Here is a 120417-nt window from a genome sequence, read left to right as displayed (position 1 = left end):
AGCTTCATCACTCCAAATAACTTTTGCCCACTGTTCTACAGACCAGTCCAGCCTTTCTTTGGACCACACTCGTCGTTAACTTTTGGATTTTGACTCGTTGAAGATTTGTGCTAGCTTTTTGTGGCTGAGTCTGGGGTTTTCTCTGCTCATTCTGAATATACCATTTTTGTCACGGTTGCTGAGTTTGGATGGTCTCCCAGTACGCGGCATGTCGGAGACGTCCTTGGTAAGTTCCCAGGTTTTGATGGTTTTTCGAACGCAAGATTCAGAAACGTAAAGTATTTTGCCTTTTTGAACGTTTGTGTGATTTTTTGTCCTCGCCATACCAATAACTTGCCACTTGATCTCACTAGAAACTGTTTTTTAACCCATTTGCACAAAATTGAAATTAATTTGAAATTTATAATATTTCAAGTTGATTTTTAATGAGTTAAAAGCTGCCTGATGATGTTGCGATAAATTTTTTGATTGTAAACGATTCAATTTGACTTTATTTAAAAGTAAAAAAATTTTCGCACAGGATTTATCAATTAATTAGCAATTAATTGATCCTAAATAAAATCGTTTAAACTTTTGTGACACCTCTTAATTTGTATCACCTACCTTTTAATGAAATTTTTGAGTAAACAGTGATGAGTCGAAACCTACTTTTTTTATTTTATCAACAAATAACCTATATACAAAATTTAAAAAAAATTATTTTGAAACCTTTTTCCGTTAGATTCTTATTCAAGAAAAACCGAAGATTAGATCTTAAAATTCTGTAATTGTTTAAACTTTCGAGAATAGCTGTAAAAGCTTCAAGTTCAAAATAGAGAAGTTTAAAATTACTCAGTGGGTAACAAATTTGACATTATTGTACAATTAACATTTAGGAGGTCAAGTTAATGAGAAACCTTATGACAGCTACTCTCTAACGGTACGTTTAATTGTGCTTGATTTTTTTTCACCATTTAAAGAATGCCATGTAACTTTCTGGAATTACGCAAAAGTTTGTTACGTTTTTTCAATCGAAAACATTTTGTGTATATTTTATTTTTGTGACTTATTTCACAAAATATTTCAAGGTTTTTTTTGCTTTACTTAAAATAATAATCCAGGATTAGTAATCCTCAAGTTATTGATAAACTTTTTACCAAATTTTTACCAAATGTAAAATTTTCATAAAACATACAAAATCCTTTAAACCTTCACTTGTTTAAGAGTAAAAAAGACCTTGGGCAAGTAAATGTAAAGATATAAATGTAATATGGCTGTTATTATCAGATTTACAAAACCTAATTTTATATTTACTATTGTCTGATAATTTTTAACATTTTGCACGTAGAGGTTATCATTCTTTATCCTTACCATTCTTTGGTGTTGTACCAGCTTTTTGTAGATGAGGAAAGGTAGGAATACATAAAAAACTCCTGAATAACTGTTTTTTTTATTGCTTTCCAGTGTTTTTCCCATGTTGAGTGCGCATCCTTACTAAACTTAAACAAACCTAACCTAGTATAATGCAAATGCTTACCTCGAGCAAGAGATATACTTTCATCTTTCTGATCGAGTCTTACACAAAATCTTAAAGAAAATAGTGGGAAAAGAGTCATTGTTAGTTGAAACATTTTAAAATAATTGTTTTAAATAAGCTGACCATAATTAGTTGTTAAAAATTACTTAAAACCAATAAGCTAACTAAATTTTTTTTAAAGATAAAAATTGTTCACAAGTTATTACGTCATTATCATTTTAGTTTTTTAACAAATTTCTCACTAGTTATTCACTCCTGCCTGGTGAGCCTCAAAACATAAAAGTCATGCTTAAAAAATAAAACCAATTGGGTTTGGTAGCCCATTCATCCATGTTTCAAAAAATAAAAAAATTGAAATCATCTGCCTACTTCTAAGGAAAAAAAATGACTGATTTTTTTGATTTTTTTGCCTCCTTGCGTTATCGCCAGGAGGGCTTCAAACCACAAAAAACACACTCATAAAGAAGAAATAAATAATAAAACTTATATAACTATTATTGATATGCATATTTTATACATAGAGGCTTTAAAAACAAAAACAAAATCCATCTGTCAATGTGTAGGAAATCTTTGTAAACTTTTCAGTCATTTTGACCTTACTTTTCATGGAAAACATATCTTTACCCACCATTTTTTCTTTGAACTTGAATCATTTCTAAACTTAAAACACTGTCGCAAAATAAAAAAAACTATTAAAATAGTGTCTATAATAAAATTTTGGCAAAGGCTGTTTCAAAATTCTAAATATTATAAGTTTTATTTACTGTGGGTTTTTTTTACAAATTACAATTACACACAGGTTAAACAAATAAATACTTAAATATATTTAATCTCATAAATAAATTTTTGAATCAGTTTAAATAAATCCATAGGTATTTTCTCAGTTGATTTTTTTGTCACAAACACTTATTCTAAAGTAGTAAGGTTTCAATCTTCATTAAAGATGCAGCTGTATATTCTCAGGAGAACTTTCAAGACAATTAGAACTAAGAGAACAATTACAAACTACTGTTCCACACTCCACGTTTTCAGTTACAACTAAACCTTCACTCAGGTTAAATTTTCTAAAAACTCTGTGAGCAAACGGACTTATTTTGAACGAAAGCATTTTTGCAGGAGTTGAGTTATTTCATTAATGAAAATGGTCAACGTCAGTTCGTTTTCTGGTTTATAATAATTTCTGCACGAACAGTGTGAAAGTAAGTTCTGAAGATTTTGTTGAATGTCTTGTAGTTTTTAGAAAAAATTTTAAGCAGAGTTATTATGAGTTTGACTTTTTGGAAGAAAGTAATAAAAAATTCAACTGATGCTATTACTTAATGTTTCTTTGCCTCAAGTTATAAATTTGAAATGTTTTGATTTTGTTTGGTGACAGAAATGATTTTTTGATGTTTTTTCTCCTCCAAACTAAATTAAATGCTTAAAGCAAGTTGACCATAAAAGAAATGGATCGATGGTACTTTTATGGTACTTTTATGGTACTTTTCGTGTGAAAACTTTAAAAAACAATTTCTTATCATTTTGACAATCTTAATCGACTATCACCACTTTAAATTTAGATGCTTTCTTTTAGCTTTTTACATTTTTCATTGTTACAACAAAAAAATAGAAACTGAAATGTTTATATCTTAGTTTATCAAAAAAAATTTTTTCATCAAAAACCTCTCTCCTGACTTTAAAAATAAACAGCGCACTATATTGAAACTTTTGACTAAGCTTTCTGAATCGGTGCTTTGTTATTTGCATTTCTATTGGTTAAAGCCCAACCGAAGTTTTAAAACAGCGTACGACAAGTTCCAAATAATATTTTCATTTTGTTTTCAGTAAAATATTTGTTAAATAAATATTTAAAAAGAAAAAATAATTTTCGAATTAATTTGAGATCTTTTCGATTGATTTAATCTCTTTGATATACAAAATAAATACATTTCATATTTATTAAATACGATATTGTGTTTTGAAAGTTTTGAAAGTAAATACTCAAGTTATTGTTTTTGCAAATAAATAAGTAATAACAATATTATAAATACTTTCGTATTCTTTTTCCTCAGATGAAAAGCCTAGAAAAGTTATGGAGATGTTTGCGAAAAGAAAGATGTTCATGGAATGCTTCTTTGAGGCGCAGGCGTCGTTAACCGAGGATTTAAAAAGATCAATCAATAAACGTAAATGGGAGATTGAGATACGCGATGGAAAAACTGCTCATGAAGTTTCACACGAGAAGTATTTCATGGAGAAATTTATTGAGGCAGGATGCAAGTTGGATAGATTATCTGTTGAGAAGATTTTTTTATCTGAGGATGAGAAAAAACTTCACATCTTATGTTCAAATAACGTTCGTTGGTATAACAAAAAGTATTTAAGCGCATGGGTAATTTTTGGGTTATTTCTAGCGCTAGTGAGTGTAATTTCTTCTTCCGCTTGGGCAATTTTGATTATGTTTTTATTTTTTTTTTTCATTTTTTTACTTATCATTTTTTATTATGCATACGCTTTACTTACATCGTCACTGGTATATGTTAAAATGTATTCTAGCTTCATTTCTTTTCTTGTCTTTTCTGTATGTTATTTATTATATTTTTATGAATATTAACTTATATGAAATTTATATTAGCTTATATGAATTTTATATTAGCTTATATGAATTTTATATTAACTTAGATGTAATTGCTAAATCACTTTGGGCAATGTTTGAATTAGCAGTACTTTTTATTTGTATGGAATTTGATGACTTTAGTTTTAATGAACTTAATGAATTTAATGAAACTCTTTCTAAAAGTTAATATTTGTAAGATTTATCTTACTAAAAAAATGTAAAGTATAAAAACTGGAAACGTTTTTTTTTTAGTACTCGTGATATCTTGTTTAAAATAAAGATATTGCAAAGATATTGCATAAATATATTATAAACCTATTGCACATATATTGATAAAGATATTGCACAAATATTGATAAAGATATTGCACAGATATTGCACACTATTTAAGGGTTTTAAAAGTTACATCTATTAACTTAGATGTAATTGCTAAACCACTTTTAGCAATATTTAAATTATCAGCATACTTTCTTTGTAACGAATTTAATGATTTAAGTTTTAATGAACTTAATGAATTTAATGAAAACTCTTTCTAAAAGTTAAAATTTGTATGTTTTTTTGTTTACCTCACAAAAAAAAGTACCCATGATATCTTGTTTAAAAAAAGATTTAAACTTCTTATTATAAAGATATTGCAAAGATATTGCATAAATGAAATATATTATAAAGCTATTGCACATATATTGATAAAGATATTGCACAAATATTGCATACTATATAAGGGTTTCAAAAAAACATTTCCGTTTCAACTGATTATACAAATAAAGAAAAGTCCATCTGTCTAAAAAGTAATTTTATAATGGAATAGTTGCATTATTTCATAACTTTTTCGTAATTTTTTAATGGACTAGTTATATTATTTCTCAAAAAAACAAGATTTAGCTAAAACACACTAGTCTAATAGTAATTATTAGTTATTAGGAAGATGAAGAATGGAATGCAAAAGCGAATGAAATCAAGTTCTACTTGAATTTTCAAGTCAGACTTTATCAAGTCAGACTTCAAAAATTAGGTTGAGCGAATGACTTGTAAAATGCATTCTAAAAGACGAGTTTACAGTCACCAAGAAAAATCACTTCTGATCAATGTAATTAAAGACTGAAGACATTGAAGAAAAGAAGACGAATAGAGTCTCCCTTAAAAACAAGAAATCTTCGTAGGAAGAATAACCAAAATTATTCAACAGCCGCACGTACAACACAGTTATCATGAAATCCAATATTGCCAACCTAGCTGACCCAGGAATGCCACTTATATGGGGTGATAGTGTACACATCCCAGGGTCACCTGGTGCAAATTTTGAAATCTTTTAGGTACGTCTGCGGGAAAAAAGTGGCTTTGAAGTTACAAAAATGGAAAAAATTTACCTTTGACATAGTAAAACCGCTATAAAATCCATACTATTAATCATAGACCAATAAAATTTGGTGGCAATGTAGCCTATGCCAATACCAAGATTTGGGTAAAAGTTTATCCCAATCCCTGCAGTATAACAAAAGTTATGGTAGTTTTAGTGTTGATTTTTTGTTGATTTTTTCACTTCCAGTGCAAAACTTTACTAATTACTGCCTATTACAAGCCCCCAGGCCATAATGTGGGTAACACATGTGCTCTAGTTGAATATACCAACAATATTGTAAAATAAGGATTTTGATGTTCTTACCAAAATTTTTGGTTTCGGGGGTCAAAACTGTTGTTCTTGAATGAGTCCTATTTACACCATATGGACCTTTTTCTATATAAAACCTTATATGACAGTACTATTAGTGCCCCATAAGCTTTCTTTTAACTAAACTACTACCTTAGAAGTTAGTTGAGACATTTTAACAGATTTTTTGATGAAAATTATAAAAAATCTTGACATTTTTTACTCTAGTAAAATGGCGCTTATTCTACACATGGATTTAGCCCTGAGGATTTGTGAGCAAACCAAAGAAATGTGTTGAAAACCTTTTGCATGTGATTTTTAACTGGTCAACATGTATTGTGTGTTGAAAAACCCATTTCATACATAAAATCAGCTAAAAATGCCTAGAATTTTCTTTGTGTTTTGTTTTCAAAATCATTATCAAATGTACAAATTGTAAAGTTCAATAAATTTACACTAACAGTGAATTAATTTCTAAAATTTATTCAACTGTATTCTTTTCTTGTGATATCTTCACACTCTTTAACTTATTTGACATGACATTTAAAGCACTGGTCAGCTTACTATTCTCAAATGGCACTAAACTTTGTCATAAGATTGGGACAAGATTTTAATATTTTATTTGGAATTGACCATAATTCATTATAATGAGTTACTTATGAGCTTAAATTCTCTTCTAACAAGTAAAATTAATCCATTAAAATGAAGCTGAACGGATGAAAACTTTTCATTATTTTCTAAAGGTGTTTACTATTCAAATCCACAAGACAACTAAATAGCCTTCCTTTGTATTCAGGGTGGGTTTTATCTCTTTTGTATCTTGACCAATGCTGGTGAAAATCTTGATGTGCAGTCTCAACAGCCTGTTCACTGAATTGTCCTAAGGGCAATTGTTTTATGTTTACAAAGTCCTTGATGTGATGGAATACTGTGTGGATTTTGGGCGTAATGCTTCCAAGTTGGATTGCCAAATATATAGCTTTAAATTGATCAATCTTGATAGAAAAATCCTTTTCTAGTACATTTCCAAAGCATGAATCCACAACCAAATTAAACTTTTTGAAAGCTTCAATGACAGCAAGAACTTGGGTGTTGGAAGTTTCTTCAACAAGACATTGTAAAACATCAACAATTTTCAACAATTTTCTGCATTCATTGCCTTCAAAGTGCCCGCCATGATACGGGCTTTGGTGAATGTGAAGCATGGCTGGCCACTTTTCAGCATCAGACCAAACAGTTTTGAGAATTTTGAAGAGCTGATTGACTGTAACTCCATTGGTGGAATGATGTCTAGAATCAGTGTATCCTTAGGTCAATTGATAATTGACTTGTGAACAACATTGCCATATATTTTAGCCTTGGCCAACACTCCACCCGATTTTTCAAAAGACTTGAGATTTCTTTTGACTGAGCCAAGTGTTCTTAAACAGCCTCTGCAAGCAAGGTTCTTTGAGTCACTATCACACCAACAACAAGGGTGCATGCTTGAATGTGTTTGAAGTCCTCAAATAATGTTGGCAACTTTCATGTCACATGCAATAATCAACTTCAGAGCATCTGCATTGATGAGTGACCAGACCTTTTGAATATTAGAATGAGTTTCTGGCAAATCCTCAGAGACTGCTACAAGAATTTGTCTTTTCACACTTGTTGCTTTTGCCGCTCCTGAACTCAAAAGTCGCTTTTGAGGTGGTGAGTTCGATTTATCTTGTTCTGTAGAACTCTCAATAACACTGACACAAAACTTGAGGAAACCTTTGCCTCCATCAATGCCTAATTTGACAAAGTAGCCACCTGAAGTTTTTCTAGATTGAATGACTTGACTAACCAGAACAGACAAATCTTTGCAATGAACAACAGCATGGGTTGTGTCACAACCTTTGGAATCTGTGGTTTTTAAGTCTGTAAAAGTAAAAAACTCCTTCAGTTGTTGACCAGCCATTTGAAAATTGGCATAAAAGTTGGGCTCAACCATCTTCTTGTCTGATGACTGATGAACAGTTTTCACTAAGTTTTAGATCCCGTTGTTGGAGAGGCCAGTGTTAATTTGTACATTGATGAGGTCTTGGGTTGTCAATGTTGATGTGGCAGAATGTGATCTTGCTGCACTTGACCCTATAAAAAACTTGCATTTATTACCTCCAGCAAACAAAAATTATAAAAACAATCATTTTATAATTAATCACTTACAAAGTTATAATATTATAACTAATTTTTGCAGACATTGTACCTGGAGTAACAGGGAGTGGATGACCTCCAGATGCTTTTGCTAAACAAATTGTGGCTTTTGGAGATGTTACCTTATTTTCAATCACATTGGATGCTATCTGTTCTGCAGCTTTGGGATCTAATGAAGCCAATTTTTGTATATTTTCCCTGAACTTTAACTGAGAACAATGATGTGGTAATCCTTTCCCTAATGGGCTGAGGCAGGTACTGCATCTCACAGCTGGTATTTGATTTATTTTCATTTTTTCATTAGGTTCAGCTTTTTCTGGGAACCTAGACTGTCCAATTTTGCAAATCAAGCAGTCACACACATGACTACGAGTTTTAGCTCTGACTCGGATAGATTTGAAATCAAACAACTTTGGCAAAGCAACATCCTTTCCTTCCTCTTTTCGTCTTAAGGCAGTTCTGCATGATTCACAAAGACCTTGAGGCACACAAGAGTCACACCCATCAAGATTTGTCTGGTAAATACGACAAACTCGTTTAGCCTGAAAAGCAGTCATCTGTCGGCCACATTTTTGAAGGCAGAGCATGCAGACACACTTTCTGTTCTGCTCATGGTTTCTTGCCTGATTTGGCATCTTAAGGAGTCAGTGGATTGTTGCTGTGTACCTAAACAAATTGAGCTATAATATGAAATTGAAGAATATGATAGACAAACATTAAGAATTCTGGCAATTTTATTTCATTGTTAACATTACTATAGGATTCTCTGTATGGTCATCATAAGAGATGCCCAGATTTATTTTGATTGGAGTTCAAGATAATGATAATCTTTAGAATCCTGCCATCTTTGATAATGTGAATTTAATACAAAAACATATACGTCACATTGAGGTAGGTGTATTTCAAATAAATAACATATTGCTATATGTAGAGCTACATATTTACCTAAATCAATCCAATTACTTCAGCCTAACAATTTGTATATTATAAAAAATGAAAAACAAAACTTTTTACTACAAACAACGATTTTCAAGTGAAAGGTTTAATAATTTTGGATATTTCTGCAAACGTTTCAGTTCAGTGCCACAAAAACAAAGTCATGTTATGATTTTAACTTTTTACGATATGTACGTCACAGCGTACAAAATCAAAGCAAAAATCAAATTAATCATGTACGCTCTTATTCAAGTGATGATGGGTTGATAGTGTTAATTCTTCTTATGCAAAACCCTTTTATTTTTCTAATCATTGTAAAAATAAAAATGGAGCAAGACTAAAATTAAAACACTTAAAACTTTGAAACTGAATTTAAGCATATCTTATGATAGAGTAGAAAAAATGTTCATTTTGAGAATAGTGAGCTGACCAGTGCTTTAAATGTCATGTCAAATAAGTTAAAGAGTGTGAAGATATCACAAGAAAAGAATACAGTTGAATAAATTTTAGAAATTAATTCACTGTTAGTGTAAATTTATTGAACTTTACAATTTGTACATTTGATAATGATTTTGAAAACAAAACACAAAGAAAATTCTAGGCATTTTTAGCTGATTTTATGTATGAAATGGGTTTTTCAACACACAATACATGTTGACCAGTTAAAAATCACATGCAAAAGGTTTTCAACACATTTCTTTGGTTTGCTCACAAATCCTCAGGGCTAAATCCATGTGTAGAATAAGCGCCATTTTACTAGAGTAAAAAATGTCAAGATTTTTTATAATTTTCATCAAAAAATCTGTTAAAATGTCTCAACTAACTTCTAAGGTAGTAGTTTAGTTAAAAGAAAGCTTATGGGGCACTAATAGTACTGTCATATAAGGTTTTATATAGAAAAAGGTCCATATGGTGTAAATAGGACTCATTCAAGAACAACAGTTTTGACCCCCGAAACCAAAAATTTTGGTAAGAACATCAAAATCCTTATTTTACAATATTGTTGGTATATTCAACTAGAGCACATGTGTTACCCACATTATGGCCTGGGGGCTTGTAATAGGCAGTAATTAGTAAAGTTTTGCACTGGAAGTGAAAAAATCAACAAAAAATCAACACTAAAACTACCATAACTTTTGTTATACTGCAGGGATTGGGATAAACTTTTACCCAAATCTTGGTATTGGCATAGGCTACATTGCCACCAAATTTTATTGGTCTATGATTAATAGTATGGATTTTATAGCGGTTTTACTATGTCAAAGGTAAATTTTTTCCATTTTTGTAACTTCAAAGCCACTTTTTTCCCGCAGACGTACCTAAAAGATTTCAAAATTTGCACCAGGTGACCCTGGGATGTGTACACCATCACCCCATATAAATGGCATTCCTGGGTCAGCTAGGTTGGCAATATTGGATTTCATGATAACTGTGACAATTATGCTTAGTAATCAATTTTAAATATTCTTGAGGACACATTATTAGTTTTATGCGAAGATTGCTTCTACCAAATTTTATAAGATGAACATCGTTGTACGAACAAGGGGCAATTGACAATTGATCAAAGTTTTATTCAAAGATTATTCTGTATGCACATAATTATTTTTATTATGTTTCAATTATGTTTTAAATTTTGATATATGTTTATGTGATTTGTTTTCTTTATATCTTTTCTTTATATATATATATATAAAAAAGGAAACTGTCAATCTTCCTTCGAGAAAAAAAAAAGTCCACCATTAACTTTTCTATTTTCGTTTTTTAGAATAAGTAAGATAAAATAAAACACAAATTTTCAGTAAAACGTATTAATTCAGTATAAATTTTAATTTGTTAAAATTTGTTAAGCAACACATGCATATTTTTTTTTTAAAGTGTTTTTGCATACATTTATATCTAGACTAGGAGTGATTATTCCTAAACTTTAAGAGATAATTATTAACATTTAAAAAAATAAACTTACATGTGTCATACATTTTTTGATAACCTTAATAATATACTTAATGTACGATATACGATCAACTTAATATACGATCAACTTAATATACGATAAACTTAATATACGAAAAGCTTAATATATGATAAACTTAATATGGAATATTACAAAAATAAAATATAAATAGAATTATGATATTAAAAAAAAATTATATTTTGTATTTAATATCCTTATCAAATAATATACCCATAAATTACATAATCCTAGAAGAAACCCCCCCCCCTCCCTCGAGTTGTGTGTACTCACAACACTCAGCTAATAGTTCATGTAACATGTACATATCTGGTATCTTGTTATAAAAATGTAAAATTTATCAAAATTGTAGTTAGACACCATTGGCACTCACCATGCAGTTATGTTATCAACATTCAACGCACACTGCATCGGGTAACTAAGAACTAAAAGGCACATAAATTAGACATAATACTTTTAATTGCACTTAAAAAGTATATTGAATACTTTGAACTATATCTTATTTATCTATTTTTTTTTTTTAAATCATTTCATTTCTTTTAATTTTTTGAAAGTTTATTTCATAATTTAATTTTTCTTTCATAAATAACTGTTTAATTACCTGCTTTCGTTATCTCTGCAAAACGTTACAAAATTTTCATCAGTCACCGTTAAGAGCAGATACCATATTGAGAGGTCAATTTAGGTTTCAACATTTTTTGAAAAAAAAAACAAAAAAACAAACAAAAAGAACAACAAGACACGCTATCCAGTTATATTTTGAGATCAGTGCTCAAAGCTTTTAAGAAATTCGCTTGTAATATTGTATTTCGATTTTTTTTTTTTTTGACATCAAAAAACACTTTACGTTCTGATCGAATCTCATCCCTTAACACACGAATATTTTTTTTATAAGTTACCATCAACAACAGCAACAGCAATAAAAAAAACAACCTAGCTTTTTTATATTTTCATTATTATATTGTTTGATATAACAATAAAAAAATGATACATTGTCACACTTTAAACTGTTTTAAATCGAGGAAAGATTTTTTTTCAACTTAAACATGGAAGCAAATAAGTTAGCCATCAGTCGGATTGTTTGAGCCGGATTTTAAATTAACTTATTATACAACTGTCTTTTTTTTAACAAAACTTAAAAAGTTTGAAGATGTTGAATCTGAAAACCTGGGTCACTTTTTTAATTCTGATATTTTAAGAATAATTTTTTTATATAATCGAAATATTGAAGTTATTTATGCTGTTTTATACTGAACGAGATAACGTTTCAAAATTACTAACGAAAACAAACTTACTAACGAAACAAAACAAAACCTAACTAAAAAGAAAAAAGCTGAAAAAAGGTCACAAGTGCAAATTTAGAAGTTTTAGAACAACTTGGAAAAATTAAGACTTGGAAAAATTAAGGTTTAAAATGTTCAGCAAAACCAAGAACAAAAAGTAGTAGTTATATCATTGTTATACGACTTTTTATCATTTATCAACGACTTTATCGATTTTATCAACGACTTTATCGATTTTATCAACGATTTTATCAACGACTATCGATTTTATCAACGATTTTATCAACGACTTTATCGATTTTATCAACGATTTTATCAACGACTTTATCGATTTTATCAACGATTTTATCAACGACTTTTTATAATTTTTTGAACAATTTCATTAAGTTTTAATAGATAACAAATATTCGCAACAAAAACTTCAAATAAAAATGATAATCTGTACATTCTTTCCCATGTTCCAAGTTTTAAAAGAAAAATTTTTCTTCTTAAAATTACTTAATATTTCATTTTATAAATAATTCTTGCATTATTAATATATATTTACATTTTTATTAAACATTAAAAATATTTAAACAATCAAAAATATTTCGTATCACTTCAACTTTTCAACTCTTCGATGTTATAAAAACTTTCTTGTATTACATATACTTTTTAAATATTTACATTTGTATTTATTTTTTATTTAACATTTTAAACATTTTTTATGTTTCTTACTTTAAACTCTTCGATGGTAGAAAAATATTTCCCACGGTACTTGATCACCAACTTCTTGAAGTTCGATCCACGAAGCCATTCACAAATGTCGTCGATGAAGTTCGTGTCGTCGTGAAGATCAAGAATTGATTCTTCAGTGAGTCGAATCCACGGGAGTACGAAAACTTCGAACTCGTTCTTTGATACTAAAGTATGACAAATGTATATTTGCAACCATTCAATTTTATGCTTCGGAGTCCATCCATCGATTTTCACTGGATGAAATAACCAGACTTCACGAACGTTGGTCGAGCATAAAATGAGAAGTTTTTTCTCATCTTCAGATAAAATCTTTTTATAAACACGTAATTCATCCAACTTGCATCCAGCATCAAAAAATTTTTCCACAAAATATTTCTCATGTGAAACTTCATGAGCTGTTTTTCCATCGTGTATAACAATCCACCACACAAGTTCATCGATTGATCTTTTCAAGTCCTCGGTAATCGACGCCTGAGTTTCAAAGAAGCATTCCATGAACATCATGCCTTTATCTGAAGAATAATTATTAACAAATAGATCATTTGCGAAATAATTTAAATATTCATTGAAACTTGTCGTACGCCGCTTTCAAACTTTAGCTGGGCTTCAACCAATAGAAATACGAATAACAAGTTAGATAATCAAAAGCTTAGTCAAAAGCATGAAAAGAATGCGCTTTTTGTTTTTCAAGTCGCGTGAGGTTTTAGATGCAAAATAATTCACGTATAAACTAAGATAAAACTATTTCGGTTTCTTTTGCTGTAGCAACGAAAAACGTTAAAAAAGTAAAAGAAAGCAGTTCAAGTTAAAGCGATAACAGTTGATTAAAATTGTCAAAACGGTTAGAAATTATTTCTAAAAATTTTCACAAAAAAAAACCAGTCATCACGAAGACCCAATATGGTCATCGTTTTGTAAACTTTTTATTTAGTTTTGAGAAGAAAAAATACCAAGAAACCATCAGTGTTACCAAAAAATTCCCAACTTTTCAAATTTATAGCTTTAGGCAAACAAACATAAAGTCATTGTACCAACTGAATTTTTATTCGCTTTTCCCATAAAATTAATAATAGAAATATGCACGGCGTCTTCTTGTTTCTTACCTAATTCTTAATGGGTGGGAAAAATCTGGCCCACAACCTCATGTCTTAGGGAAGGACAAAATATTTCAGTTTAATGAAGGACAGGATTAAAAGGGTGCAACTTTTGACTAAGTGTTTTCCTCACACTAATAATAATAATAATAATAATAATAATAATAATAATAATAATAATAATAATAATAATAATAATAATAATAATAATAATAATAATAATAATAATAATAATAATAATAATAATAATAATAATAATAATAATAATAATAATAATAATAATAATAATAATAATAATAATAATAATAATAATAATAATAATAATAATAATAATAATAATAATAATAATAATAATAATAATAATAATAATAATAATAATAATAATAATAATAATAATAATAATAATAATAATAATAATAATAATAATAATAATAATAATAATAATAATAACAATAATAATAATAACAACAACAATATTAATAAAAACATTAAAAATAGTAATAATAATAACAATAATAATTATTATTATTATTACTATTATTTTACAACTTAACAAAAGTGAATCTCAAACTAAGTTAATTATATTAAGAACCTGTTCACATAACAAAAATATGTAAAACTATTACTGAACTAAATATTATAGAACTAAACCCTTGAAAATTTTTTAAGCATTTTTTCTTTTACACTTATTTTATAATCCATGAGGAATGCTTTTGAAATACTGAATAATTTATCCTCCTTTGTAATATTATTTCAGATAATTTTAGTGTAAAACATATGTTAAATATTACAAGTTTTAAAATTACAGTTTCTATAACTTTAAAAACAGAGATGTCAATTTAATAAGAAATCTAACAGATAAAAACATTTTTTTAAGTTTTCTTTAAGCGGTTGCAAAAAGTATACATTTTTTAAAAAAACCTATATTTATTTATTTATTATTTATATTTATTCATTTAATATTTATATTTATTTAATATTTATATTTATTTGTTTATTTAAATATAAATAATCAAGTGTTCTTCTGCATACTCTCAAAAAAAAAAAAAAAAAAAATCTATTTCATATTTAAACCTACACAAAAAGTCAAGAAAATCTTAAAATCTTTATAAACATGTTAAACTAATAATGAAGTTTCAAGGCAAACTGTAATAAAAAATTTTAACCATTTTTATTAACTTACTGAGTACAGCATTTAGCAGTGAATTTCTTTCTTTGTTTGAATTCTTCAAGTTAGCAAGAAATCTCACAAAACATCTTTTGTTTTCATTTGCTAGCCCGCAGATCATAGGCAAACAGCTGGGCAACTTTTTGTTCCTCATAATTTCCTCAGGACTCAAATAAATGTGTGCATGAACTGAAGCACAAAACTCCATTAAAGTGAGGTGAGCAAACTGATATTGATAACCGAGTTGAGATTCAACTCTTTCAATGAAACCTGAAAGTTCATTTTCAACTTTATCAAAGTCACTGATAATGCCTTTCATTTCATTATGGGAGAAAATAACTTTACCTTGATTGAACAACTCCCATGCAATTTTGCAAACTCTTAAAACATGTTGCTTATTGCTCTCACTTTGCATCATACTATAAACTGTTTCATTGCTTTTACACATGTGTTTTTGAAAAAAGTATAAAAAAATACAGCAATACAACTCAGTCATAGTGTAGAAAGAATAAGAATCATTTGCAGTAATAACTGCACAAATAGTTGATAAATAAAAGGGAACAGATGCCATGGCTTTAGCAAAATAAGACTCTTTAATAACTTTTGTAATGGTTTCTTTTTTGTTGCCAAATTTTTCAATATATTCATCAATTCCATTCTCATTAAAACCCATTATTTGAATGGTTAACTTATCTGTACATTCTGTCACTATGTATTTATATTGTGATATAGCTCCAACTCTTCCAGCGACAACACATTTGTGTTTTTGAGTATTCAATGCATCATATAATGCATTAGTGATGGGCTTTTTACTAGGGTTAAGGGGATTATAGTTTATTAATTCATCTAAGTGAGCAAACTCATCCAACCCATCTATCACAAACAATATGGAAAAATGGTTACAAACATCAGACTCTTGGAAAATATCTTTGTAGAAAACATTTAACAGCTCATCTATATTGTTAATATTTTGATATTGGTTTAACTTTCTACATTCAAGATAAAAAACAAGATCAATATTTTTCCATAAGATACCATTGGCCCAGTCAAGTAAGCACTTTCTTAGCAAACAAGATTTTCCAATTCCAGCAATACCAGATATTAAGAGTAAGGATAGTTCTTTTGAAAATACTTCATTAAACTTAATAGGCTGATAGGTCAATTGTCTCTTAAGAAATAACTCTCTCTCAACAAAACTTATAGTATCCTTTTCCAATTCCACTGCATCAACTACAGTCAATTCAATGAACTTATTTAAAAGTTCGACTTTAGCTGGAGTCTTTACTAAGTGCACTATTTCATCCATTTTTCCATATGTCTTAAGATAAAACTTTTTTAGTGCTTCACGCATTTCTGAAAGAACAAAAAAAGAATTTTAATTAAAATTTCTAAAAAAAAAATTTATTTATTTTTTTAAAGCAAAAATCAAAAATCTTATAGTACTTTTATTCTTTTTAAATAAAAAGTATACTAGCAAAAGGCCAGACAAGCAAAAGGCAAATGACAGCCAGTGAGAGATTTTGGTTTAACAATAACCATTTTTAATATAAAACAAAATTAAAACTTCTTTTATTTAAAAAACAAGCTTTTCGTAGTGTTATGATTAATAGGTAAAACTATTAATATTATTGATACTTATTATCATTATTATTTTAATAATATTACTATAATTGTTATTTATATTATTATTATTATTTTTATTAATTATTATTATACTATTATTATTATTATTATTTTTATTATTATTATTATTATTATTATTATTATTATTATTATTATTATTATTATTATTATTATTATTATTATTATTATTATTATTATTATTATTATTATTATTATTATTATTATTATTATTATTATTATTATTATTATTTATTTATTTATTTTGCTTGCTAGTCATCATAGCCACAAGACACTTGAGGCAGGTAATGTTGCTTGTAAAAATGGTATAACTACTATCACATTACTTCTATTCTGTAATTGTTAACATCAGGCACTAGACCTTACTTCTTTCTAATCTCTTAATAGCAATTACAATAACGCAAAAAATCTTTTTTGAAGTTGTAACTTTTAATGCTACAAAATTGATAACTAAGCAAAAGTTTTAAGCTTCTTTCTAAATTTAAAAGAATTACAAAAAACTATAAATACATTGTTTGAAAAAATTATAAATACATTGTTTGTACAAGCAGATTTAAAAAAGAACTTGCTAATTAAAAAAGCAAAAACCCAATAAATTTATAAGTTTTTTTTTAAAATCATGCATACTCACAACAACAGCAGAAACAACTAGAAACAGGTAGAGTGGTGTTTTATAAATAGCATTTTGATAATGCTGAATTGATATTTAAAGATGTAGAAATTATGCAAAAAAGAAGTTTTAGTAAAGAAAACACAAGGACTTAAAATACTAAAAAAACTTGCTTATGTAAAAAACTCTTTTATGCTGAAAAAATGTTTAGAGATGTAAAAAGTGTAAGAAGTCTTGTAACTACGTTGTTGGTATTCGAAAAAAAAAAGGTAGATTATTATTTTATTTTTTAAGTTGAAACTAATAATTGTTTCACCTCAAATTTATATAGTATACATCAGAACTTGACAAGAGCCTAAGCGCATTCACTCAACTACACAGCGTTCATGTAACTGCAATTGGTTGTTTTTCTAATAATGTTAAGCAATATTTTTAAGTTATATATAACTTATATGACATTTAAAACTGTAAAAATTTAAAACTGTTTGCAACAGTTTGAACCTTATAAATCAATGTTCATATAATTTTAACAAATATATTTCTTAATTTGAAACTTTTTATAGATAAAAAGTAAAAACTATATATATTTGTGACAAATATAAGATAGTACAAGCTGAAAATCTAAGACAAATTTTACATATACTATACCATCGTAGTCCAAAGAACTTGCTGGTGAATTTTTAAGGCCAGTAACATTGTGTAGATTATTATCAGTTTCGTGGAGACCAACAATGCTTTGATTTTTAGTTCTTTTAACTGAAGTGTTACCCATTAAACCTGTGTGTTAAAAGAATGTTTAGATTAATTCTTATTTTTGGACCAGGAAAGAAATGATACTAATATTGTTGTTATAACTAGTTTACTCTAAATAAAGAGAAAGAGAGAGAGAGAGAGAAGAGAGAGAGAGGAGAGAGAGAGGAGAGAGAGAGAGGAGAGAGAGAGAGAGAGAGAGAGAGAGAGAGAGAGGAGAGAGAGAGGAGAGAGAGAGGAGAGAGAGAGGAGAGAGAGAGGAGAGAGGAGAGAGGAGAGAGGAGAGAGGAGAGAGGAGAGAGGAGAGAGGAGAGAGGAGAGAGGAGAGAGAGAGGAGAGAGAGAGGAGAGAGAGAGGAGAGAGAGAGGAGAGAGGAGAGAGGAGAGAGGAGAGAGGAGAGAGGAGAGAGGAGAGAGGAGAGAGGAGAGAGGAGAGAGGAGAGAGGAGAGAGAGAGAGAGAGAGAGAGAGGAGAGAGAGAGAGAGAGTAATCACCACACAAAGTATGTTTGAAATGTTGCTTTGTCTATTTTAAAAGTCACAAATAAAAAATGATTTGAATAAAATCTATAAAACAACTAACTTATTTTGCAACAAAAACTAACTTAACAATGTAACAAAAGCACCTTTTTAAAAACTGTTGATTTTTTTTTTTATGTTAAAATAGTGTAAAACTAATTATTAGACTTGATGATATTTTGTGAGAAAGTTCGAACATTTTCTTTTAGAAATATTTGAATGTTCTTCAAATAATTTTCAAATAACTGCACTTTTCCACAAAATATTCTTTATAACTACTTTAAAGTAATAAGCAACAATGTATAAAGAAATAGTAAGAAGAAAAGTAGGGATTTTAAAAGAGTATCATTATAAGAAAAAAAAACTTGATCTGATAAAAAAAAAACGTGATTTGCAATTTCAGTCTTAATTATTCAAATAAATGCTGCCTTAATTTTGAACTTGAAACAGTTTACTTTCTTCAACAATATTGTTTATAAGTTACATAGAATACGTCAGTTTAAACAATTTCTAAGTTTCAAATTTTACTGATTTACAAGAACTCGGCTTGTTTTTATGAAATGTTTCTTGTATTCATGCATGAAAAAAATCCAAATCAATTAATGGTTAAAAAACAACGATCCTACCTATTAACAGTATTTTTATAAAGGAAAAATAACCAGCAAAGTTGTTTTTCTGCTTCATTTAATTTGATTCTAAATTTCTAAAGAGATATTCAACTTGTAACTTAAAAGAATTTTGCAGTTGCAAAAGATGTATTGTCAGGTACTAAAATAAATATTTTTAAATATTTGGTGAAATAAAATCTATCATTATTTAGCCTCTTGTACATGAAGGCAATGTAATATAATAATTATATTAGATGGCTACTTAAATGATAGAAACAAGGAGAAAATGTTAATTGCTTAGAAAAAAGATCTCAATGAATGCTAAAACAAACTTTCTTTCTAACACCAAATCAAAAGTAACTTTGGAAGAAATATTCAGAATGAATGGCTTTAATGAAAAATTCTCAAACCAAATGTAATTCTCAATTTAATGATTGTTTTGAGCAAAACACCTGCTTGCATAAATGCACTATATAAAAATATTGGAACTAAAAAATTCAAATATATTATCAGCTTGCAAATTCGACCTTGTTCTATGATATGGATAAATCAACACTTTTTCAAAATGATTGGAAGAAATTCCAAGAGAAAATGAAAAAAAAACCTCAGAAGACTGACACTTCAATGAAACATTTATCAATTAATCTATTAGTTTATTGTCATACCCAATTTTCCTAAAGGAAAGAACACAAAGAGTCTGAAGTGATCTAGCACTGTACTAACCGAATTGTCTGTTCATATTTTGAGAATTAGTATAAAATTCCTGCGGTCATGTGATACAGCTTGAGGATGCGTGACAAACATGATCTATGAATTGCGTGGAAGTGCGTAAAGCGGATTTGATTGACGTAGTTTCATTGAAATATTCTAAATAGAGTTTAGATGGTTTTTTTATGAGCGTATTTGAGGTAATTTGTAAAGCAAAGTTTTTATGAGTAAATAAAATTTGCAAAGTTGTGTTTTCTGCGAAAAAACATGTTCTTGAAGAAAGTGATAAAGAAAATCAAGATGACGATGATTGTAAAGTAGAGGGTGACGTTGAGTCAGACGAAAGCGAAGGTAGTGGTGAAAAAGAGAAAGAAATTACCCCCACTTGTAAATTTTTAAATACAAATACATTTTAGTAAATGTTTTAAAGTATTATCTTTCGAAAGTTCATAAAACGTAACGTCAATTCAACGTTGATTTTTTAACGTTGAATCAACGTTGATATTTCAACGTCGATATTTTGTTTCCAAACTTTTTGTTTTTTTTATTAATATCTTTTTATTAATAAGAGTGATATGTGATTAACAATTTTTTATGTTATTTGTTTCAATTCCGCCCAAATCCGTATTTTGAATTATAAATTTTATATTAAATTTTATTTATTAATAAGAGTGATATGTGATTGAATAGCATTTTCATTTTAGTTTATTTGAATATACAAAAAAACTCATTAATGGTTTGAGATCTTTATAAGAATAATTATGTTACTCCTAATAATTTTGTTGATTCTGTTAAAGTTAATAATTACTGCTAAACGAAAAAATTAGGTTTTAAGAAACACTTCTTGTCTTCTTATTATATTTCCTAAACTGCCCCAACGTTGACCTAAACTACCCCCTCTTGTGGGGTAGTTTTGGACAATAGGTAGATTCGATTTTAAGAAAAAAAAACAACTATAATTTATTTGAACTGGCTCAACTTTGCTTTTTTTTGAAGAACAAATACCTAAATTAACTTTTTTCAGCAAAAAAATTAAATTTTTGTCAAACAGTACGGAATCTGTAATATCTTTTTAAAAAAGTGTCCTAATGTGCCCCCCTCTCCCCTAGTTACTATGATTTATTATGTTTTGCGAAAAACTGAATACAATCAGAATTACTTCAGTGATCTTCTTCACTTTTATACTTTTCGTTACATTTTTGAACTTAGATGCAGTCAAATAATGATAATGACAAAAAACAACTTTGTGCATAACTTGAAGATGTAGTTGGTTATAAGTCAAAATACGGATTTGGGCGGAATTGAAACAAATAACATAAAAAATTGTTTTCTAATTGGTTCATGATTTATTAGTGTTTTTAATTGGTTCATGATTAGTGTATTTTAATTGGTTCATGATTTATTAGCGTGATTTATAGGTGTTTGTAATACAGAAGAATGGAGAGAGCAAAATTAAACAGCACCAACAGGCTGTACATATATTGTATTAACTTATTTGAACATTAATAAGCTGTTCCAGTAGGTTCTAAACTAGATGCGCCACTTTTAACATAATATTTTAATATCATAAATAAGAATTTTACCTTTATATTTCAAAATGAAACTGTGAGTTTAATACAAGACCTTGGAATTTGTTGTGGTATTTTTCGTAAAGCTATAAAATTAAATTTTGATAATGTGTCAATTAATTTCGCATACGTTAAATAATTTAAAAGTTATTCGTTGTCATAGTTATAGATGATATATCTATTATTAAACTTAATAAATGAATTTCTAAATATATTCAATTGTAAATGATAATTGTACATTTACGATGTACTATCAAACTACAAATAATGTTTTAAACTATACATTATGCTCTTATATACATAATATACTTAGTAGTTGGAAGTATTTCGAATATTTTTTTTTTGAGGTTTTGTCTACCACCTGGCCCACTGTGCATTTAGGTGGTTTTACTGTAATTGAGAATGACTTTATATCGTTGCGCTTTTAACATTTTAAATATTAATTTTAGAGAGAAAAATTTTAATAAAAAAATTACAACAAATAACTTGCGTAATATAAAAAATATATATAAATATAGCAACTAATACAATGGTTAAAAATATTTTCAGCACACACGGGTGTGGTACAAATAATTTACAATAAAAAATAAAAAAAAAATGGAGTTAACCTTAGTTATTAAAGTTATCAGAGCATGACTTGGTTCATTGCTCAGCAGCATTTATTAAATAAAAATGTCATTAATTAGTTCTCATCCTCCTCCCATTCTAAAGAAGGCAGTTTGAACCATTTACCATAACCTTTTTATTGTTTTGTTATAAAAGAGCAACGAAGATCGTTTCCCATTATTTAACCAATTCTCTGAGTTCTCTTTCATGGACAGAAAGTTAGTTTTCCAGAATTAACTGGAAGCAATCCACATTCTTCAAATTTAATAGAGTTGTTGATTTATAGCAAGGTTTTTAAGACAAACAGTTAAATACAAAAAATGATCTGTCCCAGACCTCCAAGTTCAGAACCTTTTGTTGCCTCTTTTAAAAAATTCAAGAAACAGGAGCTAAAAGTCAAAATGAAATTATTTTTACTAAATCAGAATCATCTGTGATTCCAAATAGTAAAAGAAGAATGCTAGGCTTTAACATAGTTACAGATTTTTTTTAAGAAAGTTTATAAATTTTTTGCATAATGAAGAGAGAAAAAAAAAAAGCCAATAACTGAATTTGTTTTCGTTCGTTTTGCATAATGAAGAGAGAGAAGAAAAAAAAGCCAATAATTGATTAACTGAGTTATTCAGTTTTTGATGCTAAGAGAGTTAAAAAAAAAAAAAAAAAAAGAAGCTTATTAAGTGTCTACTTTTAAAAAATTTTTTTCAAAAGTCTAGAAATAACGTTTTATATTTCGAACAATGAAAAAAGCATTTGAAAAAAAACTTTTTTCTGACAGAAAAATATTGCTCTTCAACTGCCGCTGGTTACTTTTTTTATTCAGTTTTATAAAGTGTACATAAAAATGTAAAAAACTTTCAGAAATGAAACAAAGAAAAAAAGATTTATTTCTACAACTGCTAAAAAAATGGATCAACCTGAGCATAGTATAAAAAGTCTCACTTAAGGTTGAACTTTTAAACAAGTTTGTAGAATCGAGGCGTTAGATTCAAATAAAGTAGTAAAGAGTTCTGTAATTGTTACTGATTAAAAGCTACTTCTTCAGATTCAAATGACCCATAAGCTAATTGAGTTTAGCACAGTGTTTGTAAAGAATTACCTGTACACTTGATTTCTTGCTAATCTAGGGAAAGCTAGTTCTCTCAAAAGTTATTACTTGAGTGGACCAGTGTTATGAGATATTTTGCTTCATCTTTAAGGTAGAAAGTTAAATCAACATCAAGTACATGAGATAAAATTTTTCTAAAAAGATATTCTTTAACATGCCGCCCTCCGTAAGATATTTTACAGAGAGATTTATGCTGCATTTTTCAATTTGATTAATGCAGAGATCATATTGAGGTTTTCGCCATTCCCTGAAATGATACCGGATACAATTTAATATTCGATTGGAAATCTTTTAAGTATACAGTTTTGCCAGTTGTTTTAAAAATGTTGAACGGACAATACTCATACATTATCCAGTTTGTTACCTGCTTGTATTTATTAAATCGCTTTAGTTTAGGGAACCCTCACGTTAATAGATATTCACTTATTTGCTTCTTCAATGGAGCATCCGTGACTTATATTATCATAATCTATGGCATCAAGCATTTTAATCTTTCAAAGCTTAAATAACTCCGATCACATCACTTATGGTTTTAAATACCGTGGTCTATGGGGGTGACTTCAGTTTTTTCTATTTTTATTGAATATTTAAGTAGTGAGTGATCAAAAGCGCACACATATATCGCTTTTAAACGCTTGAAAGAAAACTTTGCAAAAAAAAATTTTTACCCAGGGTACTGTTTGGAGAACTTTCTTTTATAGTCAGTACATTCAACTCTAATAAGTCATGATACACCTATCTTAGAGTTGTGTCAATTTTAGTTTTGCCCCATATGAATGGGAATTTCAGACTGATTAATTATATAATACAAACTTGAAAAAAAAATAATAATAAACGATATTCCTCGTTTTAATGGTTCTAATTAAAAAACGGGCTGAAAGAAATGGCCCGAGAAAAAACCGGCCGGTTGGCAGATCCCCAATTTTTATTATATTTTAAAATTTTATTACCAAATATTGTTAATATTTAGTATATTCATTATATTAAAAAAATATTTTGTGTTATTATTGTTATTGTATTATTTTTATCATACTTTTATTTTAAAAATAACAAATAATAACAATAGTAAATGGTTAGAACAACAACATGCAGGCGTTCATCGAAGCGTTTAATATACTACAAACGACTACAATAGTATACAATTAACACTTCCAACCTCTCCAGGGCGAGCTCAAAATTGCAAAAAAGCATATAAATCTGCGGAGAAACAATGGTGAAAACAAACAAAATTGAGACAACATCAAGTTGTTAAATATCCAAAGGCATTGGAAACGAATGGCCTAAGAATGTCACCTTAAAGTGGGCGAGGATCAAAAAATGCAAATTTAGAATACCAAGCGTCACACTCAAAAAAATAACAACATTAAAAAAAAGATATACAAAGATGAGTTGTGGAATAAACAATACCCCAAAAAAACAAACTCAAAATGTTATGCTTGAAGGCCTACACGGAAAACGTTACCCTTAGATGCGGCTCTAATGTAGTCAGCACATATCTCCTCGAACCGTAATGTTTTTTTTTCAAGAACTAACTGCAAATTATTTTTGATCAATATGCTTGTTATTTCTCTTTTAAATTTTTTCAAGAACGTAAGAGATAATCGAAAGTGAGAAAAGTTTTACATTTTTTTGGTTATTGGCTGTGGAAATATTTTTTTTGCTCAGAACATAGAGCTAGCCTGCGCACTCTACTCATTAAAATTGAAGCAAAGTTTAGATTTAAATTAAAAAGCGCGCATTTTAAAATATGACATCTCGCTCAGCAATCGGAGAATGATGTCACTGTGAGCCGTCTAATTTGTTATATTTGTTATCTTTGTAGAAGCAGATGTTCAAACTAAAAAAAACAAAAAGCTAAAACAAATGATTGGAAATACATCGTTAGTGAAATACCTGATCAAGATTTCATTCAAACAAATAAAGAAGCGCTTCAGCACTACCTCACATTTCCTTTTTCATATTACGAACACTTTTTTGGCTCCGAAACTCTTTATTCACGTGTAAAAGAAGCGATATTATTTGATATATATTGCTTAAATGCGATATTATTCTTTTTATCAAATCATTGTACAAAGTTTTATTGGTAGTAGTATGGAGATAACAGGCGAAACTTTTCTTAGTAGCATTGTGGAGGTAAGACCAGTATATTTACGAGACGCACTTTAACAATAAAAAACTTTAATCGATCATTAATGAATTATGTCAGAAAGTATGTTAATACAAAGTAGGCCTATGCGAAGCCTAGTTGTTCTAATAGTGTCAAATAAAAAATGTGGTTCGAGATTTACTTTGAGCCACGTTTCTAGATTTGAATCAGAGGATATGCGTTTTTGAAACAGGAACTAAAATTCCTTTCTTTATCTCTGGCTCATACCCTCCGAATGTTATTGATTCCAAGTTTTTCGCCAAGTTTATTTAAAATATCTTTTCAGGAGGATAAGTGCATTTTTTTTTTTTTTTTTTTTTAAGAAATTCCATGCATTTTACCTGCAGATTTTCTTTTTTTTGTTATTTATGTGTAAACCGTGTGAATTTGGGACCAATAACATTTATGTGTAACTTGGGACCAATAACATTTATGTGTAAACCATGAAACCATGTGTAATTGTTTTAAGTTAAATAAAATATGTTTAAAAAAATGGCGAATATTTGTGTTTTTCAACTTTCAATATAGAATTTGAGGATATTGCGTTGGTCAAAAATTAGGATTGATGCCATTTTACACAACGACCTTTTATAATCTGCAATAAAAAAGAGTGGGGGTGGGTGGGTGATTACGAAAGTTCAATAGCGTCGGAGAATCCAGTATGAGATTACCAAAATGTTGGCTTTGAAGCAACATTCTAGTGCTGATCTTGCTGTATCGGATAGATTTTTACATTGGAGTTCAAATGTTCGAATAATTTTTATGCATATTGATTCTTTTTCAAAATAATAGTAAAAATTTTAAAACAGTCTTACTTACACTGTAATACTCCGTTCTTTTTATTTTTTTTTTAAATTTTTCTTGTGATTCTTAAATGTAATCATCTATATTTTTCATGTTTTGAAACAATATGCAAATTAAAATAAAAAGACTTATAAAGATGATGAACAAACCTTCAAATCATCTAGTTTTTCTATGTGTTATTACCTTGAGTAAAGAACTGGTAGTTTTTGATGCTTCGGGTCTTAATATTAATTATTACTAATTTATGATAGAATCCAAAATTATGATAGGTTTCAAAAATATGGTTATAACTTAAAACATGGTGTTTATTATTTTAAGCTATCATAATTTCGCTTTTGAAACAAATAGAAATGGTGACCCTTCCTTTTTATTTGTTTGTACTTGTTACCACTTATGTAGACAACACGAGTCATATGTAGGGGAATGTTTGTGCTCTCCAAGTGCCGTAAATTTTTTGCTGGAAAATAATCTCTGACCATGTTCTCTTGTCCATCCAACTGCAGCATTCAGCTATAAAGTGTGGATTTAATCGAAGCATTGTTTTTAGAATATTTCTGTTTGTAATGTATAATATTTAGATTCGAATGTTGCTGTTAAGTGATCTGCAAAGCATTGTTTACAAAATCAAAAGGAGATGGTTAGTTTAAAATTATTATTCAAATTCTTACATATCTTCGGAAATTTTTTTTTTACATATTGTTTTTTCTATATACTTTTGTCATGTAACAAAGTTTAAGATGCTACCTAGCAGATCAAAAATTAGAACAGTATATTCAAATATAATATACATAAAGTTAGTTTAGTTGTTTTTTTTATGGGTTGACAGAATATAAACTGTTAACCAATGAGTGTTTTCTGAGTTGATAATAATTTTTTTTAATGTTTGTTTTTTTTTACAAAATTATTAGTTTTAATATTCAAAATATTTTAGATATTTGCATAAATTAAATTTTTCATTTATCTGTTACAATAGTGTTATACTTTGATGCACTGTTTGAACTGGTGAGAAAGTTTTCATAAGGGAAAAGTCATTATGAACCAATTCTTAAAAGTCTTTATCTGATAGATCAATCAATTTTAGATGAATTTGTTGCTAGTTTTAACTCAAGCTATCATCATTGCAAGAGTTAAAGGTACGTTTTTCTCTAACAGCTGTTTAACTTGAATATTCAGCTGTTTAACTTGCATATTGCTTGTGTTATTGTTTATCAAATAGTGAAAAAAAAAAACATTATCTGATAAACAATAATACTAATTTTGCAAGTTAAATGACAACTTTTTAACAACTTTTTTAAAAAATTTAAAGTGATAAATTCACTGAGATTTAAAAAAGAAACTCAGCTTCCTACCATGCAGTTATGTTATTAACTTTCAACACAGAATTGAGTAATTAAGAACTAAAAGATAAATAAATTATATAACAAATGCAAATTATTTGAAATTTGAGATTTCTGCACAAATAATTTACAAATTTATGTGTTGGCAGCTGCTGACAGTTACAAGTTGGTTAACAATTATCATTTTAGACCTAATAAATAAGTTTCTTTGGTCTAAAATTTCGCTCAACCTTATTTTTGAAGTCTGACTTGATAAAGTCTGACTTGAAAATTCAAGTAGAACTTGATTTCATTCGCTTTTGCATTCCATTCTTCATCTTCCTAATAACTAATAATTACTATTAGACTAGTGTGTTTTAGCTAAATCTTGTTTTTTTGAGAAATAATATAACTAGTCCATTAAAAAATTACGAAAAAGTTATGAAATAATGCAACTATTCCATTATAAAATTACTTTTTAGACAGATGGACTTTTCTTTATTTGTATAATCAGTTGAAACGGAAATGTTTTTTTGAAACCCTTATATAGTATGCAATATTTGTGCAATATCTTTATCAATATATGTGCAATAGCTTTATAATATATTTCATTTATGCAATATCTTTGCAATATCTTTATAATAAGAAGTTTAAATCTTTTTTTAAACAAGATATCATGGGTACTTTTTTTTGTGAGGTAAACAAAAAAACATACAAATTTTAACTTTTAGAAAGAGTTTTCATTAAATTCATTAAGTTCATTAAAACTTAAATCATTAAATTCGTTACAAAGAAAGTATGCTGATAATTTAAATATTGCTAAAAGTGGTTTAGCAATTACATCTAAGTTAATAGATGTAACTTTTAAAACCCTTAAATAGTGTGCAATATCTGTGCAATATCTTTATCAATATTTGTGCAATATCTTTATCAATATATGTGCAATAGGTTTATAATATATTTATGCAATATCTTTGCAATATCTTTATTTTAAACAAGATATCACGAGTACTAAAAAAAAAACGTTTCCAGTTTTTATACTTTACATTTTTTTAGTAAGATAAATCTTACAAATATTAACTTTTAGAAAGAGTTTCATTAAATTCATTAAGTTCATTAAAACTAAAGTCATCAAATTCCATACAAATAAAAAGTACTGCTAATTCAAACATTGCCCAAAGTGATTTAGCAATTACATCTAAGTTAATATAAAATTCATATAAGCTAATATAAAATTCATATAAGCTAATATAAATTTCATATAAGTTAATATTCATAAAAATATAATAAATAACATACAGAAAAGACAAGAAAAGAAATGAAGCTAGAATACATTTTAACATATACCAGTGACGATGTAAGTAAAGCGTATGCATAATAAAAAATGATAAGTAAAAAAATGAAAAAAAAAAATAAAAACATAATCAAAATTGCCCAAGCGGAAGAAGAAATTACACTCACTAGCGCTAGAAATAACCCAAAAATTACCCATGCGCTTAAATACTTTTTGTTATACCAACGAACGTTATTTGAACATAAGATGTGAAGTTTTTTCTCATCCTCAGATAAAAAAATCTTCTCAACAGATAATCTATCCAACTTGCATCCTGCCTCAATAAATTTCTCCATGAAATACTTCTCGTGTGAAACTTCATGAGCAGTTTTTCCATCGCGTATCTCAATCTCCCATTTACGTTTATTGATTGATCTTTTTAAATCCTCGGTTAACGACGCCTGCGCCTCAAAGAAGCATTCCATGAACATCTTTCTTTTCGCAAACATCTCCATAACTTTTCTAGGCTTTTCATCTGAGGAAAAAGAATACGAACGTATTAATAATATTATTATTACTTATTTATTTTTAAAAACAATAACTTGAGTAGGGGAAAGGTGCCTATGATGGCATAGCGCCTATGATGGCATACTGTCATATTTCCAAAAATATTAGTTTTGGTGCATAAGTGATTCGACCAACATGTGTATATTAGTCATTCATTACTTCTGGTAACAATTCTTCCCTCAGACATAATAATGCTTTTGTAATCAACAAACATAAATTTTCGCATGTGGTGTTGTAGTTTTAATACTTTCATATATTTAGGATTACGATTTTATTATACATCATACAGAAGTGAAATTTTCATGCATTTCATCTGCAGGCTTTGTACATTTATTAGAATACTTATTTTAATGCTATGTGTAGAATAAGGTAGACACAGTTTGTTTTAATAAATATGGTGACTCTTTCCTATGATGGCATACCGAGGAGTTGCCATCATAGGAAAGTCTGCAAAATGAATTGAAAAAAAATGCCTGAAATAAATTTTAATGCGCATAAAAAGGTGATCAGGTTAAGAACAAAGATGAAATACAAGAGTTTGAGAAACCAACACATTTACAAATGAGATCTCCCCCATCAGAAGCTTCCATATGCATAGGATCTTCTATTTCAACGAAAAGATAAGATCTAGTATACAAAAGTTATGTCCAATGCCTTTAGCAACCCCTAAAATTGAATTGAAAAGGGCACAAAAACGTTGGAAAACTGGACCTCTGAATACCACACCGGATATCCAAGAATTAAAAGATAAAGACAAAAGAAAAAGATAACAAAGAAAAGGAAAAATTTGTTAGAAAAACAAAAAGAAAGACGACTGTTGAAGAAAAATACTGCAGTGAGGAGATAAAAGGAAGTAATAATAAAATTAATTTCGAATCTGATACAGCGTTTTTGTATTGTTATGAACTTTATTCGCTGTCTTGCTCTAAAGAACCATGGATTTGTTGTCAAAAATGCAGATCTTGGTTTCATTGTTTATGTGCAGGCATAAAGAGAAGTAGAAAAAAATTTATATGTGAACTGTGCTTATTGAACAAATATTTATTTTTAATTTTTTTTTTTTTTGATAAGTTGTGTTTCCATTAATGAAAAACAAAAAAAATTCTTGTTTGTCTAATTTCTTTAAAGTGTGCCATCATAGGAGCAGTTAGTTGCCTATGATGGCATACTTGTATTTTTTTTTTTAACGGTATAAACTTATAAAAAAGCCAAATAGTAAAAATTCTGAGGTTCATTATTATTCTGCATGCTAGAAGGAATACACCCATGTCAAAATTTTTTTTTTTAAGTTTTCAGGCAATGACTCAGAGCAACGTTAAAGTTAAGTATGCCATCATAGGCACCTTTCCCCTATTTACTTTCAAAACTTTTAAAACACAATATCGTATTTGATAAATAAAAAATGGATTATTTTGTATATCAAAGAGATTAAATCAATCGAAAAGATCACAAATTAATTCAAAAATAATTTTTTACTTTTTAAATATTTATTAAACAAATATTTTACGGAAAACAGAATGAAAATATTATTTGGAACTTGTCGTACGCTGTTTTAAAACTTCGGTTGCGCTTTAACCAATAGAAATGCAAATCACAAAGCAGCGAATCAGAAAGCTTAGTCAAAAATATCAATACAGTGCGCTGCTTATTTATTCAATCTAAAGCGGTGATGGTCGATTAAAATTGTCACAACGATAGGAAATTGTATTTTAAAATTTTTACCCGAAAAGTTCCATCCCAGCAGGCAAAAGACGTCTATAGATCATCTAAAACTACTCTAATTTGCATCTTTCGTAGATGCGTATATTTTAGACGTATATTAATCGAAAAAAGGTCTAATTTCAGTGATTCTATTTTTTTTCCAATTGTAGACGCATATTAGATGTATAAACAAGATTAAAACAGATATCTCTTTTCGGTTAAATATAGATGCATTTAAAATGTCTTCTTTAGATCAGTTAAACATAAAGAAGAAATTTTAACTAAAGACAATCGATTTTACAGAACGATTATTATAAATGACCGCCATTAAAGAAACATGCATGGCAGAAATTTGTTTCTAGAAAGGAAATTAAAATTTATACGTAGCTAAGTTTATACTAACCTATGAACGACATAAATCATAATGATAATAATTTTGAATGAGTTTTAAATAATAAAATTACATGCTATTACAAATTACTTGCTTATATAACGACGAAATATTTTCATGGTTTCATAACATTTTTACTAAAATCACTTCATGATCTGAAAGATAAGAACGTTATTCTAAAGTTGATATTTTTATTTGTAGATTAAAATGTAATTTTAATATAAATGTGTATTTTTATAAAAATATATGGTGTTTCTAATAATGCCAAAAACTGCTTTAGTGGTTGGCTGTGCACATAACGTTTCCATTGAGAAAAGTAGTTAAAAACAACAGTGAGAGGAAGGAGTTTTTAGAAGTTTGACTGGTGTGTTTTATTTGCCTTTTTTTTGTCTTGAAATAAAAACATTTTTATCAAGATACAATTATGCCCTTTACAAAAAGTTCATACCAACAACGACGTTGTAGATATATTTAAAAGGAATACAAGAAGTTACTGGAATCCTCATTTGTATCTTTAGACAGTATACTTAATGTTGGAATCTTAGGAGGAGATAGTAGTTCATCTTATGAGAATGAAAAGACATTTGAGGAATATTCTGACCATATTGAGTATTTGTTTTCTGACAGTGAATACTCAGATAACCATGAGTTTAATGAGTACAAACATAGCTCAACTTTGAAGAAAAGTTTGTCTGGATGTTTTAGCATTTGACCAGGTTTAAGTATAGTATAAATAGTTAAACAAATCTATTTGATAGCCAAACTTTTTACAGGAGGAAAGATCAAGAATTGCTCTTAAGCCAAGCCCTAAGAAAAGTAAGAGGAAGTATCAATAATTGTATATAATAAAGCAGAGTAGTATGTGACTTTTTAGTTGTTTATCTGTCAAAGTAAGGTTCTCTTTAGAACCTGAATTTTTATTTTCATTTTAGCCTTTTTAACTGATAATTTGCATGTATTAAGTTATTTTGTAGATACAATATTGCAAAGTAGTTTATTTACAGTCCAGACTGTTTTTTTATCAGGATTACAGTCTGCATCTTTTGCTGCTGTCTGATTCTATGCAAGAAGTTAACACTGATATAAAAAGTAAGTAATTTTGTTCGGGGTTTAAATTTAATGATTATAACACTTTATAAGTTATAGTTCATTCAAATAGTTTATTTCATGTATTCAAATATCTCATTTCATTTACATATTCAAATATATATGTCAGTTTATTGTAAAAATATCTGTCATGTTATTTTCCAATCAGCTACAATCTAAAGTAAATCGAAAATGTAATGGGGAAAAAATAAGTCTCGAAAAATTTGATATAGCTGCATCATTTTAGATGCATAAAAGATGTGCAATATACGTCTAGTTGATTTATTTTTTTATCGAATAAAATGCATCTAAAAGACGTCTATAAGATAGACGTCTATTTAGCGTTCATTCACGACGTGATTTTAGACATCTTTTAGACCAGTTCTCAGATGCATATTAGATGCATTTTAGACATCTTTTTGCCTGCTGGGATAAAAGCACCATCGAACTATTTCTTTTATGGTCATCTTGCTTTTTAAGCATTTAATTTAGTTTTGAGAAGAAAAAACATCAAAAAATCATTTCTGTCACTAAACAAAATCAAAACATTTCAAATTTATAACTTTAGGCAAATAAACATTAAGTCATTGCATCAGTTGAACTTTTAATTGCTTTCTTCCAAAAATTCAAACTCATGGAAACTCTGCTCAAAACTCATTCTAACAACGAGAAAACACTCAACAAAACCTTCAGAACTTTTTTCTTTCACACCGTTCGTGCAGAAAATATTATAAACAAGAAAAGGAACTGACGTTGACCATTTTCATCAATGAAACAACTCAGCTCCTGCAAAAATGCTCTCGTTCAAAATACGTCCGTGTGACGCATTTTGGACGAGAAGAACTTTTTCTAAAAACAGAGTTTTTAGAAAGGTCAACCTGAGTGAGTGTTTAGTTGTAACTGAAAACTCGAGCGTGGAATGTGGAATTGTAGTTTTTAATTGTTCTCTTCGTTCTAATTGTCTTGAAATTGTCTGAGAATATATAGAGAATTTCATGACAATTAACGACTAGATACTAAAGAGAAGAATCATGATGTTGCCTGTTATTATAGTAGATAATGCATTTCTCTCGAAATGACTCTCAAGATAGAGAGGACAATTACAGTCCTTTTAAAAACGTGCTGCATTTGTTAACAAAACATCATTAAAAAATAAAATTTTGTGTTATTTTTACTATTTAAATTTAGAAAAATATTCTCATTAAATACTTTTTTTGATGATTTTAAGCTTATTTATTCAGTATTTAAATTGTGAAAAAAACGAGGCAATTTCTTTAGTTTAATGCGTTCTAAAAACCACAGCAGTAGTGATAAACCGAAATTCGTTTCGGTTGCAGTTGTGGATATATGTAAGATTTAGGTTCCGACCAGATTTTTGGTTTAAAATGCTACCGGTAACAGATATCATAAAGCTTTATTTAGCATTATAACGTTATAATCATTTTGATAAAAATAATTCTAATAATTTTTTTTAAGTGTATAACTTTTATATAAATATATATATATATATATATATATTTAACATTACAATTAATTATATAATTTATAAAGTGTTAAAATATTCGTTGTTTCTCTTGATTCAACTCTTTTTAAGTTTAATGCTACGGCTTAGAATTTCATTCACACGAGAATATCTCCGTGCAAAACCAATGTTCTAAAGGTATTGTAGTGTTGAAACCGTTAATATTTGTTAGGGATGCGCCGAACTCAATTTTTCGCCGAACACCGAATCCGAACGTTCGGCCATGAAATTTTACCGAACACCGAACGGTTCGGCAACCGAACTCTTGCTATTTTTGAATCAAAACATTAGTTTTGAAAAATTTTGTTATTAAACATTTAACGTGTTTGTTAAAACATTAGTAAGGGTTTATAAAATTTGTTTGAAAAATTATAAAGTAACTTTGAAAAGTTAATTTATTATTGGATGATTGTTTGTGGTGTAAAGAAAAGAAATGTTAACATTGTAGTGTAAACAAAAATGTTAACGATTTTTTTTGAAAAAAATAATTAATACAATTATTAAAGTTAGGTAATATAAATAAATGTATAACATATAACGTAAAGGATAAAATAACATAATATGTAACATGTTGGTTATATTTTAAGATATTTTTACACAGTTTAAATTTAAAATGCTTTATTTTTGGTTAAACCTCTTTTTTATAATTTAGTAATAACATCTTAATCTTGTAAAAGTATAAAACAATGTCTTCTGAAAAAATGTCTTTTAAAAGTACTGTGTGGAAATATTTTGAAGTTTCTAAGAAAGACATTCGTTTTTGTATCTGCCTACTATGCAAAGCAATAATCTCCAGAGGTGGGAATTGTCCAAAAACATTTACCACTAGTGCAATTAGGCGCCATTTAAAAAAAAAGCACCTTGTAGAGTATTTATTGGCTGAAAAAGAGTCTGATAAAAAAAAATTTATTGAAACATCAACCGTTTCTACATCAAGTGATCCAGAAATAAAAAAACAATTAACATTAGTAGAGAGTATTAATAAAAAAAGGTTGTGGGATATTAATGACCATAGAGCAATCAAGATTCACAATCGCATTGGAGAAATGATGGCGTTGGATATTCAACCATACACAATAGTAGAAGATCTTGGTTTTAGAAAACTAATTGAAGAGATATGCCCTAATTACCAAATACCCAGTAGGAGTTACTTTAGTGAAAATATTGTTCCACAAATATATGGTAATCTGTTTAATTCAATCAAGAGTAATATATCTGCTGCCAGTTATATCTCCCTTACAACTGATATTTGGACAGCAAATACTTCAAATGTTGCGTTCATAAGCATGACAGCACACTGGCTCAATAATGAATTTTCCCAACAGAGAGCAGTACTCAGAGTTATGAATTTTCCAGAAAGTCACACAGGAAAAAATATAAGTGAGTATTTACATAAAGGTTTGCTAAGTTTTGAAATTCCACACAAAAAAATTCACATTGTTTTACGAGATAATGCTGCCAATATGGTAGCTGGTGTTAGAGACAGTGATTTTAAGTCAATTCCATGTTTTATACATACAATACAGTTATGTATACATGACTCAATTTTGTCACAACAATCTGTGAAAGAAATTTTAGTTTGTTGCAGACGTCTGGCAACACATTTTCACCATTCACCAACAGCAGCAGCAAAATTAGAAGCAATTCAGGAACAACTTGGTACAAATAAGCATAGGTTAATACAAGATGTTGCTACAAGATGGAATAGTTCCTACAATATGATTGAAAGGATGCTTGATCAAAGAGTTCCTTTGGCAACTTATACAGCTGATCATGCTACCCAATCAACATTAAATTCATACCAATGGGGCTTATTAGATAAAGTTTTTCATATTTTAGAACCATTTAAAACTTTAACCGTTAATCTCAGCAAACGTGAAGCATTTTTATGAGATGTTATTCCTTCGATTATGGCTCTTAAAGTATTTTTTAATCAAGCATTAGTTTGTGAGGCTTTTTTAAGTATATATACTTTAGTTGAACAATTGAAAGAGTCAGTAGACAAAAGACTGAGTACATTTTTACATGATAAGTATTTATGTCTTTCCACTTTTTGTGACCCTAGATATAAATTAATGTATCAAAAGGAAGATGAGAATGTAATAAAAATTTGGCTTAAAGAGCAGATGCAAGAAATGCAGCAACATAATTTAGAACTTGAATCCTCTGATTCTGATTGCGAAGAACCCGCAGTAAGTGACACAAATGAAGTGTTTGTGAAACCAACGTATCCAAAATTTAATGAATGTTTTCGGCTGGTTTCCAAATTGACAACTATAAATGAATGTGATTCCAGTTTTTCAATTACTAAAGAAAGCGAAAGATTTAAAAGATCACACTCTAATGTGGAAATGATCAACATGGAGATTGAAGAGTATTTAAAACTCCCTCTTGTTATGGAAAAAGAAAGTCCTCTTTTATGGTGGAAAAATTGTGGAAACTCTTTAAAAAATTTAAAGAAAGTAGCCCAAAGGTTTCTTTCAGCACCACCTTCTTCTGTTGAAAGTGAAAGACTTTTTAGTACAGGTGGCAACATTTATGAACCAAGTAGAAACAGACTATCACCAGAGAGTGGTGAAAAATTAATGTTTATACATTATAACTTAAGGGCAACAAGTGATAATTAATTTTCATGTTTTTGACATTTTGTTTTTCAAAAATTATTGATTTGTGATTGTTATTACTATTACATAATACAATTATACAATAATAACAAAATACTTAATTGGAGCGTTATTATGGAACTCCATAATAATGTTTTTCCCTAAGTTTGTTTCTTTCAAATATTTTTCATCAGTTAAACCAGTTGAGTAGCAAGCTTGTAAGAAACTTTCTCTGTAGAGAAGTTTATTTAACCACAGCATCAATAGGCATCATGTTTAACAAACTTAAGCTCAATAAAATATTTTTTTCGTTTAAATTCCTATTTGTTATTTTAAGATTAACAAATGGTGATTTTATAATATTAGATTATTGTGATGAACTAAAATAATACTCAATTAATGCAGGGGTATTTATTTAACAATTATTTTAGTCAAGTAATAGTTTTGGTAAATCTGTCATTCCGTTTGGTCCGATTAAATTTATTCTGTATTGAAAATACATAATAAAATTTAAACTAAAACTGTATTGAAATACATTTATAAAATCTTATGTCTTTCTATGTTCAATTGGTACGCTTTTTTTAATAAAAACTTTATCCATTTAAACTGTAGCTATGGTAAAAATGAGTTAAATTTTATTTATATTTAGGTAATTGTATGATGATTTCCAAATTTGCATTATTGGCCGAACATTTGCTTAGGTTCGGCCGAACCGAACGTTCGGCAAAACAGCCGAACGTTCGGTTTTGCCGAACGTTCGGCGCATCCCTACTCATTACATCATTGTTATCTCTCGTTACATCATTATTTATACTTATTTTATACATTACTATAAATTAGTAAATGTTTGGTATTTTGAATAATTTTAATTTTGAAAGATTCCTGTGAATATAATGGTGGATCAGTAAAAGACCTTGAGAAATCTGTTACAGATGTTCTGCGAAATGCTCCTGCTCGTGCTCGTAAAAGAAAAGCTTGTAATACAGGTAAGCAATGCAATATGTGACTTATTTAGACTTATTATATGTAAAACATATGTTTCCGTTTTAAACTGATATGTAATATAAAACACAAATTTTGACAATGTGTTGTCATTAAATCACATTAGTTAATAAAGTTATTGTAAGTTATAATAAATTAGATTTTTTGCTTGTAAATAAGAAATGTTGTCGCATAAAAAAATATGAAAAATAATACTAATCAGGTTACTGTGCAGCAATATGTATATATGTGTGTGTGTGTGTGTGTGTGTGTGTGTGTGTGTGTGTGTGTGTCTATATATATATATATATATATATATATATATATATATATATATATATATATATATATATATATATATATATATATATATATATATATATATATATATAATTTCATAAAAATAGATTGTTCAGAATTCAACATGTCTTTCAAAGTCATTTAAATGACATTAAATTATATATTTTAGATATCGACGCGACGTGGAAGAAGATGTTGACAGCAATTGCATCAATTCAGAAATATAGTTTCTTATGTATATTTTTGTGAAATAAATTTAAGTAATTTCAGTTAAAAAGTTTCTTTACTTGTGTAATTTAATCATTTTTTTATGACTAATTTAACAGCTAAATAACTTTGTATCAAACAAGTCCCAGCTAGCAAAAAGATCTAAAATGCATCTAATATGCATCTAAAAAGATCTAAAAGATCTGGTCTAAAAGACGTCTGAATTCACGTCGTGAACGGGACATAAATAGACGTCTATCTTATAGACGTCTTTTAGATGCATTTTATTCGACACAAATAAATGCCTAAGATGCATAAAAGATGTGAAATATACATCTTAAAGATGTATATTAGATGTATAAAAGGGCTATTATTAGCTAAAAAAAATAATCTATTATCCATCTTTTTTAAACGCGCCTCAGACATCTATTTAAGAGACATATTTTATACATCTAATATACATCTTTAAGATGTATATTTTACATCTTTTATGCATCTAAGGCAATTATTTGTGTCGAATAAAATGCATCTAAAAGACGTCTATAAGATAGACGTCTATTTTGTCCCGTTCACGACGTGAATTTAGACGTCTTTTAGACCAGTTTTTAGATGCATATTAGATGCATTTTAGATATCTTTTTGTTTGCTGGGAATTATTATCCAAAGGGAATTTTTTGTACAGCAATCCTTATATATCTTAACAATAAATATACTTCTCAGCTATACTTTTAATATTTGTTCTTGACTCAAACCAGCAACATTAAAAACCTGTCTGATACTTCATTCTAATAAAATGAGTTCAAGAAGAAAAAAACAGGTTGGAAATACTTCATAACTGATGAAAATAATCCAAGAATGGTTCATTTCAAATTTGCAACGGCAAAAAAACAAGGATTATATGGACCACGTCATGCCTGAAGAATCACTATTCTGACATCAAACTTATGACAGAAAGTTCAGGAAATCCAAAAGCAAATGAAGTACCTGAACTGAATTCTAACAAGAGAAAGACAGTTCCAATCTTCAACCTAGGATAAAAAAAAACAAACAAACAAAGAACTGACATGTTAAAACCTACAATTCCAAACTGGGTTCAAGTTTCTTCGAAAATTGACTTCAATTCTAAAAAAGGCCAAAAATTTCACAAGTCAGTATTTAAAGTGATAGTTTTTTACCTCTGACCGTGGTCTGTTGTCAATAATGCTGCTTTTAAAGCAGCAAGCTTTTGTTGCTCCAAATTACGAAATTGCTAGCGAAAAATACTTCAGAAGCTTACTAAATCCAACATATGAAAAGTTAAAAATTGTTCTCAAGGAAAACTTGGTACAATCAGAAGCTGAAAATGTGTTAATGTGTTTTGATGCATGGTCATCATTTCATCATAGGTATCTGGGAATGACTGTTCACTTTATTTTCTAAGACTGGAACCGTGTCAAATTCTGCATCTCTTGTTCTCAATTTGATGAAAGGCATACCGCAAAAAAGGAAGTCTATCTGTTTCATGCTTGGGCATATCACATGTTGGAACTCTACCTATTCCATGGTTGAGCAAACTTTAGACCTGAAGCCAGCCATTGCTGCCACGTTAATCAAATTTCCATCAGTGGGAATTGAATTTTCTGTCCAAGATTGGGGCCTCTTTGAAAAAGTGGTGAACATTTTAAGTGTTTGTTTTTTTAGGAGGCAATAAAAATGTTATCTATGAGTGATCCTTGCATTAGTTCTTGAAATTGTCATAACAATAATTAAAGCATTGGAAACATCCTCCAGCGACGTCAGTGTTCAGGAGTTTAGAACTGCTTTGAAATATGTAATGGAGAAACCTTTTTCAGCAACTGAAGAAACAGAACATTATTCAGTTATCACTCTACTAGATCCAAGATACAAATGGTCTTTTTCGCACATTATGTTAAAAAATTATTGCACAGTATCTCAAAATCTAGCAAGACTAAGTGCAAATTCATCTTCCAAGATGATAAATTTTCACTTGGTCTTGTTTGAGTTTGAGATTGAGCTGCTGGAGATATCCTCTCAAATGAAAGAAACAGACTCCTTACAGAAATTTTGGAAATGCTTCTCTTTTTTTGTTGAGTAAATCTTCCAGTTCTTGGATTCCGTTATTAATTATTTTTATTATTTTAATGTTTTATTTAAATTAGAACTAACTTTCTTTTAAAAAAATTCCGGATTCGGTTCCTATCCCGGTTTGGGTTTAGTTTCGGTTCCGGTTTCGGATAGGAATGATAATAATCTATTTTCGATTCGGTGCCGGCAAAACTCCAGTTCCGTTCGATCACTACAAAACAGCAAAAATACTAAATAAAAATTAGGAAGTTATGGCGTTCAGTTGTTTCATAACTCTGTTGTGTCATATGTTGATTAGAAATTGGTTTATTGATGAAAGCCATTGGAGACAACATAGCATTTCCCTTCCGACCAACCCGTCGATTGTAATATTCCTGTAAAAGTTTCTCAGTTCCATTTTGAAATTTATGAATGAACCGTTATATAACCTTATACCAGCAATAATTTCTCTCCAAGTGGGTATGCATCGTCCGTACGAACTCCGTAAGATGACGTGCGGACGATACATGCCCAGTGCGCTAAAATCACAATGAAAAAACCAATAAATTTATCTGTAAATGTATTTTGTTCTTTGTTTGATAAAACCTTTCAACAAAAAAATACTTGTTTTCAATATTTTTAAAATCGATAAACATTTGTATTTGAAAAAAAAAATTGAAAATAAAAACTAATCTCTCAAAGATATTAGATCAATCTTTTTGTTCAACAGAAGTAAACATTTTTGTTGAGCAAAAAGTCGAAAACTACAGGGAAATTTTCATTTAAAAGTAAATTTTTAAAGTGAGGCTTTTCATTTTCAAATTTAAATCAATATCATACGTAAAGTAGTCAGTTTGATTAAAGAAGACTATTTGTTGAATACGTAAAGAAATTAAAACATTAAGAAATTAAAAAGTTGTAAAAAAAAAAAAACGTGTTTGAGAGTAATTCGATTCTTTTTATCTGCTGATTATTTTATATTGTGTAATCTCAGTAAATATGTAGACTTTCTTTTTATGTTAAGGATGCAATAGATTAACATAAAGTTTTAATTTTTTTGACTTTTAGATATCAGTGCATAAAACACATTGTGTGCAAGCTGATGTATTAACTGCGAAGTGTAAAATCCAAAATAATTCTTTGAAATTAATGATTAAAAATATTAATTTCAAAGAATTTACTTTACAATAAAGATTCTCACGCTGCTGCTAAAAAAAGTTCTAGAAATATCAAAAGATCTCTTCAGCTCTTTACAGCCACGCCCTAAATATTTTTTCTGAAAAACTAACATTGAGCTACAATCTGCTTAGCAAATCAAATATAAAAAGCTGCCAAATATTCTTTTTGAAATTTCTAAAAAAAAATGATATTCTATTTGCCCTTGCACTCTTCATATTTTAAATAACGGGTGATGACAAAAAAATGAGACTGCGTTCAATTTAAATTTGCATGTACTAATACCATTAGCTGTATATATATTTTGCATGTATTTTATTGCAAATTTATTCTAGTTTTAAATAAAAAAAAAAAGTAATTAAAATTTAACGATTTAAAATGAAAATAAACAAATCTAAGCAAGAGCTTCTCCGTGAACGTGTGTATGGATTTTACATGGACAATAAGCAAAATGGTAAATATTACACTTATTGTCATTTTAAAGCAGAAAAAATACCAAAAGCAACCATATACCGTATAATTCAACGCGCAGAAAATGGAATCGGAACTCAAAGAGTTAAAGGAAGTGGTCGAGTCGCAAAAAAAATGACGAAAAAGAACATTACTAAGCTGAAGACCATGTTTGACCACAAGGATGGCGTCTCACAAAGACAAGCAGCTAGAAAATTTGTGTGCGATCAGTCCTTTATATGCAAAACATTGAAGAAACACACAGATATTAAATGCAAAAAAAAAACAAAGATTCCATTAAGAACAGAGTCACAAAAACGTAAAATAAGAACCAGATGCAGACGATTATACGAAAAATATAAAAATCACGATTGGATAATTGATGATGAATCTTATTTCACTTTGAAGCATAGCACCATTAACGGAAGCCAAAATTTCTACTCAAGTAACACTGCTTTGACACCGCCAAGCGTAAAATATGATCCAGTTAAAAAATATGAGCAAAAAGTGTTGGTCTGGATTTGCGTTTCGGCTAAAGGTATTTCTATACCTTTTTTTGTACCTTCTAAGCAATCAATCAAGCAAGAATTATACCTGAGCGAGTGCATCAAAAAAAGACTTGTTCCTTTCATCAAAGCAAATCATCTAGACAACAATTACATATTCTGGCCTGACCTAGCAACATCACATTACGCAAAAACTGTAGTGCAGTATTTCAGACAAAATAACATCAATTTTGTTGAAAAGGAAGACAACCCTCCCAACGTCCCTGAATGCAGGCCTATTGAGGACTTTTGGTCTCAATTGAAAGGAGAAGTATACAAGAACACCTGGCAAGCAGAAACTATTGATCAACTTTGCAATAGAATAAAGTATTGTTTGAATAAGATTGACTTTACTGCCATACAACGCCTTATGGGATCGGTAAAAGGTCGAATCGATAATATTCGTAGAAATGGAGTAATAGAAGATAATTAAATATATGTTTTGAAAGCTCGAAAAATTCTCTACTTAATGCATTTTTAATTTTAAAAAAATCATTTAAAATAAAGGAGTTATGGGCTTTTAAACGCAGTCTCATTTTTTTGTCATCACCCGTTATAAAAATGTAATTCTTGAAAAAACTTTAAAATCCCATAATTTTTGAATTCTTAAATTTTAAGGGCGAAAAGAGTATGAGAAAAATCAGCTGAATTTAAGTTCAGCTTCGAAGCATTGGTTTTTAAGGAATCAATAAAGTTCAATAAGTCGATAAAAAATACAAAACAAAACTGTTAGAGAAGAAACAAAAATTCACACAAAATAAAAAATGATCTTAACACAGATTAATTTACCCTTTTTTTTTTGCTAAAATTGGAAATATGTGACCACAAAACTAACCAATATCGGGATAGAAGATGATTAAAATATACAATTTAGTATCTTTTGACCTTCTTAGCTCTACTGGGAGTGCATTAAAAGAAGACAGGTTTTTCATCATCTATAAGTAACAGGATTCTTGATAATGAGAATTTATCGATAAACGAGTTTCTTGTTTCACTCTCCTTTTCTCAAGAGGATCGTTTTGTTAGTAATGTTCGAAAACTATAATTTTTAAGACCCAATGAAGTCGATTTTTGAAGGCTAGTTAAATTAAACACTAGAGTAAATGATTCTATTTCTTGAATATCTACTGATGGGCTTTTGTCCCATCGAAAAATAATTTTGACAGAGAAATTCAACGGATAAGTGAAATCGTAAACTCAACTCTTTTCAAGTCAAACCTACACGACGATTAATTCAGTTAATGTTCACAGTTTTAAGTTCCTAAGGAAAAATTATATTTCTCAATATAAACATTTTTCAATCGTCTCATACGTATTGCCTAACCTATTGATGCCTTACAAATTGATAACTAATAACTATTTTCTAACAATTTAACAAAATGATAAAAGCGACACTAAAAGCAAAAACTCACAAAATAGAAATTATGTTAAAATCAAAGTATATTATCTAACTTGATAATGAACAAAACTGATAATAGCATCATTTACACTACAATTAGTAAAATACTGAATCGTTACAATATACTGAAAGTAATGAGAGTCTTTTTCTTCGTAAAACAAACCGAAAAGACTCGTGTAATAAAAATCTTCACTATTTCCTTTCACCTATTGAAACTTTTTTATAATTTTATTTATAATTTTGACAGAGAAATTCAACGGATAAGTGAAATCGTAAACTCAACTCTTTTCAAGTCAAGCCTACACGACGATTAATTCAGTTAATGTTCACAGTTTTAAGTTCCTAAGGAAAAATTATATTCCTCAATATAAACATTTTTCAATCGTCTCATACGTATTGCAAAATACGTATCGTAATTTCAAAACAGATCCCTTATTTTCTTCTTTTTTAGTTCAAGTTCTTCAGTACTTTTGAAAAAAACTTATTAAATGGAAAATCTTGTTTCAGGCAAGTTTAATATAAAACTACTAATAAAAATACATATACAGAGATAAAAAGGTTTTTATTAATTTCTGCACTAAAATAAATTTTCAATAAATATATATATATATAAAGTCATAACCCTAATATATATATATATATATATATATATATATATTAGGGTTATGACTTTTTGACTTTTTTAAAAAAAAATTAATTTCCTGTGCCATAAATCGATGAACTTTTGTTGGAAAACATTGAAAACATGTTCGATTCCTCTTGTTTGTAAAAAAAGGTCACCCCGCAGTTAAAAATATGACTCGTCATTTATTTAAGCTTATTACTGCTACTACTAATACATGTGGGTTTGCTGCAAATCATTTAAAACTTGTATAGATTAGAAGTGTTTAAAACTTTAGAAGAATTTGGAAAATTCTAGAATATTTTAGAAAACTTTAGAACATTTTTGAACAATTTAGAATATTCTAGAACAATTTAGACTATGTATATATAGCTGCTTATCTAATTTTATAGTAATTACAGAAGCAACACATGGCGACGTACAAGCCTAGGGATAGTAGTATTAAGAAGAACAAGGATGTCTGGACCAATAATCTAGTAAAGTTTGAAGGCTCATAAAAGAAGAAGAATGGTCTCTTTGGAAGAATATTCACTGTAAGAAAAGTGTAGAATGCCTCTCCAAAAGCAAATTGTCTGAAGCAACCATTTCCTTAGACCAAAATCAATGGAAGAAAGGAGCGAATAGCGGAAATTTCCAAAGAAGTCACCAAATTGTGGAAGAATATACTGAATTTTCCTTATGTATCTGATCAAGATACACGAGCAAAAAAAAATACTGAAATGTTATGATGAATGTGTCAAGCGAGGAAGCTACGAACCTCTTGATGCAATTTTTGATATTCCTAAAGTGGATGGAACATGATTATCTTCCGAAGACAAGCGATTGTACCATCTTCAAGTGGAAAGCAAAGGAACTGTGAGATACTCTACAGGCCAAGCGGCCAGTAAAGAAACAATCCATCCCTCTAAAAGACAAAAACTTTCTAATGGGTCATCCAACTCATTATCTTACTATCCTGGTTTTAGTGATTCAGACTCTGAGGCTGACGACAGTAAATACGAAAACGATGAAGAAGAAGAAGAAGAAGAAGAAGAAGAAGAAGAAGAAGAAGAAGAAGAAGAAGAAGAAGAAGAAGAAGAAGAAGAAGAAGAAGAAGAAGAGAAAGTACTGATTCGGAAAGGAAACACAGCAATTGTGTTCTATTTATTTTTTAATATAATCCTAGTTGCATTAATTTTTTTACAAAATGTTTTTATTAAAAAACTTAGAAGAAAGAAAAGAACGCCAGAAAAGTATCTTAAGTCTTATAAGTATTATAAGTGGGATAATCTTTAAAGAAAAAATCTAAAAAATTCCAATGATAAGTTGGAAATTACAAAATTTAAGATTAAAAACAGGTTTTACAGTTCAAATTATGGGGGGTTTTTTGAACATGAAGTTCAGCCCCAACTAATTAAGCAGTGTACCAATTTTCAGTCAGGCATAAAATGCATTATGATAAATTCATGTTTCATTAGTGAATCTACCATCTCATTAGAGGGTCTACCATAGCGTACTGCAATGTCAAAAAGCCATTAGAAAAAACAACACATGGTCAGCATGATGTACAGATTCCCGAAGGAACCCTAATGATAATTTTCATGAAGTGACACAAAACATTGATTTACCAACTGGTATCTCTAGTTTCAATGGGTCATGAACCTTCATTGCCTAGGATGCTTAGGATTCTTTCGCAAATGAGTACATCATACAAATCCAATGAGAGTGAAATGAACATATGGTTTGGTTACGGATATCAGTGTTTCAATTATCTCTGATCAAATTAGCAGACAGATAAATGTCTGTTGATAGTTTCTTTTCAATTCTGTGTTGAAAGTTAATAACGTAACTGCATGGTAGGAAGCTGAGTTTCTTTTTACAGTATATTTTGGCAATTTGGTATTGTGATAAAATTATTTAATTTCTGTATAAATGTCGTCATGATATATAGCAGTAAGTATAACAGTCTAGTATATAATAATAACGGTAAAAAAAGAAAAGAAGAAAGAAGGTAAAAAAGTATAGTAAATGATTAAAATATTTCTATATTCAAAACTTTTTTAAACAACATAAGAATATTTTTTTAAAAGTGTTTTTACATACATTTATATCTAAACTAGGAGTGATTATTCCTAAACTTTAAGGTATAATTATTAATATTTAAAGATATAAACTTACATATATTTTTTGATAAGCAACTCACTGCAAGTTATCGAAAAATTTCCTAAATAATTTTTAAAGTCGCTTTGAATAAAAAGAAAAAAATAATCGACTCACTTATTGAGAGCTGGAATATTACAAGAATATAATATAAATAAAATAATATAATATTTAAAAAAATTTATATTTTGTATTTAATATTCTTATTAAATAATATACCCATTAACTACATTCCTGTATTAAATAATCCTAGAAGGAACCCCTGAGTTGTGTGTGCTCACAAAACTCAGCTAATAGTTCATGTACCATGTACATGTCTGGTATCTTGTTACAAAAATAGAAAATAGAAAATTTATCAAAATTGTAGGTAGACACCATTGGCACTCACCATGCAGTTGTTATCAACATTCAAGCGCACACTGCATCGGGTAACTAAGAACTAAAAGACACATAAATTAAACATAATACTTTTAATTGTATTTAAAAAGTATATTGAATACTTTTAACTTTTTAAAAAGAAATAGATAAATAATTCCTTATTTATCTAATTTTTTTAAAAAATCATTTCGTTTCTTTCAATTTTTTGAAAGTTTATATCATTTAATTTTTATTTTATAACTGTTTAATTACCTGCTTTCGTTATCTCTGCAAAACGTTACAAAATGTTCATCGGTCACCGTTAAGAGCAGACACATTTTTGAGAGGTAAATTTTGGTTTCAACTTTTTTTGGAAAAAAACAAACAAACAAAAAAAAAAAACAATAAGACACGCTATCCAGTTATATTTTGAGATCAGTGTTCAAAACTTTTAAGAAATTCGCTAGTCAGTTTGTATTTCGATTTTTTTTTTTTTTTTTTTTTTTGACATAAAAGAGCACTTTCCGTTCTGATCGAATCTCATCCCTAAATACACGAATATTTTTTTTATATAAGTTACCATCAACAACAACAACAAAAAAACAACATAGCTTTTTTATATTTCCATTATTATTTTATTATTGTCATATCACTTTCTATTATTTTTTGAAGTATTTATACAATTTCATTAAGTTTTAATAGATAAATATTCGCAACAAAAACATTAAATAAAAATGATAATCTGTACATTCTTTCCCATGTTCCAAGTTTTTTAAAAAAATTTTTTTCTTCTTAAAATTACTTAATATTTCATTTCATAAATAAATCTTGCATTAATTATAAACTTTACATTTTTATTTAACATATTAAAAATATTTAAACAATCAAAAGTATTTCGTACATCATTTCAACTTTTTCAACTCTTCGATGTTATAAAAACTTTCTTGTATTACATATACTTCTTACATATTTACATTTGTATTTATTTTTTATTTAACATATTAAACATTTTTCATGTTTCTTACTTTAAACTCTTCGATGGTAGAAAAATATTTCCCACGGTACTTGATCACCAACTTCTTGAAGTTCGATCCACGAAGCCATTCACAAATGTCGTCGATGAAGTTCGTGTCGTCGTGAAGATCAAGAATTGATTCTTCAGTGAGTCGAATCCACGGGAGTACGAAAACTTCGAACTCGTTCTTTGATACTAAAGTATGACAAATGTATATTTGCAACCATTCAATTTTATGCTTCGGAGTCCATCCATCGATTTTCACTGGATGAAATAACCAGACTTCACGAACGTTGGTCGAGCATAAAATGAGAAGTTTTTTCTCATCTTCAGATAAAATCTTTTTATAAACACGTAATTCATCCAACTTGCATCCAGCATCAAAAAATTTTTCCACAAAATATTTCTCATGTGAAACTTCATGAGCTGTTTTTCCATCGTGTATAACAATCCACCACACACGTTCATCGATTGATCTTTTCAAGTCCTCGGTAATCGACGCCTGCGCTTCAAAGAAGCATTCCATGAACATCTTGTCGTTATCTGAAGAATAATTATTAACAAATAAATCATTTGCGAAATAATTTAAACATTCTTTGAAACTTGTCATACGCCGCCTTCAAACTTTAGCTGGGCTTCAACCAATAGAAATACGAATAACAAGTTAGATAATCAGAAGCTTAGTCAAAAGCATGAAAAGAGTGTGCTATTTGTTTTTCGAGTCGCGTGAGGTTTTAGATAAAAAATAATTTACGTATGAACTAAGATAAAACTATTTCGGTTTCTATTTCTGTTACTGTAGCAACGAAAAATGTTAAAAAGTAAAAGAAAGCAGTTCAATTTAAAGCGATAACAGTTGATTAAAATTGTCAGAACGGTTAGAAATTATTTTTAAAAACTTTCACAAGAAGAACCGGTCATCACGAAGATAATATGGTCATCGTTTTGTAAACTTTTTATTTAGTTTTAAGATGAAAAAAAATCAAGAAATCTTTGAAAAAGATTTCTTGATATTTTTTAAACATCTTTGTGTTACCAAAAAAATCCAAACTTTTCAAATTTATAGCTTCAGGCAAACTAAGATAAAGTCATTGTATCAACTGAATTTATAGCTTCAGACAAACAAACATAGAGTCATTGTATCAACTGAATTTTTAATCGCTTTTCCCATAAAATTAATAATAGAAATATGCACGGCGTCTTCTTGTTTCTTACCTAATTCTTGCTGGGTAGGAAAAAGCTGGCCCACAACCTTATGTCTTAGGGAAGGACAAAATATTTCAGTTTATTGAAGGACAGGATTAAGAGGGTGCAACTTTTGACTAAGTGGGGCTGCAGTGTTTTCCTCGTTTTTTTAACTTTATGTGGGTTTTCAAATATCCATAAGTAAGTCCCTAAATAAATGGAAGGATTTATTTTGAAAGTAATTGATAATTCAAAGTTGTGTTTCTTATTTTTTCCTCTTCTAATACTTAAATTAACGAATAAAGTAGTTAAGAGAGATAATTCCTTAAAACTTTAAAGGTGAGGGGTGGGTGGGGGAAGAGATATTTTTAGAGAGAGAGAGAAAGAGAAATTGCTTTGACAAAAGAGTTAGATACTTCTTGTATCAAACTTTTATATCAAACCTTATGATAATTTTTTTCAAAAATCTGCTGAAGGACTTTTTTCAAAAATCTGCTGATGGACTTTTGTCAGATTGAAAACTAAGTTTAACAAACAAACTTTATAAATAAATGAAATCATAACTGACAGCAACGCCATTTACACTACAATTAGTAAAATACTGAATTTTTATACTGAAAATCACACACACACAATAATAATAATAATAATAATAATAATAATAATAATAATAATAATAATAATAATAATAATAATAATAATAGTAATAATAATAATAATAATAGTAATAATAATAATAATAGTAATAATAATAATAATAATAATAATAATAAAAATAATAATAATAATAATAATAATAATAATAATAATAATAATAATAATAATAATAATAATAATAATAATAATAATAATAAGAAGAAGAAGAAGAATAATAAGAAGAATAATAAGAATAGTAATAATAAAAATGATAATAATAATAATAATAATAATAATAATAACAATAATAATTATTATAATAATAGTAATAATAATAATAACAGTAATAATAATAATATTAAAAACAATAATAATAACAGTAACAACAATATTGATAATATTAACAACAACAACAACAGCAACAATAATAATAATAATAGTAATAATAATAATAATAATAATAATAATAATAATAATAATAATAATAATAATAATAATAATAATAATAATAATAATAATAATAATAATAATAATAACAATAATAATAATAATAATAACAATAATAATAATAATAATAATAATAATAATAATAATAATAATAATAATAATAATAATAATAATAATAATATTAATAATATTAATAATAACAATAATAATATTAAAAACAATAATAATAACAGTAACAACAATATTGATAATAATAACAACAACAACAACAGCAACAATAATAATAATAATAATAATAATAATAATAATAATAATAATAATAATAATAATAATAATAATAATAATTATAATAATAATAATAATTATAATAGTAATAATAATAATAACAGTAATAATAATAATAATATTAAAAACAATAATAATAACAGTAACAACAATATTGATAATATTAACAACAACAACAACAGCAACAATAATAATAATAGTAATAATAATAATAATAATAATAATAATAATAATAATAATAATAATAATAATAATAATAATAATAATAATAATAATAATAATAATAATAATAATAATAATAATAATAATAATAATAATAATTATAATAATAATAATAATTATAATAGTAATAATAATAATAACAGTAATAATAATAATAATAATATTAAAAACAATAATAATAACAGTAACAACAATATTGATAATAATAACAACAACAACAACAGCAACAATAATAATAATAATAATAATAATAATAATAATAATAATAATAATAATAATAATAATAACAATAATAATAATAATAATAATAATAATAATAATAATAATAATATTAATAATAATATTAATAATAACAATAATAATAATATTAATAATAATAATAATAATATTAATAATAATAATAATAATAATAATAATAATAATAATAATAATAATAATAATAATAATAATAATAATAATAATAATAATAATAATAATAATAATATTAATAATAATAATAATAATATTAATAATAATAATAATAATATTAATAATAATAATAATAATAATAATAATAATAATAATAATAATAATAATAATAATAATAAAAATAATGATAATAATACTAATAATAATAATAATAATAATAATAATAATAATAATAATAATAATAATAATAATAATAATAATAATAATAATAATAATAACAATAATAATAATAATAATAGTAATAATAATAAGAAGAAGAATAATAAGAATAGTAATAATAAAAATGATAATAATAATAATTATAATTATTACTATTGTTTAAGCATTTTTTTTACACCTACTTTATAATCCATGAGGAATGCTTTTAAAATACTGAATAATATATCCTCCTTTAAAATATTATTTCAGATAATTTTAGTGTAAAACATATGTTAAATATTACAAGTTTTAAAATTACAGTTTCTTTAATTTTAAAAACAGAGATGTCATAGATAAAATATAATAAGAAATCTAACAGATAAAAACATTTTTGATTCACATTTTTTTAAACTTTTCTTTAAACAGTTGCAAAAAGTATATTTTTTTAAAAAAAACCTACTATTTATATTTATTTATTTTACATTATATATATTTAAATATAAAGAATTAAGCATTCTTCTGCTTATCCTCAAAAAAAAAGTAATAAAAAATCAATTTCATATTTAAACTTGCACAAAAAGTTAAGAAAACCTTAAAATCTTTATAAACATGTTAAACTAATAATGAAGTTTCAAGACAAACTATAATAAAAACTTTTTAACAATTTTCATAAACTTACTGAGTACATCGTTTAGCAATGAATTTCTTTCTTCGTTTGAATTCTTCAAGTTAGCAAGTAATCTCACAAAACATCTTTTGCTTTCATTTGCTAGCCCGCAGATCATAGGCAAACAGCTGCGCAACTTTTTGTTACTTATAATCTCCTTAGGGCTCAAATAAATGTGTGCATGAACTGAAACACAAAACTCCATTAAAGTGAGGTGAGCAAACTGATATTGATAACCAAGTTGTGATTCAACTCTTTCAATGAAACCTGAAAGTTCGTATTGAACTTCATCAAAGTCACTGACAATGCCTTTCATTTTATCTTGGGAGAAAAGAACTTTACCTTGATTGAACAACTCCCATGCAATTTTGCAAACTCTTAAAATATGTTGCTTATTACTCTCACTTTGCATCATACTATAAACTGTTTCATTTCTTTTACACATGTGTTTTTGAAAAAAGTATAAAAAGATACAGCAATACAACTCAGTCATAGTATTGAAAGAATAAAAATCACTTGCAGTAATAACTGCACAAATAGTTGATAAATAAAATGGAACAGATGCCATGGCTTTAGCATATAAAGACTCTTTAAGAACACTTTTAATGGTTTCTTTTTTGTTGCCAAATTTTTCAATATATTCATCAATTCCAATCTCATTAAAACCCATTATTTGAATGTTTAACTTGTCTGTACATTCTGTCACTCTGTATTTATATTGTGATATAGCTCCAACTCTTCCAGCGACAACACATTTGTGTTTTCGAGTATTCAATGCATCAGATAATGCATTAGTGATGGGATGTTTACTAGGGTTAAGGGGATTATGGTTTATTAATTCATCTAAGTGAGCAAACTCATCCAACCCATCTACCACAAACAATATTGAAGAGTGGTTACAAACATCAGACTCTTGGAAAATATCTTTGTAGAAAACATTTAACAGCTCATCTATATTATTGATATTTTGATATTGATTTAACTTTCTACATTCAAGATAAAAAACAAGATCCACATTTTTCCATAAGGTACCATTAGCCCAGTCAAGTAAGCATTTTCTGAGTAAACAAGTTTTTCCTATACCAGCAATACCAGATATCAAGAGTAAGGATAGTTCTTTTGAAAATACTTCATCAAACTTAATTGGCTTATAGCTCATTTGTTTCTTAAGAAACTCTCGCTCAGCAATATACACAGTATCTTTTTCCACTTCCACTGCATCAACTACAGTCAATTCAATGAACTTATTCAAAAGTTCAACTTTAGCTGGAGTTTTTACTAAATGCACTATTTCATCCATTTTTCCATAAGTTTTAAGATAAAACCTTTTCAGTGCTTCACAAATATCTGAAAGAACAAAAAAAGAATTTTACTTTACATTTCTAAAAAAAAAATTTTCATTTTATTTTAAAATCAAAAATCAAAAATCAAAAATCTTATAGTACTCGTATTCTTTTTAAACAGCAGAAACAAGTAGAAACAGGTAGAGTGGTGTTTGATAAATAGCATTTTGATAATGCTGAATTGATATATAAAGATATAGAAATTATGCAAAAAAAGAAGTTTTAGTAAAGAAACCACAAGAACTTAAAATACTAAAAAAACTTTTAGAGATGTAAAAAGTGTATGAAGTCTTAGAGGAGAAAAATGTAACACCAAAAAACTGGTTCTTTAGATAGTAGAAAAAAAGCAATCTAACTGTGTTATTGGTATTCGAAAAAAAAAAAAAGGTAGATTATGATATTTTTTTGCTTTTTTAAGTTGAAACTAATGTTTGTTTTACCTCAAATTTATAAAGTATACATCAGAACTTGACAAGGGCCTAAATGCATTCACTCAACTACACAAAGCGTTCATGTAACCCCATTAGTTGTTTTTCTAATGATGTTTTAAGCAATATTTTATTGCTTTAGTCAAACTTAAGTAAATTTTTAGGTTAACTTAAAAATTTACTTGAGTTTAACTTATAAACTTAATTTTATTATCAACTTGAGTTTATTATTAACTTGAGATTAACTTAAACTTAAATGTCATTTAAGTTAACTTAAGTTAACTTATATGACATTTAAAACTGTAAAAATTGAAAATTTTTTGCAACAGTTTGAAACTTATAAGTTAATGTTCATATAATTTTAACAAATATATTCCTTAATTTGAAAACTTTTATAGATAAAAAGAAAAACTATAAATACTTGTGACAAATATAAGATGGTAAAAGCTGAAAATCTAAAACAAACTTTTATATATACTATACCATCATAGTCCAAAGAACTTGCTGGTGAATTGTTAGGGCCAATAACATTTAGTAGATAACTATCAGTTTCTTGGATACCAACACTGCTTTGTTTTATCGTTCTTTTAATTGAAGTGTTACCCATTATACCTGTGTGTTAAAAGAATGTTTTAAAATGTTTAACGTAAAATAATATTTCAATAAAAAAATCTGAATATTTAGTAACTTTAAGTCTTATTTTTGGACCAGGAAAGAAATGATACTAATATTGTTGTTATAACTAGTTTACTCTAAATAATGAGGGAGAGAAATCACCATACAAAGTAAGTTTGAAATGTAGCTTTGTCTATTTAAAAAGTCACCAATAAAAAATGATTAGATTAAAATCTGTCAAGATTAAAATATAACTTAATAAAACAACTAACTTATTTTGTAACAAAAGCACCTTTTTAAAAACTGTTCATCTTTTTAACTTTACTTATATGTTAAAGTAGTGTAAAACTAATTATTAGACTTGATGACATTTTGTGAGAAAGTTTGAACATTTCCTTTTGGAAATATTTGAATGTTCTTCAAATAATTTTCAAATAACTGCACTTTTCCACAAAATATTCTTTATAACTACTTTAAAGTAATAAGCAACAATATACAAAGAAATAGTAAGAAGAAAAGTAGGGATTTTATCATTATAAGAAAAGTATCATTATAAGAAAAAAAATTTGATCTGATCAAGAAAAAAAAACATGATTTGCAGTTTCAGCCTAAATTACTCAAACAAATGCTACCTTAATTTTGAACTTGAAACAATTTTCTCTCTTCAAAAATATTACTTAAAAATTACATAAAACATGTCAGCTTAAAGCTATTTCTAAGTTTCATATTTTACTGATTTACAAAAACTAGGCTTTGTTTTCTGAAATGTTTTCTGAAATGCATGAAAAAAATCCAGACCAACTTATGGTTAAAAAACAAAGATCCTACCTATTAAAAGCATTTTTATAAAAATATTCAACATAGTTGTTTTATGCTTGATTGAAAGTAATAATATAAATATAAAAAGTAATATACTCTTTTAAACTTGTTCATATAAGATATGGCAGTTAAAAGATATTTGTAAGTTTCCCATTTTACTAATTCACAAGAACTAGGCTTTGTTTTAAAAAATGTTTTTTGCATTCATACATGAAAAAAATACATACCAATAACTGGTAAAAAAAACATGAACAAGCATCCTGCCTATTTAAACATTTTTTTTATAAATAAAAAATATTCAGCAAAGTTGTTTTCTACATCATTTAATTTGATTTTAAGTTTCTAAACAGATATTCAACTTGTAACTTGAAAGAAGTTTACAGTTGCAAAAGATGTATGGTCAAGTACAAAAATAAATATTTTTAAAGTAATAAAAGCTTAAATAATTAAAGAGGTTTTCTTTTTGTATTATTTTATTGTTTATCAGACTAGTTGAACTTTATCTATTTGATTTAAGTGACCTAAATTTAGCAAATTGTCACATTCAGTGAGTATCTTGATTCAGAGATTGAAGATTGAAACACTGAACATATTAATTGGTCTGTATATCGTACATCAGAACCGAAACCAAAAAATTGACATGGCTTCTTTCTCCTGTAACAAACTAACTGTGAACAAGAAGCAAATATGAGGCAATGAAATAAATGTAACAAACAATTATTAATATTTTATGAAATAAGATCTAATTACTTAGCCTCTTGCACATTAAGGCAATGTAATAGAATAAATATATTAGATGGCTACTTAAATGATAGAAAAAATGAAAAAATGTTAATTGCTTAGAAAAAAGATCTCAATGAATGCAAAAACAAACTCTCTTTCTAACACCAAAAGTAACTTTGGAAGAAATGTTCAGAATGAATGGCTTTAATGAAAAATTCTCAAACCAAATGTAATTCTTAACTTAATGCTTATTTTGAGCAAAATACCTGCATACATAAATGCACTATATAAAAATATTGAAACTAAAAAATTTGGATATATCATTAGCTTGCAAAATCGACCTTGCCCTAAGATATGGTTAAATCAACACTTTTTCAAAATAATGGGAAGAAATTTTAAGAGCATATAAAAAAAAACCTGAGAAGACTGACACTCCAATGAAACATTTATCAATTTATCTATTAGTTTATTATCATACCAAATTTTGTTTAAGGAAAGAGCACAAAGAGGCTGAGGAGATCTTGCACTGTTCTAAACAAATTGTCTGTTCATATTTTGAGTAAAATCCCTGCGGTCATGTGATACTTACGTAGAGAGCTTGAGGGGAACACGATCTTGTGATGCTTTTATGAGGCTATAATTGAATTGCGTATAAGTAACTGCGTAAAGCGGATATGATTGACGTAGTGTCGTTGAAATATTGTAAATACAGTTTAGACGGTTTTTTTTATGAGCACATTTGAGGAAATTTGTAAGGTATAAATTGAAGGCGAAATTTTTGTAGGGCAGAGTTTTTTAATGAGTAAAGATTTAAAATTGCAACGTTGTGTTCTCTACGAGAAATCTACGGAGGCAAAACATTATGCTCAAGCTACAAAAATTGAAATTCAAAGTGAAAAAAATTGTCGTTTTGACAATTTTTTGTCGACTGTTATCGCTTTAAATTGACATACTTTCATTTACTTTCTTACATTTTTCGTTGTTTCAGCCTAGAAATTGAAACAGGGATTTTTTTTAATATCAGTTTAAAAGTAAATTATTTTGGACTATGAATAAATTTCTTGTAATAATTGTTACTCGCGTTGAATGTGTTTTAAATGTCTGTTTCGTTCTTGTTTTCTTTTAAGATTTCTTCTTTTTGATTTTTTAAGAAACTTCGAGATTTGGTTGAACAATTCCTCGTGTATCTTTTTAATTAGGACTTCAATATCTCGATATTATTCATACTTGATCATCTGTGCTAAAATTTTATTAGGCGCTCTGCGATATTCAAAAAAGTTTCCTAAAGATGTATCTGATAAAAAGAGACAAAATCTAGTAGATTGGGAGGTTCATTACACTGAACGAAACCAATTAAGGTGCCGCAAGTTTAGTACAAGGACCAAATACTGAGGACTCTGTAGAGATTTTGACGTGTTCAAAAAAAAAAGTAAAAACGCTGACGAGACAGCAATTCAAAGCCGTAAATAACAAACAAAAATAGACTCGAATATTTTTCATTTTATTTGCAGAATAAGTTTTGACAGTCAAAGAATCAAAATATCAAAGAACGAAGTACATTGTTTTTTTAAAATTAGACTTCCTTTGATTAGAGTTTGGCACCCCCTGGTTTAATGGACATAACATAAAATATGTACTTCAGCCCACCCTAAAACTCCTCCCCCAACCTCTGGTACGAAATTGAGTATAAATAATATAAATTCCAGCTGCTCAAATAAGCTCCATTTTTAATTGATAGCTATTTGTTTTTGAGATTCAACTGGGGAGAGAGAGTTGGGGAATTACTTTTGATATTAGAGATTTATACGTGTGGTGTACCAAAATCAGTTGAAACATTGAGAAAACGGCCAAAACAATTTTTCTGACGTTTGAATTCTGTGGAGTTTTTTGTTACTGTGGACAGTTTTTACATTTTTTAAAATTTTTTATTGCATGTAAATTTCTTGGATAATTTTGTGTAAACTTTAATTCGATATTCAATAACTTTGTTTGTTTAAAAACATTAATATAAAATAAAACACAATTATAATTAATATGATATAAAAGAAAACGTTTTATTACCCATCACTCAACAACTCCATCACGTCAGGATAATAAATAAACGGCACCTATAGATTTAGTCTTTTTTAAGACGACCTATAAAATTATTAGATCTATTCAGATCAGCTAATGATAATGGTTTTCCTTGGCATTTTCTTTCGAGATTTTGCATGCATAAATCAGTTTTGACATTCAAACTTTTTTGTTCTGCGCTTCTTGAGCATTTTTTAAATTCACACCTAAAGGAAGTTTGTAGTAATCTTCAATTCGAATTCCAAATGGCGGCGTTGTGTACCAATTATCTTTGTTTATAATCTTTTTAGAGTTAGATAAACAATATGAGAAAAAATTACGCTAGTAAAAATAAGATAACAACCAAACGTAACAACCAAAGTTTGCAAAGATTTTATAAAATCGATTTAAAAGAGATTCAATTAGTAAAATTCAAAAAGTAAACGTTTGAATAAACACAAAATGTTTCCCTGGTCTCACAGTCTAAATGTAAAAAAGTATCATCGTATTTTTAATAACACATTTATTACTTTTAAGTTACTTTTCAGAATAAATCTATGAACACGTTAACTGCCGCCTGCTATTTTTAAGCGAATGGATTTAGCGAAGTTTGTATAGCCGGCATACAATTACACGTATTGCGTAGGCGCCACTGATCTCTATAATAACTGGATAGCGCAACTCCGAGCAAAACTTCTAATTTTTTGACGCCAAAATCGCCATATTGGAAAGCCCCAAAAATTTAATTCCCGTAAGCCTCAAGTTCTGTTTTTCGGCTTAACGCTTTAAATACACATATCAGATTTCAGCGTTCTGGGGCTTTCCAATATGGCGATTTTGGCGTCAATTTTGATATTAGAGATGCGCTATCCAGTTATTATAGAGATCAGTGGTAGGCGCCGCATAGCATATCGGTGGACATTTGAATTTGAAGGTTTAAAACTAAATTTTACGTTGGCTGCTTGTTGCCGATGTAAAATGTAATCAATATAAACTATTCGGCATATATAAAAACTTGTGTATTTTTGATTCGGCGCCACAGTGAGGAAGATATATGTAACACAAATGAAGTTTTCATCAAACTTTAAAAGTTATTTATTGAAAGATAAATAAAGAATAATAAATCTATAAACATTTCAAATATCTAAAAAAATTTAAAAATGGCTAGGAAAGCATACAATTCAAATAAAAGGCTTATCAGGATATATATTACTATAAGTGATAACACGTTTGGGCAATTTTGCTGCTTCTTTACATCCTAGCTCCTCAGTCAATTTTTTATTGCAATAATATCCATTGGTAAATTCTTTTTGTTTTTTTTAAGGGTTCCCAAGGAATGAGTTTTTCTTTTTAAAAGATTTTGGGCAAGAGGAATACTAAATATATAAAAAGTTGTCGTTAACAGCAATTCTTCCTTGATCTAGATAATTCTTACAGAGACTAAGAATGATATTTGTGGAAAGAGATTTTACATTCTGTTCATTTTTGCCTTCATTAAAGGAAAACGCGTATGTGTATCCTCTTTGATCACACACTTTAAAAAAATATGTTCCTGGTACACATTTAAAAAAATGTTTTGCTGGTACATATTGTCTAATTCGTAATCGGCCACGAAATGGTATCATTCTTTCGTCTACTGCAATTATTTTATCTGGCTGAATTATATCTTTATATTTTAAAATTGAAGTGGGATATTAATGGTACAACATTGAAGGTACAACATTGTTTTTGTATATAGAACTTGTACTCCATGTCATTGTATTAATGTTATTCAAAATTTAAACCACTCTGTTATTAAAACAACTAGTTTTAATTGAAATGTCATCAAATCAAGATAAGAAGCGAGAAAATATTTTGCATTTTCTCGTTAAAAATCCTGATGTATCAAACAAAGCAATCCCTAAAAAGCTGCAGATTGCTTTGAGAACAGTGCAGAGCTTTGTGAAACGATTTAAGGGCACTGGTACGATCAAAAGAAAATCAGGAAGTGGAAGAAAAAAATGTTTTGTAAGACGAGATTTCTGTTCGAACTTTAGCGAATAAATTTAAGACAAATGCTTCCACTATACAAAGAGTAAATAGAAATTGTGGTTATAAATCTTATAAAAAGAAAAAAGTTCCTCGTCGTGAAAAAAAGCAAGAAAATGTCGCCAATCGATGCTCAAAGCTGCTCTATAAAAAATTATGTGCTAAAAACTCTTGTTTGATTATTGACGATGAAATTTATTGTACTGCATATTTCCAATCTCTTCCAAGACACCAATATTATTCAGCAACTAATGGCAAGAAAGTGAATTCCAACTATAAATGGATTGGAATGCAAAAATTCGCTAAAAAACTCTTAGTTTGGCAAGCATTTTGTGAATGTGGTGAAAGAAGCTCTTGTTTTGTGACTACGGAAACAATGACCACCAAATTATACATAAAAGAATGCCTCAAGAAACGTCTTTTGCCGTTTTTAAAAACACACACGGGTAACCCGTTATTTTGGCCCGATTTAGCATCATGTCACTACTCTGGGACAACTTTAAGCTGGCTTAGAGAACATAAAGTAGATTTCGTTGAAAAACACTGCATTCCACTAAATTGTCCCGAACTGCGTCCTACCTAAAGATATTGGGTTCTTGTCAAAAGAAAACTAAGGTTCAATGTAAAAGAAGCCAAAAACATTAAAGACTTCAAAAATAAATGGATTAGAGCTACTGAGAAAGTCCAACCGAAGACTGTGCAAAAGCAGATGTCGAGTGTAAAACGTAAAGTGCGTGTGTTCTCACGTACAAAACTTCACAAGCTTTCTTAAGTGAAATTTAATAATATTAATATTTGTACTTTCAAAATATATATAAAATTCGATATCGAAATACAATAGTTAAATAAATATCCTTTACAATGTCCGCGCAGAATTTTTCTGGTACATGTCTAAATCCCATATAAAGTAATATTCCCAAAAAGTGCTTCATTTCTGTTACATCAATTGGTTTCCAACAGGCAACTCTACTTTTTGCTTTTGTAATATTATTTTTTTCCAGTACATGTGTAAAATTTCGATTTGTCTCAGTGATCATAAATTCTAATAGGTCTTCTATTGCAAAAAGTAAATAAGCTGATGAATTCCGTAATTTTCGATAAATTCCAATTAGGATTCAACCCTATAAGCTCATCCAATTGAAAAACTTGTTGATTTTCTCCAATTACTTCTGTCCATCTAGAATATGGTTGGTTATGATTATCTTCCTCTTTATTTTCTTCGACATCATTAATCAAATTTTCCGAAAAAATTTTGGAAGCATCAGAAAAATCGCTTTCAAAATTTGGATTACACACAGTAGAATAAAAATATAAATCATTATTTTTAATATTTATAATAATTCTACACTGACAATATATAATTTGGATTACACACAGTAGAATAAAAATATAAATCATTATTTTTAATATTTATAATCATTCTACACTGACAATATATAATTTAAAAATTGTTCGTACCTTCTTAACACCTTTAACACGTATGAGTAAAAATATTCAACAAATGTAAAATTTGGCTGTAGTACACTTTAACCATGCACGTGCATTTGTAAACAAACGAACGCATCGGCGTGAGGCATATACCGTAGTCATGGCCGCCGAGAGGGGGGGTGGGGGGTGGACGGGGAAGATTCCCGTGGCCCCGCGCGTGTACAAACAATTTTTTAAAGTAATTTTTAAAATATTAAAATAGTTTTGACTTTTAAAAGATTTAATTACTTTTATTTTTCATTTACAATGACCAGAGCATGCTTCTTTTGGTCCTGAGTATGTAATTGATCATAATGAGGGCCCCTTAAGAAAACTTCCCCGGGGCCCGAAATTTCTCTCGGCGGCCATGACCGTAGTAAAACGTAGAGCGGCGTATCAAAATATGTTGTTGTTGGCCAGCGGCTGAACATGCGGCAGTTAACGTGATAAGTAAAAGAAGTAAAACAAGTAGGAGAGCGATTTTTTTTTCCAGGGGGGGAGGGGGAGCATACATGTTGAATTTAATAATATCAATCGTTTATTCTGATATAAAAAAGTGTAATCGACTTGAAAGCAGTTTTAAAGTGCATTTTGCACGAAACTCCTTGTTCTTATTTTTGACCTCTTTTATTCAAAATGCGTCAGCTTTCTTATTTGTCGAATTTTCGTTCTCTAAAACATTTAATTTCTGAATTAGATAAAAGATAAAAAGAATCAGAATTATTGTCTTTAGTTGTAATATTTTCTAAAAATTGTAAAAAATAGTTTAACTTTAAATTTTTTAAAATAATTTTTGATATCAATAATTAAAAGAAGAAAGAAAAGAACCTTCTCTGGAATCCTAAAATCTTAATGGCATCTAAAATACATAACTCTAAGTAATTAAAAAGACATGCAAGCCGTAATTTGAAATTTAAGACCATATAACTACCCAGCTGTTGCGCTTCAACAAAAAATATTTCAGTGTTTTTTAAGTGTTACGTAAAAACTCGCATTGTATAAAATTGTCATGACGTCAAAGATGACATAACAAAAGGAAAAAGAAATCGATTACAAAATGCAATTAAAAACCCCTAAACTGTTTTACTCAATATTTGTACTCCTATACTAAAGAAACCAAAAAAATAATAAAGTAATAAGAAACTCTAGAAAAACTGGAAAAGTTCTCTATTCCAGGGATAAAATATAATATAGCTCTATAAAAGCATGGATCAAAAGCAGACTCAACAAAAACTGAAAAAAGAAAAAAAAAAATGTCTTATATTTCAAATATATTCACTTGGCACCTGTGATTCGACAAAAAATAATTTAGCACTTTTAAGCGTTACGTAAAAATTTGCATTAATTCTAATTTGTGACAAGTACATCTTGAAAAAAACTTTCATTTCTGGAAAGGGAAAAAGAAAACAGTAACTGGTAAAAATTTTAAAACCAGATAAACTTTTTTACACATCATTTATACACTTACACTAAAGATGCTATGTTATCTCTCGGGGAGGAATTCTCTCGGGGCTTTTTTTATTAGTATTTACTATCTGGTTGATTTTTTTTCAACCCTTAAAGCGTTGAATCTTAAATCATTTTAGCTGTTTTTTAAAAATATTACTAAAAAAAGAAGAACTTTATAGCTACGTGCACTGTTTGATTGAAGTCTTTAGTGCCTAGGAATTGACAAGATTGAACTGGCTTTCAAAAAAAGTCGAAAGTTTTGGAAATTTTCCTCCTGCTTGTGCGATCATAGACGAGCATTGTTTTATTCATGTCAGGTTCTTAGATGGTTTTCAAGTTAGCATGATTTAATCTTTTCATGTTTAAACAATAACAGGGGATAATCTGTGTGCATATGGTCTTCGCAATGCATGCTGCTATGAAATTGTAAGTGTAGTTGAATTTGCATGTAAAATTATTTTACAACATCAATCCAAAACATTCCATAGAATCCAAAATCAACAAAACCCTTTCAGCCATTTTTTTCAGAATTTCAATAAATTTCGCTCCTTTTAATATTAAGTTAAAACAAGGTCTACATCGTGCCTTTTCTTTTCTCTACAGTTATAAAACGGCCCTAAACAATAAAAATGTGAATATCTAAAGCCGTTTTAGTTCAAGATGAGATAAGCAGTTTTTGAACTTTTAATACAAAACTCTTCAACTTTAAAATATTAAACTTGTTTTCAATAATAAAAGTTCTTTTAAAGAATAAAATTTCTTATATAAAATGAACCTACTTTTGATAGAGTTTTTGGATATAAGTATTGATAAGTTGTTTGAAATAACTTCAAAATTATTTGGGTTAACAATATAACCACATCTTCATTCCACCCCAGCAAGCACACAACGTTGAAACAACGTTGAAATAACGTTGATCAACGTTGATCAACATTATTTCAACATTGTTTCAACGTTGTGTGCTTGCGAAGACCATTCAATCGTCGTTTTCAAATCCTCATTTAAATTTTTTTACAAAAAAAAATTTCTATTATCAAGCGATAATCTTTTTGAAAAATCACTTTTGCAGAAGAACCTAAAACTTTAACAGCGTATCAGGGCCTACATTACAGGGAAGGGGAGGGACCATGGACGCTATGACCCCTTTACTTTTTACTATGTCGCAAAAGCGATTCAGTAATACTATCGGTATACTATCGCTGACACAACCTTCTTACAAGGAGCTGACAGAAAAAATTTGGTATATGTTGCTAATGAGTTCGTTGACTCAAAACTTACAAAAAATTGTAGACGATGATTTGTAATTTATTATTGGATATATTTTATACAGGCTAATTGTAAACCTAAGTTTTGGCTCTTGATTCTATCTCTATTTCTAGTGGAAAACGTTACTTGCATAATTTTGATAGATTTGAAATAAAAAATTTTAATTGTATACAAATTTTGTATATTGAAAAAATATCAAGCATTTCTCTTACACGCTTGTCCGAAAATGAGAATAATTACTCTGAAAACCACCGGAAAAACCCTTTGGTGGGAGCAATATACATACCTTCCTGATAAGAAAAATCCAAAAATTGAAATCTTTTATGACCGTCCGAGAAAAAAATTCAATTTGAAGTTTTCGGCATTGTCCAAAAAGTTTGCAAAATGGTACAATATGTATCTTTGGAATAAAAATCATAAAAATAAGTCAGAAATTGTATTGAAAACATTTTTTTATCATTACAAAGCCCTAGTGAGTAATACTTAATTCTAAACAAGTTTTAGTAATTCCAGGAAAAAGCAATTTTTGTCAAGTGTTAAATTTTGCATGACAACTTTTTTTTAACTTCAAAGCAAAAATGTCAAATTCTGTTAAAAAACATGAGGACTGTAGGAAAACAGTTTGTTTCCTATGTTTGAACAAATGTACTCGAGAATTGACAAGTTTTTTGATTGAACAAATCAAGAAATCAGTTTCATTCACACTTGACTTTTCTTATGCAATACCTGCAGGGTTCTTTAAGGAAAAAGGTGCAAAGGTGAAAATGTGACTCTCCCAAAACTTTGTCGAATTTGTCATTTGAAAGCACTTCAAAAGCACCCTTTGAACAAATCAGAATCTTCAGGAGTTTCACAAAATCAAAGAAGATGTTCAGACTGTCTCACACTTGTTGCAAGAGGAGTGTCACATCAGTGCAATCAATACACCTTAAGAGAAAATCTTAAAAAACTTGCTTCAAAGGATCCAAAAGCCAGTGAACAGATTGCATCAACTGTTATCTCAGCGAAATAGTCCTCAAATCATGGAACTGTCAGGATTGCGCAAAGTGGTTGAGGCCGTCCCATGCCAATTCCTCTAGGTAAAGGGAATCTTGCTTAATACTTCAGCAGTAAAAGTACTACATAAAATGTTTTGCATTTTAACAAGGCCACTGCTTTTTAAGTGTCTCATGTTGGTGTTTTTCAAATTTCTTTCCTAAAGGTCCTTCAAACCCCAAGAGACTGTTTGGTGATGTGCCACTTCTACGAGCTCAAGATCTTGTCTGCATACAAAACAACACTGGACTGTCAAACAACATCAAAAAACTTGCGTCTACATGTGTTATGAAAAGTGCTGTGAAGAAAGTTTTGATATCATAAGAAAAAATAACCTTGTATTTTTTGAGAATAAAATGTTTAGAAAAGCAAAAATTGTTTTATTATGATTCTCAAAGCAGTCAACATACAATTTCTGACTTATTTTTGTTTTTTACTACAAAGATAAAAAATGTTACATTTCCAGCATTTTTCAACTTTTTTGTCTAAGCTGAAAACTTCAAAGTGAATTTTTTTTCTCGGACGGTCATAAAAGATTTCAATTTTTGGATTTATCATATCAGGAAGGTGTGTATATTGTTCCCACCAAAGGGTTTTTCTGGTGCTTTTCAGAGTAATTATTATCATTTTCGGACAAGTGTGCTTAACTACTTTTTGCTTCTCCGAAATTCAGATGATTTTGTTCATTTTTTTAGGCGCGGTGGAAATGTAATGGTAGAAATCAGGCATAGGTTTGACATGACATAGGTCTTGATTTCTTTGGAAGAATAAAATTTTGCAATGTTACTTAATCTCATTTAAAGAGAGAGTTGCATTTGCGCATGCGCCAGTTCAAAAATTTAGGAACAAAAATAAGTACCATAAAAATGTAAGGCGAACAACGCGTTTTAAATAAAAAAAAATCTGCGTTACGTTAAAAATAAAAGTCATGGTCTGTGTTACTTTAAAGCTTTTTTTTTTTTCTGTGCTAAATAAAATATACAATACAGATATAAACTATTATGCTCATTGTACCAATAACAACGTACATTTTTTTCACTCAAAATAAATGTTTTCTCAATGAACCAGTTTAAGCAAATGATATCTCTTCAACTATAAACGGTAGTGTGTTGAAGTTTTCTGGTTCTGTTCTTATGACTTACATTTGCAACTTAAGCTTAAAGTTAGAGTTAACCTAAAAGGGTTTTGTATTAAAGTTTCATAAAAACATACTCTTGAGGCATGTTCTTAAATTATCATTATGTCATCATTACGGACATTTGGTATGGCAATTTTATTTTTTGTTAGAAAACTTAAAAATATTTGATACGTGTCAATATTCAAAAGCCATTGAACTAAAAAAAAAAATTTTGTACCAGAAGATGAGCTGTGTGGAAATGAGATTTCTAGATCCTAACCCCTCCCATTACTACAACATATTTCCATGGCGCAATTAAAACTATACTCCATCTCTTTCTTATTCTCATTTTGATTGTCTTTAAAATGCATAACTTTGAAGATATATTGTCGCTTGTAATAAACTTTAATAGTAATTAATTTTCTTAAAACTCATTATCTTTTTTAAAGCAGAAAATATTTTTCACAGTCACTGGAGCTCCGAAAATTGTTGTATACTAAAAAAAGACTCATATTGCTTAGTGTGCGGTGAGTTTAATAAAAAGTGAATATCTTGCTTTGGTTACAAGTTTCAAGCTTTGTGAAGCCCATGCAGCTTATTTTATTAAAAGAAATGGGGAGAAATCCGCATAAACAAACAATTTTAAATGCTCTATCTTTAATTTTATTATTTGCATACTGAGTTAGAGCCCTATTATAAACACACCATGTAGTAAAATGTTTCTCTTGATGACATAATTCTTTCGCGGTACAACTCTCATCAGTTTTACGCTTATACTTCACCAAATTACTCTGCGCGGTAAAATCTCTTCACGAACATCATTCTAAAAATCATCAGATATTCTCATAATAGCATTTAACCAATAAACCATAGAATCATTCGCATTACAACGTACCTCTTTATGAGGATGATAACCAAAATAAGTAAACAATTCCACTATGCTATGTATATAACCACGTCTTTGTACGCGTATATATGTTGGAAACTGCTCTGTATCATAAACACCTCGTTCTTTCTCAAACACATAATTCCATCTATTAACTGAAAAAAACTCCATCAATTGAAGATGATCATAAGCTGTTATAAGGGTTGTTATAAGTGATAAAAAAATTTCCAGCTTGTGAACCGCTAGTACGAGGCATTTTACAAGAGAAAACACTAGTAATAAACCCATAAGTAAAAAAGTTTCCTTATTTCGGTTCTTGTGGGTTTCCCTACATCAGTAAAACGCCTTTACCTATAAAACGCCTTTACCAGTAAAACGCCTTTACCTATAAAACGCCTTTACCAGTAAAACGCCTTTACCAATATCAGTAACGATGGAAGCAACGGATGCCAAAGTGGCTGCCAAAAAGGGACAAAGCGCCTGGTAGAGTTCTTCTTTAATTAACATCTCTTCTTCTTTTCCTCTTTTATTCAACTGCTTGTTCATCAAAGTATTTTTCGATCACAAAAATTCACTCTTTAAAATTCTTCTTAAAAACTTTGTTAAAAACTCTCTTTTACTTCTCTTTAAAGCTCCGTCTTCCCCTTTTTAACCATTAGACTCGAATCGTTTTCTTTTGCCTTTTTCTTTTGAGCTTTTATAGTTTTTGCTTGTTTTCCGGTTGCGATACCTTTTTATTTATTTGTATGACAGGTTTAACTTTTCTTCTTTCCGTTTTATCATTTACTTACGTGATAGATTGATAAATCATTGTGTGTTCTCCAGTTCGTTGTTTTTAACTTTTCTTCTTGCCGCCTTATCGTTTACGAGCCTTCTCGTTTACGTCTTTTCCCAGTTGTTTTTTTAACTTTTCTTCTTTCCACTTTATCGTTTATTGATATGAGTCTCCGTGAGTACGTCTATCCTCAGTTGGTGTTTTTAACTTAATTCTTTTTGCTTTATCACATATTTATATGAAGAGTTGACGAGTAATTTTGTTTGCGTCATTTCCGATCGTTGTTTTTAATTTAATTCTCCCTCCTCGCAAAATGTATCGCTCCTCTAATGCAAAACATGCATAATGCATGCTTTGCATTAGAGGGGCGATACATTTTGCACGGATGGATTTTTTTGCATGCATAATGCATGCAAAAAAATTCATCCGTGCATAAGCTAAGGCTGGTAAGTTATTGTAAGCAGCCCACGTGTCATTCTACACTGTTGAACCGGAGCAAATCCATAGTTATAGGACGCAATGTAGCGGCATCAAGATTCGCAACAGGAACTAAAAATGGGATAAATGCGGTTTTTTGTTTAAAGAAATTCCATGCGTCTTGAAAGTTACTTGCAACTTCTCTCTCTCTCTCTCTTTTTTTTTTTATGTGTAAACCATGTGAGTACTAAGTATTGCTTTAAGTTGAATAAAATCTTCCATTAAAAAAATGGCGAATATTTGTGTTTTAATTAGAATTTGTTCAACTTTCAATATAGAATTAATGGACTTAATGCGTTAGTCAAAAATTAAGATTGATACCATTTTATTTCATTTTACACAAAGACCTTTCATAATCTGCAATAAAATATGGCGTGGAGTGGGTACAAAAGTGCATTAGCGTTAGAGAACCCAGTATGAGATTACCGAAATGCTAGGTTCGAAGCAACATTCCAGTGCTGATCTTGCTGTATCGGGTAGACTAGATTTTCACTTTGGAGACGTTTTAGCTTACAGCAAAAATGTAGCGACATGAGCAGTGTTCATCAATTAGACCGCTACGTTTAAACATCGAATCAGCAAGGTGGGTAGTTAGGCACAGTATATATCGTGAGTCCTTGGAGGATCTGTTTTCATTTCTCAATAAACATTGCTATAGGCATTTACAAAAAGATGTTGGAACCTTGTTAAAGACTCATAGATGAATCTTTACTCAAGGAGTTTGTGGTGGTTATATACTTATTTTGGAATTTAAAATGTTTCTTTTAATTTTTGAATTTCAAAAATACAAGCTGAAAATTAGAACAGATGAGTTGTATAACTTTTAAGTTATACAACTCATCTATATCATTCTTAACATCAAGAGCAACCATATAAATAAAGATGACCACTGTTTTAATGATTCTTTGTTGAGTATTCTAATTCTTTACCGAATATACCTTGTGTATACAATAAAGTTAAACCTTAACATTATTTAATTCAATATCCAGATTGTCTTTATATTTGGTATTGCCAAATTTGTTGGGAGAACTTTCATCAAAACTTTCTCTTTTTCATAAAACTTGTATAAAGATTTCAAAGGTTTACACTGCAATAATCCGTTATTGTTATTTATGTCATTTTTCTTGTGATTCAAGGAATGTAATAATCTATTTTACACTGGTCAACAGAGATATTGTAACAAAAGTAAAAATAGCTGAAATATACTAATTAAAAGGTGCTGAACACAGATTTGATATTTAAAAATTTTGTTTAGCTCTAGTTTCAAAGTTATTGCTAGAGGTCTTGTCGATTGATTTCATGGTTTTTATCGAATGTGTTGACTTCTTCTTTGATTATGTTCTTTGCTTCACATGTTTTTCATGAAATTTAACTGTTTTATCTGTTTGCTTTTGATTTTATTATAAAATATAGTGATATTATTTCAATAGTTTTAATCAAACATACCAAGAAAGTGTGTCAACAAATCCGGATTTGTCCTGTTATATCTGTGGCAAAGTGACAGTGGTTTCACAGAAACATTCTATCACACCAATAATCAAGAAAGTTTACCATTTGTACGTTGGTTATAAGTTAATAAGATTTAGTGTACTTCTTGTAGTGCAGGGATATCTAACTGGTTACATGGCAAAAGACGAACCATTTCATTTGCAGTACCCATGATTTAAAGGGAACCAACTGATCTTGTAACCAATTACTATTTTTGCATAGTACCCTCCGTAGATCATGGCATCACAAAGAAGTGGACACAATCAATACAATATCCAAATATTCCAAGTGCCTTGAAACCAGTGCTCCACGGTGAAGGTCTTCCAGTGCCAGACCAACAACGACTGAGTTCAGTGATGGTTATGATGCCAATTATAACTTAGAAGCTTCAGAGCCATTATCTTCTGGAGATCTGACATTATACCCACTGCAGTTGTCGATGATCCTCATCAAATCTCTCTAACTGAACTTTATGATCTGGTTCGGGATTTAGGACTATCTAAGAGCAAGGCTGAGCTATTAGGATCCAGATTGCAACAGTGGAATTTACTTCAAGATGATGTTAGAATAAGTGTATTTCGCAGCAGACACTGTCAGTTTAAACCGTACTTTTCAATGTCAGAACAAATTGTCTACTGTCATTATGTGGCTGGTTTTATAGATGAACTAAAGTTTCAGTATGCGAATGAAGAATGGAGACTGTTTATAGACTCGTCGAAGACAAATCTCAAGGCTGTGCAAATACGCGAGCTAATGGTGGACACTCATTTTGAAAACACCCTTGAAGAAGATGAGAAGACTGCCTGGGAGATTTTTAAATCGGTACGAGGAATTTCTTGGGGATTCACAGAGCTCCTAATTACCAGGAAATTGTTGAGAGCCTGTTGGACACTGCACTGAAATATGTCATTGAAGCTACACTTTCTACACAGTCATCTAGACTTCTTCCCTTCCAAATGTGCGGACGTGAGCAACAAACATGGTGAGCGTTTTCATCAGGAGATGGCTGAAATGGAAAAGCGGTACTAGGGTCGATGGGGTACCTCAGTGATGGAAGAGTACTGTTGGAGAGTAGTAAGAGAATGTCTAGACGCTGTGTACAAGCGAGCATATAAACACCCTAGAGTGTCTGAGGTGAAATGACTAAACGTTTTCTATTGTAATCTATGTATAGTACATGCATAAACATAATAAATTCTATCATTACACTGCATAAAAACTAGAGCTTACACCGTAATTTCAATATGATATTTGAAGTCAGGGTGAAAAGCTGTACCTGAAAAATATATTTTCTGTTCTGTTACACAAAAATATTTAAAGTTTTTTTGTCCAGTGTTACATATTAAAAATATTGCAATTTACAATAAAAAGACTTATAAAGGTGAGCAACAAATCATAAAATCATCTAGTTGTCAATATGTAATTACTTTGAGTAAAGAACTGGCACTGTTTGATGCTTTGGGTGTTAATATTAATTAATGCTAATTTGTGATAGATTCCAAAATTTTGATATCTTTCAAAAATATGGTTATAACTTAAAATATGGTGTGAGTTATTTTGAGCTATTATGATTGTAATTTCAAAACAAATAGAAATGGTGATCCTTTCTTTTTGTTTGTTAGTACTTGTTATAAATTATGTAGACAACATGAGTCATGTAGGTGAATGCTTGTGCTCTCCAAGTGCCGTAGGTCTTTTGCTGGAAAATAGTCTCTGGCAATGTTCTTTTGCCCATCCAACTCTAGCATTCTGCTGTAAAGAATGGATTTGATGGAAGCATTGTTTTTAGAATGTTTCTGTTTAGAATGTTTAATGTTTAGATGGGAATGTTGTTGTTAAGTGATTCTGCAAAGCATTGTTTACAAAATCAAAAGATGATTATATTAAGGTTATTGTTTAAATTCTTACAAATCTTCGGAACTTTTTTTTTTTTTACATATTTCTTTTAATCTACATGTGTTAATCAAGTAACAAAAAATAAGATGTTACCAAGCAGATAAAAAGTTACCGACATCTAAAAAAGCAAACAGAAAACTTGACGAAACAGAAGTTTTTAGTTGTGCTTGCAGACATGAAATATCTGGAAACCTTTTTAATTTAAAGTCTGGAGAAAGGTTACCTTCAAAATGGTTTTTCTGTATTTTTAAGAATAGTATTAAAAAGAGCTTTTAAATATATATTTAAATACTAATGAAATTTCAAATATCATTTCTCCATTAATATACTTTTACAATAAAACACTTATTGAACTAAATAAATATTGAATACTATATTTAAAGCTCAAACCTAGAACATGAAAAAATTTTTAACATTTCATAAAAGACATTTTTTTCAGTTGGGTTGATGCAATATACCAGATAAATCAACTTCTTCAGGAAGTTAATGAAGAAGTAAAAGTTGCAGTCATGTATCATTTGAATGTTTCCTTGTCTAACACCTAAAGGTAAATAATTCTCATTATTTTGTTTAAATACGTTTGTTTAAAAAAATGTTGGAGCTAAAGATAATAAAAGAAATAATTAAACTCATAAATATATCAATATATAATAAATTTACTGTCTCTTGTGATGGATATAATTAGTTATTAGTTTTGGAATCTGTGGAATTTCAAGGGTAGAAGTCTTCGTGCTCGATATGAAAAAGCTGTAAAAGTTAAAGATACCACTGATATTGAACTAGAACAAACTTTAAAATCTGTTGACGGTTTGTCTAATTCTATAATTTTAAATTAGTTTTATTTTATGGAAGTAATTTAATATTCCGTAAAATTTGAAATGACTTTTTTAAAATTTATATTTAGTATTTAATGTTGTCACTTAATTTAATTACTAGCTAGTTTCAAATAGTAATGTCATTCAATCTTGCATAGCAACAGAAATTAATATGGAAGAGCATATAATTCAGAAAATTGAAGAAGGTTTGAGTTTAATGCTATATTACTAATATTGATTAATATAGTGTTTATTTAGGTTGTTTATAGAATTATTTGTAGCGATATGATCATCATATTTGTAATATTTTTAACAAGTGATCTACCGTCTAATGCTTTAATTTTCGATGATTGGTGAAAGTTAAGCTAAAATGTTGTTTATCATTTTATGATGTAACCATGGGACATTTAAACCTAAGGAAAGAGTAGTTATGATGCATTTAAAGAAATTGAGAAAAAAGATACCAACTTTATGCACTGAAAAAAAATTATGACTAATAATAAATTAAGAATAAAAACTCATTTAAAAAGTAATTTCGTTCACATAATTTCGTTTATTTCACTGTTTAAAATTTTTATGTTTCAATCTATATATTAAAATATATAATTATAAGTTACAGAGACGCAGATTTTGTTTCAATTACTTTTCTTGTAAGTAAATTGAAATGATTATAAATAGAAAAATAAATGACCAGTTTACTCATGGAACAGGGATAAGAACTCTCAGGATGCCACATCTTATTTTTATTATTGATAACATAGATTACATTTTAGGATTGTTTCATTGAGTTTTATCAGTCAAATTTTCATTTATGAGAAACGATATTGCATTCAATCACAGAAACTCAGAGAGCTTAATGGAACTCGAGCGGTAATTTTTTAATTCTTAAAGGTAAAACAAAACTTAAAAATTTATATTCAAAATTAGTTAAACAATAAAAAAAATGTTTAATAATTTCAACTTGGATAGAACTTAACAACAAAGAAAAGAAATTGATAGTTAATGTCTGTTGGGATCCAACTGCTCGTACTTTTAAAGAAACCATAACTGCAGTATATGTAAGAAAAAGAAACAACATTCTTCAATGGGTTCAAAATTTTGTATTTCAAAAGTTGTTGCTGAGTAATTTAAAAAAATATATATGCAGGTAAAAAGTTAGCGTTGAAGACGATGTTATAAAGTTTTTATTCGACTAAACATACTGATTTAAATTGTCTACTAAAGTAATTACAAAGTAAAAAAACCAAAAGTTAATGTTTTGTAAAACTTATACACGCTAATATAAAAGCTTCTGCTGGCTTTGCAGCTCTTTTCTTGGTCTATAGAAAATTGTACTATCAGTCCAGCTTTAAAGGAGAGAACTGATAGCATAATTTTCATACACTGACTGAGACATTTCGCTGCTGTTATCAAGTCCTCTAAAAAAAATCCTCTAAAAAAATCGTTTAGCTTTTTTTGCCAGTCTTCATAGCGACAAGACGATTGAGGCGGGTAATATTGCTCATGAAAATGCCATAACTAATATAAGATTGCCTACAGACTATATTCATTAACTTAAGCCACTGCACCCTACCATTTTAAATCTCCTAAGGGCAATAATAACAACGAGGGAAAGGAATGAAACTGGATGCTTAGAAATCCTGGATACAATTTTTTTTTTTTTTTGAAGTTATAGCTACATAATTGATTCCTTGGCTAAACTTTTAAGCTTCTTTTGAAGTTTAAAAACATTAAAAAAATATTTAAAAAGAAGAATATAAAAAGAAAAAGGCTGTTTGAAGAAGATTTTTGAATCCCTCTATCTGTAAAAGATGCTGAGCAGATTTAAAAAAGAACAAAAATAACACATAACACTTGGATACCGAAAATCAATAGAAAGTATATTTTTATGAAAAGTTCTTTATAATACAAATACTTTGGACAAAATTACCTTTGTTTTTAAATTTGCCTAGCTATAACAATATATCATGGTATTTTAAGAAAACTGATAAATCAAAAAATTTAAGTTACTGCGTTTCATAAAATGACACGGCACTTGAATTTGCACTAGCGTGTGTACTTAAGTACTTTTAATTATACCATATTGATACTGATAATTTGATAAAAATTAAACAGTACCTAGGATCTAAGGGTGATAAAAAATATCGACCTATGTTGGGTATACCCAGTATTAAATTCACCTTTCTGACCATGTCATAAACTTTACGATGATTAAAAAAATGAACATAAAAAAAAAACTTCGTAATTATTTAGTCTAAAATTAAAAAAATTTTTAGGCTAATTATATTACAATTGATTTCACATAGCTACATTGAGACATCTAACAACATCTTGATTAAAGCAAAATCTATTTTTAAACTTTTAACATTCTGCAACTTTGAATTGGGTTGTTTCCTCTTCATCTTTGAATTCTCTACTCTTAAAAATTGTAAAAAATAACATATCGTTATAATGATTCAAAATCCAAAACCATCAATATGGCGGTGGTTTAACATCTCTTCTTTCATCTGAAAATTCAAGCCCATAAGATTTGGGCAACTTCAGGAATTAGTAAAAGTGTGACTCGTGCTAAAAAACAGATAATTTGTCTTCGCCATTTTAAAATCAAAAAACGACTGTTAAAAAATTTTATTTGTGTTTTTTTCTCTAAATATTAAGGACTAACTTTCAGCTGTTCACTTCCTCTTGAATTTGAATTATTCAAAAAAAAAGATGATGCTATAAAATCCATCATGGCAGAGGTGGACAAAAGACATGGCATTTTGGGCGAAATTTCAAAACACCATAACTTTTAAACCATTCGAAGTTGGAGCTCAAATTTTGCATTTTTTCATGTTTCATTAACAGTACCACAAGTTAAAATTTGATGGAAATCTGAGGGGGTGGATGGAATGTCTGTCCTACTTTTACATGGAATTACCAAGCATGTAAATCAGTTTTCAAAGGGAACCCAAAATACAGAAAACCTTTGAGATTTTTCATAAGTAAACCCTTTTAAGAAATTACAACTACTTAAGTTAAAGTAATGGGAAAAAATCATTTAAGTAAATTTAAGTAATTTGTTTCAAATTAATTAACAAGATTCAGTAAATTTAAGCAATTTCCAAACAATGAAGCAAAATATTACAAAATTTGATAACTAAAATTTTAAGTTAGAACTCTAAAGACATGTGTAAATCATTTTATTACTCAATAGTTTTCTCAGCTCATTTATTAAAAATTCAGCTGTACTTTAATATCTTTCTACTTCAACTGATGATAGTGGTAAAGACTTTAAAGCGAAATTCATCTTTGAAACCAAAAAAATATTTGATATAGCTGCATCTTGTTCTTTTATTTCTGTTAAAAAAATTTTGAATAATTTTAGTTCCAAAAAGAGTAGTACCTCTTCTAAAAAGAACATTAGCACCTGTTTTAGTAATTTCTAAACAAACCTCGTATATATCAGGCATATATATATATACATCAGATATTTGGAAGCTTGTCTTATAATATTAGACAAAAAAATCTTGAAATAATATTAGGCAAAGTAATCTTGAAGACAACTGTGCCAAAAATTATTATTTATCAAAGATGACCTTTTAAAAATTCTTTCAACCAAGTGAATTTTTTAGATACTCTTTCATGAAGTTCTCATAGTTCGAAAACATTTTCATTAAGTGGGACAGAAATCATTAACTTTTTGATGATAATCATCAACTTTTCAGTAACCTCATCTATGTTGACATTCCAAAATTATTTTACTTGATTGTTTGCTTTTTCGTAAGTATATAAAATAATGCCAAGCAAGTTCCATGGACAATGAGTGATCTGAGAGAATCTTCCAGTTTTTTTTCTTTACACTGACTCCATCTGTAACTATTCTAAAATTATGACTGTTAGGATCTCAAAATCTTCAAGTTCTGTTTTTATAAATTTAAGTCCAACAATCCTCATTATTCCATTGGAATATTTTGGATAAGTCATTCAATTTTCTTTCTTTTTTTTTTTTTTTGTTATATTCCAAAAGCATTGAAACAGTAGTTCGGCTTGAACTCGTTATTTTAAGCCCATCCTTTTGAGCTTTATTACTTTATGACTCCATTTCTGTGGGAATAAGATCAACAGCAACAATTTTAGAAAAAAAAATCACAAGGACCTTTTCTTGGAAAAGCTAGCAATAACCCAATGTCGACTATTTCATTTTCACTCGGATTAGGGTTTGAATTCAAGCTTAAAGTCAATCCCGTCAATGAAGTGTGATGAGAAACTCACGTAAATTTTTTTATTTTCTACTTTTTTCAAATGTTAGAGAAATGCTGTTCTTGATTGTTTTGCCTTAAAAGTTGAAGGACAATGTTTGCACTTAACAATATTTTGATCCCTTGTTGAAGTTAAAACATATTTCCAAATTTCAGAAAACGTTTTCTTAGAAAACATGCCAAATTATTCAACTTCATTTTTAAGTTATGTTTTAAATAATAATATGCACATAGCAAAACCAGATAAGTATAAGTAATATATAAGACAACGGTACTAGAAATGAAACAAAAAAACAAAACAATATTTTTAGACAGCCGGCAACGTATTCAGCAAATTCCATTGAGGTTAGCAAACATGGCAAAACAAAGCTAAGAAATCATCAAAATGTAAACCAAAAAACGGTAAAACTTTATTTTTACGGTAGCTATGTACAAAAATGAAAATCATACTACTTTTATAGTACAAAAGTATGAAGATTTTATGTGTAAGCTTATAAAATTTTTTATCCTGAGCAAGACCAAAAAATAAATAAGAATAATAAAGTTGCTGTTTTTTTTTACATTTCACGTTATCAGTGAAATTTCGAGCATATTTGTGTGAATAGATTAACAAAAAGATTTAAATACTTAAACAAAACCAAATATAATACTTACAATATGCCATTTTCATCATTAATTTTGAAGCGATCATTTTCAATATATTCAATAAAGTTCTTTCTGGCCCCGCGATCTTTAAATTCTTTGCATTTATCATTTATATAGCGATTGCAATCTTTACAACTCCATAGTTGATTTTCATCATTACTGATTTTAACTTGGATCTTTTCAACAACGTCTTCAGACCAATTATCAAACACTTCTTGAATGGTCCCACCCTTTTTGAAAATTGCATTTTCTGAAGGTAAAACAAGAACTATTAAATTTGAATAACATCTTGCACAAATCTCTGCGATGGCATGTCTAAAATAATACTCCTCTGGTTTCACTAAGACAATAACAACTTCTGTTTCTACTCCGCACATTGCTCTGCTGTCAGCTACAAGCACATTTAGTTGACTTTCTTTAAATTGATTGGTCACGGAAATCATTTTTTCAATTGTTGGGTTGTATTTCTGTAAATATGGTGAATAAATTACTGATTCATAATTTTCAATAATATCAATTGCATACGAAACCACTTTAATATCATCCATGTTGCTACATATAACAGTAGTGGCCCTAACTTTGTCAAAACAAATCTTCTCCAATACAACTGATAAAACCTTTGCAGAACTTTCGTTTGTCCAGACTAAGGAAGGAAGAAAGATTATTATAGGTTTTTCGCCTTCAATTGAATGTCCACTAACCCCATGATCAAAAACATAATGAGTTTCAATATAATTGTTTGATCCAGCAAACTTTTCATTGTTTGGTGCTACCTTTACCTCTTGATCTAAACCATAGTCATGATAACCTTCTTGCTGTGTAATAATTTGTGAAGTGTTAAAATTATTAATCTCTGTTTTTGTTTCTGTTATTTGTTCATTACTAACTATTACCATATTACTAAACGAGTCATGATCTTTATCATGAGTTGTTTCTACGTTTGAATTCTTAAACAAAATAGTATTTAACTTACTAAGGGTGTCTTGAGCAGAATCAATTAAAAATTGAATACGTTTTGTTACTCTCATAGACTTTTTAAGAGCTATATTCTTCATCCCTACCTTTTCTTTATTAAAGCAAGTATTATCTAATATCTGTATTTCACCATCTCTATTTAAATATAGATTCTTCCCAACACTTTTAAGTATAAAGACAACTAAAGAATCTTTTAAAAAAGAGGAAAACAATTTCTTAAACTTGTTAGTATCTTCTTCTCTAACATATTCTCCAGGAAGTTCATCTAGTACAAAGTGTACTTCAGTACTGCTATTTTTACAATAGTATTTCAGTAACTTTGGGAGAGAAATATCTTTGTTTTCATAGAATTTTTGGTTTTTACACATACGTTGCCATAATTCTAATAAGTTCTCACACAAGATTTCAACATTGCTGTTTGATTCTTTCTTTAAGCTATCAGTAAACTCTTTCATCTCACATTGTAATAATGAAAAATGGTCACAGCAAATGTAAAATATAGTGGCTTTTTTTGATGACTTTAAATAAAAGTTTTTCACTATTTCTCTTCCAACCAAAGATTTTCCAGAGCCAAATCCACCAGAGATGATTTTTTTAAGCTCCTTGTCATTTATCGCATTCACCTGTTCAGGGTTAAGAATCAATGATTTAATCTGTTTTAAGGTATCTGATTTGAGTGTGGGCAGGTTTACCTCATTACATTTAGCTATAATCAACATGGTTAACCCTATGAGTTGCTTAAAAAGTGCTTCATCCTTTGTTTGAGAACTTTTATCTAAACAGTATTTATAGAATTCTCTGCGCCACCAACTGCAGAAAGTCTCATATTTATCAAGTTCATCTCGGCATATAAATAAAACATTGTACAAAGGAAACTTGGAAGAATATTGGAAAGTTAATTCTTGTTCTAAGTCCTTTCTTTCGACTGAACAACAAGCAACTACTCCTAATATTGTTAAAGGCTTTTCTTCTATTACAAGTTTGTTGATACTTGCAAAATATTTGACATCAGCAGAGCAGTTTTTACACTCTTGATTGATGCAATCTGATGAAGAAGCAGCACGAACAATAAAAATCAAATTTATTTTTGAGTAAAATATAACAACTCTATTGGCTGAAGATCGCTTGATATGTTCTTGAGGCTTAAAATTTAATAAGGTTGCATGGTGATATAGGTCATAATCATATAATACAGCACGAATACCTTCTGTAACTTTTTCTTTAAACAGTTTAGTAAACAACCGCGGAATGCACGTAATATTCATTTCTTCATCAATCAAGGGTGGAAAACAAATAACTTGGTTAAGATCAACAAAATTTCTGTCAAAATAATCCATTGCAAACTCTCTTATTGGTTTTTCTTTTGATATTTCAGATTCATGATTTATTTTAACTCTCCAATCCAAGTACTCTGGCATCGGAGGATTTTGATCAATCCAATGGAACTTTTTGCTGAAACATGGATCAGGTATTATGATGCTCAATTGATTACATGAAATTTCGTAGCTGCACCATTCTTAAAAACAAGATAAAAAAAAAATTAAAAATTGAAGAAAAAGTTATCAAATTATTCAAAACTTCTTTTAACAAAAATTTTTTAAAGTTATCAGGTAATTAAAATGTTTTAAGATTCACATTTTGAAGTTAAATGTATACCATTAATCAAAACCTCAAAACGTAATGGCTTCTTTTTTCCTTCTGAGTCTTCAAACGAAAATTTAAATTCAACTTTACCATAATCTTTAAAGTTTTCAACTTTAACAAATAAGACTTTCTCTTCCTGTTTGGTGATATAATATGAATCTGATTTGTGGTAACCTTTACTGATAACTTCCCATTGGATTTCGGCTTCTTTAGGTTTAAACTCCACCTTTGTGAGTTGCTCATTGTCTGTCAGTAAATACTTGAACACACAGCCACCTGGTAAATTTTCTACAACTCTAAACAAAACGGATTTTTAGCATTAAGTTTAAAGCATTTCTAATGGTTTTTTTGGACTTTTCTTTTATTTCAAAATATGAAAGAAAAGAGAAGAGCTATGTATTAAGATTAGGCACAGTATCTAAGAGTTAGGATTCACAGCACCAAAAAAGTTAATAAAGAAATATATGATGTCTTACAGATTACTCTTTATGTCTGGGCTCTTTGGTGTTTCTAAAAATTTTAAAATTTTATTAAAAATCATTTGAACCAACTCTGGTTTTAAACAAGGTTGACAAAAACCCAATTGGGTTTTTGGGTTATCGGGTTTTTGGGTTTTTGATAAAGCAAAGTATCTAGTTTTGTACAAATCTTTTGTAACAAAGTTGGATTAGTTTATAGTTATTTAAAAGCTATTATTCATTTTTACTGGTATATTCAATTTTTCATTCAACTCCAACGAAAATGTAACGACTAACACCTATTTCTAAATTTGTTGTTACAACAACACGTAATCAGAGGGATGAACTGGATTTGCAAGTTGCAAGGTTTTTCTTTCCAGCAAATATACCATTCAACGTAGTAGAAAATTTTGAAATTACCAAGCTGATTAAAAAACTTAGAACTTAATACAAGCCACCAAATAAAAAAACAGATATCTTCAGAACTCTTAGTAAAGGTAAATAAAGAAATAATCAATTCAATGAAAAATGATCTTGCTGATCATTGTGCTGTTACCCAAATTCAAGATAGTTGAGGAACGGTCATTAATTATCCTATAATTGCTCATAGTAACCATAATGGAAGCCAACCCTATCTCATTTCTGCAGTTGATGCTGGAAGCCATTCAAAAACAGCAGATTATTGCATTCAGGCAGCTAATGATGCAACCAAAGTTGCAAAAGAACCCCTCAATAAAGATTTGAGTAAGACAACTTTTGTATTTAAAGTTTTGTATTTAAGTAAAATTAACTAATAAGCAAAAAATCTCAATTACATAACTTACAAGTAGCCTGCACCTAATGAAGTACTTAAGGTTGGTGATTTTGCAGTTGTAAAATGTAACTTGATTAGCATACAATGTTAGTTGTTTCAACCCTATTGAAGTCTTGAGATAAATATATGTTATTTCAATTGATTTATGTTACTATACTTGTTTTTTTTTTTTCATATGAGTAACAATAAACTTTGTTTAACAAAACATTAGTTTATAAATTGCAAAATTTGATTTTCTGATGGCAACAATACAGAAATAAAACAATAAATTTGTGCCACTATGTAAACAATCTTTTAGCTGACCGTATTCAACTGTTTTTTTTTTACAGCTACTTGTATTAAAAATTAAGTTACATGTTCTCAATCAAAACTCCTATTAAAAGCATTATCACCAGATTTCTTAAAGGTTTCATCAAAAGTTGTGAACTTTTTCTTGAGTATAAGACAAAACAATCGAAGTTTTATTTTGCTTCACAAGTTAGATGGTCGTACTGACCAAATAATTATCTATTGTTTATCATCACCTTGTTAACTATTGCACAATGAGTGGAATAAAGTTTCTTTTGTGAGTATCCGGTCTGCGCATGTGGTTTTATTCTTGTTAAGACGATTATGACAACTATGTTTTTCGGTTTTTATTTCGGCCTGCGCAAGTATCTGTATAAATACTTTTGCAAATGACATGAATAGACATTTCTCTAATTCGATTGCGCAACTAATTTCTCAGCTTGAAAAAGAGGTCAGTAAGGACAAAAATGTAAACAAATAGCGGCAAACTAATTTTTCTTTTTCAAAATTTTGGTAGCTAAAAATATTATTTTTTAGCTGGTCGTTTATTATTTTTAAAGTTTTATATTCTTCAAGCTTCTGTAACTTTCATGACATAATTCTATTTTTTTTTCTATGATTGTTTTTTCGGATGATAAAAGTTTACAACTTTCACAATCTAAGTTTTTGGTAGAATCGATTATTGTATGAGTTTCAGTATCAATATTAGTTGTAAACTCTGGATATTTTAACTTTTTGCATTGAGATTTTCTAAGTAACTTATCTTGTGGTGTCTTGAATGAAAAAATGCTAGGAACGTCATTCCCTGATTTTAAAGTTTTTTTTACCGCATCCTGGGGCCAATGCTATAAACAATTCGAAGTTTTTTTCGAGAAAAAAAATCTTTCGTAAAAACGCAATTTTTCACGTACGAAAAAAAGTTCGTAATCTCGAGGAATTTATCGCTGTTTGTATTTTTTTCGGCCATTGCTATAAAGCATAAAACGTATACGTCACTAAAGTTCACGAATTTTTTTTATCCGTTTACGTCATTGATAACAAAAATTTTTTTTTTTATTTTTATTAAGTAGGCCTACTTAACAAATTTTATTAGTTATAAAGTAGGCTGTGCTGTCTATTCTATTTTTATAAATATTTTTACATTCTATTATTTGGTGTTTAAAAAACTGTGTAAAATTAAAATAGGAACATGGATTTAATTTTTTCGGATGAAGACTTAGATTTCGAAGTTGCAGAAAATGAGCTTCGCCACCGATTGCCTCGAGAGGTTGGTGTTTAAAACATTACTTAAAATTAATAAATTTTGATGTTTTTTTTTAATGATTTTTTATCGAACAAAATCAGAAATCATACTAAATAGGCGCAGAAATTATATTTTTGTTTTGTTTTTCAATTTCATTTTAGTTTAATGGTCGCTTTTTTAACGAAGATGTTTCTGACAACGTTTTTCGAGAACAGTATCGAGTACCAAGAGCTGTATTAGATTTTTTAGAAACTAGGCTTAAAGATGATTTGCAACATTATACTAAGCGAAATAAAAGCATTTCAGTACGTTTCCAGATAATGGTATTTCTTCATTTTATTGGCACAAATGTTTTTTTTCATGTTCTCAGAGACTGTCATGGAATCTCTACCAACACAATTTATCGTATTATACACAGTGTAGGAGAAGCTATTTTCAATGTTAGTGTATTAAGTTAATAAAACTATTGAAAGTTTTACGTTGTCATATAAAGTTGCTTATTATTTTTATTTTAGTGTGAAAATTAAAAACTAAGTTTAGTAAAGAGAAAAATTGTTATCTTATAAGATTAGATTCGACAAGAGATCATAAAATGGCCGAATGATTGCTCCACTCTTCCACAAAAGTTTATGGAAATCGGAGGTTTTCCGTGCGTATGTGGTGTTCTGGATGGGTCTCATATACTCCTTTCTAACCCTCCTCAAGCAGATGAAGATTCTCTAATCAATCGCCATCATGTCCATAGCATAAATGCAATGGCAGTATGTGGACCCGACACGTCCATATTTTATGCATCGACCAACAGTCCAGGAAGGTGGCATGATGCACATGTAAGCCTGTCACTAAGTTATATTTTACAATTGTTAGTTCACTAATGCTGGGTATTCAACTAGTACGTGACATTCTTCGGTATGTTCATATTGAACATACTATTTGAACTATTATGATTGCTAATTAAAATGTAACTTAGACTAACTAATATAATGTATTATAATGTAACTTACAGTAAATTTAAATATTGTGATTTTACTACTATTAGGTTCTAAGAAATTGTAACCTATGGAACAAGTTTGAAATTGGAGAGCTTCCATTTAATGGAGCTGTAATTTTGGCTGACTCTGCGTACCCATGTCGAGAATGGTTAATTCCACCTTTTCCTGGTGATCCAGACGGAGCTCAAAAACGTTTCAACAAAGCACAGAGAAAAACTAGAAACATAATTGAGCGATGTTTTGGCATTGTCAAAAACAGGTTTTATGCTTTGAAAACTGGAATTCGTTTGCATAAGGTCGAAGATGCCTCTAAGCTTATCATGTGTGGATTTGTTATCCATAACTTTTGTATTCAACATGAAGACAACGGTAATGACTTTGAAGAACGCGAAGAAGAACAAGCTGATGAAAATCTAGCTCAAGAAAATCAGAATGATGGAGCTTTGAATAGACGATTACAGCTACTTAACTACTTTACTTAAAAGTATTGTTTAAAAATTCATATACAATTTGCTCTAGAGCATAGGATCTATCAAAATAGTTTTGACATGGATCATAGATTTGTGCCTAAATTAGTTGAATTAAAATTGGAAAAAAATTCACACAATGACTTTTTAATAAATGCAAGAAATTTTTATAAAATATTAGACCATAAAAATATATGTTTATATCTGTTTTTATATAGTATGTGTATTTTGTTTTTTTATAGAACACGCTTAAAAAAAAATTAGGAGATTTGTTAGCTTTTGTTGTTAGGAGCAATTCTTATTAAGAGTATTTTAAAAAGGTAAAAAATGCTTAATAGCATAAAATTAAGATATGATCGTATTAATATTAAACTAGATTACAAAATAAATTTAAAATATGAAAGATATTGTTTTGTTTAAATTTTAAAATCAACCACTAGCCAATGCAATACCTTATATATAGTTATATATAGTTGTGATGCTTGTATCTATTTCACATCGCAACAGCATTGGTCTTAATGTTTGTGTGAAGTTTTACAGAACTTATTACTGTAAGGTAATGGTGATAAAAAAAATGAAATAACAAGAACAATTTCAGGTTGAAGTTATATTTTTATTGTTACTAAAAAATGTAATTGGTCATGGCTTTACAGTTAAATACCTTCAAGGTGAATGTTTAAATATAGTTATACAACATTTTTCGAAATTTAACATAAAATTATGATGTAGCTCTTCTCTTAATGCTCAAGAATTTCCTCCTAAAACAAAAAAAATTTGTTAATGATAAAGTTATACTAAATACAAGCTACAAGTTATACTAAATACAAAAAATTTGTTAATGATAAAGTCATACTAAATATTATTACAAATTAATTTTAAAATACCGTTTCTGTATTTACAAAATGTTGCTGGTTTGAAGGTTGCAATTTCTCATTCATTAGCTTTGTTGCTGTTGTGTAACATATTGTTAAAGCCTTTTCTTTTCGAATTTGCTGTTGTCTGAGAGCAACGTCCAATTTCAGAAGTTTTACTCTTAATTCTTGTTCTTTTTTTAATCTTTCTTTTTCTAACCGTAAAACACTTACTTTCAATTTTTTAAAACTTCCATCTACCAGGAGACTTTCTCTAGCTTGTTTTCTTTTTAATTTTTTTAATGCCCCCCTTGATGGTTTATTTTGAATTGAATCTAAAATTTAATTCTAGGAGTCAAAACAAGATCAGTTAACTAAAATAATAAGAAAGGTGGTTTAGATTCCTTTAAAAATAAGAAGTTTTTAATGGTTTTGGAAATACTAGTTGTGTAAAAATTAAGCACAAATTGATGTTGTCTGTTATATAATTATAAGTCTAAAACCTACAATTAACTAAATTAAACAACTGAGATTTAAAAAAAATTAATTTATAAATTGCATTACCTTGAAGTATCTGACAACTGTCACTAACAAGAGTGGTATTGTCTAAATTAGGGGAGGACATACAATCAAATCTTGCATCTAATATAAACAATCAATTAACTCTATAAACTATAGAAATAGAAATATATATATATATATATATATATATATATATATATGTATTTTATAAAATACATATATATATATATATATGTATTTTATAACACAACTAGTCTTAACCAACAAAGAAAAATATACCAGACATAGACGAAATAAAAGAAGCTGTATCAGAAGATTGTTTCAAAGTAAAGTTTACTTCTTTACTTGATGAAGAAAGGGTGGCAGTGGGAGTGGAAAGTTGGTTGGGAGTGGATGACAATGCATCATCTGTTGTACAAAAAGAGATATTAAAATCAGGAACATCGATTCCAGATACATTTATTGACTTCCTGTCAATAATGTCTAAAACAACATTATCTAATTCTGTTAGTTGTCTCCCTGCAGCACCTTAAAAAAAAAAAATTATATATATATTTGTATATATAATATATATATACAAAAATATTTAATTATATATATATATATATATATATATATATATATATATATATATATATATATATATATATATATATATATATATATATATATATATATATATATATATATATATATATATATATATATATATATATATATATATATATATATATATATATATATATATATATATATATATATATATACATATACACACACACAGACATATATAAATATATATATATATAACAAAACTATACCTGTTTTTAGACTCTTAGCAAAATTTTGCATTGTAGCTCTTCGCAAATAATCCCACTCTCTACTACGTAGCTGGTTGATATCTTCAATTTTTGCCCCTAAACTATTTAAATGTGACATTATGTCTTCCCAAATTCTATTTCTATGCCTCATAGTAATAGATGGACCTAAAAGTAGATGAAATAAATAATCAATATATAGTATAATATAGTCTTATATAGTAAAATACTAAATATTCTATAATAATATATTATTTTATAATAGGAATCATACCTAAAAAAGCTTACCTATATATATATATATATATATATATATATATATATATATATATATATATATATATATATATATATATATATATATATATATATATATATATATATATATATTAATAATATAATGCAATTATACATATTTTTATTTAAATAGTTTGCTAATTAAAACATACCAAGCCTTCCCAAGAAGAACCTCTTTGTTTTCTCTAATCTTTATTGCTAGTATCATTTTAAGTTCTTTAGACAGCATTTTATTTTGTTGTGTATTTGTGTATTATTTTGTTGTGTATTTGTGTATTATATGGCATATTTGTTGACTATTTATACTTTTCTTTAGTCAAACATTATGAAAAATTTGTTTAACCAAAATTACTATCGAAAACCTACATAAATAGGAAATGGAATGTTAAATACGTTTTAACGAACCACAACAAGGAACTGAATAATCGATTAAATGCATATTTTAAGTAATTAGTTTATTATGGAGTTACTAAAATCCTTTTCAGTTTTATCTATAAAATATCTACATAAAAACACAAACAAAGAATGTTCAATGATTTTGAAGCGCTAACGTTGTTCCAGCAATGGCCGCCAAAAATCACGAAGAAAATATCTAAAATTGAGATCAAAAATCTATCTGAAGTTTTTTTTCGAAAAAACGCATTTTTTATCTGAAAAGGCGATTCCCTTGTTCGTTTATAGCATTGGATTTAAAAACGAAGTTTTTATCTTAAAAACGGAATTTTTTGAATGTTTATAGCAATGGACTTTTTTTTTCTTCGCTTTTTACGGTAAAAACTTCGTGTTTTACGGAAAAAACTTCGTTTTTTATGTTTATAGCATTGGCCCCTGAACTAACTTTTATTTCCTCATGCCTATAGTGAAATTCACACACTTTCGTGTGTTTCATTATTTCAAATTTATCAGCACCTCCTTTACGCTTATATTTAAATATTTCGCTACACCAAGCTCTGTAAACATCAAATTTTTTTTTCTTAATTGGGAAAGAAAATAGAGCAATGTTAGTCTTTTCCATATTGTTATTATAAAACGAACTTTCGCACAGTGGAATACAGCAATACATCCCTCTTCCACCTTTTTTCACTTCGTTTGGTCTGAAAATGCTTGGGTTGGGATGAGACATCTTTTGGAGCGAAATTATGTTTTTAATTTTATAATTTCGAGAAAGAGTTTTTATCTGTTTACATTTTTGTCCTTACTGGCCTCTTTTTCAAGCTGAGAAATTAGTTGCGCAATCGAATTAGAGAAATGTCTATTAACCGCAAAGATTTTTGGAGCCGTTAGAGCTTTGTGCAAATCCATTTAAGCGCATACTGCACAGCGCAGTATGTGGTGCACATTACAGAAAAAACGATGCTTATTTATTTGTAATTTTCAATTACAATTGGATTCAGCGGTATTTGATTTCCATGAAAATTGATTAACAAGCACTGAAATCCTCACCGAAAACCTCCGAGTTACACCTGTTTGACAAACTTATCTGTTAACCACCAAAAAAAACATTTTTCCGTTCCTTATATAAGTAATCTTTTAAAAGTTATGCTTACGCAAGCACTTGTAAGAATTTCTCCAACATGACAATCATTAGGAATTACGAAGAATCAACCTTCTCGTGCTTTTATTACGAGTTTTTGAAAGAACAGTTATTAATTTCTTGAAATTTGATTCTAGGGTCTAGATCTAAGGGTAAAAAATTCTGATTTTCTCTGTAATAAAAATTTATTTTCCGATTATACCCTCACCAGATGTCACGTATATTCTTGTACGATAATATATGAAAGGAAGATAAATCGAGAAGGTTCTTAGATTTAGACAAAACGATTTTTTAGTAAACATTCCTAACCAAGTTTATTTAAAGTAAAGAAAATTTATTGCAGCTTTTTAAACAACTTTTGCAAGGATAGAAGAGTATACTTACCACAAGTTTGCTTATTGACTAATTTTGCTAATTGTGAAAGTTCATAAGAAAAAAATCGCAACACTTTTAAAGATAAATGCTTTTAAAAGTATTTGCGTGAATAAAAGACACATTTCATTTGTGCATGTAGGTAGATAAAATAGTGGGTTCAGTTGCATCATTTGCATAAAGCATTTTATTTGAATTCGAAAAAAATATTTTGACACGTTTTGAGAGAAAAAATTATTTCTTGCCATGTTTAAAAAACGAAGAAGCAGTCAGCTGAACGGAAAAGTAAGGAGGATGACGTAATTGAATATATTTATTATATTTGCTTCTGGCAATATAAACATAAGGTCAGGATTGTGTCACAAAATAGAACAAAGTCCTTATTTACAGAAATAAGCTAAATAAAGTTTTAATTCGAATATTGGATACAACTCTTTATCTGCAATAGACCTTGTCACAAATTATTTCAATACTTATTGATATAAAATCAAAAGAATGTTCTCCTATTAATACCGCTCTAAATTCCTTCGCTTTAAAACTAAACTGTTCAAGATGACGAGAGGTGGAAGAGACCAAGAAACACAAAACAAACACTGAGGAGATGGCGCTCGCCTACACAACTCATCCTCTAAACACAACTAAATAAAAGAAGGTGTGTTCTATATAAAACTGAGAACTTGATTTAGTTTCCTTCAAATTTTGAGAAAATAAAATGGGAAATAGATTATATTAATATAATAAATTAACTCACAAAATAATTTAAAAACCTTAATTTATAAAAATACTCTTATGTACCTTTGATCGAGAGTCTTTTTCCCATATGATTCTTAATTGCTTTTAATATCTTCCTCATATTTTCTTCCTTATTTTCATATAGTTGATAATATATCTTCCCTGAAATGATGAGAGCTAATTTGGAAGAATCGGGAGGCAGGTAATTTTTAACTTGTATAGGTATGACTATTTTCTTGCACTGATCTGCATGCGTGTATTCTTTTTCACAGTTACGTGAATTCTCGTATTCTTCTGAAATAAGCAATAAGATAATTTTGGAGTTTGCTACTGCTTTTGCCATTTCCCGTCCTAAATCATCACTCATGTTTTGTTCATCAAACCAAACTTTATAACCGTTTTTAGTTAAAACGTTATATAAATCTTTTGCACATTCTTTACCCGTTTTCCAATTATATGATATCATTACATCCCATTTTTCGTTTTCTGCAGTCATTTTGAGTGCAGAAAATGGTTTAAGCCAATGGAAAATATGTGAAAAGTCTTAACACGTTGATGACGAAGCGTTATTGACAAAATGACTAAAATCAGCACGATAACTCATTAACAACTAAAATCAGCACGATAACTCACATAAAAACGTACCGATCATAAAACTAAAAAGTTTTGTAAACACGAAGTAAATAAAAATTTAATGCAACTTTTTACTTTTTGTTACCAACTCTATGGACTTTGATTGGTTAAATAAAGCCCACAATGCAATTTTAAAAGATTACAGCAACACCCTAATGGCACGTAACACATTTTATCAACTTGCGAATGAATGTCTGATTATCGTAATCGTATCTGAACTTAATTATGTTTTAAAACTGTGTTAATTTGATTGGTCAAAAATTATATTTTCAAGAATTCAAACTTGATTTCATTGGTCAAAATTTATATTTTCATTAAGAGGATTATAAATTTGGTACCAATTGTTTGACATATTAGTTTGACTTTGAGGTTTTTAAATGAGTATCCCGAATTTTTTTTCTCCTTTTTTTTATATATACATTTTTTAATAGCGCCACGAGCGGACCGCGAGCTTTTGAAACTGACTTTGTATAATACTCTCAAAATAGAGCGAAAAGAAAGTTTAACTTAATCAAGCAACAAACAAAATAATTTTACAACCTTTATATAAAAAGAGCTTATAAGAAGATTTTTTAATTCTTGCCCGAGGTCTAATATACATTTTATTGATTCAGTATAACTTTTTTGAGTAATTTATTAAGACTTACACAAATCTTAGTGAGTTTGATCTAAATTTAGTCATGTGCTTCAACATTTATGTGCTTCAGAGAAAAAAGAATCGATCATCCAATGCAAAAGTTCTGGCGGTTTTTACGTTCTAAACCCGCTCAACTTAAAGACGTCTTATGTTGTGTGGGAATATTCTAAGTTTCTGATTTAAAATATTCTGAAATTTTCGCTCATTATAAAACTTGCAATCAAGAAATAGTAAGATTGACTAACTTTAAAATTTAACAATAATACGATAAGATCCGATTATCAAGTTTTTGAGATTAAACTGATTATTATTTCTTTTTTCTGCTCGTAAATAAAAAAAAAATATATCGGAGAAATGGAATCTCTGAGAAAATTTATCTTTTATCAATCAGCCTGAGAAATTTTTTATCATCACGCGACAAACAATTTTAAATTCATCAGAACTATAAAATATTTTCAAAATAAACCTATTATTTCTCAAAAATTAACATAATAAAACTGACGGTGAAAACAAAAACTCACAAAATAATCTGACCCTAAAGACGGACCTAAAGAACTCACCTTTCTAATATATGATTTTGACTATTATTTATGGAAAAATCAGTATTGTTTACAACATTGATAAAAAAAACTTCATACATAACGAAATTTATTTTACAAAAAATATTTAAATTTTGATTCCTCCCCTAGGTTGAATTTTTATTAAAAGATAAATTAATAACTATTTTGTTTTTTACATTTATATCTTTTAATTGGTACGAAAAAGCTGCACGAAAATGACATCCCTCCCATTACTTCAGCAGTTTTCCATTCCCACTTACAATTATAATGAAATTCCCTTTCCCTTCCATTCCTATTCCCATATTTTAGTAACAAAGTATGATTTTGAAAAATTGCTTTCAACTGCGATGCATGCGACTTAATAGTAAGCAACTTTCCTAAAATTCATTTTCAGTTTAAATTTTGTACCAATAAAAAATTGCTTTCCCGTTTCTTTCACAACCATTTCTGTTCCCGTTCCCTTTTTTAGGTTGTCAAGTGAATGAGATCCCATTCTCTTTTTCATGGAAAGAATTTCTACGTCTTTCATTTTCAAAAGAACCTCTACTTTTAAAAAATTTTGATTTTGCCAAAGTCAATAACTTGTTAACTTATACACTCTAACCTTTAATACAAATATGTTTGAAATATTTTAATGTTTTAATATTTTAGTATTTTAATAATGCAAGTTTGAAAAAAAATAGTTTGTGTTGATGAATTTTAGTTGTAATTGTTAAATTCCTTTCACTTTAAAAACAATCTGGTAACAAACGTCATATTAGTCATAAAGCAACTAAAAAAAACTACACAAAAAAAAGATGAATTAAGATATCAAGGGATTGTCTAGAAAGATCTCTGTTAATATGTCTTTCATTATAAAATTTTCAAAATTAACAAGCGTTGTTAATTCATTAAAGTCAATCATAAAAATAAAAAATGTTTTTCAAAAATTTAAACAAGATTTAAAGTTTAAGAATAAAAAAAACCACCAAAATATTTAAATTACAATGAATAAAAACATTAAAATAAATAAACAAAAAATTATATGTGAATAAATAGAATGAATAACTTTAACTGAATAATTATTTTCAAGATTTTTCCGAAACACTTGCTCCGGAATTTTCTCAGAAAAACATGTGCTTATTCCCAGAACCATAGCTAAATTCAGAATGAAACAACTCACATGGAAAACTATAATTAGAGTTAAGGTTAGTTAGCTGAGAAATAAAACTCGCGTTCATTTACAAATTCTATACAGAACATAGAAGTTGCATTATTTTACAAAATCTAAAACCATAATATTGAACGTCTTCAATCGCCGACCATGCGAGACAATATTGTGCACTTTTTTGATTACCTTTCTGCAACTATAGTCTACGACTTCGTTTAAAATCGGCTGCCACTCCTTTAAATTTAAATTCATCAGCCCACTTCTTGCAATTAAAAATGAAATTGCGCAACACTTTAACCTTTTTTTTATCTTATTAAAATTTCTGTCGAGGTCAAGATTTTTTAAACGAAAAAAGTTTCATATTTCGCATATTAGCTTGATTTTAATGCATTTGAACAGCATCTTTAAACATGAGGTTGTAATTTTCTTGTTATTTATGATATTTTTTGCTTATCTATGTTTTTATATCTTAAGAAAGGTATGATTTTATTTATAAGAAGCAAATTTATAATAGGTGAAAGTAAGTTTGAAGATATTTACAGACTTAAAAATATATTAGAAAACAAAGATCAATATAAGATTATTTATTTATCATTTATATTCGTAAAAAGATGGTATTTTACTACTCGCATTAGAAAAAAATTTCTCATGAGAACAGCACTTTTGAAGTTGCATAAAAACCAACATTTTTGGTTTGCAACTTTAACTAAATTATAACCATAACTCAACAGTACACAAAGTTTTAGCAAATAGTTAAAGACTGAAAATTAAAAACTTAGAAATTATTTTTAAATTTGATTTTAAAATCATATTGTAACTCAAAATAGTTAGGAAAATATATATAATTAAAAAAATGGAGATGATGATGGTGAAGATAATGAAACATCTTCCCATTCCGCAAATATACTGACCTGATTTGGCAAAGTCATCAGGAAGCAAACTCACATGTCGAGCATTAACTGCTTTGTTTTATTTATTTTTGAGTAAAATAAGATTTTTTTTTTACTTTAAAATTTAAGCAGAAAAATGACGTCATCGAATCGTTTTCAACAAATTTGTAAAAACATTTTAGTTAATGTTTAATTCTTTTCTTGGTTTTTCGTGTCTGGATTTTTCGGTTCTAAACATTTCAGCTCTAGTTTTTCTAATTTACAACTGTCATATTAAGACTGTAATGCAAGAAATCATAATTCTGATACCTAAAATTTTCGATTAAATCAATAAAATAAACGTTTTTTTTGAAAAGTTTGTCTTTTAAAATTTCTGTCTTTTTGATTTTTTTTTGTGTTTCGCTTGACACGCAATGCTTAGCATGACACGCAGCGTTTAGTATAACACGCAGTGTTTCTCATGACTTGCAATGCATTGATTCGTTCTCTACCGCAAACATTAAATAAAAGGCTTTTTTCTAATTTGACATTTGAATTAACTTTGATGCTCATACAGTGTTTCATTCCGAATGTTTCCGACAACCACACCTTATATTAACCTTCATTCAGTTGTCTTAAATTTGGTAAATACAATCATTAATATGATGAATTATTTTAGAAGAGCAACCAGTGAAGAATTCTAAAGCTTTTTAATTGATTTTAAGACCATTTTTGAAAACATTTTACCATAATATTTTAGGCTTTTTGCGTTTTTGGGTGTGTACGACCTACTTCTTTATTTTTGGTCTTTTAATTATTGTTTACATTTACATTTTTAAAATTTTTGCATTTGGCACCTTAGAAAACATCTGCCGAATATGCTGGAATGCTACACTAGCTGGATTTAATGGTTTAACATATTGTTCGACAAGTCCAAGTTTAATGTGAAGGGGGGGGGGGGGGGGTAGTAAAATCTTCTTAACAGGTATCAGAAGTTGTGCTTTTGAATTAGTGAGACCTCGTACTAAGTCATCAAGTTCTAGATGATAAGAGAATTATTTGGCCCGCTGAAATCATAGTCATCACTGAGTTCATCCGGTGTGTCTTCTTAAGAATGGTATGCAGTCACTTCTTCAGATTGAAGTGGAGTAGGAACAGGCAAGTTATCACTGTGTGGAACTGGTTCAATAGATGTTGGTATTCTTGGATAAACTAGAGCCACCTCCTTCGGCTTTTTATAAATTGAAATGTCAACTATGCAGAAATAACAGCCTAAGTGATGGTTTATTGGTTCTCTCAATATTCTTGGAATCCCAAAGGGCATTAACTTTTGGATTCCACGTAGCCATCCTTCAATAGTTGATTTGCAGCTCCCACAACCGAGGTACCCACAATTTGTTCTGATCTCCTATAGCCACGCCAAAACAAGCATAATAAGCAATGAACAATTTTGTACTACTGACAGCCTTATGTTTAGTTTGTGTTGGACTAATATAGTAACCACAAACATAACAGAATAAATCATGACAAAGCTTGCAGGATCTACTAAAAATCTTAATGATAGAGCAAAACCAATGGTACCACTGAAATCAGCATACCAAAATTATGTAAGAAACATCAAAAAATTAGCATAAACAAAAATGTTGTAACAGTGTTATTTTATCCAATTAAAAATGCCAACCTTTAAAACGAATTTTGACACTAAGCTAGAAATTGGAGAGTTAGGCTAGAATTACACTGAGCAGAAACTTATTCCAATCTGGAATGAGAACTTTAAAATAAATAGGGACACTGGGTGAGAAACTCGAGAACTAGACTAAAATTATACCGAAGAATTATCTAATCCACTTTAAAACGATAAGTGACACAAGGCAAGGAGTCAGAGTTTAAGGCTAGAAATAACTCGAGCAGAAACTTAATCAAATGTCAATTATTATTATTAATATTATTAGTATTTTTATATATATAAAGTTGTTGAATCTGGTATATAAGAAAATAAAGTTTTTAGGAATAATATTTATGACTTCAGTTGATCAAGAGTATATAGTCAACTGTAATTTATAAGTATAGTAAATGTTTAAATCAAATATGTATATTGGTATTCAGTAAAAGTTCACGTACTTTAGTCTGCGTAGAATAGGAAGGCAAATAAACTGAAAGTGATCAAAGTTTAATGCGACGCTTTTGCTGCAAACCGCATTTTCTACTGATTTTTTTTTGCGAGTTATTGAATTTTTGTTCTCTATATCGGTAACCTCAGAGTTTTATTCTGTTGGTGTTTCTGTTGGTATTCTAGACAGACGAGCTTAGATGATTAGGTAAAATGCGATGATAGGCTGCATAACGATCTTCATCCATAAATTTTTTTCATCTACGAGAGTCTTTAAGTTTCTCATCTGCGTGAGTCTTTAATTAGCTCTTCAGCTTCATTAGCTCTTCTCTTAAGTTTCTCATCTGCGTGAGTCTTTAATTTGCTTTGGACATTTGTCCGAAAATATTTTTAATACTCCTAATCTTAAGATTTTTTTATTTCTTCCCTGTGGCATTCACTGCTTGATCTTGACCAATGTATGCAAGTACAAAAGAAAAAATGTTTTACAAGTACTAATCGTATCAAAAATGCAAGAAATTGATATTTGGGGTGTTGAAAAGTTTGAATTTGCCCTAGTTTACTACTTTGAAGTATCCTTATACAGTTGCTGGCAGCTTTTTACAATAGTTATCGTAATCAAAGCTCAATTAAAAAAAATTGATATATCAAAGGAATTCATAAATTACATACAACAACTTGTCTGTTTTGACTTTGGAAGAAAATATCATGAGTGTTTTTATATCGTAACCAAACGAATCATCGAGTAGATGTATCTATTACTTTAAACTTTTTAACAGTTTCTGCGCCTGAGATTTAAAACCTATAACTAAATAAATGGTCAAAGTCTGTTCAACTAATAAACAAGTGTTTTTAGTTAAACAGACTTAAAAACAGGTTTAACTAATAATTGAAGCCAAGCATGCTTTTCCTTTCATCTTTTTAAAACGTTAAGTATGGGAAATTCTTTTATGAAAAACAAAGTTTCGTTTCTGATTTCGCTTTTCTTGAAAAAAGAAAAAAAAAACCCTGAGGTTCCATTCAGCAAATTCAACAATGTTAATCCAACACAGCATGACGTCATTATCTCTCAATTGTCATTTATTTAATGATCGTAATTAATATTCCACTTACAGAATAACGTGGATATTTTCGAGACATTTTGAACGCGATTGCAGTTCTCATGAACGGGTCTTGTTATTTTTTTACTGTAATGTTACTGATTTGCCATTTAAAAGATTATTGTAGAGTTAAGCGAAGAGCTTCATTTGAATACAGACATTAATCACTCATTTTTTAATCTTTCTGAAGGTTATTTTCATTGCTATGGAAATGGCAAGTATTATTGATTGATTTTATACGAAATCTGTCAACATAAATAATTAGGGTTAAAAAAACTTGATTTGAAAACAACCGAAAAATTCTCGAAACAAAGCGCAAGTTGATTTTCTTTAAAACTCAACCGTTTTTTTTTTACAAAAACAAATTTTAAAACTGTCGTCCTCTTTCAAGAGAAAAAAAATGTCCACCGTTCGAAGCTTTTTAAAAATTCGCCAGAATTTTGTTTTTCGATTTTCCAAATTTCTTTCTTTCTTTCTTTAACTAACAACAAAAAAAACTTTCCGTTCTCGAAAAGTTATCGGATTTCATCTTAAAAACTCGAATATTTTTTTCATAACTTTTACCATTGACAACAACAACAACAAAAAAACAACCTATTTCTTTTATATTTCAATTATTAGATTGTTACATCAAATTGTTATACCATCATATTTTCGTGATTTTTTGAAGTATTTAAAAAAACCCCTTTGAGTTTTAATAAACAACAAATATTCGCAACAAAAACTCCAAATAAAAGTGAAAATTTATCTTTTTTTTTTTTCCACGTTTTGTTTAAAAAGAAAATTTCTTTTTTTTCTTCTTTTTTTCTTTTTTAATTACTTAATATTTCATTTCATAAAAAATTCTTGCATTATTTATACATTTCATAAATATTTAAACAATCGAAAGTATTTCGTATCACTTCAACTTTTTCAACTCTTCGATGTTATAAAAACTTTCTTGTATGACATATACTTTTTACATATTTACATTTGTATTTATTTTTTATTTAACATATTAAACAATTTTTCGTGTTACTTCCTTTTAACTCTTCGATGTTATTAAAATCTTTTCCACGGTACCAGATCGTAAACTCCTTAAAATTCAAACCACTTTCAAGCCATTTACAAATGTCATCGATGAAGTTCGTGTCTTCGTGAAGGTGAAGAAACAATTTTTCAGTAGCGAGTTGAATCCACGGGAGGACGTAACTTTTGAACTCGTTCTTTGATACGAATGTTTTACTGAAATCTATCCGCGCCACTTCAATCTTATGGTTCGGTGTCCATCCATTGATCTTCACAGGATGTTCTAACCAGACATTACGAACGTTGGTCGAACATAACTTAAGAAGCTTTTTCTCATCCTCAGATAAAATCTTTTTACAAACACGTAAATCATGCAACTTGCATTCTGCGTCAAAAAATTTCTTCACAAAATACTCCTCATGTGATACTTCGTGAGCAGTATTTCCATCGTCTATAAAAATCCTCCAGTCTCGTTTATCGAATAACCTCTTCAAGTCCTCTGTAATCGACGCCTGCGCTTCAAAGAAGCATTCCATGAACATCTTGCGCTTTTCATCTTCTGAAGGATAATAGCATATTGATATTATTGTTAATATTTATTTATTTGAAACAACTCAAGAAAATCAGCTTTTAAAAATTTGAAAACACAACATCGTGTTTAATAAATGTAAAACAGATATATTACTTTCTATATAGAAGAGATTAAAACAATCCAAAGGATCACAAATCAGTGCAAAAATTAATTTTTTACTTCTTAAATATTTGTTAAACAAATAATTAATATACGAAATACAGAATTGAAATACTTTTTTAAAACAAGTCGTACACTATTTTCAAACTTAGGTTGTGCTTCAACCAATAGAAATACGAATAACAAATAAGCCAATTAGAAGCCTGTTCAAAAGCATCAAAAATCGCGTTATTTGATTTTAAAGTCGCGTGAGATTTTTGATGCAAAGTAATTTAATTTGAAACTGAGATAAGAAAAATTTCGCTTTCTATTTCTTTGTTGGACAAACGAAAAATATTATAAAATAAACGAAAGGATGTCAATTTAACCCTTACTGCATAATGATGAAAATATCCTTCATAATAAATAGTGAATAAATAAAATGTATCGAAACAAATGTACTGCAATTTTTTTGTTACTGGCAACTTTAATACAGATGGTTGCGTGAAAAGAAACATACCTGTCAAAAGAAATAAAATGTCTCATTAACTAAAGCACATGATTTCTCGAATATAATTTTATAAGTAAACTGAAGATTTTTTAAAATCAAAATTCATGAGTGGAAATAAGGTTTGTTACAATGCTTCTATTATTTTCTGTACCATTTGTTTCGAATACTGTAAAAATTATTCTCAAAACCATGTGACAGAAATTTGCATCACTATGCAGTGGCTTCACTTCTGATGAATGACGAAAATATTTTTATACTTAATCCGTAGGGAAGCAACAAATCTCAAGAACTTTTATAACAATACAATAATAGTAATAATAATAATAATAATAATAATAATAATAATAATAATAATAATAATAATAATAATAATAATAATAATAATAATAATAATAATAATAATAATAATAATAATAATAAAATAATAATAATAATAATAATAATAACAATAATAATAATAATAATAATAATAACGATAAAAATAATAATAATAATAATAATAATAATAATAATAATAATAATAATAATAATAATAATAGTAATAATAATAATAATAATAACAATAATAATAAAAGAAGAAGAAGAAGAAGAAGAAGAGGAAAAAAGAGAATTATTATTATTCTTATTATTACTTCTATTATTCTTACTATTACTCTTGCAACTTTACAATTACTCTTAAAATGTTACAATTATTATTATTATTTATTTTATTACTGTTATTACTACTTCTATTATTATCGTTACTATTGTTGTGAAAATTGATAAATCATTAGGTACATCAAAAAAATGAGCTGGTGAGACAAGCAAATCCATTAAAATATCTCCAATGTCTTATTACCAAGTGATTGATGCTTTCTTAAATATCTAGAAAATAGTTAAGAATATATTATTTCAACTTTGTGAATTAACACTGAAAAAAATTTTCAGCTTGGCATAAAATAAATTTTTTTTTTTTTCACTTTATACAACTTTATATAAGGAGATTAAAATAGGTAAAATCTAATTACCTGAAATTTAATTAAAAAAAAAAAAATATCTTTATATAATTTACTTGATATATGACACTATGATATTTTAATTCTTGATCTTCATTTATTCACCGGTAAAAGTTGACTTCTTAGTTAATTTAACATTATGTAACTTTGTTAAATTGAAGGGAAAAACATAAACATAATAAGTTTGATGTGTAATAATGGTGTGTAATATCTGTAATATAAATCTAATTACGGGTATTACATACCTTTATTCACGTAATATAAGTAGAAGAGAGAAGAAAAAAGGTAATATGCCATTATTTAAAAATTTTACATAATATTTCCATTTTTGTTTTAGTTTCAATTTTGTTCAATTTTGTTTCAATTTTGTTCAATTATTTGCTTAAAAGAACTTTGAAACAAACTGCAGGTCTGTTATTTTAAAATGCTTCAATCTTTAAACTCAAAAAAACTGTTTAACTCCTTTGAAGAAAAATAAGTTAGATGATTAATTAGATAAAAAAATTGTATAAAAGAACTTTTTCAAATCTGCAATTGCCATTTATAAAATAGTATCCTCGATTGCCTTTTAAAATATTTTGTTAAACATTTAAAATGTTTAAAAGCTTAATAATTCTTTACTAAAGATTGCAATAAACTAAACTAACTAGTTTAATCAAATATGAAAAAGTATGAAATCAGTTCCTAGAAAATGTTTAGGATGTTCTTCCAGAAATATTGAGCTGCAGAGAGAAAAAAAAGTATTTACAGATTTTACTTGAAACATAATAATTAATAACATTTAATTTTGAAGTATTTAAATAGAAAAAAACAACTGAAAAATAAAATGCATAAAACTTTTTTAAATACATTTTCTCCTACGCTTATTTTATGCTGTATGAGAAACATCTTTTAAATATTGAATGAATCATCCTTCTTTAAAACGTTGTTTGGCCTAATTTTATTCTATTGTATATATTAAAGATTACAAGTTTTTGGTGGCCATCATTCTTTTGCTTGTTTTTTTTAGCTGATTGATATTTTTAACTTAAAAAAGTCAGTCAACATATTTAAAAGTAATATTAAAGAATTCATTAACTTGAATAGTGAAAATTAAAAACACAAATTAAACAAAAACATTCTTACCTGTAAGGTTTTTTGTCATATTTATCTTTGATATCTGTTACTCAAGTCAATGAGATTTTTAGTATTACTTAAATATGTTGACTGCCTTTGTTAAGTTAAACTTTCAATCAACTGAGAAAAAAACAAATTCTATTAAACATAACAAGAAATCTCAAGGTAAAAAAGTTTTTGTTTAATTTATGCTCTCAAATTGAGAGATGATTTTTTTGAGTAAGCACAATAACAGTATATTAATATCCAAGTGTCAGGTTTTGTTTGTTTGTTTGTTTGTATGTATGTATGTATGTATGTATGTATGTATGTATGTATGTATGTATGTATGTATGTATGTATGCATGCATGCATGCATGCATGCATGCATGCATGCATGCATGCATGCATGAATGTATGTATGTATGTATGTATGTATGTATGTATGTATGTATGTATGTATGTATGTATGTATGTATGTATGTATGTATGTATGTATGTATGTATGTATGTATGTATGTATGTATGTATGTATGTATGTATGTATGTATGTATGTATGTATGTATGTATGTATGTATGTATGTATGTATGTATGTATGAATGTATGCTAGGGCATCTCTAAAAGATTTGCTAAATTTTCAAACATTTATGCAGATATAAATTGACAAGAAATGGGTGGTTGTGTAGTGTAGAGGTCTAGAAGACTCAAATGTTTTTAACATACAAAGCTATTTTTTTAAATTATATTAAACAAAGTAGCCGCAAAAAATATATTTTTGACACCATGTTTACAACATAACAGCTAAAATAAATCGTTCTTAATAATCGTTCTTAATCGTTCTAATACTTATTCTCAAAAAGTAATAAAGGTTTAAAAAAAACAGCAGAAAATGTAACAAAAAATTTTTATTTTTATAATTAAGGGGACAGAAAACTAGAACTCATTAAAACTATGATAAACTAATAATGAAAGCACAAACTAAGTGTAATATTTCTTTAAAATTTTAAATGAACTTACTAAGTACAGCATTAAGGAATGAATTCCTTTCTTCATTCGAATTCTTCATGTTAGCAAGTAATCTTGCAAAACATTTTTCATTTTCATTTGCTAGTCCGCAGATCATAGGCAAACAGCTTCGCAACTTTTTGTTACTTATAATCTCCTCAGGACTCAAACAAATGTGTGCATGAATCGAAACACAAAACTCCATTAAAGTGAAGTGAGCAAACTGATATTGATAACCAAGTTGTGATTCAATTTTTTCAATGAAACCCAGAAGTTCATTTTCAACTTTATCCAAGTCATTGAGAATACCTTTCATTTCATCTTGGGAGAAAATAATTTTACCTTGATTGAACAACTCCCATGCAACTTTACAAACTCTTAAAACATGTTTCTTGTTACTCTCATTTCGCATCATACTATAAACTGTTTCATTGGTTTTACAAATGTGTTTTTGAAAAAAGTATAAAAAAATAGAGCAATACAATTCAGTCATAGTGTTGAAAGAGTAAGAACCACTTGCAGCAATAATTGCACACATTGCAGATAAATAAAATGGAACAGATGCCATGGCTTTAGCATAGTAAGACTCTTTAAGAACACTTTTAATGGTTTCTTTTTTGTTGTCAAATTTTTCAATAAACTCATCTATTCCCTTGTTATTTAAACCCATTATTTGAATGTTTAACTTATCTGTACATTCTGTTAATTTATCTTTATATTGTGATAAAGCTCCAACTCTTCCAGCAACAACACATTTGTGTTTTTCAATATTTAATACTTTTAATAATGCATTAACAATAGGTTTTTTGCTTGGTTTAAATAAATCATAATTTATTAAGTCATCTAAGGAAGCAAACTCATCCAACCCATCTACCACAAATAGAATAGAAAAATGCTCACAAACATCACACTCTTGAAAAATATCTTTGTAGAAAACCTTTAACAGTTCATTTGTATTACTGATATTTTGATGCTGATTTAACTTTCTACATTCAAGGTAAATAACAAGATCAAATTTGTTCCATAAAATACCTCTGACCCATTCAAGTAAGCACTTTCTGAGCAAACAAGTTTTTCCTATACCAGCAATACCAGATATCAAGATTAAAGATAGTTCCTTTGAAAACACTTCCTTAAACCCTATAGGCTGATAGGTCAATTGTTTCTTAATATATAAATCTCTGTCATCAATACTAAAAGTATCTATTTCCACTTCATCTCCATCAACTACAGTCAATTCAATGAACTTATTCAAGAGTTCAACTTTAGTTGGATTTTTTGCTGGGTGCACAATTTGATCCATATTTCCATAAGTTTTCAGATAAAACTTTTTCAGTGCTTCACGCATTTCTGAAAGAACATAAAAAATACTTTATCTTAGGTTTCTAAAAAATTGAATGCAAAATTGCAAATCAAATCAAAATTTAAATTACTATGAAATAGAACATCAAAAAGTAAATTACAACTAAAAATATTTTTGATATTTCTTTTTTTTAAGGATTTTTATAAAGAACTCTTTAAAACTCTTTTCTGAAAGAACAAAAACACAACTTTATTTCAGGTTTCTACAAACCTAAATCCAAAATATTTCAAATCAAATAAGCTGAACAAACACTTGTGCATGACTCTGTTATCATGTCAAAGCTCAAGAGATATTTTAAAATAGATTCCCAATAAAAGTTTTTAAATATTATTTTAAAAAATATTTACCAACATGTTGTAGCTTATATTTCTTCTTTTCTAAAAAGTTTGCTTTAAACATTTTTGCATTTGTCTTGTAAATAACACACCTTTCTGTTTCTATTAAATCCTATTTCTATTAAATTCTATGAAATGCTCATTGCTGATATGATCTCCATTTAAAGTCCATTTTTATTATGATTTTGAAACAGTTTTATAATCATAAAAATAATTCTTAATTTACTTGATAAAATATTTTGTGCAATAGTAACAGAAATAATAATAACAACAATAATAATAATAACAACAATAATAATAATAACAACAATGATAATAGTAACAATAATAATAATAACAACAACAATTTCAACAACAGCAACAGCAACAACAACAACAACAACAATTATATTAATAATAAAAACAATAAAAATAGTAATTACAATAATACTAATAATGATAATAATAATGATAAAAACAATAAAAATAATAATAATAATTATAATAATAGTAATAAATTTACTTATACTTTAAGTTTAATATCTATATATGATGAGTGTCTTAATTTTTAAAAAATTACTTATAATTGCTTTTTAAAAAGCCTACCTTTTAGTAATTTTAAACAAGTGATTTTAACTAGTAGTTTTATTTAGATTTTCACAATGAATATTTTGAGAGATTCTATTCAAAAAAATAATTCACAAGGCTTCTTTTTTAATGGGAAAGTTCATCAACAAATTTTACTTATTTAAATTACTTAATATTTACTTTTTGTAATAGATAATAATATCAATATATACTATGAAAGTTATTTTAAAACTGCATTTATTTCAATTCTTTACAATGTGGATTAATTGTGAGATCAGAAACGTTAAAAAAAAAAAGTAGTGCAAAGGGGTTAAATCCATACAAAATTTTTGAAACTATTTTGAATAAATTTAACACTTATGACATTAATTGTCAGCAACTTTAAAGTTACTTCTTTCAAAAAATCTTTACAACACACATTTGTTGCTGCAGAAATAATATTTTATGCGAAACAAAGTTTCAAAAACTTCTCAAAATCAAAAACATAATAAAATGCAAACACAATTAGCAATTACTGCTTTATTGAAAATGAACTTTATATTTTTATTGATTTTTTCTTTGTACCAAAAAGTTATGTAATCAATTTATATTGATTTTTTCTTTATACCAAAAAATTGTAAAGAAAAAAAAAGAAAAAGTGAAACCATCCTTAAAAAGATGAAATCTGTTATAAGATCTAAAAAGGGAATTTTGCTGTAAAATTGAGATGAGACTAAGTTTTATTTATATTTTTTACTCTTTTTATAATTTCATTAAAAATAGAATCAAACCAATTTTTATTCTTTCTTAAAAGAAAATAATTGACTTTATTATAGTTATAATTTTTAAAGCAAACTTATCATTTTATAAATATATCTGATTTTAAGGTTTGTTTTTTTTTCTCTTCTTAAATCATAAACTCATAAAAAATATTTGAAAATCACCCAAGATGAAGATACTCAAATACAAACATTTACCAAATACAAAAAAATGATTAGGTAAAACAACTTTCAACTGCAAAATGTTTAAAAAAAACTTAAGAATAATTTTCTGTTTGTTTTTATATAAAAAACCCACAAAAACATTTTACAATGCTCTTGTTTCTATAAAATCTTTGGATGTTCCAACAGAGAAAATCTTTAGTAAAAGTCAGGTTATGCTATTTTTTAGCAAAAGATGCTAATATCTGACATTAACACACTTTCTTAATTTGTAAGGTTGGATCTCAATAAAGCCTATCACAACTCTTTTAGACTTCATGATTTTGACAGAAAAGGTAACAATTTCACAACTAGGTATTTCTCATCTTTTGAGCTTTGCTTGAGGCTTTAACAGGTGTTAAAAAGTGATATTAAAATCTTTATAAAAATTTGCCAACTTCTTTTTTATTTTGCATTATTTATTATAACTGAAAAATATTTTATTTAAAATATAATTTAACATTAATTTGCTTACCATCTTTATGCTGTTCTGCATCTGTAAAAAAGAACAAAAAATACCATAAAGTTTTTTTAACGAACACAAGAAAAATGCATGGTAGGAAAATATTTTATCTTTTATACTATTTAAAAAAAAGAACGAAAGGAGGGCTAAATGACTGTTTAAAAAAACAACTAAATAAATAAGAAACTGAATGAGTCTTTTACTCAAATGATTAGAGATTAAATAACTTTGAATAAAAATTGAAAAAAATATTTTTATAATACACAAATAAAATATTTAGGAAATGCAATCATTTACCAACTTTGATCAAAATCTAATATAAAAAGTAACCATAACAGTTATTCATGAAATATAGTAGAGGAGTTATCAATAATATCATATTTAAATAAACATTAGGGAAAAAAGGGAATCAAAAGACTAAGAAATAATAATAAAACACTATCTAACTAAATCAACAAAAAATAATAAAAACAGCCTTTTACTGAATTAGAATTAAATGTAAAGAATGTAAAATGAAGCTTTGCTGATTAAAACATATAAACAAGCAAATAAGCAAATTTGAAATTTCTCAACACAAAACCAAGTTCATAAATTTAAAAGAAGTCGCAAAAATAAAAGGAATATCTAATATCGTTTTTTTAGTTATAACGGTGCTGCAATGGATTCATCAATGATAACATCAGTTTAGTTTGTTTTGGAACCGTGGTTTTAGGTAAAAAACCAAAAAAAGTTTTCCAAAATGAATCCGACCTTGGTGAGGAAATACACAATCAGCAAAGTTTATGGTGACTTTCCAAGTTTAAAGCATAATGCTGCATAGCATTTGTCATTGTTTAAAAGATGTTGAAAATAAATACGCTCTATTTGAATAAACTATTTGAAATTTATTTGAAATAAGTGTAAATTAGCATCCAATATTAGCTCTCAGTTATGGTTTGTTCAGAGATCATCTGACCTCTCAGGTGAAAAGAAAAAAAGAAAGAGGAAAGCAGCATTATAAATTTGTTTAATGAGGAGATTAAAAAAGGGTCAGTTACAGTAGCTGATGTTAGAAAAAAAATGTCAGTGGCAGATGGTTTCAAATGATGCAAAACCGAGATAAAGAAAATTGTAAATAAAGTGATGGAATTCTCAAAAAACTTTTAGATCATGAGGCATGAAATTTGCAAAAAAAAGCATAGCTACAGCATTGATTCCATTAATCAATTGATTATATCTTCAACTACAGGAGCATTTAATTAGGTAGTCGAACTGGTTAATCAGGTTGCAGAAGTAAGAATTAAAGAAGAAGAAATTAGCATTAGCACTACTGCTAGCATTAGTTCTCCAAAGATCTATAATCTTAGACAAAAAAATGAAAATAAAAACCAAAAAATTTTAAACCTGAAGATTTATCATTGTTTAGCAATGAAGATGTTGATTTTATTGCACCTTCTCCAGAAATGGCCTTTTAAAGGATGCAGAAAAATTTTTCCGAAGATTACAGGTTTATATACAAGCACCTATCGTCTGTTATATTTTCTAATGAGCCAATTATCAAAAAAAAATTGATGTCAATTTTAACCAGGCACCCAGATTTAGAAAACCTTGTAAAAAAGTTTGGGGTTCAACTATTGATTGTTAAAATGAGAATTGACAGACAAAAGAATTTTTCTTTGTAAATGTTTTTGTTTGATTTTTTTTTTCCTTTAAACTTTTTGTTTTTTTCTTTAGTTAATAGAGGAGAAATTCAGAGCGTGACGCTTGTGAAAATAGGTATTAAAAATGTATAGCTATGATCTGAGGTATTTTAGCTGCTGAACTAAATTTAAATTGCTTTTTTGGTTTGGTTTCGAAAAGGAGGCAAAGTGCATCTTATTGCAGTTGATGACCTTCTCACTGTTAATTATGATTTAAAAAAACATTCTTTTAAATCATAAACTAAAAGCCAAAGTGAATAAGGAAATGAAGTGTCAACAAATGGTGTTGAAATTATTAGAAGTCTGTTTTGAATAAATGGTGTATATAATTTTGTTTATAGCTCATGACAACTCAACTTTATTATTGGATTATAGCTTTTATAATTAAACTTTTATCTTTGTTTTTATGATATTGATTTGTCATTTTTTTGTACTGAGTACTTTTTTATTTCCACAATTGCCACCAAATGCCAGTGTATGGCTTCAGCAAGATGGTGCAACACTCTATACAAAATGTGTGACAATTGAGTTTATTGGCAACAATTCCTATATCAAATTTTTTCTAAATATGTTGAGTTAAGAAGGCCATTACAATTGCCTGATTTGAACAAAAGCAATTGAAACAAACAAAGAACGAAACAATGGAAGCGATTCAAACTTCTTCATTTTCTTTCATTTATTTGTGCCAAATGTCAAGGAAACGTTATTAAAGCTGATATGTTGTAAACATGGTGTCAAAGATATATTTTTTTGCAGCTACTTTGTTTAACATTATTTCAAAAAATAGCTTCACATGTTAAAAATGTTTGAGTCTTCTAGACCTATGCACTACACAACCACCCATCTCTTTTCAATTTATATCTGCATAAACGTTTGAAAATTTAGCAAATTTTTTGGAGATGCCCTAGCATTACACCAATTTTTTGAGCCTTAAAGGTTAACATTCAACCACAAAATCAAGCATTTAGCATAAAAAACATTTAATGTCTTGCAACAAAATCTACTACTTATTTAGAAGCTTCAAACTTTTTGCATATAAAAAACAGAAGATAATAAAGTGTTAGAGAAAAAAAAAACAACTCAAAATCTTACATTTCCATTGCACTGTTAGAAAATTTTAGGGTGTATCATTGATGAAAACACCTGAAAAAATCCTTTTGAGGGGTGATAGTACATACCAATGTGATATCATTCCAAGTATTTTTAAAATCCAGGATTGGCATCAAATTTGCATTTCAATGTTTTCCTATAATAGTCATAATTAATACCCATATTCTTGATTGAAAAACTTTAAAGAACATTGTTTTTTTCTGTATTTCATTCAAAAATTATACATTTTGCAAAAATAGCAAAGCAACACATGAATAAAAGAGGCTTCTAAAGACTGGTTTCAGAAAATAAATTAAAAATAAGCTTCTATTCTACTCTACCAAATTTTTTCTTCTTTCTGTTTGGAATGCCATTACACTAACTAAACATCCTTACTGTTAAAGTCAAATGCTTTCCATATTCTAGGTGAGTTGTCTGCCTCTTGAACCATTGACAGTGAGGCTTAAAATTTGAATGAAGTGCTTCTGTGGCTTGTTCACTGTAATGGCCAAGACCTTTATGATTCTGAGAGATAAACTGAGACACATGGAAGAATACAGCATGAACTTTGGTGTGATGGTTGCAGGAAGATCATGGTATGAACTTCTGAAGTTTCCAATGTGTTCTTGGTAATTTTTATCAAGCTGCATTCCAAAACAAGCCACGACCACCTTTTCAAACTTTCTGAACGTATCAATGAATGGAAATGCTGCAAATGCAGCTGCGGCTTCAGCCTTTTCCTGAAGAATGTCTACATTTTTCAACAGCTTTTGGCAGTGGTTTCCTTGAAAATGTCCACCATGGAAGGGCTGCAGAGGGATGTTTAATGCCTCAGGCCAAGTCTTTCATTCTGGCCAAATGTTGGCCAAGTTTTTGTAGAGATGGTTGACAACACCAAGAAGCAAGTGAAGCTCCATGGGTGGGAGGACAACTTTCATGTCGCAAAACAAAGTGAATTGAGTTTGACTGTGTCAGTTTCAAAAGGTTTTGTATGTTTTCATATGTTTTCAGAGATAGCAATTAAAAGCTGTTTTTTTACTCCAGAGTCTTTGAAGGAAGAGCTGCAAAGCTTTGGTGATTTTAAGACTTGACTTGTTAGTTCTGGAGTTGTCTCTAGAACACCCAGACTCATCTTAAGAAAGTCTCCACCCCCATCAATTCAAATCTTAACAAGAGGCTGATCAGAAACATTTCTTACAGATAACACAAACTGCAGTAGGCTGGCAACATCCTTGCAATGAACAACTTCTCTGATTGTATCACAATTGGAAAATTTCACTTTTGAAACAGTGAAGTAGTCATTGAGCAACTTTCCTTGTTCTGAAAATTTTTTAGCAAAGTAAGGCTCAACAACTCTTTGAGGGCTGATAAAGTTTAGTGTTGAAGCAAGGTATTTCATGCGATTGTTGGATAACCCTGTATTAAGCTGAACTTTCACCAAGCTTTCAGCAGGAAGTGGTTCCTTGAAAAGTTGAGTTGGTGCTGGTGAATGTTTTGTCAGTCTGCTTATCAGAAAGGGTGTCAGTGATTGGTCACTTTTTGACATGCAAAGAATGCAAACATAGTTTCGGCACTCAGTGTGAGATTTTGCTTTATTTGGCATTTCAAAACTTTAGTTTCTTCACTTAAATTTTTTTCAAAATAACTAAAAACACAAAAAATTCAAGTTTAACCGTCACAGAAAACAATAACAATTTTGACAAATTTTAAGCTGTAGGGCTGTGGCAAATAACAAAAAAACACTCAATTTTTATCAAGTGGAATTTTAATGCTTATCTGTTTCAAAATAAACCTTAAGAAATGCAGTATTTGGTTGTTTAATTCATTTTTTTTCAAGCATTGATGATTTCATTTTTTTCTGTTTTAAGCAAATATTTAAATGCAAATTTCTCTCACGGACGCCAATCCTGGATTTTAAAAATACTTGGAATGATATCACATTGGTATGTACTATCACCCCTCAAAAGGATTTTTTCAGGTGTTTTCATCAATGATACACCCTAAAATTTTCTAACAGTGATTGCTTATGCTGGATTTTTAGTTTGGTAACACAAGGGCTCATTTGGAACTGTAGTAGAAGTAGTAGTAGTAGTAGTAGTAGTAGTAGTAGTAGTAGTAGTAGTAGTAGTAGTAGTAGTAGTAGTAGTAAAATATAATTTTAACATAAATTAACTTACAAATCTTCTGCTTCTCTGCATCTGAAAAAAAAAAAAAGATAGTTATAACAGTTATTTGTGGAGCTCACATAAAGAACAACAAAATCTGTAAGAAATGTTACAAACGCACATATAGAGGCTATATCTTGGTGCAAATCATTCCTTCCCATAGCTTTCAGAGATTTCTGTATGTAAGTTATGTAATCATTTGGGTGGAGTTCAACAAGCTTTGTTAAAAATCTTTCCACTTTAGACTTATCTCCTCCTGTCACATCATGATCTATTTGGTTAACAATAGCATCTACTTTATCACAACATTTAGTAAGACGTGCAAATTTTTTCCAATCTTTCAATTTCTCAATTATAATATTTTTTACTTTTGCATCTGCATCTAAATAGAAACAGCTTAAAATTTGCAACTAAATAAAGTAATAATGTAGCTTATCAATTTTTAGACATTTAAAAATTTAATTACTGAAAGATGCAATTGCCACAAGACATAATTAGTTGCAGTGCTTATATAATTTTTGATGTTAATGAAGCATTCATGTTAGTGGAGCTCTAACAATTACAACAAATAAATTGACTCATTTAAAAATTCCCAACATTTCTTTATGTTTTACTTTTTAATGCAGAAAATTTTTTCTCTTTATTAATATACTACAAAAAACAAGTTAGATACATTTGCAAGGTGTGGTCCTGAAAATGTAAGTGGTACACTCATTTTTCATTTAGAACCCTTTCATCTGATCAAAAGTAATTACATAATTAAATTAGTTAATGAAAAACTCTAACTTCTAATTATGTATAATTTGTTAATACCAGCATGCAAAAATTTACATTGAACTTGACGATATTTCAATGGATGTTACTCTATTATTATTATCTTAATATTCTTCCTATCATTATCTTAATACTTCAATGGATGTTATTTATTAATATTATCTAATAAATAATAATGAGATTTAAATTTTTGTACTTACTTTAAAATAATTAAATAAATACTTTAGGGCTAATGCCTTGATTGTTGGTTGGTTAGACTTAGCCTTTCCCAAATGGTACCACTTTGCTGAAAGTTTAAATGGTACTTTACTGGATTAAGTTAGTAACGACTCTTGGAAAGCTGCTTCATTTCCTAGCACTTTCACTCTTTTTTTGTTTGTTGAACTTCCTTGTAACATTTTGGATAAAGACTTTCTAGATGATTAAAAAAAGATAATGTGGTTGAAGGTGTAAGTTAGTTATAGTCTAACAAATTGAACATTTGGCCTTTTTTACATCTTTTTCATTCTTATATTTGAATTTTTTCCAAGTTGGGCTCCTGTCTGTCATTGTAAAAAAATGTCTATAGTTGCTTAGAAATCCTGAAAAAGTATAATAATTTTTTAATTGACATCATCCAACAGTTTAAAATAAAGCCAACAGTTGTTTACAGGGTTTTAATTTTACTTTTTAAGCCTTCATCACAACAACCCTTTTGTCCACTACAATAATGCATTTATATTTTTATCAGAAAAAAAGGCTGCCAAAATTTGCTAGAGTGACCAATGTCTTATAGTGAGAAACTGCCAACAAAATTTGCTAGAGTGACCAATGTCTTATAGTGAGAAACTGCCAACAAAATTTGCTAGAGTGACCAATGTCTTATAGTGAGAAACTGCCGACAAAAAATACAAATGCACAACTTTAGAGCTACATAACAGTTGTAAACTTGGTTATCTTGACTGCAAAACTATTGAGTTTTGTCGAATTTGTCTAACTTTTAAAATGGAGAAAAAGTTACTCAACCTAAATCTTTCTATTTTTTCATTAGTATCTATATTTAAGGCAAGAAAAAAATTTATATAATGAAGATTTCTAGACAAGTGAAAATCCAAGAAAAATGATTTTCACTCTTTCATTAGATGTTGTATTTTTAGAGCCCTTTTTATGGTTAACTTTGTTAAAAACAATTTGTTTGTTTTAACAGAACAATCCTAAATAAGTTGTTGTTTACTTATTGTACTTTTATATGGAAGTTTTTTCTGCACCCTCTATATAAACTAATAACTTTTTCTTTGTCAATACTTCTTATTTTTAATTCTCGGTTTAAATCACAATTTTTTCATATTTTATTTTTTTAGATAGAGTAATAATAATTATTCAAAAAATTATTTTGGTTTTAAAAATTTACTGTATCTATATTTCATAAAGTTACTTTACTTACCTTCAGACTGTATGACTATGCAAAACTTGTATGTTATTTTCAAACTGTAATTTATACATACATTTTTGTAACAAGAAATTATGTGTTTTATATAAATACTTTATTTGCACTGATTTATAAATAATGCATTATAGTTTTGATTTGCTGACACTAATTTTATGATGTTTTATAATGAGATTAGTTTTTCTAACATAAATAAAAGAATAATAAGAAAAAATATAAGAAATAAAATAATAATTTTATCACAATTTGTTTTTACAACACCTTATAAAATGTAACTTTCTATGGAAACAATAAATATTTATTTGTCTTTGATCCTAACTTAAACAAAAGTAAGCAAGGCTGTTGGTTTAAAAGTCATCACCAAAAAACTTAACCTCTATGAATATTGACCCCTGGAAGTAATTCATTTATGAAAAATTAAGTTTATTTTCCAGAGGGGTTAATGACATAATTTTCTTGATTTTTGGATATTGTGTTTCAAATAAAAAAGTTTTAAATGAGTTTCAAGACAATTAAATTAAGTTACTTAGCACATGTTTAACACCTCAGGGGCACAGTGGCAATTTGATCGAGGTGCTAAACTTGAAGAGGCACCAATTGACCAATCACAATTTTTTTTTTTTTTTTTTTTTTATAATAAATAAAAAACATTTCAATGACTGACAATCTGAAATGTGCTTTAGTATTTGGAATAAAAATCCACAAATTGTAAAAATATCACAAAATAAACATTCAATTAGATTATAGATGGTATTAAAATATGATGGTTCAAATCCATCTGCAGTAGGTTTTTCTAAACATCTTTGTAAACAAATATCATAAAAAGAAATGTAAAAACAAGCAACATTACATTTGAGTTGATTGCATTGGTCTCAATTTGTTAGTGAAAATCATGAAATAATAACGAAATTGTTGTGAACTTTACAAACTGAATTTATTTTAACATTTTATTTGCAAAAATACAATTGAATTTCTAGTTATTATTCTTCTGAAAATCTTTGACTCTTTGAAACCCAACTCTCAACTCTAAATCTCCATTGCAGGTTGAAATTACTAGAGCAGAAACTATCATCTGAAACTAAAACATCTGATACTGTCATGGCACTAATGATAGAAAAATTGGAGTCAGATTGCAGAAGGATTTTATTCAAATAATTTTAAATTTAATTCAATAATACTTAGGTAAAATTTAACAACTTTGGTAACAGTTTTTTGTATTACAGTAGCAGAAATGGCCACCACACTTTCATCAATAAAAGTTATATTAGGAGTCTTTGTGAAGTTGTACATTAGGCTATGCTTGGTTTAATATCTTTTCCTCCACCTACATTTTTAAGAATATTGGAATAGTTAAAAAATATTTTAATTTCATACCGTATGCCTACTTTTGGCCTACTTTTGTTGGTGTACATAAAGCAGTAAAGTATATATAAAAACATAAAATAATTGAAGAAAAATTTCATTTTGTTTGTTTTAATTGCAATAATTATGCAAAATCTAGTACAAATACTTTAGTCAAAACTCAAAGTAAATTTTCAAGTTATATTTAACTTAAGTAACATTAAAAACTGTTTGAAATACTTTTAAAATTAAGTAAACAACTTACATAAATTTTTAATAATAAAATATTTCATAACTTAAAACATTTTGTAGGTAAAAAAATAATAAAAATAATTGTAAAAAATACAAAATAGTGAAAGCAGAAAATCTAAAACAAATTTTCTAGATAAACAAATATATATCATAGCCTCATGATTCAAAGAACTTGCTGGTGATTTGTTAGGGTCAGAACATTCTTTAGATTATTATCAGTTTTTTGGAGATCAAAAATCCTTTGTTTTACAGTTCTTTTAACTGAAGTATTTCCCATTAAACCTAGGTGGCAAAAGAATGTTCTAAGTTTTGAAATATTTAATGTACAATATAATTCAATAAAAAATCTAAAAATATAGCAAGCTCATGTCTTGTCTTTGGACCAGGAAAGAAATGATACTGATATTGTTACTATATTTAGAGTTAACTTTAAAGAGAGAGAGAGAGAGAGAGAGAGAGAGAGAGAGAGAGAGAGAGAGAGAGAGAGAGAGAGAGAGAGAGCTATTACCACATAAAGTGAGTTTGAAATGTTGTATTGTTTCTTTAAAAAGTCACCAATAAAAACTAATTTTATTAAAACCTATATTGAATAAGTGGGAGAGCAAAAACTTTTAAGTTTTAGGACTAACATAGCAATACTGCAATGAACTATTATTTTAAAAACAGAATGGCTTTTTTTTTAAATCTAATAATTCCCTTCAGATTAACTTTTTAACTAAAGAAAGGATGATAGCTTGAATGGATTTAATTAATATTTGGATTGACATCTTAGATTTAGAATTAGATTTTTGTAGGAAAAAAATCCGAAGAAAAAATTTTTTTTGGCTTGACTTTTATCAAAGTTGTATAAACAATAACTTAAAATTCTTAGTATTAATATTTTAGCTAGAACACAAAGAAAACATTAATTATGTGTTAAACTTGCAAATTAATTAAACAATTTTAATAAATTTTTGTTAAATGCATTTCATCATTTAGAGTTAAGTAACAATTTTAGGAAAGAAATATTTAAGAAATCAATAACTTTGTAATCAAAATTCAGTTAAAAAAATAATGTTTGAAACTGTCATGTATGATTTTGAAGGATTTAATCAAAGGTTTTCTTGTCCTAAACATTCTTCTTTTATTTTCTTTTTTTTTTTTTAAGAGTAACAAATTATAATTGAATTATGATATTTAATTTTAAAAATTGTAAAAATCATTAAGGCTTTTGAAAATCCTGATATTAAAACTATTTTTCTGTTACATATTTTACATAAAATTTTATGACATAAATGAATATTTAATGTCCAAGTTTCACATATTTGCAGATACACACATACTGTATAAATAAACACATATATACACATGCTTGCATATACAAGCATACAAAATATTTAGCACAATATTTATTATAACAGTTCATCTCAGGTTGCGTGTATTTTAACAATGTGGCTTTCTCTAAAACTTAAACATGGTTTTGGGATTTGACAGAATTTAATTTTTAAATACTTTGATCATTTTATAGATAAATATTATAAGAAAAATTTGTTTTTCTTAACAATAAAATAAAATTCTTAAGAATTTCTCTTACTTTCATGATCCAAATAACTAGCTGATGACATAATAGTGTCAGTGACATTATCAAGTGATTTGTTACTTTCTTGGGTGTCAGCAATTAATTCATGTTCATCATCTGCCTTACCACAAAAAGAGTTACCCATTGAACCTAGTGTGCCAAAAGAAAGAATGTTTTCTAAAATATACTTAAATATATACATTTTTACATGAATTTATAGGTATCACTTAGGTAATAATGTTAAATCATTTTATAAATCTGCAAAGTACTCAAAGATTAATTTTAAGTCCTGTCTGGGGGGGGGGGGGGGGAAATAAAACAGACTATAAAGTAGAGAGCTTTCACTGAAAAGAGATATCACTAAGTCACAATGATCAACAGCAGAAACTTGTTGACAATGAAACAAGAAACATTCAGTTTAAGTTGATTAATTTTTTTTTTTATGTCGGCAGAACAAAAAGAGATGGTCACTTCCTCCTGCATTAAACTTGTAATGAAAAGGTGGGAAACTTAAGGGGAAATGAAGTTAAATGTAACAAGAAATCAATAATTTTTGGTCACTTAAAACTATTATATAATAAACTTAAAAATATTATATAACATCTGTAAATGAGTGTCATGTAAATCAACAATCATCTTACATTGCAACTATATAAGTGTTATTTCTACATAAGTAATAGAAACGAGTAGAAAGTGTTTGTTTAACAAAACTACAATAAATAAAAAAGTCTTCTTATTTAAAACAGAATTTAAAATCATCAACCATGTAACTTAGAAATGACATGTTTATAATTAATAGTTTTCATTAAAAGAAATCTTATCAAATCAAATGCAGTTTCTACCTAAATGTTTTTATCAGCAAAATAGCTGCCTACATTTATGTACTAAAACTTTTGTTGATTTGTTAATTGTCACTTGCCCTGTGGTATAGATAAATCAAGACTTTTCCCTAAAACAAAGAAAAGAAATTCTCAGTTGAAAGAGAAGAAATTCTCAGTTTCTCTGAAATTCTCTTTAAACTATATTTGTGTAAAGGACTGACTATCAGAACTAAATCTAAAAAATGGCATGGCTACTTTCTCTTGTAACAATCTATTTTTGAACAAGAAGCAAATAAAAGAGGAAAAAATATTGAATATAACAGATAAACAATCATGTTTGGTGGCATAAAATCTAGAATTATTTATATAAACATTACATAAACATTGTGTTATAAAATAACTATACTAGATTGCTACTTAAATGATAGAATATTTAATTATAACTGCTTCAAAAAAAGATTTCAATGAATGATAAAAAAAACTTTCTTTCTAACACCAAATTAAAAGGAACTTTGAAAGACATGTTTAGAATGAATGGTTTTCAAGAAAAATGCTCTCAAACCTGATGCAGTTACAAACTTAAAGTTATTTTTGAGCTAATGCCTGCATGTATATCGTCTATTGACAAGTAAAACTCATTAATTGATACTGTAGCTAATTTGAGATAATCAAGTTTTATTTAGTTTACTTTATTAGCATTCCATTTATCGAGATATCAATGTGATATCTCTAGATAAAATACTACTATTTCGGATTGATTTACGCACTTAGTGACTTTTTCTTGCAATATGTTGTTAATATTTAGGCATCATAGTGTATAAATGCCTATTTCCTAAAAAACTGTACTTAATGTGTTTTACTTGTCAACCGACGTTATATGCCCTTCACAAAATATATAGTAATTGGTTTGCTAATTGTGCCTTGTCCTGTGGTATAGATAATTCAAGTCTTAAATGAAACAGTTGTCAACTAATTTATTAGTTTATCATTATAGTCATTTAATTTGTGAAAGTAAATCTCATAAAACTGATTACTTCTTGATATACCATTGCATTTATTATTATTATTATTATTTATTTACAGGAAAAATTCCATGCGAAATATATTTTTCCTTATAGAAATGCGCGATTTACTTTTAAAAGAATTATTTGTTAAAACCAGATATTTACCTTTTTGACAGATAATTATGCTCTAGGACAGAGTCTAAAGAGATGTTACATTGTACTAGCAAAAATGGTCTGTTTATATTTTGAGTAGTGATTACTCCCTGAAATTTCTGTGGTTATGTAACACTTAAGTGATAGTTTGAGTGACAGCTATATGCTCGCACTAAGCGTCTGCATAACGAATTTTTGAAACTTTCAAAAAGTTATCGAAATCCTTTCGATAAGTTATTGAAATTTTTCGATATAATCGGAACTTTTAGAGGTAAAAATATTTGAGCGTTTTTTTAACTTACGATATCTGTAATACTCGTTATGATTCAATATCTAACGATATTTTTTGATAACTTATGATAACTAGCGATATTTAAAAAAATAAAAAAGATACAAAAATTTGTCTGCAAAGTTATATTTCATTAGTTTTTTAATAAAATATTTATTAAACAACAAATGGTGTCTTTTGGCCTACCCTAGATGGCGTCCATTAGCATCAGGGCGTGACTTAACGTGTTTTTTTTGTTAAAAGAAAAAAAGTTTTAAAAAACATGCAAAATTAAATTAAAAGTTTATTAATTAAAGATCAATTAAAGTGACAAGTTTTGAAACAAGAAGCCAAATCAAGATCAATTGTTGAACCACCAGCAGCAGCCCCAGTTAATGAGTGTCTTGACCTAATTGGAGTGTGAGCAATTGGTATGCTAGTACCCAAATTGAGTTCCAGTTGCTGTTCCTTTAGCAGAAGATTTTTGAGTGCTACTTTGTTTTTTTTTAAACTCAGGTGATGCTGGTGGATCTTCAAGAACGATAAACTCTACTTCTTTTAAAGTCAAAATGTAGGTTCGAATGGCAACCTTGTCATAGTTTTGCTATTTGTACAGCAACTTTTCAACTTGAACTGATTGCAGCTTTGTACTCTTGTAAAACGCACGTGCACCACCAGCACTAAAAGCTCTTTCATCTGAAGATGAAATTCGAACAAACTTTGGTTTGATGTCTTCACTTTCGAATGCAATTTTAAAGCCATACTTTTTCTTAGTACATAGGTACGTCCCTTTGTATTTTTATTATTTAAAAAGTTATTAAAGTCACTTTTGTTTGAAGTCACAAACCAAAATCAAGACATTTAGAACATTGTAGATAATAGGTCAACAAAAAGTGTACAAAACATTATTCTGTTCAAGTTCTAACCGAAAGCTTAAGGCTGTAACAAAAGGTGTACTATTAAAGCCTTTTCTTTTTTCATGTTTTTAAGTACCAATGTTCACTTCAAATTGACGTATTCCAAACACGATTCATTTGTTTCTGTTGGTCGGCCTATATGGTAGACCTTATAACCTAAATTTAAATTATTTTTATATGCGTAATATTTGCTGATACATGCATGTTAAAGGCAAATATCTTTAAGTATGTCGCTACCACGTGTTGAGTGTTGGCTCAGTTACTTTAACTTTAATTAAGTGCTTTACTGCTTTTAGCCTTTTACTTAACAATAAATAAACTTTAATTAGCAATAAATAAAACCAAATGTTACTAATATCGTTAAAAATATCAATAATATTGTTCTCTCGTCATATTTCATTAAAGAAAACAAAATAAGGTATTTGATTTTTTTTCCACAATATCGTTTGAAACGATAACATTTATTTATCATTATCGAAATTCAATTTTGATTAGTTTTGAAATTCGTATCAGATTGAAATATTGATTAGTTTCGAGAGCTTAGTTTCGATACGCAGATGCTTATTTCAAACTGTTGTTTTCATGAAGCGAAACAGTGCTAAGTTAGTTTTGCCCGCTCTTTCCGTCTTCCATTCGTTCAATTGGGAAATTTTTTGCGGCAGCTGCTGAACTTCATAAAGGAAATTGCAAGATCCACCCCAGCATAACACGAGCACTAGCTGATTTAGCTGCTGGTAATATGTTGCCTTTATCATTTGTTGAAAATGAGGTTGTCGATTCACGCTACGTTGTAACAACGAGAAAGGCCATGTATAAAAAACTGATGAGCCAGAGTAAGCTGTTAATTGAAGACAAACTTTGTGCCACATTTCAGAAACTTGACAAGGCCAGTGTAACTGTAGATATCTGGACCAACCGTATTGTTTGTTGTTTTACGTAAGAGTCTCATTGTAAAACGAGTTCAATTTATTAATATATTATAATAATATTATTATACAAACATGCGATAAACACAAAGGAGAGATGATAGAGCACACCTTGTAGTAGAAGAGTTGCTCGAGTCCGTTGTTGTTTGACAGGTTACTCCAAGAGAGCAAGGCTTCGATAATCACGATATTTATACATATTCCCCAGGGGGACATTAATTGTTTTATACAAGCAGTCAATCCAAACGATTAACGTTTAAGATGATTTGATTAGCGCAACATTATTCACTCTTTCTCTGAAATCACAGTTCACTATATTGACGAATGGCATCTAAAAAAAATCTGAAATAGGTATTGATCTGGAGACAGGTGACCAGTTGTTTAACTGCATTTTAGAGAGATTAGTAACTTTTTCATACCTTACAATTTGTTATAAAGGGTGGACTTAATGGTTGTAGACAAATTGAGAATGTTATTTGCATGATGGCT

At 28.3% G+C, this 120417-nt stretch overlaps 4 protein-coding genes across 11 annotated transcripts; 1 reads left to right on the top strand and 3 right to left on the bottom strand.

Annotated features, from left to right (window-relative positions):
• Positions 1 to 12731: 12731 nt before the first annotated feature.
• On the bottom strand, positions 12732 to 56460 carry LOC149894093 (uncharacterized). Its single transcript, XM_090077078.1, has 16 exons — positions 56358 to 56460; positions 54206 to 54334; positions 51964 to 53298; positions 47896 to 48446; positions 46920 to 46970; positions 46649 to 46658; positions 46475 to 46503; positions 40657 to 40806; positions 39312 to 39385; positions 39079 to 39164; positions 29022 to 29313; positions 28587 to 28729; positions 19918 to 19983; positions 18026 to 18154; positions 15142 to 16479; positions 12732 to 13376 (listed from the first exon to the last, which is right to left on the bottom strand). Exons 2-16 carry the CDS (start codon positions 54327 to 54329, stop codon positions 12820 to 12822), a joined length of 4935 nt encoding a protein of 1644 aa, XP_089933204.1. The 5' UTR covers positions 54330 to 54334; positions 56358 to 56460; the 3' UTR covers positions 12732 to 12819.
• Positions 25066 to 38206, top strand: LOC149894094 (zinc finger BED domain-containing protein 4-like). 3 transcript variants are annotated; one of them, XM_090070775.1, is made up of 6 exons: positions 25066 to 25372; positions 26768 to 26826; positions 32211 to 32253; positions 32463 to 32526; positions 37527 to 37634; positions 38099 to 38206. In XM_090070775.1, the coding sequence occupies exons 1-6, from the start codon at positions 25277 to 25279 to the stop codon at positions 38176 to 38178; spliced, it is 450 nt and encodes a 149-aa protein (XP_089926901.1). In that variant the 5' UTR covers positions 25066 to 25276; the 3' UTR covers positions 38179 to 38206. The 3 variants fall into 3 exon arrangements, with proteins under 3 accessions (XP_089926901.1, XP_089926909.1, XP_089926895.1); XM_090070783.1 differs by lacking the exon at positions 32211 to 32253; XM_090070769.1 differs by lacking the exons at positions 25066 to 25372; positions 26768 to 26826; positions 32211 to 32253; positions 32463 to 32526 and adding an exon at positions 33867 to 35425.
• Positions 56461 to 72110: 15650 nt separating the features above from the next.
• LOC149894092 (uncharacterized) lies at positions 72111 to 90348 on the bottom strand. Of its 2 annotated transcripts, XM_090070637.1 has the most exons (6): positions 89587 to 90348; positions 80612 to 80645; positions 80148 to 80431; positions 77526 to 80007; positions 72476 to 72562; positions 72111 to 72356 (listed from the first exon to the last, which is right to left on the bottom strand). In XM_090070637.1, the coding sequence occupies exons 1-6, from the start codon at positions 90017 to 90019 to the stop codon at positions 72350 to 72352; spliced, it is 3327 nt and encodes a 1108-aa protein (XP_089926763.1). In that variant the 5' UTR covers positions 90020 to 90348; the 3' UTR covers positions 72111 to 72349. The 2 variants fall into 2 exon arrangements, with proteins under 2 accessions (XP_089926763.1, XP_089926768.1); XM_090070642.1 differs by lacking the exon at positions 72476 to 72562.
• Positions 84990 to 117993, bottom strand: LOC145192383 (uncharacterized). Of its 5 annotated transcripts, XM_090070712.1 has the most exons (12): positions 117830 to 117969; positions 116682 to 116788; positions 115855 to 115989; positions 110610 to 110870; positions 110501 to 110521; positions 105568 to 105588; positions 101881 to 103218; positions 86592 to 86756; positions 86050 to 86298; positions 85813 to 85890; positions 85282 to 85583; positions 84990 to 85155 (listed from the first exon to the last, which is right to left on the bottom strand). In XM_090070712.1, the coding sequence occupies exons 3-12, from the start codon at positions 115982 to 115984 to the stop codon at positions 85135 to 85137; spliced, it is 2586 nt and encodes an 861-aa protein (XP_089926838.1). In that variant the 5' UTR covers positions 115985 to 115989; positions 116682 to 116788; positions 117830 to 117969; the 3' UTR covers positions 84990 to 85134. The 5 variants fall into 5 exon arrangements, with proteins under 5 accessions (XP_089926838.1, XP_089926820.1, XP_089926823.1 ...); XM_090070694.1 differs by lacking the exons at positions 84990 to 85155; positions 85282 to 85583; positions 85813 to 85890; positions 86050 to 86298; positions 86592 to 86756 and adding an exon at positions 97479 to 98149 and having other exon boundaries at positions 117830 to 117993; XM_090070697.1 differs by lacking the exons at positions 84990 to 85155; positions 85282 to 85583; positions 85813 to 85890; ... (1 more) ...; positions 86592 to 86756; positions 116682 to 116788 and adding exons at positions 97479 to 98149; positions 111463 to 111676 and having other exon boundaries at positions 117830 to 117993.
• Between the last annotated feature and the right edge of the window lie 2424 nt (positions 117994 to 120417).

The sequence above is a fragment of the Hydra viridissima genome, unplaced genomic scaffold, assembly GCF_058129835.1.
Source record: "Hydra viridissima isolate aposymbiotic clone 2 unplaced genomic scaffold, HvirCarnegie_v1 scaffold_1, whole genome shotgun sequence".
NCBI lineage: Eukaryota > Metazoa > Cnidaria > Hydrozoa > Anthoathecata > Hydridae > Hydra > Hydra viridissima.
Note: the sequence above shows the minus strand (reverse complement) of the source record. Positions and strands in the feature narration are given on the sequence as shown.

Coding starts and splice junctions, on each gene's coding strand:
- LOC149894093 (XM_090077078.1), bottom strand. CDS start 54,329: ATGGGTAACACTTCAATTAAAAGAACGATAAAACAAAGCAGTGTTGGT. Junction 40,807..46,474: donor CTCCTAGTTTAGATATAAAT/GTATGTAAAAAC, acceptor TTTTGTTGAAAG/GTTTTATCAAACAAAGAACA. Junction 29,314..39,078: donor TCCTGAACTTTCTGTCATAA/GTTTGATGTCAG, acceptor CTTTTTCCTCAG/ATGAAAAGCCTAGAAAAGTT.
- LOC145192383 (XM_090070712.1), bottom strand. CDS start 115,984: ATGGGTAACTCTTTTTGTGGTAAGGCAGATGATGAACATGAATTAATT. Junction 103,219..105,567: donor TGCAGAACAGCATAAAGATG/GTAAGCAAATTA, acceptor ATGTTCTTTCAG/AAATGCGTGAAGCACTGAAA. Junction 85,156..85,281: donor ATTTTGTAAATACAGAAACG/GTATTTTAAAAT, acceptor TTTTTGTTTTAG/GAGGAAATTCTTGAGCATTA.
- LOC149894094 (XM_090070769.1), top strand. CDS start 34,732: ATGTCTTCTGAAAAAATGTCTTTTAAAAGTACTGTGTGGAAATATTTT. Junction 35,426..37,526: donor TCACACAGGAAAAAATATAA/GTGAGTATTTAC, acceptor TAATTTTGAAAG/ATTCCTGTGAATATAATGGT. Junction 37,635..38,098: donor AAGAAAAGCTTGTAATACAG/GTAAGCAATGCA, acceptor TATATATTTTAG/ATATCGACGCGACGTGGAAG.
- LOC149894092 (XM_090070637.1), bottom strand. CDS start 90,019: ATGACTGCAGAAAACGAAAAATGGGATGTAATGATATCATATAATTGG. Junction 80,008..80,147: donor TTTTGAGGTTTTGATTAATG/GTATACATTTAA, acceptor CTTGTTTTTAAG/AATGGTGCAGCTACGAAATT. Junction 72,563..77,525: donor AATGATGAAAATGGCATATT/GTAAGTATTATA, acceptor TAACTTTTACAG/CTTTTTCATATCGAGCACGA.